Source organism: Pinus tabuliformis, chromosome 7 (assembly GCF_031772625.1).
Source record: "Pinus tabuliformis cultivar Carrire ecotype Pingquan chromosome 7, CPIR1, whole genome shotgun sequence".
NCBI lineage: Eukaryota > Viridiplantae > Streptophyta > Pinopsida > Pinales > Pinaceae > Pinus > Pinus tabuliformis.
In genome coordinates this window covers 1,847,136,949-1,847,281,127 of record NC_142293.1, presented here as the reverse complement: position 1 = coordinate 1,847,281,127, position 144,179 = coordinate 1,847,136,949, and the positions used below count along the sequence as shown (strand labels likewise).

Sequence of the window (144,179 nt, the reverse complement as noted above, 5' to 3'; positions counted from 1 at the left end):
GCTCAGTGGAGCAGTTGACATGATCCAGAATTGCCTTGTTTTTGAGTGTTTTCAGGTGGAGAACTTTTGTGAATTGCTGTGGTTTGCTGGCCTTGTTCCTCTAGGGGTAGGAACAACATGTTTAGGGACTTTGGATCCCTTGATTATTGACATTTCATGCTCAGTGATGCAAGGCACAAAAATGTCTATAACATGTGACACCCTGTGCATCCCTCTGCGCCTCTGGAGCCAGCGCGATAGGTCTCACTGGTCCTACATCTACATAGCATAGCATTCTTCATTAGGACATATACATGAAAAATCAAAAAACATCATATAAAATAAAATGTAAAATAATGTGATCAAGTGTCTTACCACCATCATCCCACTGCTCTCCAACGGGCAGCTGCATGTCAGGATCTCTGTGGAAGTCCATGCCAACATATGGCCAACCCTCAACGAAGATCGTCTGGCACTCTAGCCACTCTCGAAACAGTGTCCCCCACGACACTAGTCGTCCACCACCTCCTCGTGGCATGACGTGTGCCCACCGTGTGGCACTAGGCTCATGTGGTCTAGGTAAATCCAGATCCATGTCCTGTAACTGCAGTGTCGGCACCCACTCCAGCATGAGTGGGACTAAGATCGACCCGTAGCCAAACTGCTTCGTCTCCCCTCGACGGCAGTTGGTAAGTTTCCTCTTCATGTTCGCCGTCACCGTTTCTGCCCAGTTAAACATGGTTGGATTGAGACATTCGAGAGCCAGCCAGAGATGGGTCTTCGAAGCCTCGTGTTGGGCTTGGGAGCCTGCTGCCTGTGTCACCATGAATAGCATAGCACGAAGGACTACGTCCTCCACTGTCAGGATTGCCACCTTCCCGCTCCTCGTCTTGTGTGCCCGTGGGCACACTTGAGCCATCAACATCTCTAAGGAATCGCCCCCGGGTCGCTGCCCCTCCAAAATGGGCCTCTCACCACGACAGGACAGCCTGGTAAAAAAATATATGTCTGTAGCGTCAAACTCAATATCTCGGCCTCGGAGGATGAATTTATCATTCGTGGGATTCCAGGCCCGGATCAGTAGCTCCAGTAACTCAGGTTGTGACCGGAGATGCGGAGTAAGGAAGAATTTGAGCAATCCACATGCTCGTAATGCATTTTGGTACCCCACATCGGCAAAAACTTCCACATCATTGTCATCATGCGTTTTTTCTTGCCAAAAAAACGCCATTATGGCCTGCATGACAAGAAAAACGAATTAGCACTTCGTTTGCAAAATTTAACGCGTAATTTGCATAAAAATATAATTTCGCATCGTCATCGCATCTATTTTTAAAACAGACGTGATGACGCGAGGTCTCTAGTTCTATTTTTTCGCGGTCATCGCAAAAGTACATCACTTTCCTACGATGATCGGAGCACGTTATGTGTGAATTTTTTCGGTCATCATGGACCCGAGGGGTATACCCGCGATGACCGAGCGGCAAAGCCCGGTCCAAAAATCCGCCCAAACTAACACGTCTAACGTTCAAAATGCATGAAAAAGGTATTGAATTGAAGCGCAGGACGAGGACTGTTTACCTGGAACAAGTTTCGGGATGAACGGTGGACGAACGGGGCCGAAATTAGCTCGCCAACTTTGGTGCTCCAAAATGCTCCACAGTGGAATGAATAGTAACAATGGTAAAAATGGATGGATTAACCCCTTTTTATAGTAATTTTTGGAAATTAAACAATTAAATTTTATAAATGTAGGTTTTTCTCATTTTTTCTCACATGGTTAGTCAAAATTTGGCCTTTTAACTATGTTTCTACGTATATTGTTCATTTTATATATATATATCGAATGGGTTTATGTTTGATGTGCTTTGTAGAGGGCTACAGGTAGTGGAATTATGTCAGCTTCATGAACATTTGATCTGAAAAGTTGTCTTTAAGCTCTTTTCCGACTTGAAAAATGAAAAGATAGCCGAGTTGTTCCTCTTGACTCGTTAAAAGAAGTAAGGGGCAGTCACATTTAAGCTCTTTTCTGACCGTGTAAAAATGAAAAGATTCCTGGGCCTTTGTCGTTTCAAGCTCGTTATTGGTTCCGAAATGACGTGATTCCGACCAGTTTTCTACTTTTTCGGGTCAAAGTCACTGGCGACGAAAAGTACTCCTCGATTGTAATGGTCGGGCGGTTATTTCGAGTATTGTTTTATACTTTTTTGGGCTCGAGAGACACAAATCTACGAAAAAGGACCCCCCTGGAGTTTTCTTTTCCTTGTCTTTTTCAAACTCTCTAAACATGAAAAAGACTCCGAGTTTTACCTATGTCAGACTCATTAAACCCTAACGACATTGGACTCGTCACCATGACGAGACTCGAGCTTCTCCTTCCTAGGGCTCGTTAAATTATTACTAGGTTGGACTCAACAACAGGTTTATCATTGATTGTCTATGGTAGCTAATCACTCTTGAACATCGACACTTTTGCTTCTTGTCGGGTTGGGACATCCATACATCATCATTTGGCCTTCCGCGGGTCGGGTTGTCATTTAGCCTCATTCCATCTGATTCACGCCTTTTCCATCGAGCCTCTGATCCCTTGGTACCTGAATGCTGCCGCCCTCCGGAGTCGTGTCGCCGACATGTTCAAGAGTATAATCCTTCTGCAGTTTACACCCTCACCTTCTCCTTTGATACTCTGTTTCACCATCTACCGCTTGTTCCTTATCTTATGTCGTTGATGGGGGAAACATTATGGCCCTCTTGCGATGAGTCGTCTGTTGTCGACATCAGCTCATTATCCAAGAGATTGATCTAGAGATCCCCTTTGGTACCTTAGAGCTTGCATGCCTCAATGGCAAGTTCTTTGCACCTGACAGTCGACTTTCATCATTGGTTGTCGATTGGGTGATTCCACGAGTGTTCGACTTCAGCTTCTTTTTCACACTTCGTGGATTGTGCTAGACTGTACCTTGAGAACCATTGGCATTATTGGTGGTTTCTCTTGCTTTTGTTAACGGTTTTCATCATTGACCGGTAATCAAGCGACCTTCTATCATGCTCGACCTCAGCACATCTATTCACATGCTAGAATTTGTACTATGATCGGATGGGTTCAAGACCCCGAACTCAGATTACACATGTTCAGGCTGCGTGGATTGGTTTATCATTACATGACTCATTGATGGATGACTGCGACCATACCTGAGCCTTCATGGATGGCTGCGACCATACCTTTGTTATTATCATGGTCTTATTAGCTGGATGGCTGCGTCCATACCACAGACCTAGCCCGTATGTCTTTTCGATGGTTGTGCCCATGCCTAGACTACATGTACTTCAGTATCAGAGATATCAATAGTACTTGCATGTAGGTTCTTCTAGATGATGTTCCAGCTCTGTCAGTTTCGTAAATCATTTCACCCCTCCCACTCTCTCAGGCTTCATACTTTAGGGGGCATCTGTTACACAGTAATTTGTCACTGTCTTCACTCCAGTCCTTCTACTGTGTCATGTGTCCAAGTCAAACATGCTCATATTAGACAAATGCTCTCTGATGTTGCCAAATGACCCACTTTTCCTAAGTTATCTACCTCATTACGTCTGTTGGCTAAATAAACGCGCTGAAGGGCGCTCATGAACAGTCCAGAAGCGTTGCCATCGTGAAAGTACACCTGATTCCCACGATGGTCTGATTTTATGTCCCAGCGCGAGGTTACTTGTAATCTTCGGCGATGACCTGACTAGCTACGTTATTCAATAGTGATGTCAGTGCTATAGATCAGTTATGCCCCCGCAATGATCCAGATTGGGCGAATTTGTTCCAACAGTCAGCCTTCCAAATGACTCCAAACCTGGTTGTTGGCATAGTTTGTATCGCCCTCCTTTCTCTGGCATGGTTGTTCCGTCATTTGTGCTACCTTCCTTTGGAGATAAGCTCACTCTTCCACCTTTCATGGAGACTCCTCCTATTTAAACTCTCACCATTGCTATGCATTGCTAGTTTCTGATAGTTGGCTAGTTGAGCAGTGTTGTTAGTGTTTGTGATTTTGCTAGATAGCTGGTGTGAGTGTGACAAGTGTGGGATTGTTGATAGCTTGTCGAAGGTTGTGAAGTGCCCTTAATCTTGTGTGAAACTTATGAGTGAGAGAGACTTGTGTGTTGGGAGATCCATCTTCAAAGAGTGAATGCTTGAGGAACATGCTGGCTGGACCCTTTTGAGAAGGCTTGTGATGTCAAGACTTTGGTTGTAAGCTTACTCTTATTCCATTATTAATATAATCAATGATGTTTCCCTATGTCTTGTATGTAATGTACTTGATAGCTCATGACTTCTTGACTTTGTGAGTAAATAGATCATTGTTGTTTCCGGTTACGTGCTTTGTTGTAATTTCTTTGCATTGTTTCAGGTTGATCACTCGTTAGGAGAAGGAAGCGGAAGCTGGAGCAGCGCAACGGAACTCCATTGACCACCGATTAAGGTAGGCCTCCAACTATGACTGTTTAAGGAAAACTATTGTTGATCTGTCCTTGTTTGTGACTAGACCCACTCTAGGGCTAGAGGAGTTGCCTCTGTCCGCAGAGGGAACACTTTCCTGCATCACAAATAAGATATTGGAAAATGCGATGAAAAAGGTTTGCAATGTGCAATGGAATGATTGGGATGTGCACGTACCAATGCTATTATGGGCATAAAATACTACTTGCAAAAATCTAATAGGTCATACGCCTTTCTAATTTGTTTATGGTGTAGAGGCTGTAATGCCTATGGAATATATTGTGCCTAGTCTACGCATAGCATCTTTCACAGGTATGGTAGACCACATAGCCTTAAACGAATGGCTCTCACAGCTAATGGAGCTCAAAGAAGATAGGTTTTTGGTTGGATTCCATCAGCAGGTTTAGAAGGAATGTGAAAAATCTTGGCATGATCGACACATCAAACTGCGCACCTTCAAGTTAACTGACTTAGTTTTACTAAATGATAGCAAGTTTTCTAAGTTTCCAGGAAAGTTTCAGATGCACTTGCTGGGACCATATGTTGTCAAAGAAATTACAGATGGTGGCACAGTTCAGCTCACAAATTTGAATGGAGAACCATTTCCGGGAAGGGTAAATGGAAGTCGATTGAAGCCATACATAGGGGATCCAGCTCAATGACTATATGATGGCAGGATAGTCTTAGCACTCTAGGCAATTGCAAGGGAGTGCGAGACTATAAACTACACTGCCTCATTAGTGGAACTACGTGATAGAAGGGCTGTGCGGAAAATGGTGATGTCATAGTATCAGAAGGTGCGTGAAGGGAGTTGCGATGTGAGGGGAGATACCATTCAGCATAGCCAGAAATGACCGTTACAATCACTGTTCATGATTTGACAGCTAGGAGATGGTTAAGAGGAGCGGGGGGTGGCATTTAACGCTGAAATCTTTGAATATCTACCGCAAAATTAGCATTTATGCATGGATATTTGGGGGAATGGTCGGATTTGAATTTAAATTTTCCTATAAATTACACATGGCTGTCTAGCAGAAAACACTTTTCATCCTTAGAATTTTTGAGTTGTGCTATCCGTCGTTTATGAATCCTCAATTTTTCGCATATTTGGTCGTAAACTCTATGTTTGATACTTTACCTAAGGATACCTAGTAATTTATTCTCAGCACTATGTTCGAACTAGGTGAGACTACAAGCACTAGAGGAACTATTGCCTCCGAAAGAATAGCTCTATAAGTTGTTAGCATGGAGGCTCCAGCTCCTGTGCCTATGACACCGAGGTTGCTTAGGCCGAAGCCTACACCAGTGCGTGAAAACCCCAAGCCCAAGAAAGACAAGAGGAAGAGGCCAATGCTGGTGCGCGAGCCACCGAGGAAGCACTCTACTACCCAAGCCCAGAAGAAAGATAAATAGCTGGTAATGGATAAGGAGAAAGTTGTAGATTTGGAGGCCAAAGAGGGTGCAGAGGATATAGATGTTGAGGGCATGGAGCCCATCTCCAAATTGTCGGATTACATCCCTCCATGTAAGGGAAAGGTGAAGGTCACTAAGGACCCAGATGTGGAGAAATTCCTCATAAATATGCCCCTACTACCAGAAGGCATCACCTTTGAAGGCTCACGCCTGGCACAGATTCCCCATTTAAAAATGGAAGACTGGGATTTAGCGGACCATGAGAGGTTCCCCCACCTTGTGATGGAGAACTACATGAAGCGGGTGTACTATAAAGAATCTGGTATCACCACGTTGGAGCCAGTCATGGATTCATGAAGTGAATCAGCCGAGGCTGCTAAACCTAATCTGAGTGTCCCACTACCTCCACTCCAACGTCAATATCATCTGTTTCAAGTAATTGCTAACCCTGGTACATGATGGATGTTTGTGGTTGAGCACACTGATCCCAATCATAGACATGTTGATCCATCGGATCACACTCTTGCCACATTGAGGCTTGAATCTGGCCAAGGATTTTGATAGAAAAACCAGTGAGCACGACCTGGAAGAAAAGATGAAGAAGAAGTTTGATCTAGTTAAGAAGCCGTGTGGGTACTCCATCACGTCTATCATCAAACCCCGCATTGTGAATTTCCATGCAGATCCTCATTGGTAAGTTCATGAGGAAATTTTGCGCAGATGAGGTTCTGACGCCACTAATCTCGTTAGCTACACAGTGCGCGGAAGGCATGCAGTTTAACTGGACATGCTACCTCTGCAGTGAGTTCCTTGCAAATTGTCGCAAGGCTCAAGATGAGAGAAAAACCTTCCACTATGTGTGGTTGTTGCTCTCCATCGTGCTAGTAGCTTGGGAGCTACCGGAGGACAGCTAGTTTCCTCCCTTGGAGAAAGGATTGCCGGAGGCTACACAATTTGCCTCCCTTTGGGCCATAAAGGACTCCGCGTGAGTCACGAAGACAAAAATTTGTTGGGTGTTGATGAAGGCAAGCCTTCACATGGCCATCAACCAAAAGCCATGGTTGTCCCCAATTGTGTTTAAGTAATTATTAGAGTATGCAGAGTTTAAGGTAGACTTCCACCACATGTATATTAGGGTGCGGAAGGATCCATAGTAGAAGTGGTTTGATCTGCCTTATCTTGCCGCAGACAATACCATTCAAGAGGTTATCAAGTGTTGGCTGGCAGATTTGCATTCTCCATATGATATGGTAGTAGGCACTAGCAAAGGCATGGCAAGTTCCATGGGAAAATGAAGAAGGAGGCAGAAAAGCAGGTGGTCCAATAGTTGGCCGAGAAGCAAAGGAAGGAGGCCGAGGAGAAGGCCCGGCTGGAAAAGGAGCACACTACAAAGCAATAGGCTAAACATGAGCAACGTGACTCTAAGTAGAGCGGTAAATCCCCTTTTCCCTAGACCGAGGAAGAGGAGCAATCAGAGCAGGGAGGTGGCGGAGATGAACATAGCACTCCATTCCAGGTTAAGAGGTACAGGGAACAAAATAAGGAGGGGCCCCAAAAGAAGTAGAAAGTGACAAAGCCACTGCTCAATCCCATTACATTCACAGAAGGTGATCTCGATGAGATCAGAGATAAAGTGCATGACACCATAGCGAAATTATTGCAGCAGTTTGAACAAAAGCACCTGCAGTCACTAGGCACTCTTTAAAAGGATCTGTGTGAGTTGTAGATCCAAACCAGCAGGATCCAGGTGGGCGTAGGGCAGGTGAGCGCCGCACAGATGAGCTTGGCACCAGGGACCAGTCAGGCTGCAGAGATGGTCAGATCAGTCAATCTTCGGGCAGTCGCGCTACCTGAAGGGTCTTTGAGCATATAATCGGTTGATGATAAGGTCATCATGAGTACTCTGAAGAACATCAACCTCAACCTCGCAGCACTCCCCAATGAGTATCTTCACACGCTATAGACAGGTGTGACAGCAGAGCTAAGAGCCCGGGAGCAGCGTGCTCTCATCTTAATCAGCGAATACCGAGTGAACAATGAGCAAATGTTCACTGAGAAGACAAAGGCCTTGAAGGAAAAGGAAACAATCTAGGTGCAGAGCACCCATCTCACGGCCACGGTAGCAGAGGCATGTAGGATAGTGCTAGAGTTTCACATACTTGAGGAGGCACCATTTGAGGCCAATATCGGGAAGCTTGTAGCAGGTGTCCATGATGCCAAGCCAGAGGTAGCTAGATTTCAATTTGAGCTGAACATGAAAATCATAGAACTGGATCTCAAGTCACAGCCTTCAACCTCGCCAGCAATTAGGGAACAACGTGAAGCTACTGTTAAGGATGGAATAGCTACTATCGATGCCATGGTTGTGGATTGCACATCATTGTTTGAGCAAGCCATGTAAGTAGTGATGACCCTGTAAGAAGATCCCAACTTGCAGAGATTAAAACAAAGACCCGCAAGCTTCAGCAGCAGTATGACAAAGTGCGGGCGATGGCGTGCACAGTAGCTCCAACATAGTGCCTCGCCAAGTTGCAAAAGGGGAAGAAACTCCTTACATAAATGGAAGCTGAGAAGAAAAAAGAGGCAATCCTTAAGGCGCAATTGGATCTTTGGTTGGAAGAAGTCTACCAAGTCTCCCCCAACATATAGGAAAAGTTGGAAAACCTACAGCTTATACAACAGAAGATCAAGGAGGATAGCGATGGACTAGCCACAGAACATTTGGTCGAACAGGTGAAGCAGGCATCCACGCAAAGCGCAGCTGAAGTAGCAGTGGTGAAAGTTTAGCTAGGGGATATTTGTAGCAAGATCTCTGCACCAACTAAGTGACTCGAGGGTGAGTCATGATCTTTATGTTGGGGGCCTATTGGGATGGGGTCCCCTAGGTTAGTTTTCGGGTAAAAGCCCAAGTTTTGGGGAAAAAGCCCAAGTTTTGATGTAAAAAGATGTAAAGTCTCCGCAAATTGTGGTCGCCGAGCTAGTTAAGAGTCAAAAAGGGTTTTATCCTTATTTTGTGTAACTTGAGTCAGCTTTTGAATATCTACCCATGGTCTACGAACCATGTGATGGTATAAATAGGTGTATCTTAGGGATGTCTAAAGCAAGTAATGGGATTTGTCTATGGGTTCGACAAAAAGAGTCTAAAGATTTAGCATAGGAGAGTAAGAAGGAAGGCTTTGTAGTTGAGTGTGCAGAGGCCTAGAGTAGTGTCCACAATTGAGTGCGTGGACCCTTGCAGCTGAGTGCGCAGGAAAGTCTTAAGTCTATAAGCTTAACTAAATATCAATAAAGAAGATTGTTGCATAAATTCTTGTGTTTTATCTATTAACTTATGTTATGTATGAATGCGCTTTATGCTGTGATGAATAATGGTTTTATGAAATAATGATGTATTGATGCGTGATTTTACTTGATCTAGTTGTTATATGAATGCAATTAATTTTAAGTGATTACGTGAAGATTATAACACTATCTGTTACAGTTATCGTACACTTAGGTAATTCTGAATAACTACTGACCTAAGGGTAATCTAAAGTGCACGTAAGTAGCTAATTGACATGTTCAGGGTCCACAAAAGGCAATCGTAGACCTTCACAAAGGTCTCGAGGTTGATTGAAGGAAGTTACAGCAATAGGCCGCAAGAGTCTAAAGGTCTACGCGAAGGAAAATCTAGGTCATCAAAAGGACATCACACTAACATCTAGGTGCAGAAACTTGGTTCTAGCATCCCCCCATACTACTTCGAGTGAGACTTCAGATCGCGCACCATGGATTGATGTTGAAAGGGCTAGTAGTGTAGGGATTTGTTTGGCGCAACTAACTCTGAACCTAGGTCAGGACCCCCTAAGCCAAAATCCCTTGATCCAACACTGAGTTGACTCAGAGGGTTGAAGCTCTTGGGTTAGTGCTCAACCCTAGCAGCAGATATTCCTCTTTCTGTAAATGTATGCTTATATTATATTCATAGTTAGATGCTGAAGTGATTTCGGTTTTGTTTAAACTGCAAGCATTTGGATGATTATTTAGTTTGCTTCCATTTGTGGATAGATAGATCAGTGGTACAATAGTGATAGTAAACACTACAGAAAAGCTTGTGGTAGTGGCCTCTGTCTCATCTCCCGTATCAGATCATGGGTTGAGGGTTCCATTCACACAGCCCAAAAATAGATTTATTGTTTCATCACTGCATAACTTCAGATTTCTTGTTGCATAGATCATTGTTTCCAAAATTCTTAGAAGTACCTACAATTGTCATTTTGGTATTTTGAGTTTGCTATGGTTTAGAAGCACTTCCCTTCATAAACTTAACTATTAGTTATAAATAACTCTGTTTTTCCTGAATTCAACTCATCTTTCCTATCTATAAATGAAGTTGTGCATAAATGAAGAAAAGAACGTATGTTGTTGCAAGAGGATCTGATCTATAGGGAGACCTCATCTAGCTAGCCTCATTCAAGTCTTCTCCACCTACGCTACTAAATTCCAACAAACCCTAATCTAAATTCATGTTTTGTAGAAAAGTGGACATTTTCTTTGAGCAAGTCCAACCATCTTGAAGCCTTGTACTGAGCCTTGGGTAGTTTTCACCTCCTTTGTGCCTTATTTCCCCATTTGACACCTTTCCCACACTTCATTCTACCTTTCTGACCTCCCTATAAGCTTTTGGCTTGTTTCTTGTAGTAAAATAGCGCATCCTGTAGTAGAACTAGGACATCCTATAGTACTATAGGAAACCTTCTAGTAGCCTTTTTTAACCCTGAATTGAGAAGAAATGGCCATTTGACCTTAGGTTAGGCCTCCACTTGGCTTCCATACCCTCGACACCATTCCAAACCTATTTCCCCATACTTGTGTCCCCTTCCAAATAAAAAAATTGGTTAAACTAGAATTTGCATTCATAAAATTGAAAATCAAAAAGGCTTTTTCTACAATTTCTAGTTAGCACATGCATGCAGCAATCACAGTAGTTCTTAGATAAAATTCCATGCTCATTTAGTCTAGATAACTAGATGTTATATGCAAGGTTAAGTTAGGTTTATTTTGCAAGCAATATGTGTAGATGCCTAGCTAGATGATTTCATGTCACTTTATATCACTTTCCAATTCAGCACTTTCATTTCCTAGAGTAGGTCGCATTCCCTTTCTGCATTAAGAGTAATTTTCCCCTTTCCATTTGGTAGTTAGACTCCTTCTAGTCAATAGAAGACTGGTTTAAAAAACCATAGTGGTCTATCGCCCCAGTTGAAAAGTGACAAGAGTAGACCATTACATCTACTATGTATACAACAATGTCACCTCCAAGTTGGTACAAACCCCAGGTTGATGAAGTAAAGTTGGTAGCCCTAGGAGTTGCAGCATTCTTGCTACCATACTAGTGTGTTGGGTATACGACCAAAGTCCCACATTGACTAGAAGTGGGGAGGATCATGGGTATATAAGGATGGACAAATATCTCCATTGGTATGAGGCCTTTTGGGGTAAAGCCCAAAAACAAATCCATGAGGGCATAGGCCCAAAGTGGACAATATCATACCATTGTGGAGATATGTGGTGTCCAGAGTCCTAACAAGTGGTATCAGAGCCATGCCCTGAAGTTAGCCAAGTGGATGAATCCTCGGAATGATGAACCAAGGTGGTTGGCCCTGGTAATATCACGATGGGATCCATGGATGAGCTCGGTTAGACAGGCGGTGTGCTCCGGATTCTTCATGGATGTGTCCTGGTCCCAACACGGTGAAGAGGAGTTGACCTAGGGTAGAGCAAGATCTCGAGGCAGGTGGTGCTTCCATGTAAGGTGTATGCTTCCAATGCATTGGAGTGGAGAATCCTGGTTAGTAGAGAGTGGACGGATGGATAATCGTTTGAGGGGAGGCTCGATGGTCCTTTGTTCGAGGGGAGGATTTTGGGTATACGACCAAAGTCCCACATTGACTAGAAGTCGGGAGGATCATGGGTATATAAGGATGGACAAATATCTCCATCGGTATGAGGCCTTTTGGGGTAAAGCCCAAAAACAAATCCATGAGGGCATAAGCCCAAAGTGGACAATATCATACCATTGTGGAGATATGTGGTGTCCAGAGTCCTAACATAGTGCTCATCACTCCACACTGAAATATTTGGTGAATAATCTTATTTTAGGGGGAAAAGCCTATCGATGGTTTTTATTGTTCCAGGAGTATGATTTTGAGGTTTTAGTCAAGCCAAGAATATTGAATGTCAGGCTCGATCATTTGTCAAGATTGGAAATGGGAAAAGAACCCACCAGTATCGAAGATAACTTGCGCGACACACAGTTGTTTGCAATGAAGATCGCGGATGATCACTACATGGATATTATTCAGTTTCTGTCCACTGAAACGGCACCTACGGAGTACATTACACAAAATAAGAAGGATTTGGTGGTAAAAACAACTAATTTCACGTTGATTGCATCTCACTTGTATGAAATGGCACCGGATTAAATACTCCGAAGATATGTCCCAGAAAATGAAAGGCAGAGTATTCTAGTAGAAGTTCATGGAGGAGTCGCAAGTGGACATTATGTAGGAAAGGCCACTCCACATTAAATATTGAGATATGGGTTATGGTGGGCCACAGTACATAAGGATGAAAAAGAGTCTTGTCGAATGTTTGATATATGTCAAAGAATGGGAAGGCCATCTAGGAGAAACGAAATGCAATTAAATCCACATGTGACATTGCAAGCATTTGACAAATGGGCTATTGACTTTGTTGGACCTATTAACCCACCAGGCAAGAAGACTGGCACAAGATACATAATCACTGCAACTGATTAATTTATGAGGTGGGCCGAGGCACAACCAGTGAAGGATTACAGTGAAAATACCGCCATAAAGTTCATTTTTTAATACATTATGTCCAAATTTGGGTAATTGAAGATATTAATGAGTGGCCGAGGCTTACATTTCTTCAATCATAATATTGAGACGCTGACTGAAGAGTTTCAAGTACACCATCGGAAAAGAACCCCATATCACCCTCAAGCAAATTGGACAATCCAAGATTTCAATAAAATTCTGGAGAATGCACTCACCAAAGTGTGCAATGTGAACATAAATGGCTGGGATCTAAGGATTCCAATAGTGTTGTGGGAATATAGGACAACATGCAAGAAATTGATAGGCCATACACCTTTTAGGTATATGGACAAGAAGTAGTAATGCCTATGGAGTACATTGTGCCCAGTTTAAGAATTATAGCCTTCATAGACATGGCAGATTTTGATATAATGGAGGAGAGGATGGTGAAATTGCTTTCTTTGGAAGAGGACAAGTTTATTGCAGGTTTTCATCAACAAGTACAAAAAGAAGGGGAGAAAGCCTGGCATGACAGGAACATCAAGCAAAATACATTTTGGGAAGGAGATCTTGTACTCTTATATCATAGAAAATTTGCAAAGTTCCAAGGAAAATTTGAGACACATTTGTTAGGATTGTATATCATCAAACATGTCTTTGCTAGTGGCACAATTCATCTCGAAAAGTTAAACGAACAACTGATTCTAGGACAAGTGAATAATAGAAGATTCAAGGTATACAGGGACGTCTTTGTCCCTAGAGATTCACACTGAAAGACAAAATGAGAAGAGTCTTAGTACCACCTACAGTTGAAAGTGGGCACTGGACTATAAACCACTCAGCATAAGGGGACTTCATCGAAGAAGGCTACTACGCAACATTTAGGAGTATGTCAAAGTCAGAAACAACTTCACCAAAGGAGGATTATTGTGTGATAATAAGAAGTATGTCAAAGTCTAAAAGAACTGCGACCGAGGGTAGATTACTACGTGAATGTCGAAGATAACCAAAAAAATATGAGTTGGAACGAAAAAGTTATCGTTAAAAGGTGCAGGAGAAACACATTTATAAAACACAGTTTCTTAGATCTAGCGCCATACCTGCATTAAATGAACAAGATCTAAGCTAATCATGAGGTTCAAAATTTAAATTCGCTATAAAATGTATGTCCCACTCCACATTTTACACTTTGCTATCTAGAGAATTCAGTTTGAGAATTTGCAATCAAGAGTGAGTCAAGTGTGTTACTGTATGTCTAAGGAAAGCTTTGAAGAAATTTCTCAAGCATTTATAGAGAAAGGGATAGAATGATTCATGGAAGCCTAGGCTGGTCACTCTGAAGCATCGGATGTACCCCTATCCCCAAGGCACATGAGGTCCCTGTGAATACAAGTAGTTACAAAAGAACAGCCCAAGAAAAGACCCGAAAAGAGGCTAGTTGAAGCCTCAGAAGTAGAGCTAAGAATGTCCCCAGGGAAGAAGAAAACAAAATAGCAACAGAAGAAGACCAAGAAAGATAAGAAATCTAAGGAGATGGAAAATAATTCAGTATAGCAAGAAGAACTAGAGGAAATCCATGACTACAAGGAGGAATCCGAGATGCACCAGATGGAGACAGAGGGCGTAAAAATTGCCTCTGTTCTAGCACCATATTTGCCACCAAGTGATGCGGGAGCATCCAGCCAAAAAGGAAATTATTGTAAATAATAGAAATAGGGGCATGCATTAGTTTCCTAAATTCCAAATTAATTAGATATTCTCAAATAAAACTAGGAGAGCTTTTAGGCATAAAGGAGTGGATATGGACTTTAAGTGATAAGGAAAGCTTTTCTATTTTAGAATAGGAAAAAGACAGAATAAAGCTAAAAAGATGCTTTTGCCATATGTATGCATTGCATGAGCTTTAGTTGAGTGATTTTAGGATTTTAGAGCATGCTAAGTTAATAAATTAAGGAGCCTCATAGGCATTGAAGGAGGAAGTGTGGGGAGTGAGTGTGAGAAGTGAGCAAGGTTTCTCCTTGGAAGCCTTCGAGCTGTTTGTAAAAGGGCCATAGATTGGCATATCTGGCCATGAATAGCAAGCTCTGTGTGAATATTTGTTTTACGTGAATATAAGTATATTGAATTCGAATTTTATGGGCATGATTGAGTTTAATAAAATTTGAGCTATGATTCTATATATGGTCGTAGAAATCAGTGTTATGTAACTTGGAATCGCATGAAGTGCTGATGGTTTTTATTTGTTCAATTCGCAATTGATGTGTGTCCAATTCTGGATCTGCTTGCCTTTCTTATGGTGATAGACCGCCTTGAATTACAGTCATGCAGGTGTTCTTTTCCAGCGCGCAAATGGTGTATTTGTTAACTGTTGGTGCTCGGCTTTATGTGATATAGATTGCCGAATCTGTGGTTATGCTATGGTCTCCTTTGAAAACATACCGCAAGAGCGAACCCTGTCCACACTAGATTTTGCGTCCCTATCTCTGTTTTGTTTGAACGCTGTCCATTGTGTGCCGTTTATGCATCGACTGCAGAATGATTGTTGAGTAACCAGCGATCACTGGTTAACGGTTGTAGTTGGACGTATATATAATGATAATCGGCTATTAAACCTTAAGTGATTGCAGGTTCAGTTAAATACGTATATATACATACAGCGACGGAGATTGGTTGTATATCAGGCAAAGGCAATTGAAACGCGGACCTATATGAAGTAACGTGTACACCAAGAGTAGAGGATATCTATTTATGACTGCCAGTCCAATATGCAAGTCTTCCCATCATAATTTCACTATATGTTGTGTGGCATCTAAATGAGTGGGTACATATATTGTATATGTAAAGCCACCAAAGGAAACATTGTTTTTAAAGCCGTCGCCGAGAGTCAGATTAATTAATAAATAAGTGTGCCTGCGTCCTTGCTGTGGAAAAATCCATCCTATGTAACCAACGCCGATATCAGAGAGGAAGAGAAAAATACTGTGGGCGTAAATGACATGATATACATATATATTGTGTGCGTTTCTTTTGAGAATTCTCTGAAGTTGTGCGCAAGTCCAATTTCAATATGTGTCTTTTAAGGGCGCTGTTATAAATCATGAGATTATAAATCGCCATGAACCAAGCTTTTATATGTTTGGTTGTCAGAGATCCTAGTAGTTGTGGCCTGGGAGAGGCCTGGGCTACATCAGGTGGTATCAGAGCAGGAATACTTTGTTGAAGATTGTTTGTTTCATTGAATGAGTACAGTCGAGAACTGAAGTGTGTTTCTTTGAATGTGTGATGAATGATTTTTTTATGCAAATTACACGAGTGAACAGGATTGCAGGAACAAAGGGAGGATGAGATCATGCAAGATCTTAAAGGTAAGATGATTTTCTGATTTGAAATTTGTGAATTGAAGTTTATGGTTGCAGAGAAGTGGCAGTGAACGTGAAGAATCCAATAAGGAATTGGATAAAGAGGACAACTGAAGTTTGATTGCAGAAGCCTAGAGGGAGCAAAGGTGTTGCTCAGGAGAAGGTTCCAGACAAAGGACCATGATTACCAAAAGACTAAGTAAGGAGAGCTTAGTGAGGTAAGATTGCAGCCAGGAGGACTAGCTGTTGCAGAGGCTTGTTGCAAAGGAGATTCAACAGAGGTTGAATAAAGTTGCAGATGAGAGAAACCTACAGGAGCAGTAGAGGATGCTCGAAAGGTTCCAGCAGAGGACCAATGATTACCAAAAGACCAGATCCGAAGGGAAGGATTGATGAGGTAAGTGGCAGCAAGAGAGCTTGCTGTGGTAGAGGCTTCATGCAACTCATAGGTGAGGAACTTATGGCGAAGGAGATGACTACTGAAGGTCAAAAGGAGAGAGCAGAGGTTCAGAAAGAGGCCGCAGAAACAAAGAGAAGAAATATACCAAGGCGAATGGCATAAGACAGCAGTTGATTCAAGAAGAGTATGAGAAAGAGAAAGTTGAGATAGCAGTTCAGCTTGAGCTATTGATGGAGTTGTTACGGGAAAATGAGAAAGACCAGAGATATGGGTTATTGATGAGGAAGAGAGTGAAGTGGCAGAGACTACAGTAGAAAAGAGATTTACAGATAAGCATGCAGTTAACAGAGGAGAAGATCATTGATGATTTCTTGAGTTATTGGGAAAATCCAGATCAGATGGATAATGTAAAACCATGTATTTTTGTAGCTGACAATTGTGGTGTGATGACAGGTTTTACTAAGGAGGATGTACAACCTTGTGCAACTGTTATAGCACAAGAGGAAGTTCATATGAATGCAGGTGATGATGATATGCTTCAGCAATGCTACAGAGAAATTGCATTGTTGGAATATTGGTTGGAAAATCCAAGATATGACAGGGAGATTGCAGAAGAAAGAGTTCAGTACAGTGCACGAGAGCAGAAAGATATCCTGGAGGTAGATGGTAAGAAGGCGAGAGTAGCTGACGGTCTCATGGTGAATGCGAATCAGCATACTGATGTGCTGACAGAGAAGCTGGGAAGAAACTCAGAGCAGCATATTGAAGTGTTGCCAGCAAAAGCTGAGGAAAAAGTTGCAGATGAAATTGCAGGTGACAAGCAAATGAATGTTGCAGAGGGACAGGAAGTTTGGGAGGCAGCAACATTCATAGAAACAGCTAGAGCAACATGTGGAGCGACACTAGCAGCAAAAGAGGCACTGATGCCTTATATTTTTTATTCTAACAATTGTTTTGTGAGTACAGGTCTTACTAAAGAAGCTGGAGAAAATCTGCTAGACAAAGAAATTGAAATGATGAGGCGGATGATGATGAAGGAATTCCGAAAGAGACCAGCAGCAGTGAAACAAAAGAGAAGCAGCAAGAGGAAGACAACAGAAGATTGCAAGAGTACAGCTAGTGGAGCAAAGCAGCATAAAGTTTGGAGACCTGGAGAAGAACAGATAGAAGTAGTGGCAAATGGAAAATTACAGTACAAGATATGGGATCCAGGTAAACATGGAGCTGAACACATGATCAGGAGATCATGAATTTTTCTACCTTGGGAGTATGATGCGGGAGCATCCAGCCAAAAAGGAAATTATTGTAAATAATAGAAATAGGGTCATGCATTAGTTTCCTAAATTCCAAATTAATTAGATATTCTCAAATAAAACTAGGAGAGCTTTTAGGCATAAAGGAGTGGATATGGACTTTAAGTGATAAGGAAAGCTTTTCTATTTTAGAATAGGAAAAGGACAGAATAAAGCTAAAAAGATGCTTTTGCCATATGTATGCATTGCATGAGCTTTAGTTGAGTGATTTTAGGATTTTAGAGCATGCTAAGTTAATAAATTAAGGAGCCTCATAGGCATTGAAGGAGGAAGTGTGGGGAGTGAGTGTGAGAAGTGAGCAAGGTTTCTCCTTGGAAGCCTTCGGGCTGTTTGTAAAAGGGCCATAGATTGGCATATCTGGCCATGAATAGCAAGCTCTGTGTGAATATTTGTTTTACGTGAATATAAGTATATTGAATTCGAATTGTATGGACATGATTGCGTTTAATAAAATTTGAGCTATGATTCTGTATATGGTTGTAGAAATCAGTGTTATGTAACTTGGAATCGCATGAAGTGCTGATGGTTTTTATTTGTTCAATTCGCAATTGATGTGTGTCCAATTCTGGATCTGCTTGCCTTTCTTATGGTGATAGACCGCCTTGAATTACAGTCATGCAGGTGTTCTTTTCCAGCGCGCAAATGGTGTATTTGTTAACTGTTGGTGCTCGGCTTTATGTGATATAGATTGCCGAATCTGTGGTTATGCTATGGTCTCCTTTGAAAACATACCGCAAGAGCGAACCCTGTCCACACTAGATTTTGCGTCCCTATCTCTGTTTTGTTTGAACGTTGTCCATTGTGTGCCGTTTATGCATCGACTGCAGAATGACTGTTGAGTAACCAGCGATCACTGGTTAACGGTTGTAGTTGGACGTATATATAATGATAATCGGCTATTAAACCTTAAGTGATTGCAGGTTCAGTTAAATACGTATATATATATACAGCGACGGACATTGGTTGTATATCAGGCAAAGGTAATTGAAACGCGGACCTATATGAAGTAACGTGTACACCGAGAGTAGAGGATATCTATTTATGACTGCCAGTCCGATATGCAAGTCTTCCCATCATAATTTCACTATATGTTGTGTGGCATCTAAATGAGTGGGTACATATATTGTATATGTAAAGCCACCAAAGGAAACAGCATTTTTAAAGCCATCGCCGAGAGTCAGATTAATTAATAAATAAGTGTGCCTGCGTCCTTGCTGTGGAAAAATCTAGCCTATGTAACCAACGCCGATATCAGAGAGGAAGAGAAAAATACTGTGGGCGTAAATGACATGATATACATATATATTGTGTGCGTTTCTTTTGAGAATTCTCTGAAGTTGTGCGCAAGTCCAATTTCAATATGTGTCTTTTAAGGGCGTTGTTATAAATCATGAGATTATAAATCGCCATGAACCAAGCTTTTATATGTTTGGTTGTCAAAGATCCTGGTAGTTGTGGCCTGGGAGAGGACTAGGCTACATCACCAAGGAAACTGGGTTCTAAGCTAGTTAAGGACCCAAAAGACACAAAGTTTAGCACTTTCACACTGTTGCTACCAAAAAACATGCCATTTGAAGGTGGGGAAAATCCCACAATTAAAAATGGAGGATTGGGACTTTAATGGAAGAAGTAAATATCCACAGTTAAAATCGAGAAAGTACCTACACCAAATCTATTATCCACATAAAGGAGTTATGAGGTTGGAGCTGCACCAATGGGCTACAGGATTGCAGAGATCATGCTTTCTAAACATGTTATACGTGCCACACTTCTGTAGAAGCACATCCAACACAGGTTGAGTTTGAAAGTTACTAGTATTGGTGCATGATGGATGCCTCTGGTTGGGGAAGAGGATCCTGACTAACAAAAAGTTGATAAGAAGAATTACTAGACTACCCTACCAAGGGAAGGACCCCAACGAAGAGTTTGTTGGAAAAAACCAAGACAAGGTAATGGAACTGGACATGAAGGATAAGTTTGGGATTATCAATAAGTCACGTGGTTACGATGTCAACTCTATCAGTGACCAAGTGGTGCACTTCACCGCACACATTTTAGTAGAAAAATAATGAGGAAATTTAGAGCAAAGGAAGTCCCTACAGGCATAGTTTCTTTGGTTGCGTAGTGCAATGTTGGGGTTCAGTTCAACTAGGTCATGTACTTATGAAAGGAATTTTTGGAGGATTTCCACGAGGCATAAGAGGAAGGAAAAATGTTTCATTATGCATGGTTGATTTTGATCATCGTGATGTTAACATGGAAGGAGTCGAAGGACTCACAATTTTCGCTAGTTGAAATATATGTATGTGAATTCGTGCAGTATGCTTCACTATGGCATACCAAGGAGTTTTTGTACGTGCAAGAGGAAAACAATTTCTTTGTGCTATTGGACATGGATTTGCACATGGTGATGAACTAGTATCCTAGGTTATCACCTAGTTTGTATGAGTAGTATCACAACATCGCAACATTCAAGGCATATTTTCACAGAGTATACATCAAGGCTCGGAAGGATCCAATGGAGACATGGAACCCTCTACCATATTTGGTCACTAAAGATGACCTGCTCACAATAATACAACAATGGTTAGCTGAATGGATGACCCCAACCATAGACGACATTGAAGCAATGGGGGGCATCACGTGGCATGTGGGTCCAAGTGGAAAAGATAAAGGAAAAGAAGAGGAGGAACTAGAGCCAGAGACAGAGAAAAAGACAGAACACGATACCCAATACCCTCGGAGTGACATAGATCCAACAGAGAGTCACCATTCATCATCAAAAAGATGGCGCCTATAGTAACTAAGTCAGGCGCACGAAAGAAATAGAAGGTGAGAAAATCTAAGGGCGCGATACCGCTTGTCCTCACTCATGGGGACATTGAAGAGATTGGAGGAAAGGTCCAGGAAGTAATGGTAGAGACCTAAAACAAGGTCAATGATTGCTACAAAATGATCTCAACAAATTTTCAACAAGGCATCCCGGAGTTAAAGGTACTAGCACAGACAGCTAGAAAACCAGCATAGATAGGTCAGCTACTACAGCCAGATTGACGAATAGAGCCAACAATTGGATTGAGTATTTTGCAGATCCCAGGTGGAGCATTAAAAATTGAATCCACTGAGGACAAAGAGAAAGCAAGTGGGTGTGACTGTGTTAACATGAACATCGCAACACTTCCAACATGGGTATTACACAAGTTCCATCAAAGTATTACAAATTAACTGAAGGAGAGAGAACAACGAACTTCGTTGTTAAGCATTCATGTGGAAAAGGATAGAGCTTCACTGAAGAATTGATCAAAGAAAGGGAAAAAGAACACCAGTAATAGCAATAGCTAGAGGAAACCATTTCAAAAACTTGTAGTGAAGTTCTAGATGCAAAGGTCTGCGAAGAGGAACCGCTAGCAGAGAAGGTTGTGAAGCTCGGCCTTGCGATAAAGGATTCAAAGAATAAGCTTGCAAAAATAAAGTTTGAATATTAGGTGAAGATTTCTGAGATGAAAATAAGGCTGCAGCGAGTCACGCCACCAGAAGTACGTGAAAAAAGGGAGATGGATTTAAAAATTGCAATGAAAGGTATCTCCAACATAGTGCTAGATTGTGGAAAGTTACTAGATGAGACTATGTAGATTTGGACCTCATTATAGGAGAATCCAAACATTCATAGGATTAAAGAGGATATACAGGTGAAGAAGAAGTAGCATGAAGAGATCCTGGAAACTGTGAAAACCCTACCAATCCCACAGAGGCTCACCAGCATCACTGAAGGGAAGAATCTTCAGAAACAAATTGCATATCTTCTAAGGAAAGAGCATATTTTGACAAAGAGGACTCAAGCATGGAAAAATGAGGCCCTCTAGCTTTTGAAAGTAGTAGATGCAAGGCTCATGGAGCTATGATGGAAGGAGAAATAAGTGTTACAGAAGAATGCTAGACCAACTACAAAGGCATTGCTAGAATAAGTGTGTCGAGAGGAAAAGAAGGTGGAAGAAATAGTCCAACAGTACAATGTCGTTTATAGTATCATCATAAAAAAGATCAAGGGCATCGCAACTAAGTGACTCGGGACAAGTCACATGTGAGTGCTGGGGGCCCATTGAGCATGGCCCAACATGGTCTAGTTTTGGTCAAAGAATATGCATTTTGAGGAGTGGAATGAGCAGAGTCCACGAAGTTGTATTTACCTCGCAATGTCTAGGGGCTTCGGGGTGGGTCGAAACCCCTCATTTTGTAACAGGTATCGGGGTTTTAGTTTGTTGTTTTGTTGAGTCCATGGTATGTGGACCATGGTTTTTGTAGCAATGTAATGTATTTAAGGACATGTAATTCTTTGTCAAAGATCATCATTAGATCACATCATATAGAGAGAAAAAGTGATCGAGTCTTTTGTTTTGTGTTTTGGGTCTTAATGAAAGGCTCCACAACTGAGTGCATAGAGGCCTTGGAAGAGTCTACAACTAAGTGTGAAGACCACCTACAGCTGTATGTGCAGTTCTAGAAGTTATATGTACTAAAAAATCTATCTTAATAAAGAAGAAGAAGTTTTTGCGAAGTCTTTTGTATCTGTATCTGTTATTTGTGTTCTATCTATTTATGTGAAGTAATTGCAATTGTTATTGTTCTGTAATGTGTTTATATTAAAATGAATGTGACAAAGTCTGTAGTTAGAATACACTGCATAGTAATGTTATGAATGTTAGAAGGATGATAAAAGTATAGATAAGAAAAGTTAAAAGCCACTATGCACAGTCCCTCAAGGTTTTAGAAACCTAGTTCTGCAATCACCCATAGCCATCTTGGGTGAGACCCCGCCCTGCTTGCAGGTCGTCACTGAAAGGGCCAGCGTCTGAGGGATTTTTTGGTGCGAAGTAGAAACTGAACCTAGGTCAATCCCAATTGAGCCAACATTAGCATGTCATCTTCTATAGGATTGACATATTCATTGCACTAAGCCATTATTTCATAAAGTTTGTCAAGGTCTACTACATCAAGGTCCCCTATCACAAGATTAATGTAGTGTTCCCTTTCCTTAGGATCCAAGGATGTGACTACTTGCAACTCTTTTGGCTCGAATATTATATGTGATTCTTTATATTGATAGCACCATTATTATAAAAATGCCACTTGAATCCAAGCAATTCCAAATAAGGATTAGTGCCACCAATTATCTCAATTACTTCGAAGTTGACCTTGCTCCTTACTTTGTCAATGTTGACTTCAACATCTACTAGTCTTCCAATAGTGAATATCCTATACTAATTTGAAAGCCTTAGATGAATTGTAGACCATACAAGCTTAAGATTTCCCACAAATTCCCATGTCTTCTTTGGCAATTTATTCACTTCAAATCCCAAATCCAATATGATGTTGTCCATGTCAAAATATGCAATCTATGCATTGAATAAAAATTCTCTATTTTTTATTTCCTACACAACACATGCTTCACTACTCTATGGGGTACTTGTGCATGAAAAAATGCCTTCTCTTATGCACAGTTATTGATCATTTTATGCAGTTTCTCTAGAGCACACTCATCCTCCATCAAGTCCAAATACTTTTAATAAAATGTTCGATGGGGCTTATCTATATTGGATTCACTTTTGGTGAAGGATTCTAATAGATAAATGGAGGTTTATCATAAACTAGTGCCCCCTATGGTTGTCATGTCAAGCTCTATGTACCCCATATGGCTACTAAAAAATCCTTCGTAGCCTCCTGTTATGTCTTTCTTTTTCTAACAGAGTCAAAAATCGGAGGAGGTTCAGTGGCCTTTTGTACCCATTGATGAGAATTCTCTAGTTGGTTCACAACATCTATACTTATTATTGTCCCTCCTCTCATTTCCATAGACACCTGAGATTGGTTGCATTGAACTTCAGTGGTGACCATATACATTTTTGGCCCTCATTTCTCTTATCATTTTCCTAATAACTACAGAAAATCATTTATAGCATGGTCTAACTGTCTGCACTATGTGCAAGTAGTGTAGGCGTTATGACAATCTCAGACCATATGTCCCATTTTCCCATAATTGTAGCAAATAAGAGGTGCTCTTCCATGCCCATAGCCTCCTAATGATTTTGTAAGTGGACCTTGTCCTCCTCTGGGTATACCTTATCCTCAAGTTGCTGCATCATAGTATTTGGTTTTATATTATTGCATGACACCATCACCTCATTCTGTCTCCTACATGTGATAAGCATCAGAGGTCCTCACATGCATCAACACTAGTACGTTACATGAGAGACTATCATGTTTTATGGACTTACAAAACTCATATAAGGGGGTCCACGTTGAACTCTAATATTTCTACAACATGGGTCATGTTGTAGGAAAGTGGATCCATGCTCCACAAATCTCGCACCATAATCCTCTCCCTTGGGCTAATGGATATTTTTCCTCCATAGCCAGATAGTTTGTCATTATCGAGAACTCATTTTCATGGTGACCTTCTCTCCTACATATGGTGCACCACACCTCCTTGCACTTTTCCTTTCCCTTCTTTGGGTATTATAACTATAATGTCATAGAAGCCAAATATGACATCACCTATCTCATGCCTACATTACTTTCTCCACCTGCAAGGGTAGCTTCCAATCACATCATTATATCCAATGCTTTATTCTATGAAGTTACCTTCTATTGTGTTAATGGAATTATAATATGTGACAACAACCCTATGATAATTCATTCCTAGTATCGTGCATCAGGAATCTAAAATGATAATCTATCCATTGATACTTTCAATCGATGGTCATAGTCCTAGACAGACTCACCAGTGTTATACTTTATTTCCTTAATCTATGTTATGTTCCTCACATTTCAGCTTCTAAAATTCCTTCTATAGTTCCTACTTAAGATCCACCAACAACATAGGTTATCTTGGGATCACTATAGCTTTTGTTTCTAATTGGAAATATTTGTTATATTTTATGGAATCTTATTAATTATATATAGTTCCTTGTAGATGAACCAATGTTGTTCGATATCCTTTGTCTTGATTCCATGTAACACTAGCAACCTTAGTGTAGAATCAACATCAACCATTTTCTACCATCCAATGTCTTCTTGTTCAAAATTCAAATCCTTTGTCGACATAGTTGGGATGACTTTTACTACTTCTTCTACTGGTACTCCCTATTCTCTTCCTCCAATTTATTCTTCTTCTTCCCTACTATCACTCTCACTATCTAACTATCTTCAAGGAACCAACTCTGATGAATCAGAAAATATAACAAAAAATGAAGAATTTACCTCTAATTCTGAAGGTGCACACTGGGTTGTGGGTTTGATGGAGGGGATGGACAAGGCATGGACAATGAGATGTATCATATCTTCTACACTTAGATGGTACTCCTACTTCTCTATCTCCTCCCCACCAATATTTTTACTGCATTCCTCCCCATTATCTCATTCATTGTAGTAACTCTCTCCTTTGTCTTGGGTGGAAGTCTCTCTTCACATAATATTGCTCCAATCCTAGTGCAGTAACTCCTCTAATTTCTCCTTTATACCACTCTTTTCTCTCTCTCCTTCTCAATCTCCCTAGTGATCTGGATCTTCCCTATTCTACACACTACAATTCTATGTGGAATACCTCTTTCTTGGTCTTCTATCAGAGATAGCATCCATCATAGTTCTTTTTCCTCTATCTAGACTATGTACATATATTATCCCACTATTCAAGGTTTCAACCATGATGCTCACCTCACTCCCTCTCAAAAATTATGTGTGAGTCTCCATCATTTCTATCCTAAGTACCCGATAGACACCCTGACATATTTTGGGAGATTTTATGCCCCATCTATAGATCCTGTTCTTGCACCGAATCGACTACATCTCCCCTCACTTGATTTTTTCTTAGCATATTTCCCTATATTTTCCTTAGAAATTTTAGCTCTTCCATAGCACACAACTCCTTTTCTCCACCTCTCCTTGCATCCATTATTGCATCTTAAACTTAGGCCATCCTTTGATCAACTCCTTAGTTCACCACATTGTACAAAGATGTATCTGCTCATCTTGTTAGAATTCAACCACCATGTGGTCCTTATAAGAAATATGTTTTAATTGCACTAAAATACCAAGTAAATTCCATTGAAAACTCAACTGCAGAACCTTCTAAACATATCTATCCATAAATCAACAACTCGAGATCATGCATTACTCATTGTGTTCATCCTCCATAGTAGATTTGGTGTCTGATCATATGACTCTGACAGTCTCTAGAGCCTTTGTCAAGTTTTCTATCTCTCTAGCCACTCCAATAAGGATGATAGGGAACTCAACAAAGAAAATTTCATGAAAATAAAAAATAAAATATACCTCTTTAGCCATTCTTCTAGATTGATATGTAGATTCCTTGATTTTTCCACTACAAACTCGTGTTGTTTATTTTCCAACCACAATTCTATTTCTTCTTCCATAATCCTCCACATCCCTTCTTCAACACCCACCCTCAACAACGAAACAAATTGTTGGTGCACAAGGGTAACCCAAGGTTCATATCTAAGCAAACAAAACTCCCTCAAAAACCAGTATTTTCAATACCTACAAGTAGGTGAGATCTCACTCGAGGTATGCTTATGGGTTTGCAAGAACCTCTGAATTTTATGCAAAGGCATTGGGAAATAAAGACAATTTGGTTTTCAATAATCACCCCAAACTAATGTATTTTCTATACAACATAGATATATCCGTTAAATATAATTACATTCAAACACCTTTACAATGTGAGTTGAAACATGCCCATTAAACTACAACATACATTGATCAAGTGAAAACACATTGCCTTACTAGCAAACCGACTTTCTACATAATAGAAATATGCAACTGCAAAACTAACTCTGACATGAAACTAACTTTTGAATGAGTGCCTAGACTTCTTCGTCATTCTTCCATTCATCCCTTGATTTGATTATCCAATCTAGTTGGATAATAGAAATGGCAAAAAGAAATGATTCCACATCCTCATCCTTTTTTGAGAGTGCATCTGCAACAACATTTTGCTTCCCTTTTTGGTAGATGATTTCAAAGTCATAACCCAAAGTCTTTGTGACCCATTTTTTCTTCTCTTCTAAACATAATCTTTGTTCTGAAAAGTATTTAAGGCTATCATGATCTATTTTTACCTTGAAGTTCCTTCCCATTAGGTAATGTCGTTATTTCTTAAGTGCATGTAGTATTGTCAACATTTCCTTCTCATAAATAGCTTTGTGTAAATAATTTCCTTTGATTGGACGACTTTCAAATGCAATGGGTCTTCCTTCTTGCATTAAATTAGCACCAATTCCATTTCCTGAGGCATCACATTCCATAATAAAAGATTTTGTGAAGTCTGGTGTAGCTAAGACTGGTGCTTGGCGCATTGCCTCTTTGAGATCCTCAAAGGCCTTAGTTGCTTCTGGAGTGCAATAAAATGCATATTTCTTCAGTAATGTTGTTAGAGGTGCTACTATTCTCCCATAATTCTTAGCAAACTTGCGATAATACCCTATCAACCTGAGAAATCCTCACAAATGCTTTATGGATGTGAGTATTTTCCATTCCTTAATGGATTTAATTTTGCTAGGGTCTACCTTAAAACCCTCATGAGATACAATATGACCCAGATATTCCACCTCCTATACTCCAAATAAACATTTGGAGGTTTTTGCATATAATTTTTTCTCCTCCAATAGCTTGAGAATCTTGTGAACATGTTGAACATGATCTTTCCAAGACTTGTTGTAGATTAGTATATCATCCAAAAAATACTAACACAGATTTTCTAAGGAAGGGTTTGAAAATGGAATTCATCAAACCTTGAAATGTAGAAGGTGCATTGGTAAGGCCAAAAGGCATGACCAAAAATTTATAATGACACTCATGAGTTCTAAATGTTGTTTTTGGAATGTCTTCAGTCTTCATTCTTATTTTATGATATCTTGAATGATGATCCAACTTGGTGAAGTAAATCGCTCCACGTAATTCATCCAATAATTCATCAATGAAAGGAATGGGAAATTTATCTTTAATAGTGAGCTTGTTGAGCACCCTATAATTTGTACACATGCGCCATGATCCATCCTACTTGTGCACCAATACCACTAGAGTAGAGAAAGAACTTTGACTAGGTTGAAGTATACTAGCTTCTAGAATTTCTACAACCATACGTTCAATATCACTCTTTTGGGCATAGGGATATCTGTAAGGCTCGATGTTTTGAGGAATACTTCCTGGAATCAAATGAATAGTATGATCATGATCACGAATAGATGGGAGGCTGGGATCAAATACCTTGGAATGATTGTCCAAGACTTTTTGGAGGTCTGGAGAAATAGCTGATTTCAATGTTTGAGCCTCAAGTGAACATAATTGTGCAATTACGCCTCGTTGTTCTTTCTTTGGAATATTTGTCATGCTATTAGAGCTGATTGTCTTTCTTGGTTTCCCTGCAATACCCCTTAATTCAAATTCCTTTCCTTCCCAAAACAATTTGAAGAAAATTTCTTGAAAATTAAAAGATATCATATCAAAAGATTGTAACCATTGGACTCCTAGTACAACATAAGCACCACCCATTGGAATGGAAATAATTGGACTATTCTATACATATTCTCCCATGGATAGCTTGATATTATGGCACTTTCCTGAGAAATTTATGGTTCCTTCATTTGAAATCATCACTTGACACTCTGGTGTTGGATATAGGAAGAAATTTAATTCCTTGGCTATCTTACAATGAATAAAAATATGGGTATGTTACACAAAATTTTGTCACTGTCCCTATACTCCCTGTTCCTTGATCCTGGAGGACCTCTACAGTGAACCCCAAATGCTTTACCTTCATGAAGAAACTCCCATTATGTCCCTCTTCATGAGCATATCAATTCCCTTTTGCACCATTTCCCCTGAAACTTCTACTTTTCCCAGTTTACAAGACCAACGCTAATGACCCTTGTCTTCCTCAGACCAATGTGCAGAGATTAGCACTATCCCTAGCGCTGACCAGAGCGACTGAGTTGTGTTCTAGTCACACCGGTCCTATTATGGAAAGTTTTTTAAATTAGGAGCCGAAGCTTCCAGCTCTAGAAGCTTCGTAACAGAAGTCTGGTAAATGGTTTGGCCAGATGGGGTCGAGGATGTCAATTTGGGCTCCTTTCCCCTATAATGATGGAACTAGCTCAAGAGATAAGACCTTCTCCCATGAGAAGAGGATCCATCTCCCATCCATTCATCCTATATAAAGCTCCCATTTTCCCAAGCACAAGCTAGGGTTAATGTTGAAGTGTTGATTGGTGTGCTAATGTTATTTTGGTTTGGAGTAGACAGCAAGATATTACTAGTTGTATTTATCTAGTTGTGTGAGGGATAAGTGTGATTTGTTTTGGAGTGAAGCCTAAAGGGAAGAGCCTTAAAACTAATTTTTATTGAGGCCGTCATGGAATACTAGCAAAAGTGTGTAGGAACCTAGTCTTGTCAGAGGAGGACTGCAACGTCAAGACAAATGGTTGTAATCTCTCTTTGATATTAATATATGTAACTATCTATTGATTTCCTACATGATTTTTCATCTTACATATTCATGGCTTAATGTTTCTTGACTTGTTAAGTAGGTTGAATTACAATTTGTCTATTATCATGTTTGTTGTCTATTTTTGTTTACTTGTTTCAGGTGATTGAAGAAGGAAGCGAGGAATAGTTGGAGCGAGCAAGCAAGGACATCATCAAACAAGATAAGTAGATTAAGAGGTAGGCCATCTTAATTGGTTCTAACCTAAGGGAATCTTCCATAGAATGTATCTGTTGTGGTTAGACCCATTATCGGGCTAGAGAAATCCATTTGTGTCTGCACTTATAATTTTACTTCACCACAAATTGGCGACTCCATTAAGGAGTACATCCTTTTGTTTCTCTTGGATTTCATGATTTCGTGTGAACTTTTCTAGTTCCATTTTTTCCCTTTGGTTCTGTTTGTTTTCTCCTACTTACTGGCCTAAGTCTAAAATTCATAGTAGAAGATCTAGTCTCTGTTTCAAAAAAAATATTTGTTTTCTTAGCTCCCTCAATCAACGCGCTTAATCGCTGACAGTCATGCCGATCAGTGCCATTTGCTAAGAAACGGTCGTGCCAACCAGCCTCTAGCGCTTGTTGTCAATTAGGCAGTCGCACCAATGCCTGTAAGTGAAGATTAGGGTTCACCCTGATCTTAGCCAGTGTGTTTTTCTCTCATGATTTCTACCCTGTAAATTGTTTAGACCGTCTTCTCCCTGACTAGAGAGATTCATTTAGCTTAGTTTGTGTGCTTGCTTGGTTTAGCCCACCCTCTGATGTGTTAAGTCTGGCCCTGTGTGAAGTTCTTTTTTATTTTTTTTTAATCCCTTGATTAGCGCTATTTTTGGCCAAACAGTCGCACCGATCAGGCCTATCAGCACTAGTTTTAGCCTGAAAGTCGTGTCGTTCGTGCCGATTAGCGCTACTTTTGGCCCAAAAGTTTCTCCGGTCTTTGAGTTAAGAAAAAACAGAATTTCTCCCATTCCAGTGCCAGTGTGTCTTGACCCTCAGACTCTCTTCTTCCACCCAGAAGTGACTAGGATGCTTTTTTTTCAATTGAATGAGTGAAAGAGTCTCGTTTTTTCTCTTATTTCAAGTGTCTCTTTTCTCTTTCCAAGCATAGATCACATTGCTTGGTTTGTCGATTGAGGCATTTATGTGTTTGGTTGGTTTGTTTCAGTGAAGAAGTTGTTTTTAGTTTCATTTATTATGCTTTGGATTTGGTTGATTCTTTTTTGTTCGGAATTGTGAAAATTTTCATTAAAGTGCTTTATGTGAAAGATTCATTTTGCATTTTATGAAAAGAAGAACATCATTCTAGTTTACTTAAGCGAAAATATTGTATTAGTAGTGTCATTAAGAAGCTAGAATTGCATCATCATAAGCATTGGAAATGAAATGAAACTTCTTTTGTTTTTAAGGGAAGATTAAGTGCATTTAGGAGATTTATTAGAGAAAGATTTCATTCTTTGATTGTTGCATTGATTTTGTGTTCCCTATCTCTCAATTAGTGTTAACTTTCATCGAACAAAGATCTCTTTTCTCATATAGCTGCATGTAGGAGTTTTTTCAGATGATAGTGGTAGGGCCTTGTAATTGAAACCTAATTCAAGATCAACCATTAAAATTTATTAAATTAACCTAAGGAATCATTGAAACTTAACACTCACATTTAGTGGTCTAGGCTAGAGATGTGTTACAACATCTTTAAACCTAGCAACTGTCGTTCACTTCGGCATTAGACAGTGCTAGTACAAACTTGTGCTCCCCATACCATTGTGTATATAAAGGGATACCCCAGTAGGTTTGCAATCCTTTATCCATTGGAAGCTGAGTCTACTGCCTTGTAAACGTGATACTATGAACACAACATTCGGGGAGATTGCCTACCCGTACTTCTCGGTTCGTTGTGAGGTATTCTGCAATTCACGGTTACCTGGTAATCCTTTCTGCCTAGAGTACCCTGAGTAGTAATTTTGATCTTTTTGACTCCATAAATATAAAATATCACCCGAGAACTTGTCCTTTCAAGTTCGTTTCAAATCGAAAGTGATAGAGTCACCTTTCGCTCTTTTCTCAACTCTTAAAATATGAAAAGGAAATTTTTTGTTTAAGTGTCTTAAAATTAACTGCCCACGAAATATTCCTGGTTAAAGTTATCTTCCTTAGTGATTCTTTAGGGTCAATTCTAATGGAAACATTCCTAGAATCTACCAGTCAAGGGTTCCCCTCAGATGGGAATCCTAGTCCTTTTCCTTCTTTTGGAAATGTTGGTGCACCTTATATGGCAACGTTGTCCCTCCCTGGGTTAACCATTGGTTTACCTGTCTGGTTATTTTCGACCTCGGTGGTCTCGAGCATCCCAACTCCTTCCCCACCATCTCCTTCATTCGAATCACATCATGATGATTCTAAGGTTGACCCCTCGCCTTCTTCCCCCATTTCTTCACCCTCCTCTTCTACTTCACTTGGTGAAAGTTTGAAATCTAGTAACCAGGAGGCTAAGAGGAAGAAGAATTCAAATAAGTGAGAGGCCAACCATACAGCTATTACTCCAAATGCACCCCCTGTCGTCAAACCTCTGATCCTTCATGAAAGGAAAAATTCCCTTGCAAGTTGTGTAAGGGTGACCATCTCCTTCGAGATTGTCTTGTCATTCCTAGAGTCTTAGAGGTACGGTCTCAAAACCTGAACCGACCATCCCCATCGATCTCTGGAGATCATGTCGATGTTATGCCTTCAGCTGATGATGGTAAGAAGAAAGGGAAGATTAGATTCCCCTCTAGGTTATGTGAAGGAGAGAATCTTCTTCACCTTTGTCCTCTTATGAATAAAGCTTCCAAAGTTTTGGAAAACCTTGCAGCTTCTCAACCCCAACTTCTTGTTGGTTATCAGAGGCTTTCTTCTAACCCTCTCCTGGTTGGTAAAGAGATTGAATTGGATTCATCTCTTGCCCATCCTTCTCTTCCTGAGCGAGACTCTCTTATGTCTTTTCCCGACTAACCATTGGCTGAAAAGAGTGTCAACTTGGTTCTACCACTAGTTTCTCACTCTGTTCTGGAAGAGAGTGGTGATCATACTACTCATGTTCTTCTCGTCTCCTTAGATTCGCATGAATTGAAGAGTGACCCTCCCGTCCCAGTTGTTTAGGAGAGTCCTTCTCCTATTCCTGTATAGCATGGGGGTAATCATATGATACCCCCACCAAGTAGTTTTGTCGTTTCTTTCGATTGGAGTCACTTGACTCTTTTCCGCCTCCCATCTTATGTGCCTTTCCAGATCACAGTACAAGCCTATAATATGGTAGTACCTAGCACTATATTAGATGAAGGTGCATCTATTAGCATCATGCCTTCTATTACTTGGCAAGCGTTGGGTTCCCCATAGCTTGTGCCTGTCACCCAGAATCTGTTCGCTTTCAACGGAGGAATCATTCAACCATTAGAGATCCTTTCGAAGTTCCCTATTACTTTGGGAGGAAAGACCATCTATATAGACGTGATGGTAGTCCAAGGTCCCTTAGATTTCAATCTTCTCCTTGGACGCAACTATGTTTATGTCATGGGAGCTCTTGTTTCTTCTCTTTTCCATGTGGTTTGTTTTCCGCGTGAAGGGAGAATAGTGACCATTGATCAATTGTCATTCATTGGTCACTAGGCACCTCCTTTGCAACCATCATCCCCTATCGGCTCTTGTTTGCAACTAGTACCTTCCCCACCACAGGCCAATTATGTGGCTACTCATTCCATCTCCACATCTGTTGATGATCACACTTATGGTATAGTACATTAATTACTAGGGGCATTGGAACCCAATTTGTCTATGGTCCCAATTGACATGTATTCCTCCCAGAGTGTGGTTCTTCCATCTAGTGAAGACCTATTGGGAGCCATGTTATCATATGGTTCATGAACAGGGTCATGAGGATAGATCCTGGTCTTGTGTCAACCTCTTTAAAAAATGAAACAAAGGGTGTGAGCATAAGTCCTTGTCTTGTGTCAAGCTTGTTAAAAATGAAACAAGGGTCCGAGGATAGTTTCTTCCTATTTCTACCTCGTTAAAAAATGAAATAGATGTTTAAGGATAGTTCTTTTACTGTGTTGACCTTGTTAAAAATGAAGCAACTCCCTTTCCAAATCGAGTCTTTGATTAAGATCTCGTAAAATCCCAGTCGAGTCTTTCCAAGATATCGAAAGTGAACCTTCATTCCATCCATCTAGTTGGTTGAAATCAAGCTTGGGGGGCATGTACCTTGATTGCGTCATTATGTTGGGGGAATGAAAACTTATTCAAGCATAGTTTTTCGTTTTGAGCTTGTGTAAACATGAAACTGAATCCAAGCAGAGTTCTCCATGATTCAAGCTTTTGTAAAAATGAACCCATACCTGATTTACATCCTGTGATTTCCCCTTTTACTAGCTAATTTCTGATGAACCTTGGTTATTTCATTCCATCGTTACCATCTCTTTGGCCGATCATAATCTTTCACTTGGTTGTTTTTCCTTTCCTGAGGAACCACAATGATGAGTGGTTTTGTTAGCAAGCCTCTTGACCATTACATGTTTTGAGCAGTTCCACCATTGTCAGAACCAGTTGCTACCCTTTATACCACTCATTCCTCTAGGATGAGTCACCTTTAAGCTCTTTTCTGACTCATAAAAAATGAAAATATCATCGAGTATTTTTCCCTTTTTGACTCGTTAAAATAAAATAAAAATAGGGGATCTGCTTTCAAGCTCTTTTCCAACCCTTTAAAAACAAAAAGATAGTCGAGCTCTTTTCATTTCGAACTCATTAACGGATGCGAAACATCATACACCCAGTATAATTTTACCCCTTTTTTAGGCTAGGATGCACTATTTACGAAAAAGGTACTCCTTGACTGAAATGGTCAAGCAGTTCTCTCAAGTATTGTTTTCTACCTTTTCCGGCTCGAGAGACACAAACATACGAAAAGGGACCATGTGGAGTTTTCCTTTACGTGTATTTTTCAAACTCTCTAAACATGAAAAAGATACTGAATTACACCTTTATCGGACACGTTAAAATATTAAATGACATTGGATTCATCACCATGATGAACATGAGCTTCTCCTTCCTAGGGCTTGTTAAACTTACTAGGTTGGATTCATCTAAAGGATGAACTTACAGTGCAAGCATATGCTATCCCCTTCAAGCTTGCGATTAAAAAATAATTTGGGTACCTGTCAGAAATGGTGGGGGAAAATTTGGAAATCTATCAGTTGTGTTAGTAGCTCACTCTTGAACATGACAATATTTGCTTCATGTCAGGTTGGGACATCCTCCTTTGTATCGTTGACCTTCTTGGGTTTGGGCCATTTATTTTTGTGTTCCATTTGATTTCTGCCATGTCGTCATGACCACCAATCCCATGGATCCAAAATCTACCAAACTTCCAGTTGTGTCGCCAATATGTTCAAGAGTTTTCCTTCTGCAGTTACACTTACCTCTGATTCTCTGTATCATCCAAAATCATTTTGCATCCTTTCATCTCACGTCGATGATGTGGGATTCATTATAGCCCTTCTTCGACACGGTCTCTTTCCGTTGACTTCAACTCATTATCCGGGAAGTTGACCGAGAGACTCCTTTCCGGTACCTTAGAGCTTGCATGCCCTAATGGAAAGTTCTTCGCACTTGATAACAAGTTCACATCATTAGCTTTTGATTGAGTGATTTCACAAGTGTTCGACTTCTGTTCCTGTATTCACATTCCATGGATTGTGCTGATAGTACCTTGAGGACCATTATCATTATTGGTGGTTTCTCTCGCACTTATTAACAGTTTAAATTATCGACTGGTAATCAAGTGACTTTATAGCATGTTTGACGTCAACACATCTATTCACACGTTAGAATCTATACTTTGATCAGGTTGTGTTGGAGCACAAGACCCCGGACTCAGATCACAAAAGTCCAGGTTGTGAAGTGGTGTGACATGGTTATGATGATATGCATTTCTCTTTCAGATGGTTAGTTGTGACCAAACCATGAGTTATCATATGTGATCCTTCTCATCATCGGATGGCTAGGACCATACCTTGGTTTCATTATGATCCTCTTTGACGAATGGATGTGCCCATACCTGGATCCATTTACATTATCATTCTTTGGATGGCTGCATCCATGCCATGATTCATGTATCATTTGACAGAGATCTCAGTTTATGTATATGTATCTGTACTTTCTTGCAGGTTTTCCAAAGGCAGACCGGTTCCCTGCACTGATTTATAAAGCATTTCATCCCTCACTTCAGTTCAGCCTTCACGCTTTAGGGGGCATCTGTTACACAACATTTTGTCACTGTCCCTGTACTCCCTATTGCTTGATCCTGGAGGACCTCTACAGTGAACCCCACATGCTTTTCCTTCATGAAGAAACTCCCATTGTGTCCCTCTTCATGAGCAGATCAATTCCCTTTTGCACCATTTCCCCTGAAACTTCTATTTTTCCCAGTTTACAAGACCGTTGCTAATGGCCCTTGTCTTCATCACGCCGATGTGCAGAGATTATCACTATCCCTAGCGTTGACCGAAGCGACTGAGCTATGTTCCAATTGCGTCAGTCCTGTTATGGAAAGTTTTTTAAATTAGGAGCCGAAGCTTCCAGCTCTAAAATCTTTGTAATGGAAGTCTAGTAAATGGTTTGGCTAGATGGGGTCGAGGATGTTAGTTTGGGCTCCTTTCCCTTATAATGATGGAACTACCTCAAGATATAAGACCTTCTCCCATGAGAAGAGGATCCATATCCCATCCATTCATCCTATATAAACCTCCCTTTTTCCCAAGCACAAGCTAGGGTTAGTGTTGAAGTGTTGATTGGTGTGCTAAAGCTATTTTTGTTTGGAGTAGACAACAAGTTATTACTAGTTGTAGCTATCTAGTTGTGTGAGGGAGAAGTGTGATTTGGTTTGGAGTGAATCCTAAAGGGAAGAGCCTTAAAACTATTGTTGATTGAGGCCATCATGGAATGCTAGCAGAAGTGTGTGGGAACCTAGTCTTGTTAGAGGAGGACTGCAACGTCAAGACAAATGGTTGTAATCTCTCTTTGATATTAATATATGCAACTATTGATTGATTTCCTACATGATTTTTCATCTTACATATTCATGGCTTAATTTTTCTTGACTTGTTCAGTAGGTTGAATTACAATTTGTATATTATCACATTTGTTTTCTACTGTTGTTTACTTGTTTCAGGTGCTTGAAGAAGGAAGCAAGGAATAGTTGGAGCGAGCAAGCAAGGACATCATCAAATAGGATAAGCAGACTAAGAGGTAGGCCCTCTTAATTGGTTAAGGGATTCTTCCATAGAATGTATCTGTTGTGGCTAGACCCATTATCGGGCTAGAGGAATTCGTTTGTGTCCGCACTTATAATTTTACTTCACCACGGGGTACTACATGAATCAATCAACAATATTACATTTTTCTTCTTAATATGTCCTTCTATCTTCAGAGTTTGAGGAGTGGTAATTCATGCCAATGCATTACAAGATATGGTTGGATTCATTTCTTCTTTTTATGGGGTTGTTTCCTGGTGTATATCCTCTTCTTTTGACGTTTCTCATTCCTTTTCTTCCTCCTCTTCACAATTGATGTAAAATAATTTCTTCTCATCACACTTATGACCTTTAGTGTACTTGCTATCACAACTGTAACAAATCCCTTTTGCTCTTTTTTCTTCCAATTGTTGTGGTGTCAACCTTGTAGGTTGTGGAAGGCTAGGATCCACCACACTTCCATATTTATAGTTGTGAGTGGTAGGATTCCTTGTTTCCATAATTTTTCTTTCATTTTTTCTTGTCATCCTAAATTCCTTCTCCAATGAATCGTGTTGGATTTTATCATTTAGAGTCCCTATGAAGACATCAATCCTATGCTCCTCTGGAATATCATTTACCCTTATATTCAGTTTTTGGAAGTCCTCAATGTGCTCCACTATTGAACCCTTTTGTTTGAGATTTATCAATTGGCTAAAGAAGGTGTTGTTCTTTGTATCCTCATAATGTGCTATCATTTCCTCCATAAAAATTGAGCAAGTGACAATTTGTTTATGAGAGAAAATCCATCGATACAATACAAATTGATTGGGTTCTAAATATAAAGTTGCAATGCATACCTTTTGTGTGTATTGCATATTATGGAGATCAAAATATTGCTCCATCTATAGTATCCATGTTACGAGATCCTTGCCATCAAACTTCCTCATATCGATCTTTGGAATATGGTGGGTCTTCAATCCAATATTAGAGTCTATGAAATCATGATTAACATTTATTTTGTTCTCATCATGAGTTTCCTCTACTACCTTTTTTCCATTAGGAATTATTTCATGTAGCAACTTTGCCAAACCTCCCTTCAAACCTTCCATGTCTTTCTTCAAATATTCAATGTTTCCTTTTGATTCATTTATGCCATTATTCAAACCATCAATCTTAGGTTCCATTCCATTCTTCAAACCATCCATCTTAGCTTCCATGCCATTCTTCAAACCATCCATCTCAGCTTTTGTTACTTTTTGTGAGAGTGAAATTTGTTGCACTTGGTCTCATAATTTTGATATATCATGTTGCATTTCTTCCTCTTCTTCAAGAGTCATAGAAGAGCTTTCATATTTCTTACTAGGTGTCTCTATTTTATTTCTTCAGGGCATCAATTAATGATAATTATGTTCCATTATTCACATTAAATCACTTCAAACTAGTTTTTCAAAGAAAACTTATGCAAATTTTAAAAAAGACTACACATGTTTTATTTTATTTTATTTTTCTTTATAGGAGATCGATTTTGAATCTGTGGTATCTCTGACATTTCGAATCTCTAAGATCTGAAATTGTGTCCTGTAGTATCCCTCTGAGTCCTCTTTCCAACGCCACAAGTATGATAGAGATTGGATTCTCAAAAAAGGAGTTATGTCCAATCTCCCAAGATGACCAAATTATAGACTGGTTCAGTAGAGCAAAGTTGTATGAAGTGCCACATGTCATGGGTTCCATATTCAGCCCTGAAAACGATACCCAACAAACTACAGTCCGTTGTATTTCTATCATGTTTTACAAAATTTAAATCTAATGCTCATAAAGAAATTTATGATGATTTTCCTAAGGTCACCTATTTGAGATGGAATTCTGAAGCCTACAAAAACCCTAACTTCTTAAGCTCGTATCTCCAAAAATATAGCGCTAAAATTTGAAATTCAGTCACACCATTCATCACGATTTCACCTCAAATGGGTGTTTTTTTTAGCTTAAGCTTCATAGAAAAAGCATTATAGAAAAAAATCCACAATGGCCTAGTTGAAGCAGCAAAACCCTACAATCCAAAGCTATGATACCAAATGTTATGCAACCAACTTACAAAGTAGAAGAAAATATAGATCAAAAACTTCAAAATAAGCCTCTTTGAGGGGGAAACCTCCTTTATTTTACACAAATGAACAATTCTTGGATGATTCAAATGAAAAAACCTCCTTTATATATATAGGAATCTAAGGGGTCACAATATAATCGGAGCCGACATAAAAATAATAAAGTAAGGGCACAAAAAAAAACAATAGTGGGCTTCGACATGAAGATAGATAAAGACAACTTGTTAATCACACTTTTGTACGTTGATGACCTGATTTTTGCCAACAACAACAATGAGATGAGTCATGAATTTGCCCAAAATATGTCGAAAGAATTTGAAATGTCGATGATTGGTGATTTATCCTAATTTCTTCGACTTTAAGTAAATCAAACCAAAGCAGATATGCTCATATCGCAAGAAATGTATCTTAGAGATATGCTCAAACGATTTGGGATGGAAGAATGTGCTATTGTGACCACATATATGACTATAGGTTGGGGATCGGTTCTGCAGAAGTGAATAATAAGAGTTTGGTAGGGATCCGAACAGATGGAGCTACAGGAGTGCGCGGGCCTAGGGTAAGATAGTTAGGGTTTGCTAAGAGCAGCAGGCAGTCGCTGTTACCGGCCTGCCGTTCCACTGTAACGGATCAATGGAGATGATCACGCGCCATTTAACAGCCGTCGCTATTTACCTCAACTGTTGGCCGTCATGGAGGGTCACATGGAGGTGGATCTCGTGGATTACACCGAGGATCCTTTGGAGGACCATATTATATTTGGAAACCCTAACTTCGCTGCGCCGGTTACTGCCCCCCTGACTGTTACAGAACCTTATTCCCTCGACACTTCACCGGTGGTCGCGCTACCTAGTCCGTTCATTAACCACTTCGACTCTGCCCACCCTCCAGCATCGTCGCCTGGCCTTGAAGCCCCTCCGCTATCTCCTGGTATGACACAACTTCTCTCTACCTTTTCCCCTCATATTCTGTCTTTCGATCAGCCCCCTCCATTGCCCTCTGATCTCCCGACTACATTGGTGGACACCTTGGTAAAGGGATCTCAAACCCTACCGGAATCTGGGATTCGACCTTCTGGATGTTTTGGTACCCCAGCTGTAAATGTTAAACCCTCGAAACCCATCCCCCCTGAAGGTGTAAAAAACCCCTTTGTCGATTATCCGTCGGTGCCTCGCACAAAGAAGAGGAATTCCAGGTGTATCAGAGCAACGACCAAAGATATCACTATCACCTTTGGTGACCCATCAACATTAGGGGAAGCAGTGACCATGGCTCGAACGGTCTTGGTAGGACATGTGCGAGGACATGCCTACTCAGCAAGCCGACTGACGCAATGGGTAAAGGAAATCTGGGGAGCCCTGCTCAAAGAACTTCCAGAGGTACATGTTCTCCCCCGAGGGTGGTTCTCCCTCCATTTCGCTAAGGAGGTCTATACGGACTTAGTACTGGAAAAATACTGGCACATCGAAATGGCACCAGTTCTGCTAAAGAGGTGGAGCCCCCTCTTCGACCCAGAGCGCAAACAGATTGGAGCAGGACCCCTGTGGGTGCGTTTTCCTGGACTGCCACTACAGTATTGGAGTGAGGAAGCACTCAACAGGATAGGAAATGCTTTGGGCATGTATCTGGATCATGATCACACGTATGAAGAATCAAAGAAGTGAACCCTAGCTCGTGTGCTGGTTCATTTGGATACGCGTGAAGGATTGGAGGAAAAGATCACACTGTAATGGGGAAAATACAGCAGGATCCAAATTCTCGATTACGAAGGTGTTCCATTCCGCTGCAATCGTTGTCATCAAGTGTGACACCTTTTTAAGGACTGTCCGCTGAACAAAAGTCCAGAAGATTCTCCAAAGCTCACTCCCACTTCATCTAGAGGAGCTTCCCCGGTTATCCTTCGCCCACCTCAGGTTATTGCATCAGCACAGGGCTCTCCAGTGAAGGCAAGGATGAAGGGGCTAGGCTCGTCTTCGCCACCTATGACTAGGGCTCGGGCCGCAGCTGCAGCCGCTCAGGCCTCGGGTACTGTTATTAACCCTTCCTCCTTATCTCTTGGTATCTCCTCTGCATTCATTACTTCAATTGCATCTTGCATTATGGCTCACTGTACTATCTCGCCTCCTCCTTTGAGTGTCTCCACTGCCCCTCCAACCTTGCCGCCCTCATCCTCTTCCTCCTCGCTGTCATCTACCAGGAAGTCTACCTCCCACCCTTATTCTCTTCATCCTCGTACCCACCTTTCGGTCTCTTCCAGACCTCAGGTCGGTCTGGGTATTGTCCCCTTGGGACTGGGACCTCTGACCTCCAGAGGCAGAAAATCTGATCTTTCCAAAGCTATTTGGCGAGCTGGGGCGGAGGTCGCATCTGGTTGACAATCCACAATCGATGGGGTCCTTAGAGCAGCCTTAACCCCCTCGGAGTGGTCCCCTATGAAATGCTTATCTTTCAATTGTCGGGGCCTGGCTAGTGCCCCCAAGAAACTAGCCCTCCGGAGACTCTTCGAGGTGGAACAGCCTGACATTATTCTCCTCCAAGAGACTCTTGGCTCGGCCGAGGTAATTACTCAATCCGTACTCTCACTGGCAATAAGATGGAAGTTCTTGGAAATTAATGCCACTGGACGATCTGGGGGACTGGTGCTCGAATATAACCCTAGGTCAATCAGGATTGATTCATCCTGGGGAGGACATGGATTCATGGGAATGGACATTTTCTCAGTGGAACTCGGACAAGCCCTTCATATTGTGAATGTATATGGCCCCTGCCACCAGAGGGAGCCCTTTTGGAGGCATCTCCTTAATCTTACATTAATGGCATCTGACCACACTATTCTGGGGGAGATCTAAATTTTTCTCTGGGTTTCTGTGAATCATGGGGTTCTATGGCACAGGTGGATACCATGACAGAGTTCATGAGAAATACCCTGGAACAGACAAACTTCATTGATATCCCCATGCATAAACCCATGCCTACGTGGAGGAACAGAAGGGTGGGAGCAGCTGCTTTGGCGCGCAGACTGGACAGATTTCTGCTAAAAGGCCCCCTGCTTCATCATTTACATCACTATAAACAATGGGTTGGATCGGGGGGTATATCAGATCACTCCCCAATATTATTGGAGATCCTCGGCCCACATCATAAGCCAAAAGCCCCTTTCAAATTCAACCATATTTGGCTTCAGGACCAAGACTTCATGAAATTGGTCACAGATTACTGGATGGCACACCCCATTGACAGAGAAGCATCACTGGCCAAGGGTTTTTGTAAAAACCTTTCTGAGCTGAAGCATATAGTCATTAATTGGGCTAAGGAGAAGTACACCAAGGAAACCGCTCAGCTCTCACTTGTTGAAGAAGAGTTGAGATCTTTACTAGATGAGCAAAACTTAGGATTCATCTCGAGCGAAGACAAGTCTCGACTGATTGAGTTGGAAAACCAGAGGACTAATATCCTACGACAAAGGGAGGAATCCATCAGACTGCGTAGCAGAGCAATATGGCTGAAAGCTGGGGATGAAAACTCAAGGTTCTTTCACAACTATGCAAAGGGAAGGAAAGTGGCAAATACTATATGGAATCTCCCCCTACCCGAAGGGGGCCTTGCAGACTCATTCAACAAGCTCTCCCAGCTTGGAACATCTCATTTTAGAAGTTTGTACAGAAGTCCACCAGGTCCAAATTTGGCAGAGATCATTAATGTGGCCACACACTTCCCTAGATTTGTAAACGAGGAGGACTCGACTGAGCTTACGGCCCCGGTCACTATGGAGGAACTGGAAAGCACACTCAAATGGTTCAAGAAGGACAAGAGTCCTGGGCCGGACGGCTGGACTATCGAATTCTATTTAGCCTTCTTTGACCTGCTGGGATAGGATCTGCTCAGAGTGATAGAGGAAAGTAGAACATCTGGGTGCTTATATCATGCTATAAACTCTACATTCATTGCCCTCATCCCTAAATCTGACTCCCCATCCTCTTTTGATGATTTTCGCCCCATTTCACTGTGTAATGTTCTTTACAAGATTATCTCTAAGATCATTGCTAACAGGCTCAAACCCATTCTTTCAAAACACATTGCTCCTCAGCAATTTGCTTTCCTGGAAGATAGACAGATACATGAAGCCATTGGATCCGCCCAGGAAGCCCTTCACTCCATCTGGTCCAAACATCTTAAATGCATTCTCCTGAAAATTGACCTATCAAAAGCTTTCGACCGAGTCAGATGGCTATACATTAAGATGCTCCTTATTCATTTGGGCTTCCCTCTTCCTCTCATAAACTTGATCATGGCTTGCATCTCTACTCCCTCGTTCAGCATCCTGATTAATGGTTCGGCTTCCCATTTTTTTCACTCTGAAAGGGGGCTTCGTCAGGGCTGCCCCCTATCACCTCTCCTATTCCTATTGGTCATGGAAGGACTGAGTCGCTTAATCAATTCAGCAAAAAGGGAAGGTTCTCTCAGAGGCCTTAAGATCACGGATGAGTGCTTCCTCACACACCTGCTGTTCGTGGACGACGTACTCATCCTATTGGATGGTAGCATCAGAGATACATTGACATTTTCCCGCATACTACAGCTCTTCTCACAGGCCACAGGCATGATTGTTAATCAAGGAAAATCTACCATAACTCTGGCCCGCACCTCGGTCAATGAATCTCAAACAACATGGCAGGCTTTCCCTTACAACATTCATCCATTGGACAGGGGTCTAAAGTATCTGGGGTTCTGGTTAAAGCCCACTTGCCAGAAGATTGCAGACTGGGTCTGGCTGGTATCAAAATTGGAAAAAAGACTATCCTGTTGGAGTCACAGATACCTCTCCAGGGCAGGACGATTAGTACTCATAAAATCTGTGCTGGAAGCTACTCCGGTTTTCTGGATGGCTCTCGCATGGATACCAAGACACATTCTGGCTCGCCTACAGCAATTATGCAACAGATATCTCTGGGCAGGAAATCAAGACAAACATATCTTTGCCTGGATCGGATGGCAGAAGATAGCACTCCCAAAAAAGTGGGGAGGATGGGGACTAAAAGATCTCCCACTTTTTGCACAAGCATTGGCAGCGAAAATGAGCTGGGCATTGTTAACTAGCCAGAGCTTATGGACCCGTCTCTCATACCACAAATATATATGGCCCCTTGGCATTCTGGAATGGGTTAGACTCCCTAATTGGAACAGAGCTGGTATATCATCTATATGGAAAGCATTACTATTCTCACTGCCCATGATCAGAGACAACTTGGTTTGGAAAATCAGAGACGGTACCCTGGCTAGGATCGGAATCGACCCATGGACTGGCAGCGGAGGAAGGCATATTCTTTCTCAAGATTTGGTTGGATACCTACTCGCACGTGATATCAAAGTGATTGCCCAAATTGCAGACAGAGAAAATTCAGATATTTTTCATCAGGCCTGGAGGACAGCACAACAATTAAATCTCCCACAAAGATGGCATCAGGAATGGCAGATATACAGAGAGGCCCTGATCGAATCTCACATCAGAATCATAGAGGGGCCGGATGAACTGATATGGAACCAGGCTGATAGTGGTTATTACACTCCAAAGGCTGGCTACATCCTTCTTATTAGTCACAAAAAACCTGAGGTCATCTCGAACTGGTGGCATAGCATATGGAAACTCACAGCAACTCCGCGATCAAAACTCTTCTTCTGGTGTATCCTGAGGAACAAAGTCCCCATAGGGGAACATCTAACGCACAGAGAACAATATGGACCAACCTGGTGCGTGCTTTGCAAAGGAGCTACCGAATCCACATAGCACCTTTTTATGCGTTGCAGGAAGATACAAGAACTGTGGACAGCTCTTAAAATCACCATTACATACTCTGGAAATTGGGAAGGTACAGACCTGACAGAGGCTTGGATAGAATGGGAGATGTGGCACAAAGGAACGAAGAACATCAATCTCCCAATACTAGTAAATTGGCACATATGGAAAGCGAGAAACCGTAACATATTCGATGATAAACCTGTACTCTGGCCAATGGTGGAGGCAGGAATTATTGCAACATTTAGAGAATTACCAGATCCCCCGCCCCCTAAGCTGTGCCACCCTCATCCACCCCCCCGAATTGATCAAAACACACCATGGGCTTTCTTTGATGGGGTCGCAAACCGGCAGGGCTGTGGGGGCAGATTTATCATACACAAAAACGAGCATCATTACTACAAAGTAAAAGCGGTACTGGGAATTGGAACGAACAACTTTGCTGAGCTCATCACACTTCGACATTTACTACATTTTGCATTGGGTCATCATTGCACTTGCATAAATATTTTCGGGGACTCAAAAATCACCTTAAATTGGTTCAACGGCTTATCAAATTGTCACATTCACACACTCAGCATGATATTAAATGAAGTTTTTGAACTCAAAGTAGCTTTTAGCAACATCACATGTTCACATATCTACAGGGAACATAACGAAAGTGTTGACAAACTATCCAAGGAGGCCACGTTGATGGATAGAGGAGTATGGGAGATCACAGAGGTACAAGGCCAACAGGAGTACAAGTACTACCACTGACCATACATAGATCCGAGTTATCAGAATGCACCTGGACAATAAATTATCTGGAGAATATCATGTTTATGGCAGAGATGTTTTTTTGTAATCACCATAGCAATATGTCTTATTTTTGAAACAGTAAGGTAAAGCCGAAAGGCTTTTGTATACAGTTGATATATATAGCACTAGCAAATTGCCCTACGAGGTACATCTGATCAGATGTTTATGTTCAGAATCCTTTTTGTAACTAAAAGATAGACTGTGTATAGTGACCTTAGCATATGCGTAAAGCATCTAAAATATGTAATTTTCCATATAATGAAAATTACGGATTTTCCCAGTGGAAAAAAAAAACAATAGTGGGCTTCTATGGGGCACAACAATAATAATATGGGGACTACATGGGAACAAAAATAATAATAAGGGGGCTACACTAATCACAATGAGGGAATATACTAGTGTTATAGGGACCTAACACTCATGTGACACTTGGGAAAGGCAATCTATAACTTGAAACAACAATTCTACAAGTTAAAATGCTAGCAACCATGTAGAGAAACAAGTGATACAACACTCGCACAAGCCAAACAACAAAAAGAGACAGAAACTGCACACTATCGGGAAAGACAATGCAGTTCTGCGAACTGGGAAAACTTTAGCCTCAGTGCACTGCACAGTTTCCGAACTCAATGACGGTTGCACAATTTTTTGGCTCAATGTTGGGCTGCCCCCTCATGACTGTGCATTTTCTGAGCTCAAGGCTCACTGGCATTCAAGACTGCGCAATTCCCATAGCAAGGCTAGTTGCCCTCAAGAATTGCATAGTTTTTGGGGGCAAGCCCAAAACTGCTGTGGAACCAAGTTAGGAGAGAAAATTTTGAGTTAGAAAATAAATTAAGCAAGCAAACACAAGCCAAAATGAAAATATATGTCTCAGTCGAAGCACGAATACCTGGATCAGTGCTATATGAGCTGTTGTGGTTAAGAAGGAAGGCTCCAAAATTGAAGCATAAGAAAAATTTTGGAGGGTGGTTGTAGCCACTACAATAAGTAGGAATCTATCTAGATGGATTTCAATATGAGGTAAGATCCTTCATTTATTGTTCCAAGTGAGAAAACCATTTGGAGTGGGTATGTTAACTTGGCATAGAATTTCAATAAATTGTCTCAAGTGTTGATTTTCTACACCTAATCCTTTGACTCCGTGTCTTTTCCCTATGAGAGTTTAAGAGGTTGAAATATCCCATGTTTATTTAAGTATATCCCTATAAAAAATATTCTAGCATATGTAGGGTGTCAAAGGATTCATTCTTGAGGTACAGGAATCAGGTCCCATAAACCATAGTAACTACACATTTCTCCTTGGATCATACCTTCATAGAAGGTCCCGAAGATGAAGTTTCTTATCCTAAATAATTTTTCATGACTACTTTTGCTAGATTTGATAACTTAATCATTTCATATGTCAGGCCTTTAGAGTTGAGTGAATAAGGATTGCAGCCATTCTATATTTCTTTCATTATATTAATCATTATATCATAATTTCACTTACTTTCTTATAGAAGCATTATTTTCTACTTTTCTTTAAGATTTTGTTTCATAAGAGGGATTGTTTCCTAGATATTAAATACTAGCCCATTTGAAAAGTTGACCTTATTATTCAAATATTTTTTGTAGATGACATACCTCTATGAGAGGGGCCTAGTTTGATTGAATTTAATCAAGAGGTATCTTAGTTCTTCAATCTTTGATCGAATGGATTCCTTCCTAGTTTACAAAGGGGTATCCTAAAGCACACTTTTCTTCTTGCATTTTGTTTTTTTTAGTTCTTCTTATTTCATATCATCAATTTCAAATATATTGTTACCATCTAGACATATTTTAAGCTATAGTTTCTTTGTGTGGGTTATATCATGTTGTAGATCTTGGTTTCCTTTCTACTGTGCTTTTGTTACCCTTGGGATTTATGAAATACCTCTTTTGCTTTTGATACTAATGTGTTGGATTTATTTCTAACCATATTGGGAGGGTGGTCCTTACGTAGATGTCCTTGCTCATGACACTTCCTATAGCATAATGGATTGCATTCATAGTCAAATGTTTGGTTGCATCTAGTTTCCTAGTAGTTAAAGTGAAGGATTCAAGAAAATCCCTTAATACATTCATGTAAATAGAGATTCATATAGGAGGTATGTTTACCATTTTTTTTTACCTTTGATAATTTAACATAGGACCTGGTGTGTTATTGATTCTCTTCATTTTCTCTTCTTCCTAGAACTCTTATGTTGATGAATACAACTAGATCTAAAGTGGAGCCTAAGTATAATCTTTTTTTCCTAGGTTAATAATTCCTTCAGGTTGTGCATGTTGAGGATGATTGTCAACTCAATTTACTGGGTAAATTAAAATATATATTTTACTCATTAATCCAGGTTGGTAGTCTTAGAATAAAACCACAATTTATGGAATTTTGGATAAAACCTAATATAGAAAGTAGTTGTGAAAATGGAAATGCATATTACAAATATAATTCATTCTACAAAAGTAAGTAAAAACATTTAGATCTATTATATAAAAGCATAAATGATTGGTCAATGATATTAGTCTATTTTAGAAGATGAAGAAGAGGCTCTTTTCAAAGAGACCTGGTTGTCCTTCCACAATCTTTCTATAATAACATTGCCAAACATCTAAGAAAGCATGAGAGAATGTAACCTATGAAAGCATAATAATTTAATCTAGAAAAGCTTTGAAGGAAGTGAATCTTGTTTCAGTTTAGTCCTAGCTCATGGAGAAGAGGCTCTTTCCTAAGAGTCCTAGTTGTCCTTCCACATTCAAGATAATTACTGAAAGGAAATAAATATTCATTTAACACATGTACATAAAATGAATTCGCACTGAAAACATCTACAAATATTTACAACAAATAAATATGATGAACATGAAGAACTAAACTAGCATATACACAAATATAAACACTATACAACAAAGTGTACTTAGCTTCATATGGGGGCCCTCCAACCTTGCTAGTACATGTTAAAACACTTAGCTACAAAAACTCATTCACTCCAAGAAGCACAAAGAAATCATAAAACAAAAGCTCTATCTTCAATTATCTCAAAATAATAGTCTTCAATTCTTCTATGTTGTTTCTAACTATGAATGCCTCTCTTTAAATAGAAAAAATGATAACCATATAAGATAGAAAGTTTGAAACAACTATAATTAATGTTATCCCACTTCATCAGGTTGAAACTATCCATTATTTACAAAAAATCAGGGAGAATCCCCAAAAATCCTAAAATTGCCCCTTTTTCAGGGGATATTCTAGATGACTAGCCAAGTTTGACCAGCGTTGATCGGCTACTTTGCAATTGTTTTGAGGTGTCCCAATAGATGTTCATTAATCCTTGTTTCCTGTAGTTTCCAAATATATTATTGGTTCGAGCCCAGGTGTCCTGCAACCATGACTTCAATGGAGCTATTACAATCTTTTCTAGTTCTATCTGAATTTAAATTAAATGCTTATTTTTTAGAAAAATAGTAAAATAATTAAAATTCTTAGTGTTATGCATGGATAGATGAAAATGAGGTGAATATGGTAGCAATATGGTGGGAAAAAGTGATAAATATTGAAATAAACATAATAAAAAAAAGTCAAAATCAGATGCCAACACTCCCCCCTGCTAAGCATCAAGCATGTCATCATGATTGGTTTCCTCTTCTAGATATTTTCCTCTTTCTAGGAGCTGATGTCGAATCCTCTACTTGTGCTACCTGTAAAAGTGCTTCTATCCCTGCTTCTTCCTTATGCCTTTTATAAATGCTAGTGTTCACATTTTGGGATTCATATTTGTATTTCCATAAATCCGTCAACGGAACTATTTGTTGGCTTAGGGGGTCTTGACCCAGGTTCAAAGTTAGTTGCACCAACCAAAAAAACCCTACACTACTAGCCCTTTCAGCAACAAACTGTGTAGCGCAGGCTATAGTCTCACCCGAAGCAGTATGGGGGGATGCTAGAACCAAGTTTCTACATCCAAAGATCAATGTGATGTCTTTTAGCGTTCTAGATCTGTCTTTGCACAGATCTATAAGCCCCTAGGGCTCGGTACTACAACTATATACAAGCAGCCTTTAGACCTTCGTGAAGATCTACGATTGGTCTTTACGAACCCTTAACAGTCAATTTATTCAATTACGTGCACCAGAGAACAATTATAGATTAGTGTTCGTACAGATCTACTTAGGTTAATTACAAATCATAACAGAATTCATCACAGTGTTCGCGAAAATACTTAACATGCATTGCATACCTCTATTAAGACTTATTCAAGTGAATCGCACATCGTTAGATCATTATTTCATAAACGCATTATTCATCCACAACATATATCGTAAACATAAGTAAACAGATATACACAGGAATTCTTCAATAATCTTCTTTATTGATCTTGGTTCAGGTTTACAGACTCAAAACTACCCTACGCACTTAACTGCAGGGGTCCGCACACTCAAATGTGGACTCTACCTAGGCCTCTACGCACTCAGTTGCAGAGCCTTTCTCTCCTATCCGACCGACTTCTCTACACAATCACTTCTCTCTTACTGACCCATTCCATTCAATATTATCTTCTACATGCCTTAGACTCTCTAAGGCACGCCTATTTATATCCTTTCACATACAATCCCGTGGTCCGTGGACCATGAGTGGGTCTCAAAGCCGACTCAAACTTTACATAAACAAGGGGCTAAAACCCCTTTGACCCCTAACCATCTACGCGCTCTGCATCCACAAATCGCGGAGGCTTTACATCTTTTACAAAAAATACATCAAAACATGGGTTATTTTAATCCCAAAACTAACCCAAGGGACCCCATCCCAATAGCCATAAAATGAATTCATACTGAAAACATCTAAAAATATTTACAACAAATAAATATGATGAACATGAAGAACTAAACTAGCATATGAACAAATATAAACATTATACAACAAAGTGTACTTAGCTTGGTATGGGGGCCCTCCAACCTTGCTGGTACACTGTTAAAACACTCAGCTACAGCAACTCATTCACTCCAACAAGCACAAAGAAATCATAAAACAAAAGCTTTGTCTTCAATTATCTCAAAATAATAGTCGTCAAATTTTCTCCATTGTTTCTAACTATGAATGCCTCTCTTTAAATAGGCAAAATGATAACCATATAAGCTAAAAAGTATGAAACAACTATCATTAATGTTATCCCACTTCATCGGGTCGAAACTATTCATTAGTTACAAAAAATCAGGAAGAGTCCCCAAAAATCCTAAAATTGCCCCTTTTTCAGGGAATATTCTAGATGACTGTTCAAGTTTGACCAACGTTGACTGACTACTTTGCAATTGTTTTGAAGAGTCCCAATAGATGTTCATTCATCCTTGGTTTGTGTAGTTTCCATATACGTTTGGTTTGAGCCCAAGTGTCGTGCAACCATGAGTTCTGTTTGAATTTCAATTGAATGCTCAATTTTTAGAAAAATACTAAAATAATTAAAAGACTTAGTTTATTTACCTTGTTATGCATGGATAGATGAAAATGAGGTGAATATGGCAGCAAGATGGTGGGAAAAAGTGATAAATATCGAAATAAACATAATAAAAATAAGTCAAAATCAAAGGCCAACAATGATAAAGTTGCATAAATAGTGGTCATTCTCAATGATGCATTCTCAATCTTCTACACTTGCAACTACTAACATGAAGAGGCCTTGGAAATAAGCTTGATCTCAATAAATCCTTTGGTTTTCATCACATCGTGACTTAGCATGCTAGGGATTTTTGAAATGGCCAAATTCTTATAAATTTTCTAATTACCATGCAGCCCCTCATGTGTTGAATATAAGTGGAAATCTATGTAGAGGGAACTTTATAGTAGGATTTTCAATTGTTTGCACTAGACAATCATCAATACAGTTTTCATGGATCTCCTTAAGTTGTGAGGATTAAGGATTGGTCATTCGATTTCTATAACAACATCATTAAAGGATGATGGACAAACCTCTTCCTCCTTAGGTTCGCAATGCAAACAAATTAGTAAGACACAACTACTCAAACCCTATATTTGCCATTACTATGCCCAAAAATGATACTTTGGGAATATTCTCAATACACACTTTCCTATTAAATGATTTAAAACATAAATACATTTGGTACTATAATGACATATCTAAAAGAGAATTGATATAACATGATATCAAAAGTATGATGGATGATTTTAGGAATTTGATCCAATCATGTGTAAGCAATTTTTTTTTTTTACTACACATTTATTATTAGTTTCTCACATAACTAAGGGATATACATGTTCTATATGGCTTTAATACCAACCTAAATATCCCTTTTAAGAATGTTTAATGTTGTAATCGATTACAGAGATATTGTATTATATCACATATTTACTTATATATAAATTCAAATTATCCTCTCTTTTTTATACAAACTACACATTCAGTTTCAATGATGAATTTATTAAACATTTAAAAAAGTCAAAATAAAATTATATTTCTTTTTAATTATTTTTAATAATATCACTAAGTCCCTGCTTGGCTACATTGATTGGTTTCTATATCATGATTACGCAAGAGGCGTCGGGGGCACGTGGTTTCATGTTAAGACGACCTTATCCTATAACCATTGAAGTTATATAATTTATTATTAAATAAATCGAGAACAAAGATACCTTATCCCTAACTTTGATTATATTATAATTATTATTAATTTCACATATTGTACTTTATAACTTTAGTATTATTTTACTTTATTTGATCATTTAAATAATGATTACGTAACTGAGGTGTGAAAACATTAAAGAAGTTATGTTGTTAATGCCATAATAAGAATTTATGTGTACATAGAATATCAGATGTATCTATTTTCTCCTAAGTTTGACTTCTAATCCCCTTAACACGTGTCCTATGAGATACCTAAGACCAACCAGTAGTTTCTAGAAACCTATCTTTTGGTCTACAAATATGTAAATAAGTGGGTCACAAACCACCCTATGGAGGGACAAATCAGGGGGAAAGGTGATGCCTTATCTTATGCTATTTAAAATATTTATATATCAAAATATTATTTATAATAAATTTGTTTATGTGATTTTAAAATTTTATTATATTGAGGAATTTTCTAAAGAAATCATTTGATGGTTGATTTTTTTCACTTTAAAGATAAATTTCTTAGTTACATCAAATATCAAATATGTCGTGATTTGTTATTAGAAAAATCAACTTACACAAGACATACATAGGTATACTAGACATACATAGGTAAAGAATCAAATATCTGGTATAAATTTTAGGTATACTAGAAATACATAGGTAAAGAATCAAATATGTGGTATAATTTTTAGTATTGAGTATATAATTATGCATATAGTGTTGTTAATTGAGTTGATATTATGTGGTTAGTAAAAATTATTATTATTTTTTTAATTTAGGTTTAATTTTTATTTATGAAATGTTGAATTCATATTAAGTATATTGTTATAATAGCTTTAAATATTGTTTTTGGCTTTGATCCTTAAATAATATCTTACCTATGTATACAAGTTGGGGGGTGCAGTGTTTGGTTACATGGCAAAAAAACTACCTATATAGTGTTGATAACAAATTAGAGAATAATATATCAAACATAAGAAAGAGTAGAAATCTCATGTTAAACATAAAACAAAATATATTTGCATTAAATTGGTTGGTCTATAAAATCAAGTGATTTAGTAAGTCCCTTTTAAGCTTCATTAGGAGGTGGGGTCTTCATTAGTAAGGATTGGATTAGAGTATGTAATATTTAACCCTAATTTTTTTTCCTGAGCTACCATTTCATCATTATGATTGCACTCGAATTGTGAGACTACAATATCAATGCCAAAGCTAGCTCTAAACATTACTTCAAAATTACTATTTAGTAAGTCCATTTGTTGGAGGATGGCATGTTGCTGGAGGTTTCTTTCCTTGACCACTTGGGAAATAAAATCTTTGTTCAACCAATACTATTCTATTGGCCTAAGTATCTTGGTATTATTGGTTTGGGAGGAACATGGGTTAAGAAAACATTCCTTGAATTCCACCTAAATTTGTTCTTTAGAAAGATTTTTCCTCTTTTGCATAGTTGTAACCTCTATTTGGGCTCTTTCATCCTTGATATGAGAGGGAAATTTATAATTGAATTTCCTAGCTACCCAGTTAATATCTTTTTTCAGGCATAGCTAGTATATTAAGAAGCTTTATGGTTGATGCAATTGTAGTTGTCTAGTTTAGGTCTTTTGGTAAACACCTTTTTACTAGATTCTTTGTTATGATATCTACTAACACTCACTATTTTTAGAGTCAATACAAAAATAGACAGTGAGTGTACAAGGGAATCAAGAAGAAGATCACATCTAAATGTTGATGATAGACACTAAGGGGAGGAAGGTCACAATGTGGGCACTTGAGATAGAAGGAGATATTTTCACTTTGGAAGGAGAAATTCAATAACAAGAGTGTTCAATGGTTGAGAAAACCCCAATTCAACCTCCCAAGTATCCCAAGTCCTAGTAGAACTAGAGTATGGAGGTTATCAAGAACTGAACCAAGGAGAAAAGCCAAAGGAGAAGAGAACCAACTTAAAGCTTTAGACAACACAACTACAACCATGAATGGTTTCCCCATTGTACCTTGTTGCTTGAGTTGTAGTTACAACTAGAAACAATTGATCTTCCTTATGGGGTCTAGTTTGAAATAAACTAGAACCTTTTATTTCCACAATTTCCCACATTCCCCATCTTGTCAAGGATTCATTACACAATACATAGGCGAGATTTTACAACAAATATGAAAACCCACATCCTATTAATTCATATTAACCACACTAATACTTAAACCCTACTATGCATGGCAACTACCAACAAACACATAAAGGGTGTTGTGGCACTAACCCTTCAATAGGAATTCTAGTTCCTAATATTTACATATTTTCATATATATTATTATTTGTATGGTGTAAGAATTATTGAGATTGTTAGTATCAAGACATTTTGGTTCCTAGTTTTAATTGTTAATTGATATTCTTTATAAGAATAATTCAAATCTTTCCTCATCATACTCCTTAATTTTTTCTATAGATCCTAGCTTATTATATATGGAGAGGATTTATCATTCTCTCCTAATTTGTTGTAAAAATATAAAAGTTCGTGCTTTGCTTAATAAAAATGTAGTTAGAGTTTGCATTCATTCTTGAAATGTGTGAATGTAGCACATGAGTTAAATTTTTCACTTCATTGGAAATCTCACACCATTGGTATTATAGCATGTTCCAATCCAACGGATTTAGGTATTCACTTTCAACTCATTAGAAATTAGGTTCAATTTTTTTTTTTTTAATTCTATTTGGCATGAGGTTGCTTATTAAATCCCTATGCTTTAGCACAACATCCTCTTACCTAGATATTGTCTTGGTTGTTGTACATTGTTGGTAGGAACCAACACTCCTTGGCCCTCAATTGGGTTTCGTCGAGTCACCTCAGTTAAGCTCTGCTAAAACACTAGATAATAGTTCTAGCCACAAGATTTTCAAGTTATAACCATTGTAAGCATTACACTTTCCCTTATAAATATTATTGTTTCATCCCATCCCACTAATTACATTACCAATAGTAAATATTGGTAGTAGGATATTGTTGAGATGAATCACCCCTTCTCTAGACTCAAATCATGTTTCCTTTACATGAATTCCTCAAATCATGACTATATGCTCATTTCTCTAGATGGAATACTTAGGCCACAACCAAATTATTCAATGTGGATGTATGCATGATCATCTCAACCTTCATCCCTCACATCATGCCATACACTCTCAACTTGGCCTTAAACAGTTGCTACATGGCCTATATCACCTGAATCTACATTCGTACAACTTGATTTCAACTTGAAAATGTTAGCTTGAGGTTGTACAACCTACAAGTAGAAATTTCACAATTTTGTTATATAAATTTCAGGCTGTAAAAGTGAAGATCATAACCATATGGTTTGTAAATAGGAAATTTTATATTTTACGAATTGATTTCAGCTTACAAACCATCAATTGGTGGCCTTATGATCAGAATTTTAGTTTCCAAATTCCAATTCATGGATGTATGACTCATAATCCAATATTTAAACTTTATATAGTTCTCATGACATATACAAATAATTTCAAAGCCCACATTATAGATAATTTAAAAGGATTCTCTATTGGCTCAAATGCTTTTTTTTACATAAATTCATTTGGTTTCGTTTTTTATTACACATCATCGTTCAACTATCATAGGTCTATCAAAAAGTGTGACCATGTGTAACTCACATTTTAGAGTGAAATTTCTCAATCCACAAACTACAACAAAGAAAGTATCTTATATCAATAGAAATATATCTTTGATACCTCAAATGTGTCTTGAATTGAATTCGATTTCAACCCTTATAACAAAAGCTATAAACAAAATTTCAACTAGAGTTCCACAAGCTCTATAGTACCTATATTTAGGCCTTAGCTCCTTTTACTTCATTATATCATTACTTCTTGTTGATGTTTAGTAGCCCTAAATATTACAATGTGAAATCCATTACAAAGTTAGAGTGTCTAGGCGTGTAGTATCTAACATAAAAATACAAGTACATTTTCTTCATGATACAATATTTTTTGTTGCACTATAAGTCCTCATTACTAGTTGTATAAAATATGTAAGATTGATTAGGGTGCATCTCATATTTAGAATATTTTCCTAGAGAACTACCAAGCACCATGGTCGAATACCTAAGTGTCTCGATAAATGAAAATATGTCCATAGGATGGCTAATGGTTTAGTCTTTATAGATAGGTTAATGTTAGGCTTTCCTAGGTTCATATTCAATCTTTATGTTACTGGTGTTCAATCCAAAGGTATGGTTGCCTCCTAGTTGTTATAATGTTCCAGATCATAGTCTTACAAGTGAACAAAGGAGCATTGTCATTTTATTTTGAAAACCCTTAGTTTTTTTTTATATTCAGAGATGTCCATATTCGCACCATGCACCAAAATTTTGAGCTTCTTTGTAACAAAGCTTAAGTAGTTTTTTTCCTACTCATGCATTTTCTTTACAAGTTTGCTTTGATATCTTTGACTTTGGGAGTTTACATGTCTTCTTTTGAAATTTACTTAGGGATTAAAAATAACAATGTGGGATTTTTGTTTGAATATATTTTGCTTCAATAAACTCATCATATGGATCACAATGCTTTGCATTATGGCCCTTTACCAGCTTGTTTGTTAGTAGAACTTTGGTTGGTTTTGTGCATTCATCTAATCCTATATGGATTCAGGTTTTAGATTTTTGACTCATTGAACATCTCTCATTTTCTATGTTACAAGCATACCCAACATCGAATACCACAACAACATTTTCTATCTCCCCTCTTAGCATTAGAGGATAATGCTTCTATGGTTGATATGAATGATAGGGATCCTAGTCCCTAGTATTGCATATGTACTATTATTTGTATAATGTGAGCTAAGATTGTTATTGTTAAGACATTTTGGTTTTTTTTATCTTATAGGCTAGTTCATTTTTTTATAGGAAGGTTTGAGACCTTTCTTCAACTTATTATTTATTTTGATTTATAATTTTAATTTATTAAATATAGAAAGTATTTCTCAATTAGTTTGTTGAAATAGTTTTCATTATGTAAAATTATACTTTTTTTTCTTTATTTAATAAAAATTCATTAAAAGTTTGTATTCCTTATTATTGTGTAAATATGATTGATGAGTACAATTTCCCTGTTCTTTGAGAAATCCCATATTACCTTTATCACCCATCCCATAAGATGATATATAAAAAATACATAGATATGAACTATTTATGAAAATAATTTAATAAAATATTATAAATAACATTATATTTTAAATATGCCTCTGGGGCAGCTCAATTAGTGGTCATCATGTAAATAAAGTATTAGTGTGAGGATGTTCGGTGTTTAAATCTCCTCAATTCACATTGTATATGAAAATGTGCCTATGTAGCTCTTAGAGTTGCCTAAATACTCTCTTAGAGTTTATAGTGGTAACTGTTAAAATCAATCTCATGTCATGAGAGTATAAAACTAATTGTTGATTTCTCTATTAAAAAACATAAAATAAAAAATATAATTAAAAGATTACTTATATCATTAGGTATAAATAATGTAAAAACATTTGTTAGAATAATTTTATAATGAAAAAAGTAAATGTTATTTCCATAGAATAAGTTCAATGATGTTGTGTGAAGTTATTTTATATTTTAATAAAATAATTAACCAAATTTATTTATATATATATATATATATATATAATGATTAAAAATAATAAATAAAAACCTTACACCCTTATCATTAACAAATCTCGATATTCGGTCACTTTTTATAGTAATGCACGTTCAATGTTCTTTAATCAAAATTTCAAAAGAGTGTAAGGATAATTTTGTCGTTTGCTGTATATTTATTAACAAAATATTCCAATTAATAATGGAGCTTGTTTTTTAAACACATTTTAAAGTGCAGATTGTAGTAGCGAAGTGTCATACATATGTTAATATGTATTTTATTTTATTACATGGTTTTTAATGGTGTAGATATTGTTAGATTTTAATCATCAGTGGTATAATTGTGGTTAAATTCGAAACTAACTATGAGCGGTATAATTGTGTTTCCTAAAAGTCGTCCTAATTAGTATATATGGAAAAAGATTTCAAATGTTGATATTTTTTTTTTTTTTTTTTAAATGTCGGAATATGTTAATTTCTGTCTATTTATTTTTTATAAAGAAAAAAGATTTAGATAATTTATTTTTGGTTACAATATGGTTTAGAATAGGGAATTTATGGTTTGAAAGAGGAAGGAATCACCACATTGTTATGATATTTTAATGTTAAATAAAAAAATAAAAAAATTATTGTTTTAGTGTATGATTCCAACTCTAATATTTTATTACTAGATGAAGATTTTGTTTTAATTAGTAGATATAAAGGAAGATCTAAAAGTTTGGTTGAAAATTTCTTTGGTTCGAAATTTATGAAGTTTTATAGTTCTTAATATCTGATAATTTGCGTTGGTCTAATGTAGTGGTCTAAATACAACCAAATGACTTGTATCGATGGTCTTAGAATTTTTGTCTTAGATTATGCGATATATCATATCCTCATTAATAATCAAATAGTAAATTTCTACATCTTAAATGACTATGAGTCAAAATTAGGTCATATACATTTAACCCTAATTCTAAGCCTTTCATTCCTAGAATCCTAATAGAAGAGAGTTCTAATAACCAACAACACTCAATCTTCGACAAAAGTAAAGCCAACATTTTTCTAAAGGATTTGAATAATGAATCAAATCTCTTATCAAATAAGGACAACATTGAAGACTTCTTTCATAATTTTACAAAATTGCTCTCTACTAAACCATTAACAATTCTTGTAGTGATATGTTGTGCAAAAAGGAAAATATAATGACCACCATCAACATGATAGAGTGTGTAAGATTGATAGAAGATCCATTAAGGATACTTCTACTAAGTCCCTAAAACCCAACAAGATAAATAGGTGCAAATCTCTAATTAGAAGAAAAAAACATAATATATAAATAGAGAGGAGGATAATCTTTAACACCTATTTATGCTAGATCCTAAGAAATTATAGAGAGAAAATCTAACTCATCAAGTTCAAAGAAAAAATAAATAAAACAAACTAGATTTTCCTAAGGGAATAGAATTCCTATGTTAAAAGGTTTTATGAATCCCTTGATGTCATGGATAATTTTTAAACAATTTTTACAAAGGAAGACCTTTTTTCTTTAGAAGATATAGAGTTTGAGGTTAAGTAGCTTGCAAAAAGGAAATATAACAACATCAAAGGCTACTAAGTTGAAATCCTAAGAATTGGAGGGCTTATCTTCACCCCCCACATTCATATGCTCTTCAATATACTAGTTAAGTAGAGTTTCCCTAAGTGATGGACTCAAAGCATTATTGTTCCTATTTTGAAGGCGGGTATAAAATAATTGTTTTAATCATATGACCATTATGATTATCCATCTTTTAACCAAGCTATATGTAATTATTTTCAAAAAGAAGATCAATATATGGCTAGAAAGATAAGGAAAAAAAGTTAAAAGCCATGTTATATTTAGAAGTTATCATTTAGCTATGGACCATCTTGTTACACTTCCGATCATTGCAAAGGAGTGTCATAATAATGAAATCGATCTCCTATGTCAATTTTTTGACTTTAGAAAAGCATTTGACAGAATGTCTTTGACTAACCTTTGGAATAGATTAGAAGAGCTATATGTTGCTTTCGAATTCAAAGATATGGTGTTAAGGTTGTATAAGAATGTTGTTTCCAAATTTAGAAAAAATTAGGGTTGGTCAAAAGATATTTACTATAATATTGGAGTTAGGTTAGATTTTCCCGTACCCTCTGTCTTTTTGCATATACAATGACACGTTAGAAGGTTTTTTTAGGAAAAATAGGGCTTGTCAATATATATTTAGTTGGAATAGTCACAACCTTTTTTCTTTATGTTGATGATATTATTCTTATGACAAGGTGTCCCCATGATATTGATAAGAATCTAAGAATTCTCAAGGATTAATCATTAGAGAAATTTTGAGGCCTAAAATGGTTGTCCTAAGCAATATTATAAAATAATAGTGGAAATAATAAAATAAGAATAGATTACCTCATCATGTTTTAGATGGAAAAAATGAAAAACTACATTTTCAACTCGTATTTTGAACTTATCTCCCTATGATTTTACTCAAATTTTGAGCGGGAGCACTAATTGGATGCAAAATTTATTTTTTCACCCAAGGAGTAACCATATTGCATACTTTCAATGGACCCTACTACACGAAAAATGTGAAATACATGCAAAACCACAATTCATGTTTTTTTTATGTATTTCACATTTTACATGTAGTATGGTCCATCAAAAGTATGTAACAAGAGTACTCCTTGGATGCAAAATTAATTTTCACATCCAATGAGTGCTCTCGCTCGAAATTTTAGTAAGATCATAGGGAGATAAGTTGAAAATATGAGTTGAAAAAATAGTTTTTTTACTTTTTTTTATCTATTTACCTTTTTACTCCATAAATGGTGAATCATCACCCATGGTTGACATCACCATATTGAATCATTTTGGTTTTTATAAAGCTGATTTTTGTTGTACATTTTTGTTTTGAGGCTCTTACTTTACCTCAAAATTTCTCTAATGACTCTGGTACAACCATGATTGTTAACATCAATAAGACAAATGCTATGATAATCAAACCAAGAAATATCACTTACGATAATTTTTGTATGACACCAACAACTTGGAGGAAGTGAATTGATACAAATATCATAGAATTGATCCCCATCACAATCTTGACTAGAACTATAACATTGAAAAAAGGGTAAATGAGGATGTAATGCTTATTTTGGCCTTCATAATTACTTTAAATTAGTTGACCTTTGGCTATGGGATAAAAAATAATTCCTAGTTGAGACTCTTATCACTCCTATTATTTTATATGGTTGTAAAATTTGGGGTTGCAACATCTCTAAGGAATCATGGAGAAATATTTAACAAATCCAATAAAAGTATAACTTATAATCATAAAATTAAAAGAAATGCACCAAAAACTATCCTCCAAATAGCAATGAATATAACCCTCATTGAGAGCATGGCTTTGACTAGGTACCTCTATACAAGGATATGATAAATGACATGCAAGAGAAAATGATTCCAAATATTGCCTCAAACTCAAATTAAAATCACCTACAAGTCAAGTGAATTTGGCATAAAGATGCAAGTCTTGTCTAAATCATTACTAAATGAAGGGAGATCTCACTTTGAAAAATATTGATAATATTACAAATATTATTATATCTACATTTAAGGATAATTTGTGGCATTATAAAAAATTAGAGAATAAGAGAGAATTAAGATACTATAAAGAGATGATTAACGCTAATATAAAGAAACAAAAATATTTGTTTGTTTTAACTGATGAAAAAAAGAAAACTAATATTACTAAAAGTAAGAATGAACTCTCATGAGCTCCATAATGAAACAAGGTATTACACAATTGCTAAAATATTACGGATTGAAAGAATTTGTATTCTTTGTTAGATTAAAAAGATTGAAGATGTAATGCTCTAAATACACCCATATTTAATCAAAATTTCATAATATTTATTACAATATTAATCTTCTTAACATTTTAATTTATCAAATATACAGTGCTTTAAAAATATTTTTTTTAAACTTTTACAATACTAAAATTAATTTAAAAGAAATCAAATAATTTTTTGCATTTTACTTAAAGTTAAGTAAACAAAAATTAAATTAAGTAAATAATAATCACTATCATTATAAAATTAAATTAAGTGAATAATAACCACCATCATTATTGTTATCTATATGATATTTAGAAAACTATTATTTGATATATTTTACAACGTCTCCATATTCTCCTTAACATAACCAACTAAAATTAAAATATTAATCAAAAGTATATACACTAATTGTTAGTCATTTCAAGTTAATATACTTTATAACATTAATATGTATTTAATAATTTCAATATTATATTATTTGATTATTTAAAAAATAATTAATATAATTATATAAATTAAATGATTGGTAAATGTTGATAGACATCTTATAATAAACATTAAAACACTTATAAATTAAAAATTTATAAAAATAACTAAATTATAACTTTTTCTTTAATAATATTATTATGGTTTATATAAAAAATAATATATGAATTAAATATATACATATTTATAAAAAAAAAAAAGTATGAAACAAGATTTTTAACTATGGATATTCATTTTCACTTGAATATGGAAAATTTTAACTTGTAAATAGTGATGCTACAATATCATGGACCAATACCATGACTTATAAATACCACATGTCTAAAAACTCAAAAATTATTTCATATGACTGGACTCGTGGCTTGACAAATGGCGACTTACGGACATATAATCCGTCAAAGTCACCCAGTGATCGCACCCGGCCTAGGCCACACTAGCCCTAAGATGATTGACAAATGGCGACTTACGGGCATATAATCCGTCAAAGTCACCCAGCGATCGCACCCGGCCTAGGCCACACTAGCCCTAAGATGATTGAATTTTTTAGCATGTCTCCTACCCCTAGCACAGGCACAACCACCCTCGTGAGGTTTGATCTTGGGTCGCCTTGTTGACTAGGCCCATCCTCAACCACCCTCGTGAGGTTTTATCTTGGACCACCTTGCTGACTAAGCCCATCGTCAACCAATTGTGCTAGTGAAACATTTTATATGACACTTGTTCATATAGCATTTTTTTTATTAATCAATTTAACTTAAAAAACAAAAAATATATAACTACTTTGTAAATAAATCTTAATTTTTACTTCATAAATATTATTAAGAATATTCTAAATTATTTCACACAAATTAAATTTTTACTATCCACTTCACATTCATAGATAATTAAATTATAATTTTCGAAATAAATATACCAATCAAAATACTAAAAAAAAATAAGAGAAATCCTAAATGATTATATAATTCATCTCCGTGATGCAAATTTGTTTTTAATCAAATCAACTACGAATGTGTTAGAGGACGCCATCAACATGGAGAGTTTAAGGTGAAAATACAATCTGCAAAAGAAAAAGAGATGAGGTGAAAGTACGTTTAAGTTTGCACTTGTAATGTAATTCACATTAGAACTTTTAGGTGTATTCAATCCTCAGCTATGTTACTAGATTTCACAGGAAGGGTAATAGTTATAACTGATATATGAAGTGGTGGAATGCAATATTGAAGGCACCCATGGATCAAATTTTAGAGTGTATATAGATTCTTAGTACAAAATCACCATCCTAAACATATATATGTATGTTTTTTGGTAATAGATAAGAGAAATTTAAATAATAATTAGAAAATCAATTTAATAACAAATTATATTATCAAGAATTTGTTATAAAAATTTTAAAATATAGCATAAATTTTTTATTTTAATAATATTAAAAATATATATATATCTATATCTATATATATAAAAGGAGATATATAATGACAGTCATATCTTCATATACAATATTTATTACATTCGCTTTGTCATTTTGTCATAAATGAGTAACAATTTATTTTTAGTGTAAACCCGAGATGTGTATGTATAGTCATATATATTCACTTACAAACAATTACACATACACATTTGATAAAATGAAATAATACTTAAATAAGTATTTAAATAAAATTTGATTTTTGGATTGTTATTCATATATATATTTAAACAATGAGAAAATTTATCATAACTGAGTTGTCGAATTAATAATGTGGATAGTCATTATTGTTATGTGCACATTCACGTTGATTAATCATTGTTGTTTAAAGGAAAACTATACCACTTGTAATTATTAGTTGGTGGTCTATAAGGAGACAAGATGAAAACTATATTACTTGTAATTAACCTATTTGCTTAGGTCCAAGAAAGATGAACTCTTAGCAAGTAAAAACAGTTTTAGGGCATATTCCAAGCTCAATTGCCATTCATATATATATGTGAATTGTTAAAAATATAATTTGAATTTTTTTTTATTTTTAATTATTTAAAATAATTAAATATAATTTATTTATTTTAAAATAAAAAATTAAATAATATTAAAATTAAAATAAATAACAATTTATTTAAATAATAAATCATCATTATTAAAGAATTTATAATAAATTGAATATGAAATAATTTTTCATATACTTTTTTCATGTAATATCCATTATCATAAAATTTATGTTAATAAATTATTATTACTTTCCGTTGATAAGAATGGACTCTGAACTATGTCAGCTCAGGAGAAACATGATCAAATGACAAATCCCTAAAATGGACATAAAAGCGAAATAGACATATATATATTATCCATAAACGTATAGATTCAATCAAACTTTTTGGTAATTAGAAATAGCATAAAACTTTAGAAATCTTTTAATAAAAAGTGTTGCTTTAACATGTTGAGTCTTTTCATTTTAGTAAATTAAGAATATGATGCTCTATAGTTTTAAAAGCCTTTCGACAGATTTTAATTTCGTCTACTTTTGAATGAAAATTCCTTAAGTAACTTTTTAATTTTTTATTATTATAAACGCTAGACATAAATGACACTTGCTTTTATGAAGTGGTTCATCAAACGATTTAATTATGTTTACATAAAATAATCATAAATCTCCTTCATTTACACGCTAACTCACTTTAATTTATTAAATTTAAAAATATAATAACAAATATATTTTTAAAGTATTCTAAATTTTATATTTTTTTTCAGAGAGAAATCCATATATATGGCCGAAGCCCTCAGATTACAATATGGCCGAAGCCAGTCAGAATACGGCCGAAGCCAGATTACATTATGGCCGAAGCCAGTCAGAAATACGGCCGAAGCCAGCTGATTATACGGCAAAGCCGTCATATATATCGCCGAAACGAGAGATCCTCCGCAGGGATCGAACTCGGCTGGGGGAGCGAAAGCCATCCGCCCCAGCCGTCATATCATGCACGACTTACATTCTAAATTTTATATATAAAATATAATCTTTAATATAAAAAGTTGGAGAATAAAAAGTTTACCAGAAAAAAAAAAATTGGACAATAAAATCTGAAAATACCTCTACGTGCTTTGTCAATTATAATATAACATAATATAATAGCTTTGTCAATTATAATATAATATAACATAATATAGGAAAGACAAAGCAATATAATATAACATAATATAAGAAAGACAAATTTCAATTACTTTTGTTATGTATTTTCAATCGGTTTCATAAACTATTCCCATACAAATGGTGGGAGTTGACATTGAAATTGAATATAACTGATATACCTTTTAAATTAATAAATAAATAATTTATTAATAATGCTATTATAATTATAATTTAATTTTTAAGTGATAATTAAGTTAGATAGTAATTAGTTTATAATAATAATAAAAATTGAGATGAGTAATTTTTTTCTACATGATGATTTGATTATTAAAATTTATGAATGAGTATAATATAGATTGAGTGGGTCTAATGATTAAGAGCAGATATTTTTTCATAAAAAATTACAAGTTTAAATAAAGTTTGTACATGTTGAGAAATTAATATTGGTGCATTTGTGATGCAACATGAGGGGACGATGTCCCACTTGAGTAGGAGAATTAGTGTCTCTAAATGTCTTGCATTTGCCAAGTCACGAGTTGCTACTAATATTGTCTTTCAGGTTCTAGTACCAGCTCCATGCAATTTCTAGTAAAGCAAATCTAAGGAGGTGTACATACTCTATCCCTCTCTATATTTGAACATGTAGCCTCTTAAGAGGAAACACATGTTCTTAACCATTAGATCCACTGAAGTTATACAAGCATTGAGATATAATAGTGAAGCATCCATAAAACGATTATTGATTCCTTATAATCATAACAATGCTAACATTGTGCTTATGACATAATTATTATTATAAACTAATAATATATTATTATTAGAGGGTCTCTCACCATATAATGCAATAATATAACATCTAAATATATGAATGTATATATATAAGTAAATGGTGAATGATAAATGTGTTAAAGAACCTACCAAATGATTAGGTGGATTATGTAGAAATGATCTCATCATTTCGTTAATTGTATAAGTATCTTTGATGAATAAATATAATTTGGGTATGTTTTTTATTCTTTGCATATTAGTTCCACACATGATTTATATGGGTGCAGTAGGGGGTCACAGGGAAGGAAATAATCATTCTTACCCAATCATCTTTGGAAAAAATTGGACAATTTTTTGTATCTATTTTTTGTGGTTTTCAACATATGGTTTTCACATTTAGTAATTTTGTGAGAAATGGTGGTTCAACGTATAGTATTATAATTTTAGTTAAATAATTATGGTTGTAATATAATTTGAGTTAATGGATTAGGGTGTTTGGATGTTTCGAGATCATACGTATTGTGTTGTAAACAATGAAGTTGGATGATGATAAAAAATAAAAGTGTAGCTTTAGATGGTAAATTAGTTTTCAAAATTTGTGGTTTTAGGATAAATATCTGTGTATTATGTGATTTACGTTGTATTTCTTTTATTTTCATTAAGAATCTATTTTTGCATTGTATTTCTTTATAAAGTTTAAAACTTACACTTTTCACAAGATTGTCTGGAGTACTTTTATGGGTAGCATGATGTATTCCCTTTCTTGAATGTATGTGTTATCTATTACATTACAACATTACTTTATTTTCCTCCATTAGGTGTATGTGACATGAAAAAAAATGGGATAGTACGAATCTAAAAATGTGAGTTGGAGTTCTACTCTTGGATGAAATAGTGTCATTGCGATATCTCAAGAGTAAATTCATTGGTCTCATTTGATGAAATATCTCCTTTGGTGCACCCAAATTTCAAATTCTATGAAGAACAAAGTTATCAACTTTACAAGAATTGTGCCCTCAAAACGAGAACTCTAGCCCTAAAAATTCATATTTTTGCCTAAAAATATGAAAAAGCACCCCAAATGTAAAAGTGATGATGCAACATCACCCTTTTTTAGTACTAAAATTCTAACATTTTTTAGCCATGACATTAAAAGCCCAATATCATGATTATAGAAAACATGGAAAAACACCCCAAAAGAAAAAGTGGTGATGTAGCATCGCCCTTTTTCTTGGGGGTTGAAATTCCAACATTTTTTAGCCATGGTATTAAATATAAAATATCACGACTACAAAAAACCTTGAAAATCAACATCTAAATCAGAGTGGTTCTACCATTTTTTTTTAATGTTAAAATTCAAGCTCTCTTGAAAGAACAACTTGGCCCCCTTTCTTAATGGAGCATTAAAATTGCAACGTTTTTTTAACTATGGTCTATAAAATCATTACCAATGTAAACAAAATCATAAAAATCCATTTTAAAGAAATGATAGCATAATGCAGATTTTTAATATTTCTAACTCTATATATATATATATATATATATATATATAAAGAAAAATCAAATTAGATATTAAAAAAGGACACATCTCCCTCCCCACCCTGTTGCCCTCTTTCCACCAAAAAAATGGCCTAGTCTAGCTAATATATGAAATGGTTTTATCCACTGGAATTTGATAATAGAATTTCAGACAAGATTATGAGTTGTTATTTAAAATTTGTTTTTGAATGCATAAATAAGTTCAACACCCTTAAAAACCTCGGGAGCACTCAAACTCTATAGATTAAATAACTTAAACTTATGATTATTAAAATTCTCTTCTAAATTGAAGGCAAAATTGAATAGGAAAAGTGTTCATAAAAAAACCATTTAATTTCTTAATTAAATTATGCTTTAAAAAAAAAAAAAATCTATTACAAAAACACTTTACAAAAAGTTGTATTTTATTTTTTCATAAAAACTCATATATATATGAATGAGAAAGAAACCTATAACAAAATTAAAAAACATATAGAAAAATTTTAGAACAAAAAATTTGGAAAAACAAAAAATTAAAATAGTTTAAAAATTAAATAAAAAAAATTAAATTTAAATATAAATAAAAATAAAATAAAATTTTAAAATAATGTATCCATTCATAAGGATGGCAGTGAGGGGTTGGTTGTGATGTGTAACATAAATCCCTTATACAATTGATGTAAAGTTACAACCATTTCACCACCTTTTCCTAACGAGGACAAGAGGTTGGCTAATAGGATCACTAATTGCAGCAGTTCTTCCTAGAAAGTGTAAAACACCAATTGAAAGTGGATTCTAGGCCAAGAAGATGATGACAATGGAAGAGAGAAACCAAGGCTGAATCTACAAAAATAGGTTGATAAAAAGTTGTGATAACAAGGGATAAAATTGTTGGAATCCTCCTAGGGTATAACCAAAGATATGACAAAGAAGAGGACATGAGACTCAGTTTCAAGGTCATGGCAGGTCAGAAGGAGGGATTTTGAAAAGAGAACAAAATCAATTGCATGGACACCATCATGGAAAAAGGGTGTTAACTAGGGTATCCATGACGAGGTAAGCTCTACTGCTAAGTGATGACATGCATAAAGGAAAGAGGCAAAAGTTGTAACTTGACGAGGTTAGACCTAAGGCAATAACACAACATTGATTGTCAAAATGCAACGAAAATGGAAAAAAATGACCTACCCTTATATGCCAAGAAAGAGATCATACCTTAGGCCCATTGTTGTAAAAAGGACCCTAAAAAAGTGACACTAAAAGGAATCTCGCCAAACTCCTACAAATGTGAACTAGGAAAAAGAATTATAAAGCAAAAACCCTCTGAAGCCCAAAAATTTAAAAAAGGAATATTCTCTAAAGATTCCAAAAAGTTTGATAAAAAGAGATGACACCTCCTCATTTGATCATTGTGAGTTGAAGAAGAGTGGTGGAGAGAACTTCCAAGCTTGGTGGTGCAAGGGCAAGGAGGAGCAAGAGTAGCCAAAGAAGAAGCTTCACCATCTAGGTAAGTAGATCTATCCTTCTGTTTATCAATTTAAATGCAGGTTTTCTTAGGCCGTAGTCGCATTTTAGGAGAAAGATTAATTTTCATGAAGGAAATCCCTCGCCCACACGCACAGAGCGGGCAAATCTCGGTTGAAAGGGTCCAACTGCATGGATGCAACATATTTCGTGTCATTGCAATTGAAAATTGCTCGTTGTAAAGGTGCAGTTAGGGTTAAATTTAAGTTTTTTTCTCTTTTGTACCTAAAAATAAATTTTATAGTGAGAAATCATATTTTCAACTGCGGTTGTGACTGATGATGTTTTCTTTCTGAGTGCAGGAGAAACCATCATTGAATGGAGAGAGAGAGATCATACATTCAATGAGATGCAGGTCACGACCCATCACCCAATGTTGGATGCACTGAGGAATTGTTTGTTATACAATTTTTTCAAGATCCCCCACATGACGAACCAACCCTTTCTACTTCCAGAAATAATTTGCTAGTGGGATGTAGACACCTAACAATTTATTGTGGGGCCGAAGTCATTTTCCATAGAGATGGAGGACATTTATTTCCTCATCGGTTTGTCAAGGCGAGGTGCTCTAATGGCGTTGGCAGGGGTACGTAGTACAAGTGGAGAAACAATACAAAGCTATATACAACAAAATTGTAGATATGGGGCTCAAAGGGTCAAGGATAAAATCATGATTGAATACCTCGCTGACATCACACTCCAAACCCTAGCATACACTATGACTCGAGTAGTAGGAGCAACAACACCTTATTATGTAACCAAACCCTATATGGAGTTAGTGCTTAGATTCATGCAACCTACCTTGTTCAACTAGTGTGAAGGCATGTTGGCCAATGTTAAGGAACAACTTACCAAAATGAAGAGAGGGAAGCTCAAAAACTTTGGCTATTGGAGCTTACTAATCAAAATCTGGATTATGGGCAAAAATTTGCTCAAAAATCAAAGTGATCGGAATTGCTCAAAACCTAAACGACAGTGTTGGTATCGGCGATACGATCCCAACACAACTCATTTCACTCAAAATGGAGCTCGTATGAGAAAGATATCACGTTCTAATCGTTTTATCAAATAGACAAATTTTGGGTATAGGTTGACTAGGATGCTGACTAGGCATCCATACAACCCAGTCAGCAAAAAGAATATTCTAGGGAATATTCCTTGGAACATTCCTAGAATATTCCAACAGGTGGCTCAATAAAATGGTGACAAGTGTCGACACGTTATTTGTTCTAGAGCATTTTAGGTGGACCAATGAGAGGCTGACACATGGCAAGCCTAGTGGCCACCACATGCCCTCTCAAAGGTTGGGTAAAATTGTTTTGGAAGGTTGGGGAATTAAAATCGTGACCTCTCCCACACAAGCCCAACATGTTACCACTATGCCGCACCATTTCTTCTTAATATACTATGGGCACACTTTTTATTTAAATGTTAAAGCACCAAAGTTTGGAGGTAAGGAGCTAGCCTCGTGGGCCAGCCCCCTCCACATGCGACCATACCTCATAACCAAGAACCAGTGCCAACACTAATTGGTTATTAGTGTTAATTAATCATGCTTATCCTTAATTAATGGAAGATTAGTTTGGCAGTGGTTTGGCAGGCCCACTAAATCTGACACTACTCCAAATTTGGCGGGGTTAACTGGAGTTTCTCTAGATTTGGTGGAGTTTTCTTAGGGAAAACTGAAGAGACCATAACTTCTTCCATTTTCGACCAATTTTGGCTCAGAAAGAGTCATTCCTAGATGATTTGGATGCTTTGAACATAATAAAATAGTTTGCAGAGGCAGAAAGGCACTTTTATACGTGATTGTTCTACGTTGAAGTTTAAGGAAGCCTAGGGCCACCAGGAGAGGAGGTCAAGCGTAGATCAACTGAAGTCCAATTGCAGAGTTTGGATAGTCATTTTTGTGGTTTTTGGGTCTTTTGAATCTAATGGATTAGGTTGCAAATACATTGGAGTATTGCATGTGCATGTAATTAGAGAATTGACCATTAATTCAAAGAGGGCCTAACCATTGAAGCAAGTCCAAGGAGATGTAGCCTAGGAGGGGTGAACTCCTTTATCAACATTGTGTTATGAGATTTTTGTGTTTTATTTATATGAAATTTACTTGTTGTATATGTGTTTTAAACAACTAATTAATCTCATAAATTGCTCATAAAAGACACTCAATACTTGACACATAATCCTTCACATTTTGGTTAATTTGAGATGATCCTAAACACATTTTTTAATACTGATGTGGGAGTTTGCATAGCATTAACAAGTTTTCCCAACATTAAGATCACTTACTAATGAGTTTATTTTTTGAGAAGATCTCGGTCATGAGGCCAATGTCACTTCATTTTGTGGTATATCCACCACAAACCGAGCATCAGATGATGAGGCGCTGCAATTTCATGATGAGGGAGGATGGTGTGCATAGTAGCAACTAGTTCCCAAATACATACGAGAAGTGGTTGACAGTAGCATCATTGGCAGTGGATGATTACCCATATGAGGGAGTGGATTTCCAGGGAGATCACGACATGGTATTTCCCCCTCGCATGGATTTTGATGACAGAGGAATTTTTTTTTTTTTTTAATATGCATAAGAGTATGCGAAACCATCCAAGGAATAGGAGCTCTATGGGGTCCATAGGTGCCAAAAGAGACCATATTCATAAGAGATTTAGGAGAGAATGAAGAAATGTCGGGTGGTGGTAATTAATGAAATACCCCAATAAGAGATGAGATTTTAAATAAGCTCACACCAACACTTTGAAACTGACTAGGGTGATCTCCCACAAGTGGGACTAAGTTCCCCATAGTGGAAATATGGGCTGATGGTACACAATAATCAAGTTGGTCAATGGTAACAATATTTCAATCACGAGGAAAGAAAGGACATGAAATACAGAAGAGATGATTGTGCTCATGGTATAAACCAACTACGACCAGAGATATGGTTATAATCTAAAGGAGCATCAATTACTTCGACATCGATATATATGGTTTTACTACCAAGCTCAATGGAAAACTTGGGAAGAACCCCCTTAGGTATAAAATTAAGGCCATCAAATGCTTGAAGAGTGGTATTAGACTTAGCAAGCACTGGAAAGCCGAGAGCCTTCCAGCATGACAATGACATGACACAAGTGGAAAAATCTTCATCCACCAAAGTGCAATGAACATTTTTGTTAATAACACACATGGTAATATGCAATGCGATCTAGTGGGAAAGTTGAATGACAATTTTTTCAACATTAAACATGATGAGGTTTGAGTTAGAGTGGTCTACTACACCGATTGTAGAAAGAAAGGCCTTGTGCTACTGAGGGCAACTTTGCAAAACCTCCAGGGTAGACATGGCACAGGAAGCCTAGGAAATATCTTCAACAATACTATAGTGTTGATCGGCTCGGGCGGAGGGGTTGTGTGTTGTCTTACCAAAAACACCCTTAGTTTGGTGATAAACTGGTTCCATAAGCATATCTAATGTGTAAGAGAATGTGTGATGAAATTTTTGTGAATAATACACATGGTAATATGGAATGTGATTTGGTGGGAAAGGTGAGTGGCAACTTTGTCAACATTAAACTTGATGAGGCTTGAGTCAAAGGGGTCGACTCCATCGATCGCAGACAGCAACGCCTTGCGCTGCTGAGGACAAATTTACAAAACCTCCAGGGAAGACATGGCACAAGGAGCTTGGGAAATATCTTCAACAATACTATAGTGTTAAGAAACATAAGAACATGGGTTCTATGTTGTCTTACCAACAACACCCTTAGATGGGAGATAAAAAGGTTCCATAGGCTTATCTAATGGGAGAGGTCCAGTGGAAGAAGGTGGAGTGGATGAGTCCTAAGGAGAAGAAATCGACTTAGGAACATCATAAGACTTAGCTCATGTGGTCACATTAATTTTCTCTTGGCACATAAGGACAGATGAACCATTTGTAGGATTGAAATATGGCCCTTCGTTTCCCCCTTGGAGAGGTGGAGGAGGTTGTGCAATCATTTGTTGCTGAGGTTGTGTAGGGAATGGATGAGTTAAAACAACAAGTGGTTGCGTAGATTGTGGTGATGCAATAAACCTATGAGCTTCATCCATTCAAGGGAACTCGTGATTTAACTTTTCAACTTGGCAAATTTTACAAGAAAAATTAATCTTCGACAACGTTTAGTCATGCCCCCTCCTTGATTTTGCAGGTTTGGTTGAGATTCCTGAGCAGGTTGATTTTTTTGTTTATTTTTCTTGGTCTTTTTACCACCAGGTTGTTGGTTGTTCTTAGGTGTTTCGGAATTCACTGTAAGAACATCGTGGAATTCTTAGAATAAATTTCTTTTGTTGAACTAGACGTACTTGCTACGACTTGTGATGTAATGATCAATTTCCCAAGCTGGGAAACAAGTTAGCTCACGAGGTCAGAAACAAACCCTATCACACCATCAGTGTGTAGGTAAAGAGTAGGTTTTGGTGGGTCAATGGAAGGCCTAAGAGAATTGGGCAGTACTTCATAAACCATACCTGACTGTGAAGAAATTAAATCCAGTTGTTGGGAAGCTAAGATAGCTTCATCTTTAGGAAAACTCTAAACATAGACACATATTCGAAGGTGTGAGCTCTTAAGGATCTAATGAACCATTTGTGCAAGATCTCATTAGAAAGCTTCGTTTTAACCAATCTCTTGCGACAATGCCACTTGTGAATATGATTAGAAATCAAGGTGGCATTGCGTTGTTTGAAGTTAGACAAGAGGTCATAATTGATAGCGTACCTTGTAGGAAACTATAAGTGCGTTAAGAAGGTTTGAGCTAAGGATGAAAAATCAATGTAGGGTGCTTTGTCCAATTCCATGTACCATTAGGCATCATCCCTAGTTAAGGTATTAATCAGGTGCTCAAGTTTATGTTAAAAAATAAAAGTGTCAGAATTTTGTCAAACTCAACTTTAGATCGAAGAGCTTGTCATTTTGAATCCAATGGTGTGAACGACATTGAAATCTGAGCTTGTATGCAAAATTTAGAGCAAGTCAAAGTTCAAGTTTGACTTGTCTACATGGTAGGATTGAATGACGTGGCAAAGTTCCCAGTGAATGAGGAGGTGCCAATTGGTAGTCCGCCATTGGCCCTTGCATATCGCATATCACATATCATAGGTCGCAGGTGGATTAGGTTAAGAATCGGCCCCTAGGCAGTGCCAATTGCGATTTTGATATCGCATATCGCAATCGCAGGAAAGGAGGAGTTATAGAATAGGCCCCCAGCATAGTCCGGGTTGCGATGTGGTATATCGCAGTCGCATATTACACTCGATACCTGCCGATATATATATTATACAAGGATTAATGCCAATTGCGATGAGTGATAAAGTTCCGATCGCGATAGACTACCCAGACGCAATACATTTCTATGTTGCAGTTTATATGTTGCCGATACCATTGATTATGTTCCCGCGTCGATTGCTGATTGCGATGAGCAATAAGTTCTTAGACACAAGATGTTATGAGCTGCATTTTATACTCCCGCTGGGTTCACAATATCTCTATCGCAACATTCCCCCACGTTAACGAGACCTTCAGTCTGCCAAACCTCGCCAATTGCGATTTGTGATATGGCCGAAGGGTTATGGCCCACGGTGCGGCCAAATTCTCACTTAGTTAGTGGATTTTGGAGCGAATTTGTAGGATTATGTCGGTTTTGGAGCAATTTGTGGAACAAATAGTGGGAGAACTAGGAGAAGTCATAACTTCTTCAATTCTTATCCAAATTGGATGCAAAAAGAGGCTAGATAGCCATTTTTGAGAATTCTGAACTCATTAATATAGGTTTCAGAGGCATTTGAGCTTTGTAAACACACTTTTGTTGTAATTTTGAGCATAATAAAGAGGCCCAAGCATTGGAGGCTGGACCAAGGAGACGTAACCCAGGAGGGGTGAACTCCTCATCAAATCTCTGTGTTTTGTGTTGTATTTTTATGTTCATTGTTATTATTTTGCTGTTGTTCAGGATATGTTTTATGTTAAATTGTTTATAACATTTACAAAATAAACTCTCATGGGAATCAGTGAATTAAGAAAACATGGTGAATCCTTAAGCACTTTATAAGAAAATGATAAGCATCTTGGGTTTTATTCTGAATGGGGAATTAGCACAACATTACTAATATGTTCCATTTCAGATCAAGTTGGTATCAGAGCATTGATTTTTTCTTACTAGATTTTCTTTGAGAAAGGAGGATTTAATTGTTTGCAATTTTGTGTCATGCTAACAAGGTTAAAACTCAAAAGAGGAGAAGGGAAGTTGGTTGGAAGCCTTGAAGTTGGGTCAAGTGGAAGAAGAGAAAGGTTGCCAAAGTCTTCTACACAATTACATCCTCAAGTTGCAAAAGTTGCAGTTGAATCTTCAGAGACCATGTCTCATGAAGGAGGACATATCATGATAGAAGATGAGAAGAACTTCAGAAAGGTTTTCTTTGATATGACAGAGATGGTGAAGGTCCTCTACGAATAGATGAATAACAGATTGCAAGGGGAAAGTTCCAAACCTCCCAAAGGAGAATTCTCTTCAAGAGGAGTTAATGGAAAAGGAGGTAATGGGAATGGAGACAAGCATCCATCCTCTCCACCATATTCTTCATCTTCTACTTCACAAGCATCTTCACACTCTTCCACTAATAAAAGCCTTACTCATACTCATCATCATTCTGCAAAAGGAACTAGTAAATCACCTTTTCTAAGGCTTGATGTTAAATTCAATTTGCCTATGTACAATGGAGAAGTTAATGTAGAAAAGTTGGATAACTGGATTTGTTAGTTGGAGGTGTATTGTAGAATTTAGAACCTTTAAGACGATGATATCAAAATTTAGTTGGCTTCATTGAGAATGGAGGGTAAAACACTTGTGTGGTGGGAATCAAGTACTCAAGACAAGATCAAAAAACATGGTAAGATCTCTATTTTGGTCTGATTTTATTTCTACTATAAAAAGAAAATTCTACCCTTTAGCCCATATGCAAAAAGCTATCATGAATTGGAAAAATTTAAGATAGTTAAAAGGTCAAAATGTGCAAGAGTATACTCAAGAGTTTAGGAGAAGAGCTCTTATGCTAGGAGTAGACATGCAGTCACAATATACTTTGTTGAAATATATAGGAGGTTTGAATAGCTATATTCGACACACAATTCTTATGTTTAATCCCATGAATGTTGATGAGCTCTGTGTTCAAGCTACACACCTCGAAGAAAGAGGGAAAATTTTACAAGAAGAAGGTAAGAAGAAGCCATTCCAGAGTGGTGAAAAAGGGAAGAAATTTAAAGGAAAGAAGAAGAAAAATGCTTCTGTTATGAAATAAGGAGAGAAAACTGTGTGCAAGGATTTTTCCAAAGAGGGTCATGATGAAGCGCATTGCTGGAAGCTTCATCCTGAATTAAGACCGAAGAAATCTAACAATAAAGGGAAACATAAGACAAAAGTTGTTGTACAACAAGACTTGGGTTTTGACTAAGGTGATGAGTCAAAGATTGCAACCACAATCACTAAAGGAAAAGCCGTGGAAAAATCAAACAAATAGGAAGCCGTGGCAAGCACCAACGCAACAAATAACTCCAATAATGCTTCAAATGAGGAAAAAATAATTGAGTTGTTCCATATCCGATTTATTTCTAAACACACCAAGATTGATATGCTTTTTGACAGTGGATCCCGGGAAAATTTAATTTCTGCAGACTTGGTCAAGAAATTGAATCTAGAAACTGTGCCTCATCATAAACCGTATTTGTTGGGTTGGATAACCAAGGATGCAAATATTCAAGTCACAAGGAAATGCATTTTTAGGTTTTCTATTACTGCCAATTTCGTTCATGAAGTCGAATTAGATGTGTTATAGACATTTTTGTGCCTTACAGCATGAAGCATGAAATGTCCATAATCTAAGGGATCCAAAGTCCCTAAACATGTTGTTCCTACCCCTAGAGGAACAAGGTCAGCAAACCACAACACTGAATAACAGTTCTCCACCTGAAAACACTAAAAAACAAGCAATTTCTGGATCATGTCAACTGCTCCACTGAGCATCTGCGCTGAATGTCAAGTGCTCCACTCTGTACCTGCGCTGAATGTCAACTGCAAAGAAGGCCACCTGCGCTGAGCATACTTGGACAAGTGGCACAGTCATTCCTCAAGGTGTCAGCGCCCAGGAAGCTTCCAAAATGACACTTGGATCAGGGAATTCGACTGGTGATGAGTAAGAGGTTCCAAATCTCCAAGTGGAAGTTAGAATCTCCAAGTGGACTTAAGAACTGAAGTGAGAGAGGACACTAGTCAGCTTCATGCCAGCCTCAAGCTGACTCATCCTTTCTCCAAAACTCCTATATATAGAGCTCTCTCATGAGGTCTAGGGAGGCTGGAATCTTGTGAATGTAAGGAAGTGCTGTTGGTTTGAGTTTAGAGCTATTGGGTGATTTGCTTTGAAGGAGGTGAAGAGGAGATTTCTTTCTGCTGGGAAGGTGATGCTGGATTGGGCCTCTTATGGTTGTATCACTTCCTGAACTTTACTTCTTCCATTAATAAAGCATTTGAGGTTCTTCTATATGCATGTGTCTCAATGATGTATTGTCATACTTGTGTATTTGATTTATTCTAATCCTTGAATCGATTATGAATGTATGCTTCTTGTAGTTTCCCTCTCTTGCCATTTTGCAGGATCTTGGTGTAGCTGGGCCAGTGAAAGAGCAAGGTGCTGGGAGCAAGCAGCAAGGAGAGGAGATTGGATCAATCATTAGCGAAAGACATCGGTTAGTGGATCTCTTTCTCCCCTATTTTACTTTCATAAAGAAGAAATCTTAGATAGCTTTGCTTCGATTGTTGCTGAGGTACTATCACCCTTAGAGTGGGATAGGGTCATTCCGTATTGGATACTTTTCCCAACAACAAATTGGTGACCATACTGGGGAACGTATCTTGTTTGGTTGTTTGTGTTTTTGCTATTCATTTCCTAAACACAGGGAGTACCGAATCGAACTGCATTTGGATCTTTCAAATGCAAAGTAGAGAGCAGCTACTCTAGCTCAGTTTCTGGGCATGTTTATGGTTTGAAGAGCTGATCCACAAGGACTCTGAACAGCTCTTAGTGATAGCTTTTCATCCTCCTAATTACCCTTTAGTGTGTACTTGATTGATAGCTTTTGATTTGGCCAAAAACTGTGAATTTTTGAGCAATCTGTGACCCGGAAACCAAGAGAAACGAGAGTTTCTCTCTTCATTGCAGGCACTGTGAAGGCAGTCTGCATTTCATCGCAGGTCCTAAAGGGTCTACCTGCGCTGAATGTCAAACTGACAGTGTACTACCTGCGCTGAACCAATTTTGCCTTGTGCAACTGGGGGTCCCTGCTGTTTATTGCCCTGTTTTCATCCTTGTTTTTGCATCCTGTTATCAGTCAATGTACCTATCTGAAACCACCTTTCCTTGCCACTATTCCGCCTCAGTTGTATAAAGAAACTGTATTTGTTCTTTGTATTTCTTATATCATTTGCAGTTTCCCATAACGAAAAGTGAACTAGTCTTGTTGTGGCCTCTTAGATCTAGACCTGTGATAAGTGTCGTATTGATCTTAAGAGTTAGTTTGTTTGCTGTTCATAGCTGATTGAGCTTTTACTTTCGTCATATGGTTTGAATTTATGTATTTCTAGTGTTGAAACGAGTAAATCTTAAGGTGTCTTTTGATTTTGGACAAAGCTTGTTTGCTTTCACTTGAAATTGAATTCAAAATTATACAACAGCTTTCTTTTTGTAATACATCAACATTAAGAAAGAGAAAAGAAATACCTGCATTGTGCAATTTGCATTTTTGATTAGTTTGCATGTTGGATTTAGGAAGAGTGCATTAGTGTGTGCTCTATGATCTGTGTGAAAAGATGATGTCTTTCTTTTCCCTCAGTAGTTAAGATTTTCAAAGTTGAAAGATTGAAAAGCTTGCTTATCATCTTAGACTGCATTTAGGAAGTTGTATTATACATCTCGTGGTGATCCACAAAGGCAAACTGCTAAACAAGATCAACTTAAAATGAATTGAATTTACATAACAATGCTTTGAAACATAACGCAAACACATAGAGGTCTAAGCTAGAGACGTGTTCCGGCATCGTTAAACGTGATATCTTAGCGTTGAGTGGTTGGGTGATTCCTCCACGGTGAAGCGATAAGTATCAATACGGACTTGTGCTCCCACGTACCGTCGCGTATATATTGGGAGACCCCTATAGGAACAAAGCCTTTATCCATAGGAAGCCGCGTCGGCCGCCCTACTGATCGCAATGCAGTGAACACAGCATTCACGAAGATCGACCACCCGTACCGTAAAACATATTCTGTGGTTTTGCGAAAGGTTTGGCACACCCTCTGCCTAGATCTCCAGAGCAGTTTCTTTTGGCCTTTTTCAAACTCTATAACTGAAAAAGTCCATCCGAGCATTTGTCACTTTGGGCTCGTTAAAACATCGAAGGAGACTAGAGTCATCTTTAGCTTTTTCTCGACTCTTAAAAAGTGAAAAAGCAAGTTGTGTCTAAAGCGTCGTTATAAAATTTATTTTAAACGGAACATAATCACCTCCTATTCCTGCGTTGATCTGTAGGTTGAGAACATGGAACGCCCCAACCAAGGAATTCCCCATGATGGAAATCCTAGTCCTTTCTCCTCTTGGGGAGAAGTTGGTGCGGCCCACATGGCCACACTGTCGCTTCCAGGACTGACAATTGGCCTGCCAATTTGGCTATTCTCAACCAATGTAGTTCAGAACACCATGGTTCCTGAACAGTCGAGTCAACAGTTAGATCAGTCTAGAGCTGCCCACCAACCTTCTACTTCCTATAACTCTTCCTCCAATCCCTCGTCTTCGCAAGGTAGAGCCGGCAAAAGCCAAGCTCCCATGGAGAAGAAGGAGAAGAAGAAGAGAGAGAAGAAGAAGAAGGAGCCTAAGGCGACTGAGGGCAAGCAAAAGACATCTGACAAAAATCCACACACAGCACAGACCGGGCCTAAATCGCCATGTGTCATATGTAGAGGAGACCACTTCCATAGAGATTGTCCCTGTATTCCCCGGATACTAAGGGACTGGTCCCCTCGTTTGCACAATTCGGGAGCATCAACCTCTGATAGCCATGTTGAATGCTTACCGTCAACCAGCGAAAGTGAAGGTTCAAGACAAAGAGGGGGAGTAAGATTCCCCTGCAGACTGTGTGAAGGCGATCATGCCATCCACCGTTGTCCCTTCTTAGACGAAGCGGAGAGAGTTTTGGAAGATTGTCCGGTTTCACCGTTGAGACTTCCTCCTGGATACAAAAAACTCGTGCCAAGTCCTTCGTTGGTTGAGAATACAGCTGGCCCGCTCAAGTGGTCGGCTGAAGCGTCAGTCACTGAAAATGAACCTACTGAATCCAGACCGGACGAAAGTCCAAAGGTCGAAACGGCAGTTGACCCGGTTCTCCCTTCAGAAGTTTCATCTTCAAATGACACCATCACTGAAGACTCATCTTCAAATGACACCCTCACTGAAGAGAATAAGGATGACACGATCCAGATTCTTTTCATCAACACAGACTCTGATGAGCATCAGGGCAATGCGCCCATTCCTTTATCGCAGGAAGGAACATTGTCAGGGTCATATCCGGCCGTATATTCGGTCCCACCACCAAGCAACCTGGTTGTATCCTTTGATTGGAATCAACTAGGCAGACCCCGGTTGCCAGCCAGTATACCATTCAGAATCATAGTCCAAATATACAGAATGGTAATGGCTGGCACTATCATTGATGAAGGGGCATCTGTGAGTATCCTTTCCTCTATTGCTTGGAAAGAACTGGGTTCCCCGGCGCTTTTGCCTGAGATAAGAAATCTCTCGGGTTTTGATAAAGGAACCAGTCGACCATTAGGGATCCTCCCCAATGTGCCTATAACATTGAAAGGGAAGACCGTTCAAATGAACGTGATGGTCGTTCAAGGACCCTTGGATTATAACCTACTCCTTGGACGAGACTATATATATTGCATGGGAGCAATAGTCTCCTCACTCTTTAGAGTAATGTGTTTTCCACACGAAGGAAGAATGGTCAAACTCGTAGACCAACTTTCATTTCCGGGATCACGCATCGCAAATAGTCATATACCAACCCTGAATGGTCTTTTCAATCAAGAAATGTCTCCACCCCCAGCCCTTCTTCCCGATGAGTGCGAGTGATTCGGAAAGATGGGACTGGAACCCAGGGGGCATGCATCCTGGTCTGCTTTGGGCAGAAAAAACCCTGGGTATAAGGTAGAATTTCCGCGAGAGAATATGACTAGTTCGTACCCCGTCCGTGGATGGAAGAGGGGTTGTTCTGGAATAGGATTCTTTTGTCAAAGTTACGTGTTTGACAACAGTCATTCACCCTTGTCTATTTCGGTAGACATTGCCGAGGAAGTGTTTTGTTTGAAAGATTAACGAAACAATCTTTGGGTAACCAGAAAGAGGCAAGCCTCCCTCAATAACACAAATGTTTTGTCTTTGAGTAGTGTTCTTCTCTTGTCGCAAGTAGCTGTTTTTAAAAATTGGGCTGACGAGAAGACAAGTATCGCGTAAGACCCGTTAAAAATAACGAGAAGACAAGTATCGTTAACATTAGACTGGCAAGACGACAAGTAGCTGTGAACACCCAAAGAAAAACAGAGGTGGGAAGGAGGAGGGGCAGCCTTGAAATTGTATTTTATACCTGGGGGCATGCAAACCTTTTGGAGTGCAAGCTAAGAGCGGTTATTTATCTGTTTTTGGGATTAGCCGTTTCCGAACTTGCATAAAGAAAGGATATGGAGTAAAGCTTAGTGAAGATGAAACTCCTTAAAAAATAGAGATCTCACAGGGGACATTTCTTATCTTATGACTGGTATATCGAGCAGTTTTAGCATAAAGTTCATGCTCGTTAAAAAATAAACGCAAGATCCGAGCAGTTTTAACGCGGTCTTCATGCTCGTTAAAAAATAAATAAAAGCAGTGAGCAATGTTTCCCCCAGAGTTTAAGCTCATTTTTAAATAAAAAATGAACCTATTTCCGGTAAATAACCTCTGTGATCGTAAATTTATCAGCCATAAAAAGCCTTGGTCGTGTTTGCACCTGCCACCTCCACCGTCATTTGGTTGATCGTTCACCTCCATATGATTGTTTACCCATTTTGAGGAACAGCTGCGAAGAGTGATTTCACTTAGCCATCCTTGTGACACTGCCATGATTGGAAAATTCCAACCTGTACCTGGAATCAGTTGCTATCCCTGTTTATCACTCGTTCCTCAAAAGCCGAGTCTTCTTTAAGCTCTTTTCATCTGACTCGTAAAATATGAAAAGTTTGCCGAGTTTTGGCCTTCCAGCTCGTTAAAAGGACCGGAAGAGCTATCCCTCCTCTAGATTTTAATCTTTTTGGACCTGAGGGATTATTGCACAAAAAGGTCGAGCGCTTGTTTTATTCGGCTCGTTAAAGTTATCGAAAACTCATCCCTTCTGTATTGTTTTACACTTTTTCGGACTTAAGGGATTAGATGACGAAAAAGGAATTTTGGAGTTAACTTTCTGTACCTTTTCAGACTCTCTAAAAATGAAAAGGACCGAGTTTTCCTTGTCGTTAGACTCGTTAAAATGATTAAATAGCGACAAACTTGTCTTTAGACGAGAACGAGTTTCCCTATCGCTAGGCTCGTTAAAACATAGCGATGGGCTTGCCCGAAGGGCAGGTTATAGAACAAGCATATGTTATCCTCCTCAAGCTTGACAAAAATAAAGAGGTACTGGTCAGAAATGACTGGGGAAAAATTGGGAGAACCTCAAAGCTTTAATGGTAGCAAGTCGCTCTTGAACATGACACTTTTCCTCCGTACCACATCGGGTTGGGTTGTTTCATTCACCGGTCTCATCACCATGGTCTCGCCAAACCATCCATTTGGGGTAATGCTACCGATCCATCGCATCAGTGTCGTTATATGATCAAGAGATGTTGTTCAGAAAGAGTCAACCATGTCCCATCCACTGCCATACATTATCCTTCATCCATCCATGACCGCCTCCCTGAATCATATGTCATAGATTGTTTTCACCTCCACTAAAATCATTAGCTCCATTCCGTGTCACTGATGTGGGATTCATTAAGGCCCTCCTTTGACGGATCGCTTCTTGTCGACTTGAGCTCATTATCCAAGAAGTTGATCTAGGAACAACCCCCTCAGTACTTTGAAGCTTGCATGCCTCAATGGCAAGTTTCTCACTTCCGGCGACAGGTATACATCAATGACCTTCGACCGAAAGATTTTACGTGGTGTTCGACGCCAAGTCCTTTATTCACACCACGTGAATTGTACTGCAGTACCTTGAGGGTCATTATCATTATCGGTGATTCCTCTCGCGCTTGTTAACGGTTTACATCATTGACCGGTAATCAAGCGATGTCTTTCCATGTTCGACTTCAACGCAATTCTCACATGGATCGACTTGTACTTAGAGTGAAGATCGAACGAGTTTGAAGACCCCGGATCTAGTTTCATCCATCCGGGCTGCGATATATATTCAGGAAATATAAAGACATTTGACATGTACATCATTGCAGCAGATGATCATCCTACTCAAAGGATGATAATTTCAGCAGAGAATTATCAGTCTACCATCAGACGATCGTCTGTTCTATGTACCAAAATGAATTTATAAAGCTGAGCATGGGAATGCCTGCCTCAGCTAGATCATGAAAGTAGAATGAAAAATAATGTATTGTATTGTATTTTATTACAGGTCACCTCTCAGCGATTGAATGAACTTCGGATCCTCCGGATAAAGCATTTCACCCGATAAACGACCTCATACTTTAGGGGGCAACTGTTATAGACATTTTTGTGCCTTACAGCATGAAGCATGAAATGTCCATAATCTAAGGGATCCAAAGTCCCTAAACATGTTGTTCCTACCCCTAGAGGAACAAGGTCAGCAAACCACAGCACTGAATAACAGTTCTCCACCTGAAAACACTAAAAAACAAGCAATTTCTGGATCATGTCAACTGCTCCACTGAGCATCTGCGCTGAATGTCAAGTTCTTTTACAACATGGTAAGCACATTTCATTTCATTCTGAGATTTTTAATGGTGTTGTTATTAATTATCCTACATATGATAAAGAGCTTTACACCTTGGTGCAAAGTGTGAAGAAATGGAAGCATTACTTGATGTGTAAAGAAACCATTATTCACATCGATAATCAACCTTTGCAATATCTGCAATCTAAAAAAAAATTGCAACAATCAAGGCACTTTCATTGGCTGGGATTCTTACAGAAATTCCACTTGGTAATCATGTACAAGAAAGGTATTCATAACAGATTTTTTGATATGCTTTCTAGACCAATTGTTAATGTAGCCATTTTAGTAAAGAATAATTCTGATTTTTCTTAAAGTTATGTTGAACAATATGCACATGATGTTGAATTTCAAGAGGTATATTCAAACTTGAGTCAAGGCCACCAAGTTGAGGAATTAGACTACCATGTATATGATAATTTGTTGTATCATTTGGGAAACTTTTTGTTCCACAGGGAGATATAGTAAATGTCACAAGGGAATCACACACTTCTCTTATTGCTGGACATTTCGGTGTAATTAAAACAATGGAAAATCTTTAGAGGTATTTTTATTGGCCTCATATGCTTGAAAGTGTGTCATGTTTTATCAGAGGTTGTTCGTTGTGTGCAGTCAGTAAGCCTAGCAATAGGAAACTAGGATTGTAGACACCACTTCCAGTGCCTTCACGTCCATGGGAGAGTGTCTCTATGGATTTTGTAGGAGGTCTTCCTTTATCAAGAAAAGGTCATGATTATTTGTACGTAGTTGTGGATAGGTTCAATAATATGTGCATATTAATTCCTTGTAAAAAACAAATTACAGTTGAACAAACATCTCAACTTTTCTTTCAAAATGTATTGGTTCATTTTCGATTACCTACTTCTATTGTAAGTGATCGGGATTCTCGATTTGTTGGGAATTTTTGGTCAATTTTATGCAACTTGATGGACACCAAGTTGAAGAAAAGTACAGGCTTCCATCTGCAAACATATGGTCAAACTGAAGTGGCTAATAGGACAATTATTGATTTGCTAAGAGGATATTTCAGTAAACATCCCGAATTGTGGGATAAACAATTGCATTATATTCAGCATGCTTACAACAGAGCAAAACACTCTTCTACTCTAACTTCACCTTTTGAGGCATGTCTTGGTTATTTTCCTAAATCACCTTTGGATTTCATCTTTGAGAAAGATGTAGTTGTATATGGACATAGCAACATAGACAGAGAAAAGAAATTCATTGAGAAAATTCAGTTGATTCACCAAACAGTTCAATAACAACAAGAAAAGAGTTAAGGCAAGTATAAGGCAAGGCATGATAAGCATCGTGTGGAACATTAGTTTCAAGTAGGTGATAAATTTTGGCTATACATTAGCAAGGAAAGGCTTCAAGGTGAAGGTACAAATATGAAACCAATCCGTTATGGTCTATTTAAAATTCTAGAAAAGATTGGTAATAATGCTTTCAAGCTTGATTGGCCTTCATATATGCAAATTTATTCCGTTGTTAATGTTGAAAATTTGAGATTGTATGAGCATCCTTTGATTGAAGATCAAGGAGAAAGTGTACAAACTCCATCAATTCAATATTTTTCTCTATAATTTCTTGATGAGCTTTAGCAAGACACCATACTTGACAGAATAACAAGGTCATCAAAGAGGGGAAATTTTGATTATCTTCGAGTGGGTCTCAAAGGTACAAATCCATAAAAGGAAAAATGGATTGAAGAGGGTAAGGTGAGGGAACAATACCATCATTTGTTCAATAACTAAATATAATATTTTGGGGTCCAAAAGGCTTCTAGTGGGCAGGAGTGATCAGGTGCTCAAGTTTATGCTCAAAAATCAAAGTGTTAGAATTTTTTCAAACTTAACTTTAGATCAAAGAGCTTGTCATTCTTAATCTAATGGTGTGAACAAAACTCAAATCTGAGCTCGTATGCAAAAATTAGAGAAAGTCAAAGTTCAAGTTTGACTTGTCTACATGGCATGATTGGATGATGTGGCAAAGGTACCAGCGAATGAGGAGGTGCCAAGTGGCAGGCCGCCATTAGCCCTCACATATCACATATCGCATATCGCAGGTCGTAGGTGGATCAGGTTAATAATTGGCTCCCAGGTAGTGGTGATTGCGATTTGCGATATCGCATATCGCAATTGCAAGAAAGGAGGAGTTACAGAATCGGCCCCTGGCACAGTCAGGGTTGTGATGTGATATATCACAATCGCATATCACATCCAATACCCACTGATATATATATGATACAGGGATTAATGCTAATTTTGATGTGCAATAAAGTTCCGATTGCATTAGACTGCTCGGACGCGATACATTTATGTGTTTCAATTTATATGTCGTCGGGTCCGCCGATACCATTGATTATGTTCCCAAATTGATTTTTGATTGTGATGAGTGATAATTTCTTGGACATGAGATGTTATGAGCCATAGTTTATACTCTCGCCAGGTCCCCAATATCACTATTGCAACATTTTGCCGTGTTAACAAGACCTTTAGTCCACCAAACCTCACCGATTGTGATTTGCAATATAGCCGATAGGTTATGGCCCACGGAGTGGCCAAATTCTCGCTTAGTTAGCATATTTTGGAGTGAATTTGTAGGATTATGTCAACATTGGAGCAATTTGTGTTATAAATAGTGGGAGAACTAGGAGAAGTCATAACTTCTTTAGTGTTTATCCAAATTGGATGCAAAAGGAGGCTAGATAGCCATTTTTGAGGATTCTGAACTCATTGAGACAGGTTTCAAAGGAATTTGAGCATTGTAGACACACTTTTGTTGTAATTTTGAGCATAATAGAGAGGCCCAAGCATTGGAAGCCGGACCAAGGATACATAGCCTAGGAGGGGTGAACTCCTCATCAAATCTCTATGTTGTGTGTTGTATTTTTATGTTCTTTGTTGTTATTTTGCTGCTCTTTAGCATATGTTTCATGTTAAATTGTTTGTAACATTTACATAAGAAACTCTCATGGGAATCAGTTAATTAAACAAACACAGTGAATCCTTAAGCACTTTATAAGAAAATGATAAGCATCTTGGGTTTTATTTTGAATGGGGAATTAGCACAACATTATTAATTTGTGCCATTTCAGATAAGGTACATTGGAACAAGTGTAGTTTAATCAAACCATCCACTAAAGAATTGGATGAACACCACAAGTGATATGTGGTAATATGAGTGGATGGATTCTATCCAAGATTTCCTTCAAATTTTGGGATATCATATGGTAGGTTCATGTCGAATGGGGTCGTTGGTCAACTTGGAAAAAATTGTTAAATCAAGAGAAGATAAAAATGGATTGTGAAATTGACTAAATGTGTCATACGCAGGAGAGTTACCGGATCAACATTGAGGTCCCCCCATATAAGGATTATGATGTAATGGTTGTTGGCTATAATAATGGTTCACCTAGGCATATAAATGATGTGGGCGAAGATGACTAGTGAAAGGATTCGCCCCCATGGTAAGTGCCCCCAGAGAGAAATGGACCACCAAAAGCATGAATGCTAACAGGGTTGTACCTATTGGGAAAGGGTTGACCAACTTGAGTGGTAGAACTAACATGAGGAGAATAACTCATGGAAGTGATGGTGCTAGCATCAGGGTTGCCCCTAGGTAAACTAGCCACTCCAGGAAAAGTGTTGGAAGTTGGCATCCATCCAAACAATGAACTATACTAGGATTTTGACATATTTGAAGCAATATTTCCCCTAGGCTGGATAGGAGCAACTGATGAGTGCCCGCCCCCCCATATTTCCATAAGCAACCAAACCTAATTGAGGGACATGAATTTTGGGTTGAGGAAAGTTAGGAGAAAAGACTCCCGACCCTACTAGCTGACTAGGATTAACGACCATGGAGGGAGTAGATGACATAGTAGCGATGGAGACATAAGGGAAATTTATGGGAGCTATAGATGAGACTGGTGGAATTCCCCAAGAAGATGTCAGAGGCGTAGATGGAGGAGTAGGTGGAGTCACACTAAGTGATGGAAATTATGACATGAAAATGGATACTATAGATGTAGAAGGTAAAGATGACTCAAAATCCGACATAGGCTAGAATACTACCAAGGGAACATAAGTATATGTAGGTGTAGAATTGTCAAGGTTCAGCCATAATAACTCAGGTCCTACAAGTTAGGTCAAGGGTCGATTAATAAGAGAAGTTGAGTCATCTACCAATGCTTAAATAGAAATCAAATTGCTACCAGAAGGACTAGGTATGGATTCCACAACTATGGGTTCATTTAAGTATTGAGCACTGAAATCTACTCATCGAGAAGGAGTCACAAGTCCAACTCATTCAGGAGGTAAACCGTGAATATGATGTGACTGATTGTGACTTGGTTCAACGAGGGTGAATAAATGTAAAGTAACCAAATTAAGTTATTTCAAGCAACCTTAAGGCCTAACTACTGAATTGGACAAAACAACATGCATTAGATAAGTCCTAAGAGGTAGTCACACAAGAAAACCAAATACAAAGAAGCTAGAAGTGGGACAATTATACTAGTGACATGCTTCCCAACCCTTTTAGCTGCAAACTCGGTCCAAGTGCCCTTATTAACCATGGGGAACCCCCATAGAGGACTAAGAGAGTATGAATAATATCCATCCCAGGTATAGATAACATGAACCAACCCTACAATTGTGTATGAGCCCTAAAATTATTGGCCACTAAGGTTACCATCAATAATAACATGTCTTGGGGAGACAATTGTAACACCCTCCTCCCAAATTTACCCAAGCTAACCAGTCCACCAGGCTAGACATGTGGTGAAGAGTTACTATGACATGATTCAACCTCCTATATCACCTGAAGGAAGTGGAATCGACACAAGAAAACCTTACTGACCTTTCTCAGAATCTACATGAACCATAGGTGCTAAACCACCCTTATAGGTGCCCATGCCTTGAGTCAGATTTCCTTTTCACTGAAAAAACCCCAATTTCTCCCATGAAATGGGCATGCATGAGACTGGGACCCTCCAATCTCTCCCTTAATGCATGCAAGGGAGATACTGTAGTCCTTTTAGCTAGTTATGTGCCATATATTATGAGATTTAAGACACTTTTTTAGGGCTAGTCTCAAAACCATTGCCTGGAACTTGATGAGACTCTCCAAAACAAAAAACGACATGAAGAAAAAGCCTCTAACACAAAACTTGATCAAGGAATTGACCTAGCCAAGCCCCAACCATGAAAATTATTTCATTAATCATGTCACACATATGAAATCTACAGGTCATAGCAATAGTTCTGAGCATAGGGGTCTCATACTTATCTGAGAATTGCTAAGAAGAATTTATGCCTTATCACATTAGCTGCATTATCATATATTAGGTCATATATTCATTATAAATTCATTTATTATTCAAATCATGATGAGAGCCAAACATCATCACTGTCATACAACTTACTCATAACCAACATAAATAACAAGGATATAATGGCCATAAGAATCACATATAAACAAGTATATTTACCCATCAAATACAAGAGGAAAGAATATCTTATTAACATATGAAAAATCCAACCAGGTCTAGGACTTCCACGTACCACCGGACCATAGACTAAGCTGAACCAAATATTTTTTTCAGCTACGTACCCCCATGCCATATTCCAAGCATGAATGTGGGATCTAATGGAATAAACCAACCAAAACCAAACCAGGCTTACAGAGGAAAAACCTCCTCAACCCTCAACCAGCGATTCCACCTCATGCTCAAACATCAATAACCATCACCATATTGGTCTCTACCCAAGCTGTCTAGGGCTTCAGAGCATTTGTTCCAACTAGGGCTTCTAGGACTAGAACTCAACCCACAACTGTCGTTGGGCTCAAGAGTGTTTTCCCATTCGAGGACCTAGGACTAGTAACTAAACCCACCAAGGGCTCTAGATATTTTGTCAAACCAACGATCTAGCACTAGTAACTCAATGCAAGTTATTACAGGGCTCTAGAGCGTTTGTCCAAGCAAGGCTCCAAGAAATAATAAGTCAACCCACAACCAAAGGAACATGATAACCAACCAGAAAAAAAGGGAAATACTCCCACAACACCATGGCTATCCAGGAAATGGAAAATCTAGGAAAAGATACTATCAATACAGGTAATCCTCCATTCCAATGACAAATCATGACCAAGAAACCACATGCATATGCCATGCATGCCAAAACTAGTAAGGAAAGCATACATGAAACTTGGTACTTGCAAGAAAAACCCGTTGTCGTTGCTGATACCGATCTCCTTTTGCACTTTCCTACTTTTCCTTACCTTCTTGATCTAAATCCAAAGCATGCCACACTCCTCCAAGAGTGCTCCAAGAAAACTCTCTGTGTCCAAGAGTATGAGAGAGAGAGAATAAAATTAGAGACATAAGTGAACTAATAAAAGTCTGAGCAAAATTTTGCCAACTGATCCTCAGAAGCATTTTTATCAATGAGGACTCTATTTTTTTCAATTTCCATTATTTTCCTGCTCACATGCAATCTATGACCTTTCACCTTCCTTTTCTCTTGATTTCCATTATTTTCATAAATAAATGCCAAATAATACCTCTGCCTTTCTAAAGCCTTTTACATTGCCTTTTCCAATTTCCTTTACCCATAATAACTAAAATGAACACCCTCTAGGATTTTTTTTCCCACCATTCAGCTTGGAATATGTGTCCCATGACCTCGTTCTTATATTTTTTACATGAATTTTCAACCAAGGTTGTTACAATAATCATTAGCCAAATTCACACGCAAGGGCGGGATAGCTAAGTCTAAAACCCCCTTGAGAGTTTCCTCCCAAGTGGCCCCCAAGTGTTACAATAAAAATCTAATAACACCATTTGCAATATGTGTAAATTCCACAATCTGCGCCACCCGAAACTAAGGAAATGGGGTGTGTCACCTCACCTAGCCCAAGTGTGGCATCGTGATTGACCCTCGTGTTAGAATGACTTCCCAGACTGCACTACTACAAGTGCATTTGTCTCCCTACCACAAGTTGCTAAGTTGGTTTTGTAGTCTTGGAGTAGTTGACTCGCACACCCATCTCCAAGACCCTAGCCTAAGCTAATGTTGGTGAACTACCAATAGAAGAAAAGGATGAGTCTAGTTACTTTTATTACCATGTTTATTTTAAGTGGATGTTGTTTATGCAATTGGGAAATGGCGTGAAACTTCGATGGTGTGAGTGACTCTTGTTAGTAACCCTAATGAAGATATTTGGAAATTTTCTTTTTGATTCGATGGATTATAATTACATGAGGGTAAGCATATTTTCACTTCAAAACACACCAATTCCTACAACATGCACCTCTCACTAATTACTGAATGAAAAATCCACAAATTTATAAGAATTGTGACCCAAAAAAAAACCAAAAGATCAAATCGAAAAGAGGCCAAAAGAGTTCCTACGCTAGAATGCAAAACACTTAAAAAATGTTGAATCTATGAATCCAAAGCTAAACAAACACTAAGCAATCAACAACAAAGCTAAAAGTGAAAGAAAAGGAAGGAAATTTCAACAACCTAGGGTTGTAGCACAATGTTTCAACAAGAGACAATGTTTTACAAAGGTCAAAACTGAACCCTAGTGGTGGGAAGTCCTAAATAAGATTAGGAGGGAATGATAATAAACACACATAAAAGACCCAAATAAACTTTTTAGATGACAACTGCACAACAAAAGAGAAAACATCACCACTTGCAAAAAAGCAAGAAAACAAAAGAGAAATCATCAAGTAAAAGTGACGAAAGCCAATAAAAGGAAAAATTCAAATAAATAATAGATCTTAGCTATTACATGATCAACTAAATAGATTTGAAAAATTGGATCCAAAGATGAGGACAATAACCCCAACCAAAGCACACCAAATCTCTAAGGAAAACCTTAGAGTATCACCAAAGGAAGGATCCAACAAAAACCAACAAGGGTACACTCAGATATGATATGTTTCATAGTTGAAAGAAAAAATAGCTAACATATCCAACAAATAACAAGAAGTTCAAGGAAAAACATTTGAAAATCAAGCAAAAAAGCTAAAAGAAAAAACCCAAAATTGGGAAAAAATAATAGAAAATAGGTTGATTTTTCAATCAACCATATACTTCTCATACATAAACCATTTTAGGTGGTGTTTTTTGGGTGGGTAAAATTCAATAGGATTACATATATGTAGTTAGTTTTACTAGATTATTTACAAAATATAATAGAAAAGAATAGAAAAAGTTGTTGTGCATGAGGGTAGAGAAAAAACAAACTAGTTGATCTTCAATTGGCGATAAATTCCTCATATGGAGTCCATTTTAGATGTTCTTTTTTAGGGATAGAATTTTGAGAGGAATCCAGATCTATGGTTAGTTTTATTAAATTATCTACAGAAAGGAACAAAAATAGATAAAATAGTTGTGACCTATTATTCTCTCATAAAAAAACATAAACAAAACCTCTAGATCTAAGATCAACTCGGATCTGAAGAAATTAAAACCAATGGAGATCAAAATGAATCCAAAAATCCATAGAGAACTCAATGGGAGACCAAAAAAATAATAATATCCAAAGCAAAAGAGAATATATCTAAAGACAAATAGGGAAAACTCTCATTGACAACACCAATTCTATTACAGGAAAATTTCACCAAAGTGAGCTAATTACTTTTAACCTAGAATATCAAAGAATGATATACCCAAATTTGTGTGTGATCATGAAAAATATCAAGGATTAAAATCCCAATCCTTTTCTATACAAACAAATACATTCAACACTTGCACATGATAAGATGGAGATCATACGCTAAAACCTGGTATCCTCTTAGATCAGTGAGGTATCTTGAGTCTGATGCAGAGGAAGCACGCTTACACTATAAGATCTCATTCCAGATGTAATAAAATAAGGCACTACACACAACACTACCAAACAATAAAATAATGGCCTTTTCGCAGTGGGTCTGTCAGCTTAAAACCAACATATTCTAGCATAAAACATATTCAAAATATGGACATAGAAAAGGAACACATATCTATTAATCCCAAATGAAAGTACAACAAATGTATACCTTCTAGCAAAGGAGATCCTCTCCTAAAGCTTGCAGTATGGTCTCCTCTCCCAATATAGTAGAGCTCTTGCGCTATAGTGTGGATACTTTACCTCCCTGCCTATCCTCTTGGTGATATTATATAGACTCATTCTATTCTCCAGGAGAATGTATCTAAACACCTAGGGTCTTGAGAAGTTAGGAAAATTCTACAATAATGGACCCCTAGCCAAATCATACATAAGTGGGTCAAGTTGATATCCTTGGGAATGACAAACTCTAGATACCTTTTTCACAATTATGAGATTTTTCTCAATTATCACAATTATGAAATAATTATTATCTCATAATTATAATATTTTGGCAAATTAATTATGAGAAATAACTCAATAATTTAATTCCACCCTTTTATCATGGGATAAATCTCACACAAGTAAAAGAAAAGGGATGCATTTTAGCCAACATCTGAGGTAAGTTGATAATGGGTTTCTCTCACTATAATGGAGTGATAAATAGGGTTATAACACACTCCAACTAATCTACATGGTGAGAAAATTAGGTTCTTCCTTTTCCATTACTTCCTCAATCTCATTATATTTCTTGCATTGTTGAATGGGTTGAGCCTTATAATAGTAGATCCCTTGATTTGTTTGTATCATGTTTTTGGGAAAACCTACGAGGGCTTTTGTTTTCCCAATCGAGAACAATCCCCTGTAACAGAATTGGTGATTCCACTAGAGAATGTATTCTTCTTGATTTTCTTTCCTCTCCTAGATTATATATATTTGAACTTGTAAATGCTTGAATTCCTATCATTTGTTTGCATGCATATTAGTATAGTAGATATGAGCCCTTATCTTTGACCTAGAGTATAATTTTTTGAGAAAAAATCCTATAACGTTGTTTGTTGTGGACATCTTGCATTACAATGGCCCTATCCCTTATATCTAGTGTATTACCCCTACCTATAATGTATTGTGTTGGCTTGATTACCTGCGTTAATGCCTCAATACCTCAATTTTACACTCTTACTATGATTTTCATTGTCATATTTGTGCTTGTTTTTATTTTGAGGTCCCTACTGTCTTGGAATATCATTACTCTTGTTGCATTCAAGATTTTTTTTGAAGATTATTCTGGCTTGTATCATTAAGAGAAAAGAAAAAAAAAATATATGCTCATTTTCTTGATTTTTTAGTTCGTTAGTGTGCACATAACTTGCCTATGGTTGTCTGCATTTTTTAGGTTTATTGGAATTTTCATTGTGCTTGTTTATTTTGGGAAATGAATGGTACTTCTCTCTCCCTATAGAATTATTTCTCATCAAAAGAAAACATGAAAGAGCATGATTTGCATTGTTTGAGTCAGAGTCTCATGATTTCATACATCAAAACCCCTTCCAGAATCATTAAAGAAGTTCCTTAAAATCAACCACATAATAAAATTAATCAAAAACTCTTTTCATAGGAAAAACAGACATTAGTTTAGGCTAGAGTATTGGGTTAGGCTATGCAAGTCAACTCCCCAAGGCTGCAAAACCAAACTAGAGTCAATAATAAATGAAAATCCTACTGCACTCTCATTGGTTGGGATTGCTCCTCTCACACAGGAATTAAGCATGAGGAAACATCAAAGTGTATGAGAAGGTAGCCCACCTTCGAGTGGATATTGGTGGACATTCTATGTACAGGGGATTCCGTCGGGAATTTCAAAGTTAATTTAGGGACTCAAATAATCCTTCCCAAAAAATGTGTGTCGCATGACTGTGACCCCCCCGATAGTGACCGTGATTTGTAGGTAAATAGTAGTGGCCAAAATATTAGGGAAACATATAAAAGGTGACTTAGGCGAGCTTCCCCGGTACCTAAAGACATACCAATCTAATCTATCTTTGGTTTCTTGGGAGGGTACTCATATTCATTAGAGTTTTTGGCCCCTTCACACTGAGGTTTGGGAAAATATCAAGAGTAATCGTGACTATCTCTATATAAAATGACTTCTTCTTATAGTAAATCAATACTGGATTCCATCACTAGCTAGTTGCAACTATCATAAAATGTCTTACTTCTTGTAGATCTCTTACAATTACTTTCTCTTTTTAGGTGTGTGTTTTTTGTTACTAAGACTATATATATACACTATTTAATAAAAAAAATTTAAAACATATATTTTTCATCGTGACTACTACAGGACCTCATCATCAGTCTTGATGCCTGCGAGGCCTTCCTCCACTCACTCTAGAGGAATTTTCGAGTGAACTAGATTCCCCCTCTACTCAGGGGAGTCTATATTAAGTCTTGAACCCTAAATTGCATCATACTGACCCAGAGTCTCTTCTACCAGAGGACCTTTTTACATAAGGTTTTGTACCTCCTTATAACCCTCCCCTAACTGACCCGCTTAAGGCCATATTAATTCAGGTCACTCCTTCTACTGTGTCTCCATCACTTTCCCCTTTAAACATTCCAATGACTACTAGTGAGTCATAGTCATTTAAGGACACCTTTTCACCTCTTCCACCCAACCAACCTACATCAAATCCCATATATGTTGTTTGTTATCGCACTATACAAGTTATGCCCAATCTAGAAACCCCAACTAGACTCAGTTTGGGTGATACTCAACAATTTCTTGCCAACGTCACCCAAACTTCTTTCATGATGGCTCTTGTACCTTTGTCCATCACCCAATTTGGTCTTGTTAGTTTGACAACCTTCAACAATCCTTTTGGTTGGAATCCTCTTCTTATTTCATCTCCCCCTCTGTTATAGAGTGGAGGAAATGTTTCTAGCACATATCTACCTACCTGGGGCATCCCTCTACCCATGCAACATGTGGTACAATTAGGTCCCTCTGTTATTGATGTATCTCCTATCGAGGGTGGTCCTGTACCTTATCCACATTATATGGCTAGCGAGGTTCCATTTTCTAGACCTGTTTCATCTCCTTGGGGCCTCCCAACTCAACCATCAGTACTTATTAGGGGGAAATTCTATCCTTGGGTTAACTAGTTCATTGGTAGCTTTCTTTAGGTTGGGGAAATTCCTTATGGCCTGTCACTCTACAAGATCCCACCACGACCTCAAGGAAACTACTATACATCGAAACCTATGTGCCCTGCTGGAAACCCATTGATGGGAGGACCTCCTGGTTCCTCTGGTCACCATGCTCTTCCCTATTTTTATTTGGTGGCACCTACTCCATTTCCATTCCTAGATACTCTAGATATACCAAATTTCTACAAGCTAGTTAATGACCCCATCAACCATAATTTGCATTGGCCTCCAATCCCATAAAGGATTCCTGTAGACATTCCTAAGTTCATGGGAAAGGAGGGAGATGATCCAGTTACACACATCATTACATACCACCTTTGTTGTGTCTCTAATTTAATGATTGATGATAGTATCTAGCTTAGACTCTTCCCACACACCATTATTGGAAACGTAGTCAAGTGGTATATTGAACTAGCTCGTGATTCTATTAAAAGATTTAATACCCTCACTATGGAATTCTTGAAGCACTTCTAGTTATCAATCTATTGCAAAACCCAAATAGAACTCTTGACAACCTTTTTCCAGAACACTTCCACCCACATCTTCAATAACGTCCATGAATGGAGACAAAGACGTAGGGTAGTAAAGGCCCTCATTTCAAATTTCGTATTATCTTATTGGTTCTGTAAGTTCCTCTTACCTCCTATTGCAAAGGATGTTTCCATGTACAGAGTTGTCACTGAAGACTAGGTCATTCTTAGATCTCATATATTCTTAGTTAGTCATGCTTTATGACCTTATCCCTAATGTTCCTCATACTTCAAATACTCTTGCTACATAACAACTTGGTGCTCACACAGATAACCTCATTGGTGCTACCTTTAGGATTGCTGTCACACAATTGAGTAGGTGTTGGATTAGTGGGGCTTGACCCAGGTTCAAAGGTGATTTAGCCAAGAAAATCTCGGTACTACTGGCCCTGTTGGAAATAGTTCGCGGAGCGCGGACTGAGGTCTCACCTAAAGTAGTATGGGAGGGTGCTAGAACCATGTTTTCGCACCCTGGGGATGTATGATATGTTGGGATTGGTACGCGGTCCAACCTTTGCGCTCACTATGCTATGCGCACCAGTGGGCACCTCGTGGCCTGCGATGCTGTCTTCGCGCAATCCTATTCATAGTGTTATCCTTGTTATTTACCAAAGTCTTTCCCAATTATGCACTGTTAGTTGATTACTTAGATTATTTTCATATATAAGTATTTTGAACCATACAAGAATTTACTCAACTGTGCGCAGGAAATAAAAAGAGTAAAAGTAATGCATAACAATAGAATAACTATTCAAGACTATATGCACAGAATTAGGATAAACTTCTCTTTATTAGCTTTCTGTCCTGATTACAGACTCGACTTCGCCCTGCGCACTCATCTGCAGGGTTCTGCGCACTCAGCTGCGGATTCTACTAGGCCTTTACGCACTCAGTTGCAGAGCCTCTACCTACTACTAAGACCTAATACACTTAGATTCTTCTCTAAGCTTGAACCATTCCTTTGCTACTATCTCTATCATCTACTTCTCTATTTAGACTTAGAGCCCCGCTCTATTTATGGAATCCCATGGTCTGTGGACCATGGGTAGGCCGACATGACTTTACATTACATTACATTACTTTAGGGCAGACATCCCCATGAATTAACCTCTACTTCGTGCTCCGTGCCTGCAATTTGCAGAATCTTACAAAACATTTGACCAAAACTTGGGCTTTGAGCCCCAAAACCTGCTGTGGAGGGATTCCATGCTCAACAGGCCCCCAACACAATCATCGTGACTCATCCTGAGTCACTCTGCTGGTGCGGCGATCTTGGCATGGAGCCCCTCCAACTGTTTCCGTACTGCCTGAAGGTCTGTGACGCACTGTTCTGCTGTTTGCTGGACCTATTGCATTCGTGCTTTCAAATCATCCATGTATGAATTGTGTCCTTTCTTTGGTACTGGCTTCTGGGGTGTGTGTTTATAGTCTCGCGCCTTTGTCTAGCTCCTTAGGTCACAAAGATTGTGCTTTGGTCGGTTAATCAGATAGTTGGCCCACCCATGTAGGGCTTTAGGCGACTGCCATTAACTTTTCCTAGGAAGGGTTCTCCATTGAGTTTGACTAGATGGACCGCTCCTCCATCTGTGACCTCTTTTACTACATATGGTCCTAGCCAGTGCATTCTGAATTTTCCTGGAAATTTTTCAAACTTACTGTCATACAGTAGCACTAAGTCGTTTACCTTGAAGGTGCACAACTTGATATGGCGGTCGTGCCAGGCCTTTTCATGCTACTTTTGTACCTGTTGATGAAATCCAGCCAAAAACCATTCTTCCTTGAGTTCTTCTAATTGCGCGAGCCTTTCTTCCAGAGCTTCGTGGTCCATCATGCCTGTGAGCACTGCTATTCGCAGACTAGGTACGATGTATTCCATCGGCATGACAGCTTCCGTACCATAGACCAACCGGAATGGTGTCTGTCCCGTCAATTTCTTGGACGTTGTCTTGTACGCCCATAACACAACGGGTACGTGCAAGTCCCAGTCATTTCGTTGCGCGTTACATACTTTGGTCAGTGCAATCTCCAATATTTTATTGAATGCTTCTACTGTTCCATTGGCCTGTGGGTGGTACAGTGTGATTTTCTGATGATACACCTGGAACTCTTCTGTGAGCATGCTGATGGTTTCATTCAAGAAATGTGTTCCACAATCGCTCACTAAGATTTTCAGACAGCCAAATCGTGTCAACACATTTTCTAACAAAAACTTTGTAGTCGTAGCGGCCGTGCAGTCCTTGACCAACTATGCTTTTGCCCATCGTGTCAGGTATTCCATCGCGGTGATGATGTAGCGTACACCCATCTTTCCCTGAGGTTTGATCGGTCCCACAAAGTCGATTGCCCATTTTTTGAATGGCTGCAATGTCATTTGTGGATTTAGTGGCATCTCATCCCTTCATGATGGTTTCCCAGTCCTTTGACATATGTTGCAGGCCCAATAGTGCACTTTCGGATCCTGGTGCAAGGTTGGCCACCATAGCCCTACGCGGAGAATCTTCTATGCAGTCGTGCATCCTGCATAGTGTCCTCTTTCAGTGCCTCCATGTGCTTTCACGACAATCTGACCTTGTTCAAATTCAAATATGTATCTTTGCAATATCTCATCATTGCCCATCTTGTAGAGGTGCCCCACGATGACAGAAAAGTCCACCGTGCGCACCACCAATTCCTTCTTCTGTTGTGTTGAGTACTCCTTAGGCACAATCCTTGTTGTTAGAAAATGGATTATATCTTCGAAGTGTCTGTCCGCGACACGCACTGCAAAGAGCTGTGCATCAGGTAGCCCTTCCTCCAAATTTTTTGGTTCCTCGCCTATCTCAATTTGTGACAAGTGGTTTGGTCCTATGTTTAAGTGTCTCGGCTTGACTATGACCTCAAAATCATATTCTTGAAATAGCGAAAGCCATCTACACATGCGCTCCCCCAACACAGGCTTGTTCACCAGGTATTTCAATGCGGAATGGTTGGTAGACATCTTGAAATGTCCTCCTGGTAAATAGTGTCAGTATTTTTGGAGTGCATACACCATTGCCAACCCCTCTCGCTCAGTGGTAGAGTAGTTCTTTTCGGATTTGGACAATCTTCGACTTGCAAATGCAATCAGGTGATCTATACCCTTCGCGCCTTCTTGTGTGAGTATGGCTCCTAACTCAATACACGACGCATCAACATGTACATGAAATTCCACGTCCCATTTTGGGAAGACTAGGATTGGCGCGGAGGCCCATTTCCTTTCCAGGACATCCAAACTCTTCATGCAATCATCATTCCAACAATATGTAACATCTTATTTCAATATATTTTCCATCAGCGCAGTTATTTGGGCATAAATTTTGATGAACTTGCTATAGTAGCTAGTGTGTCCTAAGGTAGCGCGCAGTTGTTTAACACCTCACGGTGCTTCCAAATTGAGGATAATGGCAATATTTGTAGGGTCCACCATTAGTCCTTGTTTGCAGACCACATGTACCAGCAGGTTTCCAAAGGGAAGAGGAATGTACACTTCTTCAGGTTCAACGCAATCTAGTGTCGGCGCAAATATCCAGCATCAAATGTAATCTCACTACATGGTGCTTAACTAATCCAAAAACAGTCTAATCATCCAGATAGACCTCCAAAAATTTGTGAATGTATTCTTTGAACGTGGCTACCATGATGCACGAAAATATAGCTGGCGCATTCTTCAGTCCAAATGGCATTATGGTGTATTGAAAGTAGCCCCATTCTGTTCTTCTTGCTCCTATCTTCCAGCACGATCTTGATTTGGTGGTACCTTGAGAAGCCATCCGTGAATGAGTAAGCTTCTTGACCGCCAACATTCTCCAATACTTCATCTGTGAATGGCGTCAGGAATGGATCGTGTACACAGGCGTCATTATGCTTCCTGAGGTCCACGCATATTCTTATTTCGCATTTATGTTTTTTCTCCTACACTACCATAGGACTTACCTAGTCAATTCTTCTACTAGTTCAATAATTCTGGCTACAAGCATTTTTTCTAATTCATCATGGACCTTTTCTTTATACTTTGGATTCAAACGGTAAGGTCGTTGCTTAACTGGCTTCGTTTCCGATTTCAGATTGATCTTCATCATCCCTAAGTTGCCAGTGATCCCTTTTAAGTCAGTAATTTTGGTGGGGAACAAGTCTTGGTATTCACGGAGTAACTCAGTGACCTTATCTACCATAGCATCCTCCCAATAGTCCCCAAGCATCGCGTACTTTGGCTCCACTTCTATGCCAATGTTTACCTGCTTTGTTTTTAGTGGCGCGGTGATGTCGGGATCCTCAATTGATGGTCCTCGAACCTTGCGACAACCTTCTGTTTCTGGAATATTAATATTTTGTGGGTCCTCATCATCCTCTTCCACATGCACGTTATAAGACTCTAGGGCGCTGCTTAACTATGTTTCCCATATAGGCTAAAGTACTTCCATTGGCTCCTATGGTATTTTGAAGATGGCGGTTTTTATTGCTTGCAGCGCATCGTCAACAGTATTCGACCAATGGTCTTCAAATGTGAATGTTAATCAAAATCCCTCGTGCAAGACATCCCATTCAGCTGTACCATGTTGGAGCTCTGTCTCAGTATACCAGTTCATGGGTATGACGTCCAGGGTATGGTAGAATAAGTGTACCCATTTAGGCTGTGGCTCTTCCCTGTAGACCTTGGTCCATTTCACGAGGTGCATGCATGGGTCATATTGTCTGTCATATTTTCCTACTATCCATAATTGTGGTTTCCCAAATCATTGGCGTATCATCCTTCTGCATCTATGCTAGTCCTCAAAATTTCCTTGATGCATACCCCACCATCGTGCGGGTGTTGCACGCAGTGCCCATTTCAGCGCATCAAACCACTGCTGTTCTGGTATTGCGCTTTCAAATTTGCTCAGAAATTCATCCACTGCTGATAATCCATCATATGTCAGCATCTCCCTTGCCTCTGTTGTCATGCAACACAGTGATCTAACCATCATGTTGCAATTAAGCGTTGTTACCTTGTGCAACTGATTCTGCCATCGCTCTACTTCTTCTTCTGAATCCAAAGTGCAAGAGATTTCGTGCTCCCATGAGATTCTCCCATCTGCAGTCGGATTCACCCAATCCTGGTCTCGCATAGTTATCTTGTAAATACAATCAAGATCATCATCACTATCATCGTCGTGCACTGGTTCAGTGTAGCACACTCCTTCGGCTGGATCTAGTGGTACTACTACGCATAGTGACTTTTTCTCGAAGATCATTTTGTGCTTCTTCAGATTTATGACTCTGTTCATATCGATGGTCTAGTCTAGTCCTAGAAGTGTGGGATATGGGTTGCTGTCATCGACAATCTCTAGTACTTTAAAATCTGCCTGTGCGCTCACACCCTCAATATCTACTATTACCCCTTGCAATCTCCCCATGGGTAAAATCTTCTATTGGTTCACCATTCATAATTGAATAGGGGACCATTGTAACGCAGGTTTGCCCATGTGTTCCCATGTTTGCTTTGGTAATACATTCACGTTTGAACCCAAATCTAGGATTACTTGATCCATTTCATACTCACCAATCTACGCAATCAACCTCATTTCCCTTCCAATGCGCAATGCATGCTTCCCCATTTTCTAGACCACGACATGGTTCTCTTGACCCCGTGCACCTGGTGATCAGTTCTTGTAGTCCCGTAACTACCTTGTTGTCATGTAGAAGTTTCATTCATGCCTCTAGAAAGGTAGTGAGAATTGAAGGATCCATCCTTGGTTCTAGTTGATCCTTACTAGCTGAAGTGGAGGCCTCCATGAAGCTCTTCTTAGCTTCCATGAATGTCTCCTTTGCACGTTCTAAGTCAAACTCGGATTCCTTTGTAGGAGCCTTGCGAACCCATGTGCTATCTTTTGGCTGCTTCCCTTTATCATCTCCTATGGCCATACCACTCCTGAGCATCATGTTTACATTTGGGTTTTCTTCACGCGGTTCAAACCGCATCATTTGTAAATTCTGGGTCAGAGGGGGTTGGAGTGCCCCCTTTTCATGCATCTTTGCTATCAACGAAGGGAAATATTATGCCTCATGATCAAATTGATTACAGTACCAACATGATATCCTAGTCAGGTTCATACAATCGTGGGCATAATGCCTTGGCCCTCCGCAATTGTAACAAATTATCTGTCCATGACCCCTTCTTGGTCCCATCTCACATCGACCCCGACTGTGCCCCTGAAACCCAGTGCGCGCCATCCTTGCATTTGGGTTGAGGTCTCATGTTTCAGTCTGCACCTTGGGTAGGAGTTTGATCCATCATTAGTTCATAGCTTTGGCAGGTGCATTTGTCATGGCCTACCGACCTGCAGAAATTACAAAATAATTGCTAGGACATCTGCGTATACTTCCACAAAAGATGACAATTATTCATGGTATGTTTTCCTCATATCTAACAGATCACACACCATAATGAAGACACTACACTCGGCCCTGCCTGTGCCTTCAATATCAATGGCATCAACCCTCCTCTTTCCAAGTAGTTCACGAACACTGGATAGTGATCTTTGTCGTGGCCCTGGCCTTTGCATTTTATGCACCATACTTCCTCGTGCGCCTTTAGCCAAGGTGCCCTATCCTGTTTCAAACTCTGCATTTCCAGACATAGATTCTATAGCTGCATGTGGATTTGTTGGATTCCCAATTCAGGGTCCTCTATAGGGGTCTCATGTAATCTCATTGCCATTTCCAATTCTTCGGCCAGGGTGGAAAGTTTCTGTTGTGACAACACCGTCCTCAAGTGCGGTTTCAAAGATGATACAAACCATGCATGATGTTGTGCATATGTTAATGTCATATTAGCTTCGTGGATCGTACTCTTTAGCCTTTGGTCCAGATCCCGGAGGGTCTCACCTGGGAGCATCATGATCTCCTTAAACTTGATGATTGATTGTGTTTCTAATTTTGGCCTGCTAAATTCCCTGTTCAATGCGATCTGGATCTCTGTAATTCCTTCGTTCAGGTGGTCATTAGAATGCTTGATATACCATGTTAATTCATGATCCTATAGTGCACTCACCAGCGTAGCCTTTTTAGTATTATCATCCACGATGCCCTGTCGGGCGGATGAATCGTTCTTGCAGACAAGACCAATCTCCCTAGTATCTATAGATATCTAGCGACAAGCAAACCAAACAAATTCTATCTTTCTCTAAATATGCAATTTATAAATAAAGGTTACTAGGTGTTTTAGGCCTACCTCAGGTCCAGTGTTAGTTTGTGGAAGCCACGCTCCGTTGATCCAAATGAGCTCCTTTGTAAATAATCTGCAAACACAAACAAGCACACATATTAAATAGCACCTGCATAACCAATATAATAAAGCATATTTATCATGATGATCAAGGAATTCATGAAATAAATCATAGAAGACAATTTATTGAGAAAATGAATCTGATTGTATTAACTTTAATCAAAGAAGAACTTTACAACCTTGGTGCCTTGATGCTGTACAAGCTCCTCCCAGGGTCCAGCAAGAATCTCCTCTACTTTGACAAGTTTCACTCTCTTCCCAAAGAAGCCAAAAGGTATGTAATCTCTCCTCTCAAGCTTAACTAGGAAGTCTCAATTCCAATAGCATTTACCCTAAAAAATGTTCAGCTTCAACCTCCCTAGCAACTAGCCTAATGCCTTAATTTATAGTGCAAAGGAGGGAAGTTACTAGGTCTACCTTCAGAGGGATAAAGCCCTCCTTCAAAGGGATAAGCTCCTCTCATCAAGGGGTTAGCTCCTTTAGTTATGGGATGCATGAACCACCTAGGAGCGAACCAACCACATCAATATTCCTTCTAGAAGCATCCAGAATTAACCCAAAGTGAGTTTTTAAGAATAAAATTGCACCGTTTTGACTTTCACAGGGGTCCGTACCCACTCCTTTAGAGACAGAGCGGGCAGGTCCGCAGGTAACATGACCAAGGGGTGCGGGACCGCAGGTAATGGTAAGAGAAAGTGCGGAACCAGAGTTTTATTGATTTTCAAGGACTTTATCTCATTTTTAAAGCTTGAAATGAAGAGCTGAGGTTTGAGACTTGCAAAGGAGGACAGTATGAGTGGTGATAGACTCACACTGACTGTAGAAAGTCATGGTGACAATATTTTGTGTAAAATATTGCCCCCTAAAGTGCGAAGTCTGTAGTAGATGAGGATTTCATTTATCATATAAGAAGAGTGAAGTACTTTATCATTTATAGTATCATCTTGTGGAGAGCCTGGTTGGAACCTGTAAAAACATTCAATACAAAATATATATATGAGATCATATCATCGCTGAGGTAGGCATTCCCATACTCAGATCAAAACTGACTAGAAAACTAACTAAACTGCTCTGATATAGGAATGATCTTGTAATACATCACAAGTATAGACACATGTAGACACAGTATGGATGCAGCCATCTGTTTATGAATAGTCCACTGTATAATGAATACAAAATTCCTCGCAGCCTGGATGGTGGAAACTAGATCCAGGGTCTTGATTTCTACTTCCAGAAATAGTACGATTCTATCCATATGAATGAATGTGTCGAAGTCGAATATGGAAGAAACCACTTGATTACCAGTCAATGATGTAAACTGTTAACAAGTGTGAGAGAAACCACCAGTAATGTCAATGGCTCTCAAAGTACTCAGTGCAATCCATGAAATGTGAATAGATGTGTTGATGTTGAACATGTCACAGAATCCTTTGATCGAAGGTCAATGATGCAACCTATCGTTGAAGGCGAGAAACCTGCCATTGAGGCATGCAGATCCCAAGGTACTGACGATTTCTAGATCATCATTCTAGATAATGAGCTGAAGTCGATAGAAAGCGATCCGTCGTAGGCAAGCCCACAACACGAAATCATAGATCAAGTTTTGAAGAAATATAGTTGCAAGGACTGACTTAGTGATGGTCAAGATGGATGACAGATATTTTGCAGATGAATGGTTTATTTGCACTGACCTCTTGAACACATAACGACACTGCAGATGGTTTGGTGACAATTGACCCAAAGCTAATACCCATAAACTGGCTGAAGACTTTCAATATGGTTTGATTAATTGTTAGGCAAATGATTTCCTAACCTAGGTGAACAAAAAGTGTCGTGTTCAAGAGTGGCTAAATGTTTTTCTGAGACACAAAGTATGACAAATAGGTTCATTTTTCTCTCTTTTCCCCCACCATTTCTGGCAAGTACCTCTTTATTTTTGACAAGCTTGAGGAGGATAACATTTTCTTGATTATAAGCTCATCCTTCGGATGAGTCCAACTTAGTTTAAATTCGAACCCTAAGAAGGATTGGTCCGTTCCTATTTGTAATTGAACAGGTCCTTTACTGTTAAATTTTAACGAGTCTAGTATAGGAGAAACTCGGCGTTTTTCAATTTTAGGGAGTCTGAAAAATCTTAAGAAAACTCCATGGTTGTCCTTTTTCGTAAATTTGTGTTTCCCAAGCCCGAAAAAGTATAAAATAATACTTGAGAGAACCGCTTGACCATTACGATCAAGGAGTACTTTTCATAATTAGTGCCTCTGATCCAAAAAAGTAAAAAAGTGATCAATGACACGTCATTTTATAACCAATATCGAATTTGAAACGACAAAAATCTGGCAATCTTTTCATGTTTTTACGGTCAGAAAAGGGCTGTAAGTGGACTGTCTTTTTAATTCCATTTTAACGAGCTTAAAAAGAAAAACTCGGCAATCTTTTCATATTTTAGGAGTCAGAAAAGAGCTTAAAGGTGATTCTAATGTTTTTTGTCGAAAATGATCAATTTTGTCTAAAAAATCCATTATCTTGCACAAAAACTCAAACATTGCTCATACCTGTTTAAAATAAATAAAAATGCTTCAAAAGTCACCTCTTTAAAGTGAAAAATAAACAAATTAAAAATTCATTTATTCAAAAAAATCTTATAAAAAGGGCTTTTTTAAATTCATTTTTACCGTTTGACCTCAGAGTGAGAAAAGAGAGCTTTTGGTAAGAAACTTCCCGTGAAGATTGGGGAGACTCTGTCCGTTGGAATCGAACACCGTCACCTCCAGGTAATCCACATCATCTTACTCTTGCATTTCATCCATTTGAAATTTGTTTTTAGGGTTTTATTTTTATTTTTAGGAAATATTTAGGTTAAAAAACTGCGCGCGGGGGTCCGGAGGTGCAGCATAGGAAACCTGTGGACCCCGACTTTTTCGCATGCAGGAAAAAGTTAGGGGCCCCCACCTGCTGTATATCCAGAGTGCGGACCTATGTACTGTCTCTAATATAGAGGTTGCAGTCCCCACAACATAGGTTTTATTTTCAAAATTCCGCCCAAAAACTTTGCTTTAAAATATTTTAATCTGCCTTTTTATTGAATGTAGGGTATACATCATTCTTGACTGGTGGGAACGGGAGCACGAGGATGTGGACCTCGCCGCGATTAATCATCAACCTTCAATTGATGCATTGAAGGCATGTGGTTTATTCAAATTCTGGGCCATACCTGGCATGAGGGCCTAGGTGGACTTTTTGCAGTGGCTGGTAGATAGGTGGAATGTACAGGACCGGTGTTTCTTTATTGGTGGCCACCAGCTCGAAATGGAGCTAGAAGAAATTTACTTTTTGACTAGTTTGCCTAAGAGAGGTGAACAATTGACTCTATTCGGGGCTAGGCCAGGTGGCCAGTCTATCGATAGCCTCCAGCTAGAGTTTTGTAACGACCAGACCAAGGACAAAGGGATTGATATCAAAACCATCTCCCGTCTTGAACTCAAAGTGATTGCATTTACTGTCACCAGGCTCTGCAGAAGTGCAGCACTACATATGGCCACTGGATCCCAAATGCAGATGGTAGTAGACTGCTTTCGGGGCACCATATTCAACTGGTGCGAAGCTGTGTTGGCTAATGTAAAAGGCCAACTGACTAAAGCAAAGAACGGACAACTGAAAAACTTTGGATATGGTTTCTTAGTTGTGAGCTTTGGTCTAGAGAGGGTCCCAATGTTGGTCCCACAACATCTTTCCGTTGGAGCTGGACTTCCTCGAGAGCCCAAATTGATGCGTTGGGTTGCAGTTATGGTCCGTCATCCCAAGGAGGGTTCAGAAGTTGTTCGATTTCCTCCTGAGTATTTTCATTGGTTGGAGAACCAAGTTTTTGCTATTCATGATTTTCCTTATGCTAGGATGGATTATCGTGGTGACCCAGACATGGCTCTTCCACCAGGAGAGCAATGGGATGACTAAGGTAAAATCATTTTCAACATTTTCTAATTTTTTTTTTTTTTTAAATCGTCCCAAAGTTGATAGTAAAAAGTTTCAAATGCAGATGTAGGTCCACGACGACTAGCCACTCTCTGGCCCTATGAGAGGAAACAGCCAGCTACAGCAACACTAGTCCCATGGGACAAATCTACAGAGACCTTGGCCGAATTGGAAAACCATCTAGAGCGTTTGACAACAGAAATTCCAGAGACTAGCATAGATGACATTCCTCTTAGGCTATAGCGCTATGTGATTGGAGTCCTAGGACCTTTCAGGAGGTTCCTTTGTAGGGTGGCCCGTACAGTGGTTTCTTATCGTGATCATCACCTGTGATAGGATGATCGCCTGTTTTAGACTCATATGACATTTTTGCTTTTTGTACTATCATTTTGCCGATCATAAGGTGTTTTTCAACCTATGATCGAAGATTATGTATATATGACACACTTCTATGCTATACTATATCACTATTACCGGTTATCTTGTAAAACACGTTATGGAATGTTTTTAAATTTACTTGTTTGATTATTGCAAATGTCTACTTAACATTCGAGAAGAAATTGCATCTGCTAATGTATTTAAATATCTTGGAATATGCTGATATTCAATATAGTCAAATTTACGTTCCAAGAGACGAACTCTCAAAAATAATCTCAATAACACTGGATTTCTAATGGCATACACTCTATTAAGCTGCAATACAACGAGTTCAGAATCTAACCTCACAATCAAACTTCGAATCCCAAATAAGATGGATTCAGATAATAACTCAATCACTGCACTATACTATGCAATGTTGTTCGTTGTTTGACCGAGGCTTACCCCATGCATAGATACCAACTCATCAGAGGGCGAATAGATAACCCAAGCTGCGGAAGAAATGTTACATGTATTACGACAAGCACCATCAGCAAAACCAATGTATGTTTGGAGAGACGTCGACATCTGCAATATCAAGAGTAAAATCAAGATAAGCAGGAATAATGACAAAAACACTCTCTAAGCTAAGCACACTTTTTAATCTAAAACACACCAGCTAACCTAACTAAAAATCTCCACACCTAGATTTAAGCATAATATCTCTTCAAGTAAATACCATTTCTAGGCTTACCTAAAGAGACCCCATCAAAGTTTACCAATTCATAGGCCCCTTTTGCCAGCTTTCGCTTAACAACATAAGGACCATGCCACATGGGTACGAATTTGCTAGTGCCTAATTTATCATTTTCTTGATCGTATAGTAAGACTAGGTCTCCTTCCGAAAAATTACGAGGTGTAACATTTCGATCATACTGAGCTTTAATACATTTGGCATGAGCTTCGATTGCTAGTGTAGCATCATGTCGATTCTCATCTAGCTGAGCTAAGTACAACAAACGTTTTTCCTCTTCGGAAGTGGTTGGAAGTAATTCTATGGCCATTTGCAATGATGGGATTTCGCATTCAATGGGTAACACAGCTTCCAAACCGTAAACTAGTTGGAAACGAGTGAAACCAGTTGATGTTTTTACTAAGGTTCGATACGCCCAAAGCACTGAAAATAGCATGTTATGCCAATTCGAACTATGAATCCCAGTGATTCGTCAGATCATGATGACTAGAAATTTGTTGATGGCTTCAACCAGACCATTAGCCTGTGGATAATATGGAGTTGAACTATCGTGACGCAGGCCAAGTTGGTCTGTTAGTTCAGTCATCATAGTATTTCGAAAATGACGCCCATGATCAGTGATAATTGCTTGTGGAACACCGAACCTAGCAATTATATGATTGAAAATGAAAATCATACTAGTTTTTCCGTCTGCCGCAAATGTAGGCATCGCCTCAACCCACTTGGTAAAATAATCTACCGCAAGGATGATATACGCATGCCCCCAAGCCGAGTGAGGGTTACATGTAATAAAATCGATACCCCATTTCACAAAAGGACCGACGGCAATTATAGGGTGGAGAGGAGCAGGTGGAGCGTGCATCTTTCAATCAAAAATTTGGTAGTTGTGGCATTTTTAGACTGCGTTAATACAGTCTTTAAACAAAGACGACCAGAAATAGCCACCGCACAATATCTTTTAGGCTGTAGCAAACAGAGACATATGACTGCCACACGCTCGAGAGTGACAGTCATTTAGAACCCTTTCAGCTTCCTCATGAGTTAAACAACGTCGGAAAACAGAGTCCGCCCCATGACGATAAAGTGTATCTCCAATAATTTTGAATTGTTGGGACTGGAATTGTATTTTCCGACCCTGAGATCTTGAAATTTCAGGCCGAAATGATTGGGTTTGGAGATAAACTATGATATCTCCATACCAGGAATCTAAAGTGCTGATTAGAAACAAGGATTCATCCGCAATGGGCTCTTCCACCATAGTTTCAGTATCAGCGCATGGGAAGTCACACATTAACTCCGCAAAAACTAAAGATTTCTTTGACTTAGATTTTTTAAACTCCAAGTCGAATTCCTGCAGGATAACAATCCATTTGGAATACTTGCCCCCTAACAATTGTTTGGTCAAAATATAGATCATAGGGTTGCAATCGGAAATTACTGTAGTTTTGCGTAGTAAAATGCAATGACGAAAACGTTGGACAACTTGAACAGCTGCCAGGGCCAATTTCTCCACATGTGAATATTTTAGCTCAGTTGGATTTAAGGTTTGACTAAGGTAATATATCACATGTTCACTACCAAATTCATCTTCTTGAACTAGTACCATTCTGATGGTGGAATGCGAAGCGGCGAGATATAAAAAGTAGTCCTAGTTGTAGTTGGGAGGATGCAATAACGGTGCATGGGTCAACGCGTGTTTTAGTGCATCAAAAGATTTATCAGCTATCTCATCCCAAAAGAATGAAGTATTCTGTTTCAACAACCGGGTAAACCCCTTTGTTATTTCAGCGTAGTTAGGAATGAATCGACGTAAAAAGTTTGCTTTCCCTTGCAAACTTTGGAGTTGGCGAAGAGTCGAAGGAGGAGGTAATTTGACAATGGCTTCAACCTTCGAGGGATCGACACGAATGCCAACTTTCGTAACAACAAATCCAAATAACCGACCCGTTTCTATACAGAAAACACACTTGTGTGGATTCAACCTAATCCAATAATTCCTACACCTCATAAAGATTACTCATAAATGAATGAGATGATCGGCTCGATGTAATGAATGAGCAGGTAAATCATCGAGATAGGGTTGTACAATGTGCTTGATGTCATGAAACGCGTAAGACATGGCCCTTTGAAAAGTTGCACCGGTGTTCTTGAGCCCAAAAGGTAATTTTCAATAAGAAAATGTCCCCCATGGACAAATGAAAGCCGTTTTTGGTTGATCAGCAGGTAGAATATTTATTTGATTATAACCAGAAAAACCATCCATGAAGGAGAATATTTCACTGCCGGCACAATCATCAATGATTTGATCGATATAGGGAGTTGGGTAATTGTCTTTTGGACAGGCTCGATTAATATCCCTATAATCGATACATATTCTTATTGTTCCTTGCTTTTTATTAACAGGAACAATATTCGATACCCAATCCGTTAAGGGAATTGGATAAATGAAACCTGCTTTAAGTAATTTTTCAACTTTTGCTTTAATAGTAGCAGCTTTTCGCGAGTGGATCTGACGCAAACGTTCTCGGACGGGTTTAGCATCCGGGTAAGTTTTGATTTCATGAACAAAAATTGCTGGGTCAATTCCTGGCATTTCCTCATATGACCAGGCAAACATGTCACAAAATTCTTGAAATAGGGCCTTATATGTTTGAATTTCATCTTCGGTACAAGAGGCACCTATATGAATGTTTTCAACAATTCCAGGCTTAACCGAAATGTCAATAGGAATAGTTCGAGAAATATTTCCCAAATTTAACTCAGAATCAGGATTTTTCAATGGATTCTGAGGTTCCTTGACATAGTTAGTTGTAAAAATAGATGAAAAATCATTTTCAAAATGATCAATCTCAGGTAAAAACGAAGATCTATGATGAAGATCTTCCCATGGTAAATCATCAACACACAATATTTCACGAATTTTCTCATCTGTGTGAACAAGTTCATAAAAAGTTGTTATATTTGAGTTTGATGTTGAAAGTGATTCTTCATGGATCACATTCATTAAGTCAATTTCGGTTGAAGAAAGGTCGGAAAACGATTGTACGACCTCATACGCAATTTCATATGGACTCAAAGGCATATCATCACCAAATGAATCTATCTCGGATTCGGAAGGTACGATCCAAGGATCATCATAAACAATAGTGACTGATGAAATCATATGAATGGATGTAGTAGAAGGCGATACGTTGGGAGGAGGAAAGGAAAAAGTTCCTAGTAAACCAGAATCTTTAAGTAGTCTTACTCCAACATCCTTATAAGGGATAGTTGTTTTTCTGACATGCTGGATACTTTCAGAAGAGGCTGGGTCGGATGAAAAGTAAGTTAGCTGGTCTATAGTTACGATCTTTCCATTATGAGGAAATTTTATAAGCCGAAAGACCGATGAAACAACAACAGTCATAGCGTAAGACCAACTACGACCCAAGAGAAGGTTGTAATCTAGAGGGGCATCAACCACCTCCACATCTAGATTAACTGCTTTGCCTTCAACCCCTATAGGTAAATCCTGTAGAATGCCAAAAGGATGAAATCCATGGCCATCAAAAGCCTTTAGAATTGTCAGGGATTGATTAAGTGCAGGAGAACCAAGCGATCTCCAACACTGGATTGACATAATACACGTTGAGGCTCCCTCATCAATCACAGTCCTATAGCAAGGTCTGTTTTTTACTAACACTGGAATCTGGAAAGCCATTTGATGAGGTAAACGAGGTGTACTATTTTCTAGATCGAAAATTATAAGGTTCAAGTCCTGAATATCAACAGCTCCTATAGCTGACAAGAGTAATTTACGCTGTGCTGGACATGATTGTAGCACCTCCAAAGCTGACATTGCTGAAGGTGAAATACCCAAATCTTTAACAATGTTATAGTTCTGAGCAGCTCTCGCATGTGGATTGAAAGCTGACTTTCGAAGTATACCCTTGGCGGGCGGTTTGATTACTAAGTCTGGGTTAGGTTTCTCGATCTGTAGTGGATCAGAACCGAGAGTTGAGGTTGAGGGGTTCGAATTAGAAGATTCTGCTTCCTTACCACCAACAGGACTTTTACTTCCATAATCTTGCGATCGTGTCGCAATCCTAACATGGGACATCATCATTGTGGGTTCTTCTGAGGCATTTGAGGAAGAACCTATCATCTTACTGTCTTGAATAGGAAAAGGATCCTTCAAAACAACAGGTGTTTGAGAACCTTTGACGATTTTCGTAACCTCAATGCGATGAGGGAAATCTCTTGTAAAATGCTCTTCGTCACAAATGAGACAAGGATAACGAGGTTTGCGTTTCTCATCAGTAGATTCCATTTTTTTCTGGTTTCTCTTTCGAATTTTTATCTGTTTTATTTTTCTTCTTCCCTTTCTTTTTATCGCTGGATTTTGATTTGGCCGTAGATAACTCTACAACATGAATATCAACAACAATTTCTGCGGAAGAATCTCATGTCGGGGAATCTGGTAAAGTTATGATAGGAGAAGAATTCTTGGAAGATTTCTTCTTACTTTTGGTATTAACTACCAATCATACCATCAGCGGCATGAGACCCTGAAGGAGCTGTAGTTATTTGATTTTGTTTAGGAAGATCGGGGATTTTCTTGTGTAATGTACCCGACTACATATAAACGAGGTCAAGGTACTGAGCTTGAGCAATTACTTGCTCTTCAGTAACGACTCCTGCCTTAGCTACATCCTTAGTGATTTTCGGTAATAAAGATTTGACAAATCATTCTGCTAAGATTTGATCCGGGATAAAAAATTTCACTAAACGCCGTCGACGTCTCCATTCATGAATGTGATCTGAAATGTAAGTGGACATTGACTATTTTAATGAAGTTAATAATTCCGTGCCATTGTCATATCTGACTGGCAATCGAAAATGAGTTAAAAACAAAGTAGCTAGCTGACTAAAGTTATAAAAAGTGGCTTGCGGTAACTCATTGTACCACTTGGTCACAAGACCAATTAGAGTGCGTTGAAAAAGCTGTAAACGAATTGAATCATCTGAAATGGAATTAGACGCACACCAGAGGTGATAAGTCATCACATGGTTCGACGGATCCTCTCCTAATTTACCTTAAAATTTAGGAATATCACTAGGCAACTTATTCGGCATTGGTGGCCAAAACGGAAGATAATTAATCAGATCATTCGTAAGGCACGACAAATCAGGCAAGTCCAAAGTTGCAATGAACGGTAATTGACGATTAGGGTCCCTGAAACCCTGGGTCATGAGACCAGCCACAGAAGGAGGATATCCAGGATAACTAGGAATTGGAATTGCATTTGGGATATTATATCGTCCCGGAAAACCAGGATTAACTGGACCGTACTGGGGTTGTTGAGGTTGGTGATAAGTATATCCAGGGTACGGTTGATACTAATACACTGGGTTCTGCACAACAGGATCGAATTGGTACTGTCCCTGGTATGGCTGATAAGTAAATTGAGGTTGACTTGTGACAACCGTACTTGGACCAGGTTGTCCTACAGGCATTTGAGCCGAAGTTTGAATTGTGGGTCCAGACTAAGGTAAAGATGCTTGAGGAATTGATGTAGGAATAGTAGAAACCGGAGCTGTCGATACTCCAGAAGTAGGTGGGGTAGATGGAACAAATGTTGCAGCCGTTTGAGGCGGAGTTCGAGGCAAACTAGGCCCAGGCTGAGAAACTACAGAAGGTGCAGAAGTTTGAATAGTAGGCTGGACAGGTTGCTGGGTTGAACCAGAAACCAAGGGTTGTCCGATTGAGATGACAACTACACATTCGGTTGCAATATCTGTTGAGATTGAGATGGATCCCACACTAAGTTCATTCCAGGGTATGGACCCATAGTAGGTTGAGCATATTGAGAACCATAACTGGGTTGAGGGTAGGGTTGATAATTTAAAGGTACATTTCCAGTTCCTTGGACGAATGACTGACCTGAAGGTGGTTGGAAACCTTGGGTTGGGTACTGACCTTGAGGTTGATAACCTTGAGGCATGTACTGATACTGGGGTTGACCTTGAAGTACATATTGATACTGGGGTTGACCTTGAGGTACATACTGAGTCTGGGGTTGACCTTGAGGAATGTACTGTCCCGTAGGTATGTACTGTCCTTGAGGTTGCCCCCCAGGCGGTAATTGGGTACCTTGAGGTTTCCCCCCAGGCGATAATTGAGGACCTCGAGGCTTCCCCCCAAGTGGTAACTAGCCACCTTGAGGTTGCGGATTTGGAATGGCACTTGACATCATAAGAATCTCTTCTACACTCAATGGCTTAGTTCTGTTATTACCAGTTAATAACCCTTGTTCAACAGGTTGAGGAGATGCTCCTGAAAAAGTACCAGTAAGTGACTGATACCCAGAGGGAATAGAAGGACCACCATATAAAAAAGTTTCGGGAGATTGAGAAACATGGATGACTGTCTCGATATATTCAAAGGAGGATAATAACCTCTAGGTGTTGGATGAAAAGGAATGCGATAGTTATACCTTCTTCCGGAGTAACAAGTTCTTCAATAGCAATAAGTCCAGAAGGAAGATTTTGGGTAATGACTCTTTCTACCCTGGGTGAACCAGGACCACTGGAAGTTGGAGAGGCAAATCCTGATGTTGGAGTAGCAGCAAGTTCAGTTTCAGGTTCAGATATTTCAGGTTCCTCGGCTAATTCACTAGTAGAAGAAAAACTACCAGTAACTTCGGAAAAAGAAACAGGTTCAATAATATACTCTGGTGCTTGAACTTGATAATCAGGATGTACAACTAAAGAAGACTCTCCTTCTTCAGGTGACCCAACTCTACTGTCACTAGGAGTTACAAGGGCTCGTAGCCCTTCAAGCTGGCTTGGTGAAAACTCAGGAGGTTGGCCCCGAAGTCTACGGGACTGCCTCGGTAATTCAGCCACGATTAAAAATTTTAATTACTTCACACGCAAACAAAGAAAAATCTCAATGAAAACCACCTAAAGTCTCTAAAGAACCAAACAATTTTGAATCACATGCCTAAAGAATCTAGGAGGTCAAACCACACACAAACAATAACTTTCCGTACCGAAAACACTAGTTGGTGATGAAATCCAACGTTGCAGAATTCAATACAGAAATGGCGGTTGGAACAGTTACCCCGACAACCTACTTAATGAATAGACTAGCATAAGTTTCTCCACTAAACCGTCTCGAGTGAAGAGAACCCCCCAGAAAATCCAAGTGAGTCTAGCCGACGTTTGCTCCAGGTACAGTGGGATTTTCCCTCCACCGTCACCTTAGGAAATAATCCTATAGATTATGGTCACTATGGTTACCAACGGAAACAAATATACCTGGGGGAACAGTCTGTGATCCGATACACACGCAAGGGCAGAGTAACAAGCTCAATCCCCTTGAAGGCTCCTTGACATAATCCAAGGTTTACCAACAAGTGACCCCAGGCTCCTCGACAATGGTTAATCCGAGGTTTACCATTTTTAATATGTGTATATCTTGTATCGTTCCCAATGAGGAAAGATTGATTACCCCACTGGTTCGGACACGATCTCGTGCTTGACTTATTTAAGAGGAGCTTCCCAGAGCATAGATGTAACAATTGGAATTTATCTCCTACCGCAAGATCAGCTACTTGTTTTTTTTACTATCTTGGAGAGTTAATTACTCCCTACTCCAAGATACTAGCCTAAGCTATGTTGGTGATAAAGAGCCCTAGAAATAAAAATATTGCTAGATAGATTTTACTTTAAGTGTTATTTTTATTGGTTTTTCCTTAAGTCAAAAGGTGCGGAGATGAAACTTTATGGTGTGAAGACTCGACTCCAAATCACTAAAAAAGCACTTAAGATGATAAACAGTCCTTTTTCTTCAATGAACTTCTAGCTAAAGAAAGAGTTGAGAATGCAAATGCTTGTAAAAAAAAATCTTTCCTTAACAATCAAATCAAAAGAAGAAACTTTTTTGTCTTTTTCAATACACTCAAAAACGAGACAACTAGTTATGCTCACAAAAATTTCCCTTTCTTTTCAAACACTCAAATACTACAGAAACAAACTTTTTCAAAAGAGATTTTTTTTTTTAATTTTTATAAAGCACTCAAAACTATTGAAAATCTAATCTTAAGATCTATAAATTCTAAAAAGCTAATTGAGGTAAAAGCTTACAAGATTTCTTTTCAAGGATTTTTTACTTAGTTATGAGCAAACTAAGGACTAATTTGTCCAGAATCACAAATTAATAAAAAAACAACCAGTTTTTGTTTTCTTTTTTAAAAATGAAATCCAAAACTTTCAGCACAAGTTCTTTCAAAGCTTCGCAAAGAGAAAAACAAGATGTATTCCTCAACAAAGGCATATTTTACAAATCGGTCAGACTCATAAGAAAACCAGCAAAAACCATGGTGATCTGAGGTTTCTAAGGCTTCTAAGCTCTGAGTTACTACAAAGACCAAATGAAAATCAAGCCAGGCACACAAAGCTTCTAGAAATTCACCTAAAACCTAAATGCCAATGGAATTAACCTACGAAAAGTTTCTGACAAGACATGTATAGATCTGGGTAGAGGCTAAAAACACATAAACAAATCCTAAGCTGACTAAATGAGAAAATTTTAAGTTTTTAAAAATTTTGACAGGGTCCACAGGCCCCCAATATACCCAGGTGCGTTACCGCTCTGTGTGTAAAGAAAAAGTGCGGGGGTGTTCACACTGTGTTACAAACAGAGGGTGCGGTCCTCTTCCAAAAGCGTGAAAAACAAAAAATAATTCAAAATCTACAGAACCTACCCAATCCCACACAGCAAGCAAAAACCAGAAATAGAGAAACAATTTCTCAAGTCAAAGTAAAAGCAAAGGAAAAAACCAAAAATTCAAGTCCCCAGTACAGTCGCCATTTTCCTGGGCGGATGAATCATTCTTGCAGACAAGACTGATCTCCCTAGTATCTATGGATATCTAGCGACAAGCAAACCAAACAAATTCTATCTTTCTCTAAATATGCAATTTATAAATAAAGGTTACTAGGTGTTTTAGGCCTACCTCGGGTCCAGTGCTAGTTTGTGGAAGCCACGCTCAGTTGATCCAAATGAGCTCCTTTGTAAAGAATCTGCAAACAAAAACAAGCACACATATTAAATAGCACCTGCATAACCAATATAATAAATCATATTTATCATGATGATCAAGGAATTCATGAAATAAACCATAGAAGACAATTTATTGAGAAAAATGAATCTGATTGTATTAACTTTAATCAAAGAAGAACTTTACAACCTTGGTGCCTTGATGCTATACAAGCTCCTCCTAGGGTCTAGCAAGAATCTCCACTACTTTGACAAATTTCACTCTCTTCCCAAAGAAGCCAAAAGGTATGTAATCTCTCCTCTCAAGCTTTACTAGGAAGTCTCAATTCCAACAGCATTTACCCTCAAAAATGTTTAGCTTCAACCTCCCTAGCAACCAGCCCAATGCCTTAATTTATAGTGCAAAGGAGGGAAGTTACTAGGTCCACCTTCAAAGGGATAAAGCCCTCCTTCAAAGGGATAAGCTCCTCCCATCAAGGGCTTAGCTCCTTTAGTTATGGGATGCATGAACCACCTAGAAGCGAACGAACGACGTCAAGATTCCTTCTAGAAGCATCCAGAATTAACCCAAAGTGAGTTTTTAAGAATAAACTTGCGCCTTTTTGACTTTCACAGGGGTCCGCACCCACTCCTTTAGAGACAGAGTGGGCAGGTCCGTAGGTAACATGACCAAGGGGTGCGGGACCGCAGGTAATAGTAAGAGAAAGTGCAGAATCAGAGTTTTATTGATTTTCAAGGACTTCCTCTCATTTTTAAAGCTTGACATGAAGAGCTGAGGTTTGAGACTTGCAAAGGAGGACAGTATGAGTGGTGACAGACTCACACTGACTGTAGAAAGTCATGGTGACAATATTTTGTGTAACACTCCCTGTGCTTGCCATACTGCTCTTACCACAAACCAGAATTGGTCTGAATCTTCATTTCCTACTCCTCTGAACACCGGAAGTTTGATCACACTTGCCATATTGAACTGCGGTGGTGGCGGAGGTGGAGTGGGTGGAGATGGAGGTGAGGGGGGTGAAATGGGTGGCGGTGTGGGTGGAGGTGGTAAACATGGAATTCTCTATCTTATCAAACTGACTGCACTTCTCGGAGATACTTTTGCGAGCTCCTCCTCACTTTCCCACGAGGGTGAAATTAAGGGACTGTTTTCCAACTCCTCACTACTTCTGCTCCTGTAGATATTTCTGCTTCGTGTAGTCCTAAACATTAATTTATTCACATAATCCGCTTCTCACACAATAGCATCTTAATCGAAGTGTTCAAAGATTTAATATACTTACCTTGTGGTCCCTTGAGAAAACATCGTTCTACCTCACTGTAGCTAACGGTTGTGTCTACCACAAACTCAATGATAAATCCTCCTATTATCCGGTCGAGCCAATGGTCCATAGCTCGCGCAATATTATCTTATGACACTTCTAGTCTGCGCACTAATTCCGGAGTCCACACTATTGGTTTGTCAAGCCTACACCTTCCCTGGCTGTCTGCTAACTTCGCGATCCACTCATACAACTCAGAAGGAAAGGATGCAAAGAAAATTTCGTGGATTTCCATATACAAGTAGTGCTCCAACCACTATTCCTTAGATACTCGCGGAGCTCTATTTTCCTGTGTCGCGAACTTGTGAATCTTCTTGTCCAACCACTCTTCAATTTCTTTCTTTGTTGGGTTCCAGTGGCACGACATCAGACATCCCTTATGTAGATCCCAATCCTGACAATGGAACCATTTGTTGGCTTAGTGGGGCCTGACCTAGGTTCAGAGGTGATTTAGCCAAGCAAATCCCGGTACTACTAGCCCTGTCGGCAACAGTTCGTAGAGTGTGGACTAAGGTCTCACCCGAAGTAGCATGGGAGGGTGCTAGAACCAAGTTTTTGCACCCTGGGGATGTCTGATATGTTGGGATTGGTACACGGTCCAACCTTCGCGCTCACTATGCTATGTGCACCAGTGGGCACCTCGCGACCTACGATGCTATCTTCGCATAGTCCTATTCACAACGCGATCCTTGTTATTTACCCAAGTCTTTCTTAATTATGCACTGTTAGCTGATTACTTAGATTATTTTCATATATAAGTATTTTGAACCATACAAGCATTTACTCAACTGTGCATAGGAAATAAACAGAGTAAAAGTAATGCATAACAATAGAATATCAATTCAAGACTATATGCATAGAATTAGGATAAACTTCTCTTTATTATCTTTCTGTCCCGATTACAGACTCAACTTCGCCCTGCACACTTAGCTGCAGGGGTCTGCGCACTAAGCTGCAGACTCTACTAGGCCTCTGTTCACTTAGCTGTAGAGCCTCTACCTACTACTACGACCCAAGACACTTAGATTCTTCTCTAAGCTTGAACCATTCCTTCGCTACTCTCTCTGTCATCTACTTCTCTCTTTACACTTAGAGCCTCATTCTATTTATATAATCCCATGGTCCACAGACCATGGGTAGGCCAACATGACTTTACATTACATTATATTACTTTAGGGCGGACAACCCTATGACTTAACCTCTACTTTGCACACTGCGCCCCCAATTTGCGGAATCTTACAAAACCTTTGACCAAAACTTTGGCTTTAAGCCCCAAAACCTGCTGTGGGGGGATTCCATGCCCAATAGTAGGAAATCTTCCAATTTATCCATTACTACTACCCCTACCTCAACTACACCAACTCACACCATTGGCCCTTCATCTGCTAAAATTAACTCTATGTAGCAACAGTCCATGGAAAATAAAAGGAAGAATAGGAAGAGTAAACATTTTTTCAAAACACCCAAGCTCAAGCACCTACTAATACTAAATATGATAAAGGGAAAGAGAAAAATGTGAATTTTCCTTGCAAAATATGCTCTAAGGACCATTTTACCTATAAATGTCCTTGCCTACAAGAGTGCATTGATTTCATTCCACAAAAGAACACTTCTCGGAACCATGTTGTCCTCAACAACCCTGTCCCTATGCACAACAACAACAATAACATCTTGTTGTGAACTCACCTCCACCACTGCAAGGGGGAAATGGTGGTTCTCATCCCCCTTCTCCTAGAGAAGGATCATCTGCCATCTATAATTTTCAAACATTTGACTTACAAACGCGAGCCAAAACTATGGTAACCCTATCTCAGACACTTTGTATACCCCATCCATATATACTCCACTTCCTGCTAACAATATACATATCAAGAGACTTGTTTTTGACCCTATTATTCATCCCCCAAAAGGGGAACTTCATCAAGCTATGCACAACCATGCTACCCATGCTGCCTAAAAATATAGTATTGTAGAATATCTCACGTAGGTGCCTAGTGCTATGTCTACCCTTGAAGTACTACAAAGTTGTCTAGTGCAACATAAATCCTTACTCTCAGTTATAGACGGGGTTAACCCCCAAGTTTCGAATCTAGTTGTATTTGACATGGAAATCAATACCCCTCACCCTTCACACCAACTTGCATTTCATGTGTAGGTCCAAGTGAGAGGAAAAACCATTCACTATGTATTTATCGATGACGGTGCATCCACCTATGTAATTTCTACTACTTGTTGGATCACCCTAGGTTCGCCCACACTTACTCTACCATCCAATTCACTCAAACTTTTCGATGGCCATACTATGCCTAGTACCCTGCTGGCATGTGCTTTGTAACTTTTTGTAAAAAAAATTGTTTCTTTGGTGTGTTGTTTTCCATTTTTTCTTGTTTTTCTTTCTCTTTAGATCAGATCAAGCTTTTAGTATATCAAAATTCTGAAAACTCAGATGTTTATAAAAAATTGCTACAATAAAATCAGTGCCACATATGTGTCATACCAAAACTTGTGTTAGTTTTTTGCATCCAACCAAAAAAATTGAATAGTTTTCAAAAGCCTTTTTTTTTTAGATGAGCATTCATTTTATGGTCTTATTTCTTGGTAAAACTGAAACAAAACACAATTTTACATCTTTGGGATCATAAAAATCCCACAAAGAAGAATGTGCATTCTTTTCATGGTCATTTTCTCACTCGTTAAACCAAAAAAACCTTGACTTTACTTCTTCAGGCTCGTAAAAATCCCACGAACAATGTCGAGCCATTCTTTTTCTCACTCACTAATTTGAAATGGAGACCACAAGTTTTCTTCATCTAACTCATACAAAAATTTTATGGATAATATCGAGTTTACTTTATTCCCCCTCATACATGTAGAAAAATGAGGCAAACATCTATTGAGCATAGTTTTATCTATTTATCTAGACTCAATGGACTAACTACGGAAAATAAATTGTGTCTGTTATCACCAAAAATGATCACCTAACCATTTCTAACTAGGTGGATCGAAATACACCATGTAGATTTAAATAGTAAAATCACTTTCAATGTGGAAAATAATTTAGTGAACCACTTTTATTAAATTATTTTCCGATTTAAATAAAAATCCCCATGAGAATAATTAGATAAATCTTTATTTATTTAATTTTCTCTAGGAATGATTATTAAATCATTATTTAAGAATTATTCCTTGTCACATTGGACTAAATCCCTTACGAATATTTAAATAAATCATTATTTATTTGAATTTCCTTATTTCTGTTATTAGAATAATTATTAAATCACTATTTAATAATTATTTTGATTTCACACCTTTCTTGTTTCTCGCAAAATAATTAATAAATCATTTTATTTGTTAATTATTTCTAAATAAAGGTGTTTAACCATTTTAAATTCTTTTCCCCTCTCCAATAAATATAACAAAGTATTCCAAGTAATTAGTCTGAATTTGGTTAATAATATTTTATTATTCTCCATTTTTGAAATTAACTCCATACTTTGCTATATAAAGGAGGGGTTTTCAATCGTTCTTCACCATGATCTTATCATCGTCAACATTATCATCATTTTTTGAGCTCCCATTTTGAGTTCTTCACTTTTGTTTGGGTTTTTCAAATTGAGCGAGAGAATCGATTTTCTAAAGCGTTAAGAATATCAAAGGACCCATCCCACGGAGCGAGACTCATAGACCAATATGTAGATCTCCTTCACCAGGTGTTATCAATAAAAGATTAATTCGTTTAAAATTGTTTTTCCAATTGGGTTATTATACTAGATTCTTTATATTGCTGCTTTCTGTTTTGGGTTATATCTTCTTTTACTGTAGGTTTTCTATTTTTGTTTTAGATCTAAGATGACAACAATCATCAAATTTTTGCTAGGGTCACTTGTCACCTATTGACTTAAGTGAAGTGTTTTGGTACACCTTCCAAGATTTTTCACACTAACAAATGGCGACTCCACTGGGTCTTGAGTTACACATTTGTCATCCAACAAATGGCAACTCCACTAGTGTAATAACAACGTTCTTGGTTGACTAAAGTTTGAGAAAATTTGAGGTTTTTCAGCTATTACTTCTCTCAATTTCTATTGATAGTATTAAACCCTATTTTTTCAAATTTTTGGATTCTGTTGGGTTTTTGGTCTTCTCCGTAGGTCACAGGTGCCAGCTAAGCACGAGATGACAAAATCTGTGCGAGATTTTCCAATCGAGACTTCTAGGAACATAGCACACTTTTTCCCCATAAGTGAGTTTCAGAGCACACTTTTTGGCTCAAAACCCATGTTTTCCTCAATTCCAGGTCAGTACCTGCATTTTGGAAATTTTCTGAAAATTTTTCAAAATTTTTATAGTTTTGCCGAGTGTTTAATGCAGACTAGTTTAGTTTATTCATCTCTATTTGTCAATCTCTCTTAGGCTTGGATCCACTTGATTTGTCTCTTTGAGGAAGGAAATAGCCCCTTAGGGTTTCTAGTACACCTCCACATTGTTAGGAAAATATTTGCTGAGTGAGGAGTCTAGGATTTTCAACATTCTCAACCACTATTTTTTAGATCTAATCCATTAATTTTCAGATCTCTTGGATAGGTTTATTTCACCTTTTCTACCTTTAGAGCTTAGATTTTCCTTCACCCCCTTAGGATCCCCTTGAGCATCCTAGGTCTTAGAGCTTCATACCTGTCCTTTACAATAGTTTTCACCTCTAATTTTTGCTATTTGTCTACACCATTTTCAACAACTTAGAGCCTTAGATCCCAGTCCCTTGGTATCAGATCTTTTTTGCCTCTTTATGTGTCTTTGAGTGGCTTGTTTTCCTTCTCTTATTTAACTTTTTAGTGGCCCTTGCGGTTGGGGTTGTGTGTGCTTGATTGGCTATTTATTTTTCTGTCATTTCAGATTTATTTAAAATATTTCAACATTTTACTTTTAGCAGCATATGGCATCATGAAACAAGATTATTTAAATCATCCATTTAACACATCAGTTTCACACACTCACACCTTGTTATAGATCCATTTGGGCACATCAATCCCATCATCCAGATCAGTGTTTTAGGGCTCATCAAACCCTAATTTCAGTTGCTACATGCCCTAAACAAATCACCCCTTTGAATGCCTCCTTCCTAGATAGTTTCATGACTTGAAGACATCCAGAAAGAGCCTCTAGAGGGACCACCATAGGTAGACCCATGTAAGGGTGCATTGCAGAGAAGTTATGTCCATGCCAGGGTGCTCTGTAGAGCACTTAGGCTTCCTTCTTCCTGCGCTTGGCGAGATTGAGCGAAATTCACATAGGGTTTGGGGAATATTCTTATCTTTTGGAGTCATCTAGAAGGTTCCCTCACTTATCAACTCTTATGAGCTCAAAAATGGATGAGGAATGAGTTAAGATGCATCCTATCCTCTCATCCCTTCCTCCATGGAACTAATTCTAAGTATGGAAGGCCATTCAATGCCACCATTTATGACAAAACCTCCTTCATCTTCCTATAAATTGACCACTCATCTAAGTGATTAGGGGTTGGATTATGTTGAATTGTAAGGAGATAATGTTTCTATGAGATTTGGATTTGAAGCAAGTATTGTAATGCTATAAGTTTGTCATGCTTTTGATGTGATGTGGATGGGATCCAAGCTGGAGGAATGGATTTGAATCAGACACCAATGGTTGTAATTCCTTCTTCTTTTTAATAAAGTGTTTGAACCTTTCTCCCATATGTTTGTATTGTTGCATAATTTTATATGTGTGAATTGTATCTGATTCCTTTCACTTATATTCTATAGATCATGTGCTTTGATCGATTCTTTGTTTTCTGTTGTGTTTATAGGGTACTTCTCAAGTGTATTAAGTACGGGAAGGAGCGACAGAATCAATACAAAGGAGACGAGAGGAAAGAGGAACTACAAGTAGGTATTATCATCTTCTCATCTCATCTATTGCTTATAGGAAAAGACTAAAACACTTTAAACTGTTGTTCTAGATATGGCTACTTATCTAGGGAATTAGTATTTATCCGTAGATACCAAATTCTCCAAAACAAATTGGTGACCATACTGGGGAAATATCACCTTTCCTAGTAGCTCATCCACCTCCTATGACATTCTTGTAGACCCTATTTGTGTTCATTGATTGTGTTTCAGCTCTTTTGCATTAAATTTTGGTCAAAAATTGAGGTTAGATGACTCTTGAGTGGTTTCTCAGGAATCAGCGCAGGCTTGGTTAGGGGACAGTGCTCTGCAGACCACCCTTGAGTGAGAGACAGTGCTCTGCAGCATAGTTAGGCCCTCTTTGACTTGCATTGATCCACCTTAAGGAAACATTTCACCTTTGGATTGAGTTTTTGCCAATTTTTCTTTGTTTGTTTTCTTGATGATTGATCAATGAATGTCATGTCTCAGAAATCAAGTTTTTATCTCCTTGTATAGCCTACTTTGACTTGATTGATTAATGTTTATTTAATTTTTTCTTTGTCATTATCAGTCTATAGTCAAAGTTAGAATATAGTTCATTAATTTTCATTTGAAAGAAAGTGTCATAAAGTCTTCTCTTCCTTCGAATTGGAACTGTTGTAAAAGTCTTCGTTCTCATAAAATATTGATTGATTGTATGTGCATTACTTTCCTTTTTGTTCATCATAACATTAAGGAAATTGAAAAGAAAAACTTGCATCGTTCATATTGTAGTTTGTGAATGCTTGAAAGGAATAGCTAGGGAAATTGCATTAGATGTTCTCTTTGCTCTTTGTCAAAGATTTGATTTCTCTATCCCTATTAGCTAAGGTTTTCATTGTTTAATTGAATGAAAATAATTCTTATCATATTAGTTTCATTTTAATAATTGCAAACATATATCACATGGTGAACCTTGAAAGGAAAATTCTAAAGAAGATCAACTTAAAATTTATCTGAATTTACCTAATGGAGCATTGTCACCTAACAAAAAACATTTAGAGGTCTAGGCTAGAGACGTGTTCCGGCATTGTAAAACAAAGCAGTTGTGGCTAACTTGTCTGCAATACATCCCGAGTGTGATACCTAATTCCACATACGTGAGTATATCATAGCTCGTCCACGTACCATCGGGTATATAGGGCGGTGTTACAATACGTAAAGTATATGGAAATTCTCTCACTGTGCGGTTTTACATTAGACAACACTTATACGGATTGGGACTCCACTTACTTTCAGGTATATATGGGAGGACAACACTAGGTTGCTATCCATCCTTAGGTAACCAAGTAGGCTGCCCTGTATACTATGATACACCGAACACAACATTCGGGGAAATTGCTTTCCCGTACTTCTCGGTTCACCGGGAGGTATTTTGCAGTTCACAGTTACTTGGTAATCCTTTTTCCTAGATCATCCCTCTTTTTTTTTTGTTATGTTACTTTGATTAAAATAAATTTAATTGATCACGGATAACATCCTCAATGCTCGCTCCTTAGTTGATCTTAGGTTGAGACATATGGCAACAAATCTGGAGTCCACCGATCAAGGAACTCATTTTGATGGGAATCCTAGTCCTTTTCCTCCTTTCGGAAATATTGGTGCTCCTTATATGGCTACATTATCCCTACCGAGACTTACCATTGGCTTGCTAGTATGGTTGTTTTCAAACTCCTTGGTTCAAAGTGTCGTGATTTCTCCGCAATTGAGTACTCCACCAACTGGAAAAAAATCAACCTCCAGTTGACCCTAAAGTTGACCTTTTGCCTTCTTCCTCGGTTGTTTCTTCCTCCCCTTCTTCCTCTTCGCCTGGTGAAAGTATTGGTACTAGTAACTAGGTGGCTAAGAAGAAGAAGAAAGGCAATAAGAAGAAGAAGAAGCAAATTCAGCAAAGGGGAAATCAAACAACTGTTGCTTTGAATGCAACATCTGATGAGAAAATGCCCGTCAAGCCTCACAAAGTTTGATATCCATGCAAACTTTGTGCGGGAGACTATCTTCTTCAAAATTGCCCTGATATTCCTAAGATCTTAGAAGAATGGTCTTCTCATTCACATCATATTGTTTCATCAATTTCTGGAGATCATGCTGGCGACACATCATCAACTAGTGGTAGTAAAGTTCATGGAAAGAAGGGTAAAGTTAAGTGTCTCTGTAGGTTATGTGAAGGGAATCACCCCATTCACCTTTGTCCCTATCTGGATGAAGCCAAAAAAGTGTTGGATAACTGTCCTGCTTCACCATAGTGACTTCCATCTAGTTACAAGAAACTCTCCCTAAATCCTTCACTAGTTGAATAATTGACTGACCAAAATCAATCATTGGTCAAACCCACTCTCTCTGAAAGTGAATCCTGTGAGTCTATACTTGACCCAAATCAATAGGTCGAGGTAACAATTGACCCAATTTCACCTTCCGTTAATCGTACCTTTCCCGAAGAGAGTGAATACGATACCAGTCAGGTTCTTTTTATTTCTTCAGATCCCAATGAGCTTGGGGGCAGTGCTCCTGTTCCATCAAGATAGGAGGAAAATCCTCCAGTTCTTGTAACTCAAGGGGTTAATTCTCCCATTTCTACGGGACCCCCTCCAAGTAGTCTAGTCACTTCCTTTGATTAGAATCGACTTTCAAGATTCTGTCTTCCTTCTTATGTGCCTTTCGAGATCATAGTACAAGTTTGTAATATGATTGTATCGGGCACTATTATAGATGAAGGTGCATATGTGAGTATCATTTCCTCAACTGCTTGGCAAGCACTCGGTTCACTGCCACTTGTGCCTATTACCCAGAATCTGTTGGATTTTAACAGAGGAACCAGTCAACCATTAGGGATCCTTCCTCAGTTGCCTATTACTTTGGGAGGAAAAATCATTTATCTGAATGTGATGGTAGTCCCAGGCCCTTTAGATTACAATTTACTTCTTGGGCTCGACTATGTTTATGACATGATATCTATTGTTTCAACGCTCTTTCGAGTGATTTGTTTCCCACATGAAGGCAAAATTGTCACCATTGACCAACTTTCATTTCCCGGTCCAAATATGGCTTCTTGTCAACCATCTACCCTAAATGGTCCTTTTGTACCAATGGTATCATCCCCACCATGGGTTAATTATGTGGCAACCCATTCCATACTTACATCAACTGATGATCAATTCAATGATGTTGTACATTATGCACTAGGGGCATTGGAACCAGATCTCTCCTTCCCAAGAATGGTTCTTCCATCTAATGAGAACCTCTTGGAAGTCATGACCTCCTATCATGGGTCGTGAAAACAAAGGAAATGAGGATAGTTCGTTGTCTTGTGTCAACCTCATTAAAAAATGAAACAATGAATATGAGGATATGTCAACCTCATTAAAAAATGAAATAAAGGGTACAAGGATAGTTCCTTGTCTTGTGTCAACCTCGCTAAAAAATGAAACAAGGAGTATGAGGATATTCCTTGTCTTGTGTCAACCTCGTTAAAAATTGAAGCAAGGAGTATGAGGATAGTTTTTGGTCTTGTGTCAACCTTTTTAAAAAACGAAACAAGGAATCTGAGGATAATTCCTTGTCTTGTGTCAACCTCATTAAAAAATGAAATAGGTCCATGTGCATAGTTTCTTGTCTTGTGTCAAGCTCATTGGTGGGCTCCAGTATTGTAGCAATAATGCTACAACTCCTGGGGCTTCCTATCTCTAATTTTATCAACCCGGTAGTTCGTAACAAACTTGGAAGCGACGGTGCTGTATGCACAAGTACTAGCTCTTGTCGCAGCTGTCACTTGGTCAGCTGGCACCAGTCTGCTAGGGATCAAGCCAACTTCTATATGTTCTCAGAAGAAGCGTTCTAAATGATGGATGAAGGCTATCTCAAAGGAAATTAACCTACTTTGCAATAATGAACTGAAAGCCAACAAAACAGGGAAACCCTAGTAAACCCTAATCTGATTAGTCTAATCTCTATGATGCAATGGTGGGAGTGCAAACTTCTAGAAATGATGCCATTACTTCTAGTGATATGAGATGCATGAATTTAAGCTACTTCTACTGAAAAGAACATTGTTTTTGTATTTTTTCTTAAGTGGTTGGAGTTATTACGATTTTGTTTCTTATTAGGGTTTGGCTGTGCAGAGGTGGTGCGAAGGGAGAGAAAGCTTGGGAAAGGTCAGGAGGGCTAGGAGAGGTTCCAGAGGATCCAAAACATCATTCCATAGAAGTCCACAACATTCAGGTGCTCGGCAACCGAGGTTACAGGTTTCTACAGGATGTCTGCAGGGGATCCTACAGGAAACTCAGGAATTCTACAGGAAGTCTGCTAACTCCTACAAGATGTTCTACCGTGGGAGTTTTGGGTGATGGTGAAGTGATGGAGCGGTATGGGTGGATAGGTAAGATGGAGATGGAGCTTGTGATGGCTCAGGGGTAGAGAAATAAGATGGAGAAAGAGTGCATGAAGTTGGTTGGTGGATAGAAGGATGGAAGCAACGAAAGGTCAAGAAAATGGAGCTACGTGGACAATGGAAGAGTTGGAAGGTAAACGAGCTGAACAGAGGTCAAGTAGGTGGCTTTAGGCGTGGTTAAGAAGAAGAAGAAGGAAATGGAATGATACTGAGCAGTGTAAATAAAAAAAATTGCTTATGTCTTGCACCAAAAACGAGAATTCATTAACCTGTGCTATCTGTGCTATTAAACCAATGAACAACAATGTAAATCGTGAAGAGAAGTCGTGCATGGAGTTGGAATGAAGAAGTATGGCTCAAGATCAGAGTGCATCGATGGATCTATAATTAAAATGACTGTGTTGCAGCTGCATGAAAGTAAAAAGACTGCGTTTTTTTGGTGGTTGGTACAGACTGCACCCCAATCTCTAAACAGAGATGCCAGTGAAGGCACTATCAACCTTTTCTTGTAGCTCCAATGAATTACAATCCTCCTATTCTAATCTAAGCAACTGAAAGCGATTTAACCATAAGCTAATCCTTCTCAATCTCATTAAAGAAATCAAATCAGCAAACTCTAAATTCTAAATGCATGTCAAAACAGAGGAAATAAAGTGCTGCAAAGAAAGGAAAATAACACTACAAAGAAGAGGAGGTCTATTGCTCTCAGGTTGGGCCCTAACCTGAGAGCTATAGCTCCCTTAAAAACTCAGAATTAGATTCAAATCTTCTTGCCTTTATTCATAATCAAGAGTCTAATGTCATGCCAAAACTGGCTTACAAAAACAAACACCGAGCTGTAACTCGTGCTCAGAAATTACAATAGTAATTCAAAAGTTCAAAAAGCTCCTATCAAAGGCTACGGCCTTCATATTTATACACAATGAAGATCAAGCTGGCTTCCTCCATTCGTGGAGCTTGGCTGTCCAACTGAAAGTTAAACTGCTGATCCTGTAGAATCCGTTGGCTGCCTTTAAGCTCGGTGGGGAGAGCTGTTGGAGCTCGGAGTTAAGGTGAAAATCACGAGGAAGGTCATCAAGACTGTGGACAACCTCCCTATGAACCCGCAATGCCACCTTGGCTGTCTCCTTGTCTCCATTTACGTGGTCTTTGCTCCCTTTAATGCCAAAAAACCTGAAATCATCATGTATTAGCCACATAGATATAATGCCTGCCCTTCTTCCTACAAATAACACGAATATACCAAGAAATGAATGCATAAGTGATAAAAGATGAATGGTTGAGCAAGGTAAGTAGGCCAAATGAGCCCAAATTGTACCAAAAATTGGGGCTCATCATCACCCCCCAGCTAAAATATTTGCTCATCCTTGAGCAACTTTGCTCCAGCTCCTTGTCCTTGGCCGAGAACTAGGGCCCAGAACATGCTCTTCCTTTCCTGTTCTTGGTGGCCCTGCCTCTTCTGCCCCTGGCGGTGACGAGGGTGGCGCTTCTTCTCTCTTTTCTGTTTCCTTGAGCCGGGCTTCGGAAGCCGATTGGTCTATCCTTCGTGTCCAGGTAGTTATTTTTGGGCTTCCCCTCTCGGGGTGGCCGATGTTTTAGAGGGGGATCTCTCACTGGGTGAAGTAGGGACACCCCCTAAAATGGTTTGGCTGCTGGGTGGAGGCTGCGGCTTGCCCGTTTTTATTCTCTTACTTCTCCTAGCTTCAAAAGGTAGAGGGATCTCCCTCTCTCTCTTCTCCTTTGGCTTTGGAGGTGTACTGAGGGCGGCCAGCGCAGCTGCTGCCTCCTTTTCGAGAATGCCAGCCTTCTCTTTCTTGCGTTTTGCTTTCCCAGGGCTCCCTGTAAAGGACCCTGCCTTGACCAATTTCAGGCTTCCTGTAGGAGACCCCTTCTCTGTTTTCGGGCTTCCTGTAGAAGCCTGTTTCTGCTTTCCTGTAGACACAGGTGTCGCCACCTTGGCTTGCTTTGCTGCATGGGTTTTGATTTTTGGTTTGGTTGCAGGTGCTGATGAGGTACTTGGGCTGATGTGGACCATCTCAGCTTTGTCCGTTCTGCTCTGCAACCTCTTCTCTCTTGCTGACAAGATGGGTGTGTCACCTTTTTCTTTGTCATCCTTTTTCTCATGCTTCTTCTTTTGTTCTTTCTTCTGCACTGTGGTCGGGGTCTTCTGGCCTGTTTCCTTCTTTCCCTCGGCCACTGATTCTTTTTCCTCACTGCTGGAGGAACCACTTTCTTCAGTCAGCATCCTTATGTCTCCGTCTCTTGTCAAATTCCTGAATGCTTCCCATGAGAGGGGAACCTTATATGAATGAAGCGCATCCTCCACAAGAAGTTTGATCAATCCATGGTGGGCTACCTGATCTGGTATGCCTTCTTTTAGCTTTGTGGCACACTCAATTAGAGACTGTAGCAGGAAATAAGGGATGCTCAGTTTCTTTTCTACAGGAAGATCAATCCGGTGCCTCAATTCAGTGAGCAACCGAAAGTGATACCCGTACACAATGCTATAACGGCCTTCACATGTTATATACTTCATGATCTGTAGGCTAACTTCATTCCATGGTGGCAACAAGCTTGTTCTACGCACCCCATTTTTGTCCTCCGAGAATTCCTCCTCAGGTGGAAAGAATTCTTTCTTGGCCTGCTGGCTCAACTTCCTTTCTTCCTTATCCCACGGCAGACCCATTGGAAGTTCAGTAATTCGACTGATATATTGCGGGGTGAGCTTGAGGCTTAGGCCCCTGAAGTTCACTGTGGCCAGTGTCTTGGATTTCAGCCTCAGAGACTGCAAAAATTCTTCTGCCACTTCATCGTCGTAACCCTGCAATTTGTCACAAAAAAATATCCATTGAACCCGTGTGAAGAGCTCCACCACCTCCTGGTTTTCCCTTAACTTGGTTGAATCAGTGGGTTCTCGTCTAATAAACCCACCCGTCATGATAAAACAGTTTCCTTAACCAGAGGTGGTGATTGTGGAAGAAATTTGGTCTACTGAGACAGAGCGTAGAATTACGCTTCTGTCATGCACATAATCCACAAAACTTATCCCTGAGGAACTTAACACAGTTTAATTACCCTGACATCCTGTAGAATGACAGTATAGGCATAGCAGACAACAATTTCACCAATTCTTTATGACCAGACTGTGGACGACGATTCTGCCACCTTTAAAAACCAATTGCATGAAGAGTTCAGGGTTACCTTTTTAATCTGCCACCTTTTTACGTGGGGCACCCGCCTTCTTGTAGAAACTGCGTTCCTGTAGAAACAACGTTCCTGTAGGAGCAGCGCGCGATTTTCGGGAAAGACTGCAGTTGGTCTGCGCTCTGGGTGTGCTTCACAAGCGTTCTGATAGCCAAAGGCTCGGCGTATCGAACTGCAGAAAGATCAGGATAGCCACTCGAGTTCAAAATGGTGGTTGATAAATGCATGAGGGCAATCTAGCCGATTAGATTTTGAATCGGCGGAATCCGTGGCGCGGGGGTGAGCTGTCCCCGCCGGACCGTTGGGCGACGTCATCCCATCATTTGCCTGCGAGTTCCCTTGCTGCCGCATCAATTCCCGTAGATCTGCCGCCGCCTCTTCTGTTAAACTCGTTTTTTTTTTCGACGGGATTGCTCTCACGTGCGTGCTGCCCATTCTTTTTGTCATGGCCACCACCCAAACATACAACTAGACCATTAACTGGCTGACGTGGCCGGCCAAATGGCCATACAGACGCTCAACCCATTCACCTTTACACTTTGCAATCAATTCAAAGTAAAATTCATGCAATCTGATGGAAGGAAGGGTCGAGACACTTACCTGCGCGGCTGCACACGATGTTTCGGTTTTTGGACGATGATGAGTGGATCTACCTGCTGCTGGTGAACTTACACAGGCCCGGAGGTTCATGTTTACAGGCTGCCGACGATGGATTGGATGCTTTGGCTGCATGTGCCCGCGTTTCATTGCATATGGCCAGCGCTGTGATTGGTATCCACTCTAGCGGGCTTAACTGTTACAGGACTCCCGCGGGATGTCTTGTAACAGTTCTTCCTCCTTGGGTGCATGCTGCACGACGAAGGATCTGGCCTCCCGATCACGCTCCCAGGGCTTCTGGATGACTCAGATGGATATGGTATGAGATCTCCAGCATTTTTTCATTTAAAACTTGCTTTTTCTTGAGAACTCATCGATCTTCTTTGCTGGTCCAGGTAACTTCGTTGCATGTCGACAAGGATGGCAGGACGAGGTGACAACAATGTGCAAGGGAGACAATAGTAGCTTGCATGCATCCAAACCGATCCTTAGTTGTTAGATCTCCTCACAAAATGGATTCTGGGCCGTTCTGAGCTTCTACAGCAAGTTTCCTGTAGAAATACAGAGCTTCCTGTAGAAAGGTTGCGTTTCCTGTAGAGAGTCTGCACCTTCCTGTAGAAAATCTGCATCTTCCTGTAGAAAATCTGCGTCTTCCTGTAGAAGACTCAAGCTGTAATAAAATTGCACATACCTTGGAGAAAATGAGTATTCTTGGAGGAGGTGTTGGTGAGGTGTCCTGATTGCATGATAAGGATCCTTGGCTTTGAGTTGAGAGGCTCCCTCTCCTCCATAGAACACCTGTAACTTGCATGCATTTTTACATTATGAATTTGCTAACCTTGTTTTTTTTTTTTTTCTTTTTTTTTTTTTTTTTTTGAAAGATAACAGGGGCGCCTCAATGAGGTTTTCACCCTTGCCATCTGCCCTGAGCGCCTCAGAAAGGTTTTCACTCAAGGATCTTTTCCAAATTTTTTTTTTTTTTTTGAAAGACAATAGGGGCGCCTCAATGAGGTTTTCACCCCTACCACCTGCCTTGGGCGCCTCAGAAAGGTTTTCACCCAAGGATCTTTATTATTTTTTTATTTTTATTTTTTTAGATTCTTCAGGGTATGCCCAAAGCAGAGGCAGAACCCTTCTCTATGACCAACACTGCCTTCTCCATAGTTTTGATGAACTCTTGTCTTGAGAGAGGCTTCCTGTAGATCTTCAATCGATGCCCATTGACAAGCATGGGGATGGCTTCCTCATCAATGGTCTGAATAAGAACAGATCCATTATCATGACATTTTTCCACTGCATATGGCCCTAGCCATCTGGTTCTCAGCTTCCCCTTGAAATCTTTGTATCTGGAGTCATACAACAAAGCCCAATCTCCCGGCTGAAATTGCTTGTCATGGAGATGTTGGTCATCCCACACCTTTCTCTGAAGTTGAACCACTTCTGAGTGAAGGAGGGCCTGCATTCGGTGCTCATCCAGTCCATTCAGCTGCAATAACCTTTCTTGTTGTGCATGGCTGAGATCTAGGTCCAGCTGAGCTGCCATCCTCAAAGTGTTGTATTCAAATTCAATGGACAGCAAAGCTTTCTTCCCATAGACTAGCTCATAAGGTGTGAAGCCGGTGGTGGTCTTCCAAGTGGTGTTGTAAGCCCATGTGGCTTCAACCAGGTGATCTGCCCAGTCCTTTCTGTTGCTGCTCACCACCTTAGTCAAGATCCCTTCTAATGCTCTATTGGTGACTTCCACCTGCCCATTTGCTTGAGGGTGATAGGGGGTGGAAGTCCTATGCTTGATCTTGTGATGAGCTAGTAGATCTTCAACCAGGTTGGAGGTGAACTGGCTCCCTTGATCGGTGACCAGCTCTCTTGGATAGCCAAACTTATAGAAGATGTTTTCTCTTAAGAACTCGACCACCTTTTCTTCTGTTGCTTCTTTGATTGCTTTGGTCTCTGCCCACTTTGTCAGGTAGTCAGTGCACACAATGATGTAAGACCTTTGCCTCGAAGGAGGGTTGATTGGGCCCACAAAGTCCATACCCCACTTCTCAAATGGCTCAAGAGTCACCTGAGGTTGGAGAGGCATCTCATCCCTTTGGGTCGGTTTCCCCATTCTTTGGCATTGGTCACACTGGCTGACATATCTTCTGACATCTTGATGAAGTGTGGGCCAATAGTAGCCTGCCTGCAGGATTTTGAAGGCAGTCCTCTTTGCTGCAAAGTGTCCTCCACAAGGCCCATCATGACAGGTGAGGAGGATATCAAAGACTTCCTCCTCCCTTACACAACGCCTTAAGATCTGATCGGGGCCAAGCTTGAACAGATTGCCCCCGATCCAAGTAAATGAGGCACTTTTTCTGATGATTCTGCTCTTCTCTCTTGAAGATAGGTGCGGAGGGAACTGTGCTGAAACAAGGTAGTTTGCTATATCAACAAACCATGGAGAGAGTACTGAAATAGCAAACAGATGTTCATCGGGCATCTGGTCATCCACTGTTCCATCCTCATCTGCAAACAAATCCAATCTAGATAAAAAGTCAGCAACAACATTTTCTCTACCTGGTTTGTCAACAATGGTCAAATCAAACTGCTGCAATAAAAGTAACCATCTAATAATACGAGCATTCACATTTGGTTTACTCATTAAATATCTAATTGCAGCATGATCAGTATGTAAAAATGTTTGATAGCCAGTGATATAATGACGGAACTTGTTTAGTGCATGGACCACAGCCAAGAATTCTTTCTCGGTTACAGTGTAATTCAGCTCAGCTTTGGACAAGTTTTTGTTAACAAAGTAAATGGCATATGGAAGTTTTTGCTCAACTTGTCCTAAAGCTGCACCTATGGCTTTGTTCGAGGCATCAGTGTGGATGTGGAAAGGTAGGGCCCAGTTTGGACCTCTCAGGATTGGGGCTGACACCAACTTCTCCTTTAATTCATTCAAAGCCCTCTGACAATCATCAGTCCAGTTAAACTCAACATCTTTTGCCAACAGGCCAAACAATGGCAAGGCTAGCTTGCTGAAGTCTTTAATGAATCTCCGGTAATATCCTGCTAATCCCAAGAAACTCTGAACATCCCTTACCTTTTGAGGAGGTGGAACCTTCTTGATGAGAGCAATTTTGTTAGGATCCACCTGTAACCCTTGGCAAGAAATGGTATGGCCTAGCACGGTCCCTTCAGTCATTAGGAATTCACATTTTTCAGGACTAAGGGACAAGTTCATCTCAATGCATTTGGTTAGGACTTTTCCCAGATTGGACAATGCTTCCTGGAAGTTGGCCCCATAAGGAGTGAAGTCATCCATATAGATTTCCACTGCATCATGGACCAGCTCCGAGAAGATGCTCAAGACAGCTCTCTGGAAGGTAGCAGGAGCATTGCATAGTCCAAAGGGGAGAACACGGTAGGCAAAGGTACCCCAAGGACAAGTGAAGGTGGTCTTATCTTGGTCTTCCGGGCTGATTTGAATCTGGTTGTACCCGCTAAACCCATCCAGGAAAGAGAAGAACTTCTTTCCTACCAGTCCATCCAACACTTGATCTATGAAAGGTAGAGGGAAATGGTCTTTCTTGGTAGCTTTGTTCAGTTCTCGGTAGTCCACACAGATTCTCCACTTCCCATTTTTCTTGGGAACCAAGACCAGAGGGGACACCCACTCACTATTTGAGATGGGGTAAATGAATCCGGCATCCAACAGTTTTTGCAATTCTTCCTTGACAATGTCCTTAAGGGCTGGATTCATTCTCCTCTGAGGTTGCCTAACCGGCTTACAATCCTCTTTGATGTATATGTGATGGGTACAGACCGAAGGATGAACTCCTTTCATCTCCTTATATCTCCAAGCAAAAGCATCTAGGTGGCTGGCCAACAGGCTACATAGCTCCTTTTTCCTGAGAAGGAGATAGGGAGGAGCTGATCTTTAACGTTCTCTCAGGGCCGAACTCCACATTTTTGACTCTGGGAGTGACAGGGTTTGTTGTACAAAGATCCACTAAGGTGCTAGCTTGGGCATCCTTCACTAATTTTTCTAAGGATAGTGCACTGGAAGGTGGATTCTGGATCAAGGTCTCAATCAAGTCATCCTCGGTTGGGGGGTCTCTTCTAGTGGTATCTAGGGTGCACAAAGGTGCTGAGTACACCTCATCCTCTTCTCCTTCCTCCAACCACAATGGTAAGTCATGCTCTAAGGAGGGTTGGGCAGGAGGGTAGAGGACTAGCTGCTTGGACATAGGACCATTTTTGATGGTCATATTTCCTGCACGACAACTTATGTAAGCATCTGCAGTGGCTAACCAAGGCCTTCCCAAAATGAGAGGATATCCAGTGAGCTTTGCCTTTGGTTGCAGAACCAGGAAGTCTGCAGGGTATTCCCAAGAGTCAATAGAGACCAAGACATCCTCCACAATCCCTTCGGGAGTCACGGTGGAGCGATCTGCTAGTTGCAGTACTGTCGAGGTCTTCCTCAAGGAACCCTGAAGATTGAGTTTGAGCATGGTATCCCTGGTCATCACATTAATGGCAGCCCCCAGATCAATCAAGGTGTGAGGTATGATGGTGCCATTGATGTGGACATCTACTACAGGACTTCCAGGATCTAGGTACTTTGGGCAGATGACTTGTCCTAACATAAGGTCAGACAGTTGTCCTATGACATTGATGGTTGAAGCATCTTTCTTCCGCCTGCCTAGGTGTTTGAAACACTTTTCCTTAACCAGTTTGTTGTATATTGGCACATCCTTGATGGCTTGGAGAAGTGGTATTTTCACACACAACTGCTTGAGCTCACCCAGAAGCTCATCCTCCTCTGGGTTGGGTTGTGTGGTGGTTGTTAGTCTCTCAGGAAAGGGTGGAATAGCCTTTGGTTCACTTTCCTGTTTATCTTCCTCATCCTCTGGGGGAGGAGGTTGGCGATCTGGTAGAGTCTTTCCAGATCGAAGATTGATCTCCTGGATCTCCACAGCATAGGTAGGGCATGAGGTTTCCCCAGTGTATACCTGCTGGGCCTGTCTATTGTTGGGGTTTGGGTTCGGTTGAGCAGGCATTTGAGGTTGCCTTGGAGGAGCAGGAGGTAATGGCTGAGGTTGAACTGGTGGTGGAGGCAAAATGGCAGGAGGAGTGTTGTACTGGGGCCTCCACCCCGACTGAGGTGCATTCCACTGAGGCTGTGGCTGGGCATGTGAATGATATGAATGAGAAGTAGGTTGAGTAGGGTACTGAGGTGGATAAGACCATGGAGGAGGCATGGACCAGGAAGGATGAGCAGGGGGACCCCAGGAAGGCATAGGAGTCGATTGGTTGGGGCTGTAATAAGCTTGAGGTGCCCCTTGCATCCCTTGATGGTAAGGTCTAGGTCCTTGTGGCCTCCTTTGGTTGAGGTAGTAGAGAGGTTCAGTGGAAGCTTCTGTCCCTTGGTACATGGCTTTGAATCCAGGTAAGGTTGGACATTGGTTTGTGGGATGGTCCTCCTCACAAACGAAACACACTTCAACCGAATGCAATGGACATTCGTTCTTAGGGTGTCTCCTTGTACATCTAGGGCAGAAGATAGCCAAGGCTCTCTCAGCTTCTTCCTTTTTTTGCTGGATCCTGAATGTGTCCAGTTGCATGGCGATGGTCTGTCTCACCTCACTCTTAAGATCTTCTAATTGATTTGCAAACTCATGTTTGGAGAAAGGAATACCAACTGAGGGGAGGTTTCCTCTTCCTCGTTTCCGAGCTGCCCTGGAGTGGTTTCTAAACACAGTCTTGATGTCCTCATAAGGCAGTTGGTAAATATCCCCCCTAGCTAACATGTGAAGGGTATTTAAGAGGTCTTCAGGGACTCCTCAGAGCAGAACCAACTTGAGGGATTCAGGGTCAAGTGTGCACCTGGCCCGCTTATAGCTAAGTTGGAACCTTTCCTCATAATCCTCTAAGGACTCATCATTTCCCATGGTCATCCGAAAGATTTCTCCCTTGGTTTCCTTGGACCTACAGTAATCCCGGTACTTGGTATTGAAAGCTTGCTGCATCTGAGCCCAAGTAGTGATACTATTCCCAGGTAAGCCCATGAACCAGCGTAATGCTGCATCCTTAAGAGTTGAAGGGAAGAGTTTCATCTTCTTCTCATCTTCAGTATAGTCATAGGTTCTACAAAGGACAGCAAACTCAAACAGGAAGGTATCAGGATCTTCAGTAGTCAGTCCATGGAAGTGAGGTAAAGCGGAGGGGCTAATGTTCTTCATTTTCATCTCTCCATTGGTCTCTCGGATGGGGAAGGCACCTTCTATTCTCTCATCTTCTCTTCCATTGTCAGCCATAGCTTCAGATGGGATGGTCTCTAATTCTTCTTCTGCTATAGGATCTTCGTATATCTCAGGAGGTTCACCTATAGGTTCTTATGGATCACTGCCACCTAAGAAGAGAGAAGGGTGACTCAGTGATGTGGTGGGGGTATTGGGTAGGAATTTTCCTGTTTTATCTCGGTTCCTACGAGGCATGAAATGGAAAAGACTTTCTTTTTTTTTGATTGCTTTTGCTTTTTTCTTTGGTACCTGCAAAACTGAAACAGATTGATCTACAACTAACTATCTTACTGAAATGAAGATGCAGAATTGAATTGAAAGCAGGAAAGAACTAGTCTACTTTGCTCAAATGAAATTGCAGGAATTGAAACACTAATCTACGCTTGCAGAAATGAAATGACAGAATTAAAATGCTAGTCTATGAAAGCAGGAAATGCTAATCTATGAAAGCAGGAAATGCTAATCTATGAAAGTAGGAAATGTCTATGCTACTTTTGCAGAATGGAAATGAAATAAACTACTGAGCAGAAGGCAAGAGTAAGAAAATAGAAGAAAAGCAACAATTACTAATACTCTGACGCTTCCCCGGCAACGGCGCCAAAAAGATGGTGGGCCCTAGTATTGTAGCAATAATGCTACAACTCCTGGGGCTTCCTATCTCTAATTTTATCAACTCGGTAGTTCGTACAAACTTGGAAGCGACGGTGTTGTATGCACAAGTACTAGCGCTTGTCGCAGCTGTCACTTGGTCAGCTGGCACAAGTCCGCTAGGGCTCAAGCCAACTTCTATATGTTCTCAGAAGAAGCTTTCTAAATGATGGACGAAGGCTATCTCAAAGGAAATTAATCTACTTTGCAAAAATGAACTGAAAGCCAACCAAAACATGGAAACCTTAGTAAACCCTAATCTGACTAGTTTAACCTCTATGATGCAATAGTGAGAGTGAAAACTTCTAGAAATGATGCCATGACTGCTAGTGATATGAAATGCATGAACTTAAACTACTTCCATTGAAAATAACATTGTTTTTGTATTCTTGCTTAAGTGGTTGGAGTGATTATGATTTTGTTTCTTATTAGGGTTTGGCTGTGCAGAGGTGGTGCGAAGGGAAAGAAAGCTTGGGAAAGGTCAGGAGGGCTAGGAGAGGTCCCAGGGGATCCCTAACATCATTCCACAGGAGTCCACAATGTTCAGATGCTCGGCAACCGAGTTTGCAGGCTTCTACAGGATGTCTGCAGGGGATCCTACAGGAAACTCAGGAATTCTACAGGAAGTCTGCTAACTTCTACAGGATGTTCTACCGTGGGAGTTTTGGGTGATGGTGAAGTGATGGAGCGGTATGGGTGGATGGGTGAGATGGAGATGGAGCTTGTGATGGCTCAGGGGCAGAGAAATCAGATGGAGAAAGAGTGCATGAAGTTGGTTGGTGGATAGCAGAATGGAAGCAACGAAAGGTCAAGAAAATGGAGCTACGTGGACAATGAAAGAGTTGGAAGGTAAACGAGCTGAACAGAGGTCGAGTAGGTGGCTTTAGGCATGGTTAAGAAGAAGAAGAAGGAAATGGGATGATGCTGAGCAGTGTAAATAAAACAAATTGCTTATGTCTTGCACCAAAAACGAGAATTCATTAACCTGTGCTACCTGTGCTATTAAACAAATGAACAACAATGTAAATCGTGAAGAGAAGTCGTGCATGGAGTTGGAATGAAGAAGTATGGCTCAAGATCAGAGTGCATGGATGGATCTATAATTAAAATGACTGTGTTGCAGCTTGCATGAAAGTAAAAAGACTGCATTTTTTGGTGGTTGGTACAGACTGCACCCCAATCTCTAAATAGAGATGGCAGTAAAGGCACTATCAACCTTTTCTTGGAGCTCCAATGAATTACAATCCTCCTATTCTAATCTAAGCAACTGAAAGCGATTTAATCATAAGCTAATCCTACTCAATCTCATTAAAGAAATCAAATCAGCAGACTGTGTTCTCGAAATGCATGTCAAAACAAAGAAACAAAGTGCTGAAAAGAAAGGCAAATAACACTACAAAGAAGAGGAGGTCTATTGCTCTTAGGTTGGGCCCTAACCTGAGAGCTATAGCTCCCTTAAAAACTCAGAATTAGATCCAAATCTGCTTGCCTTTATTCATAATCAAGAATCTAATGTCATGCCAAAACTGGCTTACAAAAACAAACACCAAGCTGTAACTCGTGCTCAGAAATTACAATAGTAATTCAAAAGTTCAAAAAGCTCCTATCAAAGGCTACGACCTTCATATTTATACACAATGAAGATCAGGCTGGCTTCCTCCATTCGTGGAGCTTGGCTGTCCAACTGAAAGTTAAACTGTTGATCCTGTAGAATCCGTTGGCTGCCTTTAAGCTCGGTGGGGAGAGCTGTTGGAGCTCGGAGTTAAGGTGAAAATCACGAGGAAGGTCATCAAGACTGTGGACAACCTCCCTATGAACCTGCAATGCCACCTTGACTGTCTCCTTGTCTCCATTTACGTGGTCTTTGCTCCCTTTAATGCCAAAAAACCTGAAATCATCATGTATTAGCCACATAGATATAAAGCCTGCCCTTCTTCCTACAAATAACACGAATATACCAAGAAATGAATGCATAAGTGATAAAAGATGAATGGTTGAGCAAGGTAAGTAGGCCAAATGAGCCCAAATTGTACCAAAAATTGGGGCTCATCACTCATTAAAAAATGAAACAAGGTCCCCTGGAACAAAGTTCCAAGTCGATTCTTTGATTAGATCTCGTAAAATGCTAGTTGAGTCTTTCACTTGATCTCGTAAAAGAACCTTCATTCCATCCACCTGATAGCCACGAGTAGTCTACTTAGGTGAATGTAATGAAGCTTGGGGGGCATGCACCTAGTGGTAAAGTTAAGTTTCCTTGTAGGTTATGTGAAGGGAATCACCCGATTCACCTTTGTCCCTATCTGGACGAAGCCAAGAAGGTGTTGGATAATCGTCCTACTTCACCATAGCGACTTCCATCTGGTTACAAGAGACTCTCCCTTTCATCATGTTGGGGGCATGTAAACTAACCTCAAGCATTGTTCTTCATTTCAAGCTTCCGTAAAAATGAAACTGAATCCAAGCATAGTTTTTCGTTTCAAGATTGTGTAAACATGAAACTGAATCCAGGCATAGTTCCCTATGGTTCAAGCTTGTCTAAAAATGGACCCATTTCCATTTTTAACCATTGTGATTACCATTCTATCATCCTTTTCCATCAGATGAACCTTGGTTGTTTTCATTCCATCACCACCATCCCTTTGGCCGATCATACACTTTCACTTGGTTGCTTTACCATTTTTGAGGAACAGTTGCAATGAGTGGTCTTATTAGCCAACCTCTTCACATAAATAAACATGTTTTGAAATGTTCCAACATCACCGGAACCAGTTGCTACCCTAGACACTACTCGTTCCTCAAAGTGGAGTCCTATTTAAGCTCTTTTTAGACTCTCTAAACATGAAAAGATTGCTGAGCGCTTGTCCTTTCCAGCTTGTTAATGGATTAGAGACAATATCTCTCTTGTATTATTTTACGCTTTTTTGGGCTTGAGAGATTAATTTACAAAAAAGAATTTGCAGAGTTTTCTTTTTGTCCCTTTTCAAACTCTCTAAACATGAAAAGGATCGAGTTATCTTTGTTGTTAAACTTGTTAAACCATCAAATAGCGACAAACTTGTCCATTTAGACAAGACCGAGTTTCACCTTCGCTAGACTCATTAAAACATCACATAGTGATGGATTCACACGAAGGGTGAAATTATACAACAAGAATATGTTATCCTTCTCAAGCTTGATAAAAATAAAGAGGTATTGGTTAGCAATGACTAGGGAATATGGGAAAAAGGGGAAAACCACTTTATGGTAGCAGGTCACTCTTGAACATGACACTTTCACTCCATCACCGTGACTATCCGAGTTGGGTTATTAGCTTGATGGTTATCACACCATTGGTCTATCATACCATCCATCACTTTTTTTTGGGTCAATGCTACCAATTCATTTCAGTGTTGTCGACATGTTCAAGAGAAGTCATCTAGTCAAAATTCATCCTTTTCAATACCATAAACCTTCATTTTCATGACCGCCATTCTTGAACCTTGTGTCATCAGTCAAATTCCATCTCAAAAATTACTACACTTGTTTCGTGTCATTGAGGTGGGATACATCAAGGCTCTCTTGCGACGAGTCACTTCTTGTCGACATCAGCTCATTATCCAAGAAGTTGACTTAGAAACACCCTTTCAGTACCTTGAGGCTTTCATGCATCAATGGCAGGTTTCTCACTTCCAGTGATAGGCATACATCAATGGCCTTCGACTGAAAGACTTTGTATGGTGTTCAACATCAAATCATCCATTCACACCATGCAGAATGTACTCTAGTACCTTGAGGATCATTATCATTACCGGTGATTTCTCTCGAATTTGTTAAACAACTTACATCA

General features: G+C 38.9%; 1 protein-coding gene across 1 annotated transcript; it reads left to right on the top strand.

The window, feature by feature from the left end:
* Positions 1–13,061: 13,061 nt before the first annotated feature.
* LOC149255807 (uncharacterized) lies at positions 13,062–13,472 on the top strand. Its single transcript, XM_089455142.1, has one exon. It carries the CDS (start codon positions 13,062–13,064, stop codon positions 13,470–13,472), a length of 411 nt encoding a protein of 136 aa, XP_089311268.1.
* Positions 13,473–144,179: the final 130,707 nt, after the last annotated feature.

Coding starts and splice junctions, on each gene's coding strand:
- LOC149255807 (XM_089455142.1), top strand. CDS start 13,062: ATGCCTATGGAGTACATTGTGCCCAGTTTAAGAATTATAGCCTTCATA.